The 144,179-nt window shown below is 38.6% G+C and overlaps 1 protein-coding gene and 1 pseudogene across 2 annotated transcripts; one reads left to right on the top strand and one right to left on the bottom strand.

Annotated features, from left to right (window-relative positions):
* Window positions 1-29,713: 29,713 nt before the first annotated feature.
* On the top strand, window positions 29,714-105,250 carry FAR1 (fatty acyl-CoA reductase 1). 2 transcript variants are annotated; one of them, XM_024757001.1, is made up of 13 exons: window positions 29,714-29,847; window positions 31,569-31,666; window positions 63,814-64,009; window positions 74,076-74,251; window positions 81,078-81,257; window positions 84,193-84,370; window positions 85,408-85,452; window positions 85,576-85,694; window positions 86,613-86,680; window positions 88,186-88,357; window positions 95,489-95,618; window positions 99,860-99,987; window positions 102,340-105,250. In XM_024757001.1, the coding sequence occupies exons 3-13, from the start codon at window positions 63,821-63,823 to the stop codon at window positions 102,500-102,502; spliced, it is 1,548 nt and encodes a 515-aa protein (XP_024612769.1). In that variant the 5' UTR covers window positions 29,714-29,847; window positions 31,569-31,666; window positions 63,814-63,820; the 3' UTR covers window positions 102,503-105,250. The 2 variants fall into 2 exon arrangements, with proteins under 2 accessions (XP_024612769.1, XP_024612768.1); XM_024757000.1 differs by lacking the exon at window positions 31,569-31,666 and having other exon boundaries at window positions 29,719-29,847.
* On the bottom strand, window positions 41,949-42,319 carry LOC112407610 (40S ribosomal protein S24 pseudogene; annotated as a pseudogene).
* Window positions 105,251-144,179: the final 38,929 nt, after the last annotated feature.

Here is a 144,179-nt window from a genome sequence, read left to right as displayed (position 1 = left end):
TGGTTTCTGATGAGAAATCAGCTGTTAATCTTATTGATGATCACTTGTACTTGACAAGTCATTGCTCTCTTGCTGATTTCATGATTCTCTTTGTCTTTGATTTTTGACAGTTTGATTATAATGTATCTTGGTGTGTATCTCCTTGATTTTGTCCTACTTGAAGTTCACTGAGCTTGTTGAATATGACCATTCACATCTTTTATCAAATCTAGGAGGTTTTCAGCCATTATTTCTTCAAACATTCTTTCTGTCCCTTTCTCTTCTCTCCTGGGACTCCACTTACGTGTATGTTGGTATGCTTGGTGGTGTCTCACAAATTTCTGAGATTCTTCATTTTTTTTCATTCATTTTTCTTTGTTCTCCTCAGATCGGATAATCTCAATTGACTTATCTTTAATTTCACTGACTCTTTCTTTTGCATATTTAAATCTGCTGTTGAACCTTCAAGTGAATTTTTAATTTCAGTTATACATTTTTCAGCTCCAGAATTTCTGTTTGGTTCATTTTTAAATAATCTCTATTTATTTATTGATATTCTCTATTTGATGAGACTTTGCTCTCTTGGTTTCCTTTACTTCTTTGTACAAGTATCTTTTGAATATTATAATGCAGCATCTACAGAAATTATATTCTTTCTTCCCCAAGGTTTGCTGTTCCTGCTTGTTGTTCGTTTCTTTATTGAGTTTTCTGAATTAGTTTTGTAAACACTTTTTTTTTGGTCATGTGGGCCACTGAAGTCTCTGTTCAATTATCTCAGTGATCAGCTAATGATTTGACAGATTTCCTTTAATGTCTGGAAAACAACAACAGAAAACCTCCCAGTTTTTTACGGGTCTCCATGTGCATGTTGTGACACACATTCAACACTTATCCAAATGTTAGCAACTCTGCCTTAGACTTCACTTCCTGCTTGAGCAGAGACTTAAGGCCAGCTAGAGGTGAGAGCCCAGGGTCTTCTCCGGTCTTTTCTGAACACACACCAGCCCTGGGCATGCAATGCCCTTCCAGAGTCTTGGGAACTTTTCAAAAGCCTTATTCCCCAAAGCATCTCATTTCCCAGGATTTCCCCTCCCAAGCTTTTCTATTGCTTGTTCCAACTGTTATTTTTTGCCCCATGTAGCAGCAGATAATACATTTGCCTTTAAATGTTTTTGACAAATACCTCCAGGTAACTGCCTTAGCATCGGGAGAGATCCAAGTTAGGTGAAATAAAGTCAAGCCCTTTGATCTGGTCTTTCAGGGAACCACCAGACAAGTTAAAAAAAAAAAAAACTACCACAATTCTTTGAGAATAAGGTCTGCTCTTCTCTCTCTGGCACTTGGAACTTAACCTATAATGCAAGATGTCTTGAAAGCTGCTGATGAATGAACCAGGGAGTGAGGGATGGAGGATAAGGAGTGAAAATCAAAATTCCACAAAGCTGTCTTACCAAGATTCACCTGTTGTTTTTTTTTTTTCTTGATTAAGCATTTGCCTGGTTGCAAACTTTTTATTACTTTCTAGAGGTTCTGATAAAGTTGTTTTTGACAGTTTTATTTTTCCAGTTTATTTACTGCTTTTATGGAGGGGAAGAACTTTGGATTTCCCTCTCTACTTTAAAATTTTCACTGATGTGGGAGTTCCCTGGTGGTCTAGTGGTTAGGATTTGGTGCTTTCACTGTTGTGGCCCAGGTTCAATCCCTGGTCAGAGGAGTGAGATCCCACAAGCTGTGCAGGTGGCCAAAATTTTTTAAATTAAAAATAATTAAAACATTAAAAATTTCACTGATGTCACTCTGATTTAGGTTTCTGAAACTCATTTAAGGACTTTCTACATCTAGGATAATAAATCTATTCCCTTAAATTTTCTTTTATTCTTTGAAAGATATGTTTTTAAAAAAACACATGGATCTGAGAGACTTCCCTGGTGGTCCAGTGGCTAAGACTCTGCACTCCCAATGTAGGGGGCCCGGGTTCGAGCCCTGGTCAGGGAACTAGATCCCACATACCACAACTAAGAGTTTTCATACTGCAACTAAAGATCCCGCATGCCTCAACTAAAGCCCGCATGCTGCAACGAAGATCCCACACGTGGCAATGAAGATCCTTAGCACCAAACTAAGACCTGGCACAACCAAATAAATAAATAAATTATTTTTGAAAATAAAAAACATATGGGCCTGAAATTCATCAGAATTTATTTTTGTGAACAATGTGAGAAAGAGATTGTGGTAGGCTGAATAGTGGTCCCCCAAGAACCACTGAGTATTATCATATATAGCAAAAGGAACTTTGCAGATGTGATTAAGGATTTTTAAATGGGGAAATTATCCTGTATTATCAGAGTGGGTCTGAAGTAATCACAAGGGTCCTTAAAAGGAGAAGGCAGGCAATCGGAGTAAGTAGTACTAGGAGATCTGAAGTGGAAGCAAGAAGTTGGAGTGCTGCAAGGAATGAGCCATGAGGCAAGAAATGGGACATGAGGAAAGGAATGCAGGCAGCCTCTAGAGGCTAAAAAAGGCAAAGATACATTCTTTCCTGAAGCTTCCAGAATGAATACAGCACTGCTGATATCTTGAGTTTAGTCTTCTGACCTCCAGAACTGTAAGAGAATAAATTTGTGCTGTTTTAAGCCACTAAGTTTGTGGTAATTTTTAACGCAGAAATAGGAGACTAATACAGATTTCTTACTTTAAATTTTAGCCAAAGGAATGAGATATGACCTCACACCTGTCAGAATGGCTATCATCAAAAAGTCTACAAATAACAAATGTGGCGAAACGTGTACCCTAGTACACTGTTGGTGGGAAGGTAAATTGGTGTGCACTATGGAAAACAGTGTGGAAGTTCCTCAAAACACAAAAATAGAGTTATCATATGATCCAGCTACTCCACTCCTGGGTATATATCCATAAAATAACGAAAACACTAATTTGAAAAGATCCACGCACCTTGATGTTCATAGCAGCATTATTTACAATAGCCAAGATATGGAAGCAACTTAAGTGTCCATCAACAGATGAATGGATAAAGAAGATGTGGTATATATACAATACAATATTAATTAGCCATATAAAAAGAATGAAATTTTGCCATTTGCAACAAATGAATGGACCTGGAGGGTATTATTGCTTAGTGAAATAAGTCAGATGGAGAAAGACAAATACTGTATGTTACCACATATGTGGTATCTAAAAAATAAAAGAAACAAATGAACATAACAAAACAGAAACAGACTCACAGATATAGAAGACAAACTGTGGTTACCAGTGGGGAGGAGCAAGATAGGGGTAGGGGATTAAGAGGCACAAATGCATAATGCATAAAATAAGTACACTGCAAAGATACATTGTACAGCACAATATAAGCAATATTTTATAACTTTAAATTTATAAAATCGATTTAATCTATAAAAATATTGAGTCACTATGTGATACACCTGAAACTAATATGATATTTTAAATCAATTATGCTTCAATAAAAATATTTAGCCAAAGGACTATCGAAATATACCCAATGCCAAGTACTAAAAATGTATCCTCTCACTGATTGGAAATGCAGGGGTTGGGGTGGGATGGAAGGGTTGTGCAAGAGTAACATGATCTGAATTATGTATTAAAAGGATCATTATGGCTGCTGTCTTAAAAATAGACTATGTGGGAAGGTGGGGATAGAAACACAGGAAGGTAAGTGAGGAGGCTATTAATCCACATGAGAGCTATGGTGACTTGAAACAGGGTAGCATAAGTGGTGGTGATAAATGGCTAGATTCAAGTTATATTTTAAAGGTAGAAGAAGTAGGATTTCCAGAGTGACTGGATGTGAGGTGTTAGAGGAATCCAGGATCATTTTTTGTCTGAGCAATGGATAGAATGGAGTTGCCACTTATTAAAATAAGAAAAACTATATGAAGAGCGGGTTTGGGGGAAGAAAGACAGTGTTGGACATGTAAACTTTTACACTCTCCAAGTGGAGACACCAAGAAGTGGTTGTAAAAGTTATTGACTTGGGAGTGGGGTAAAGGTCAGGACTAGAGATAAGAATTTGGGGGAGTCATCAGCATATAGATGCCACTTAAAGTAATGATACTGGATGAGATAATCTAGGGAGGGAAGGTGGATAAAGAAGAGAGCTGGGCATTAAGCCTTGGTAGACTCCAATAAATGCTGAGGAGGAGAAATCAACAATGGAGGCTCTGAACAAATGGTCTATGAGGTAGAAGGAAAATCAAAGAGATATGATGCCCTTAAAGCCAAGTGAAGAAATATTTCAAGAAAGAGGAAATGATCAACTTTGTCAACCACTGCTGGCGGTTAACAAGATGAAACTGAAAAATAATCATTGGACATGGAAACATGAAGATTGATTACTTTGCCAAAATTATAAAGCCTGAATGGAGTGAATATAAGAGAGAATATGAGGATAGGAAGTAAATAGACAACTCTTTTGAGGAGCTTTGCAGTAAGGTGGAATTGAGAAATAAAGAAGCTTTTGCAAGGGGAAGTGTGGTCAAGAAGCATTTTTTGAAAGATGGGACGTACTAAATTATATGGCTCTGAGCATCCTCTGGCTAGTGATCTGACGCAGTATCATATTCCTCTGCAACTTCCCCAATACACTCTGCCCTTTGGAAGTCTTTGTCATAAACAAAATGTTCCATTCTCTCAACCTGTTCTCTGAAACTTTGCCTATTTATATGGATCAGCCCCATGTACACCAAGTTGGGCTGGGAGTAGAGGAGATCAAATCCCAATCACAGATGTTCCCTGCTCCTTCTCTTTTATGGGGTATTTATCACTAGATACATACCTTTTGTTTTCAAAGATGCATTTCCTAGGGATTCTCAAATTAGAATCACTTTTGGCCTGTGTTAATGATGTAAATACCTTGCTTCTACCCCAGACCATTTATGGCCCATGCTGACCAAGTAACCTTGTTTTTTATTATGTGACTACCTCACCCCATACCACATGGCCACAGCTGATTGAGGCCAGGTAGGCACCTGACTGAAGAACCACCAATACATAGGCTGGCCCACATCCTGTACAGTGGAATGACATGAAATTCTTTGCCTTAACTGAGGAAGGAGTTTGCTTACTAAAGACTGGACCTTACAAAAAGTGTAGATGCAAGAACATTTTCATTTTATATGCTGCAAGCACCTTCTGCCACGCAGGATGGAAAAACAGATTACTTTTAGGAGCAGACCCTCCCCGCACTCTGGAAAGTATTATTTTTGCATGACTTTTTAGTTACATGAATATGAGTCAAGTATCTATCAACTTTCCTCGGGGAATTCTGTAAAAATATACAAATATAGATGGTTTATGTTGAAAAATTGAGGGCCCTATTTAAAGGGGTAAATTGTTTTTGTTTTTTTTAGCAGAACCACATCCCTGAAAATGATATTAAAAACATTTTTTCTTAATTTGGAAATAGAATAGCCTACACCTAAAAATCACTGTTTTGAAGGAAGGGATGTGATTTTGTCCAAGTAACTAGAAGTAGGAAATTAGAACTGAAGACAAGCCGCAAATATCCAAAACGAGCTTGACTGTTTGGTTGTAAGCCTACATGTGATATTATAAAAGATTGAGTTGTTCACATTTTGGAAAATGGACGGCTCATTATTTTCAGAGGAATCTTATGATGAGAACCTAAGGTAAGGGAGGATAGCTCTGAGAATGGGGGGGTGAAGAGAATGTGTGCTTCCACCTTCAATCACCCTGGGACAAGGTGAATCCTGGAGCATAATCTGAGGACTCTGTGGGGAAGATAAAAGCAATGGCCCCCTCCCAGAACCTTGGGGATTTGAGGAATGTACTTTAGGGAGGGGAAATTGACTCAAGGGCACTCTAGCAAGCTTTAGGCTGGCCCTCCAAACACTGTGCTGAGGCAGTCCAGGGGCAGCACTAGGGTGAGGCCAGCAAGACCGCCAGGGGGCAACATGTCAGGAGGCATTCCCTCTTACGGTTGTACAAGTGCGTGGTTGGCATCACAGAGTGTATGCCTTCTGAAATTCTGTTCTCTGGGGGCCTTGCTTGCTTCACCCTAGTCCTGGCCCTGTGTGGCACTCTGATTATTGGGGAATGAGCTGTGGCAGAGTCTCACTCACAGAAGTTTAACTGCTGAATCCTGAAAGTTTCAGTAAATTAAGGATGAAAGCAGAGGCTCAGAAGCCTGATCCCTGAGGGGAGCAGAACATGCCAAATGCGAATCGAAATACGCAACTTTGACACATTAATTATTTTGAGTGGAAGGCATTTGAGAAACAGCAGATGCAGGAAGGGCTCTCTGAACTTCTCCTTTCTACCTAAAAGCAGATCATAAAATTTCCCATAAGAAAAGTGTCCTCCACGTATCAGGAAGAGAAGAACATTCTTATCACCAGAGATCTGGAGTCAATGCCAAAACTGATCTGTACAAACCAACCTACTAAAACAACCCTTATCTTTCATTACTTTCCCCTAATATTTCCTAGTCACTTCCTCACAATTTACCACTCCTAGAAGGTTAAACTCTTTTCCTTTGTCTTGTCATTTCTCCACAGATTTATTGTCTTTTTGATTAAAAAAAGAAAAACAGCTATATAAGCTCTTTGTCCTAATTGCTTCTTCGGGTCTTCAGTTTTCCTATAAAGGCTCCAAGTGCACATAACAATATTCAATAAAATTTGTATATATTTCTCCTGTTAATCTCTCTTATGTCAGTTTAATTCTCAGGCCTGGCCACAGAACCTAAGAGGGTAGAGGAATGGTTTTCCCTCCCCTGCAGGGGTCATGAATGTGTTGAAGAGACTAATTGAAAGTTTGAGTATACAGGAACTGTGAGCTGGAGAGAAGATAAAGGGTGAGGACGAATTCGTAGTAGGGAAAGAAACAGATGCAGAGAATAGCAGACAAAGAATAGCTGATCATGGTGCACTAGAGAGATAGTACTTCAGTTTTTACTGCTGAGGACCCAAGAGTTGTTTTGGATTCTGCATGACCACCCAGTCCCATGGGACCCAGCTCTACCATGGTTCCAGCCATTCATGAGTGAAGCTCTCTGTGGCAAGCTGCAGAAAATGGCTCTGACTAACTTAAGCAGAAGGGAATTTATTCAAAAGGCATTGGGGGGGGGACTTCCCTGGTGGTCCAGTGGTTAAGACTCTGCTCTCCTAATGCAGGGGCCTGAGTTCGATCCCTGGTCGTGGAACTAGATCCCGTATGCATGCCGCAACTAAAAGATCCTGCGTGCTGCAACTAAGACCCAGCGCAGCCAAATAAATAGATACATAAAAATTTTTTTTTTTAAAAAAGAGGCATTAGGGGTATAATCAAATTGACAGGAGGTGGGAGAGTCAGACTTGCGGACTGGTGGGAAGCAAGACAGCCCTAGAGACAATAGCTGTCTCGGTGGTAGGAATGGTCTGGTCAAGATGTTGCTATACAGACAGAGTGAAATTTGATAATTGATAGCTTCAGTCTCTTTGTCCCTGTGCTAGAGATTCAAATTCCAGGGAGGGAATATACAATGCCCTAGCTTGAGTCATGGGCCTGCCCTCCTAGCTTGGGTTACGAGCCAAATCTCAAACAATAGCTCCAAATTAATCAAAGTGGAAGAGGCAATAGGGGAAAAGGAAACTGGGGGGCTAAGAACAGGAAAAGATGAATATAGGGAAGCCAAACCAAGAACTGTCCACTGCCCAGCAACATGGCTTTCTGTCCTTTTCCGTGTTGCCATAGGCCTTCCCACATGATTCTGATTCCTGTCTTTTGATTCCTGTGAGTACCATTACCCCGGCTATCCCATAACTGTTACTTGAATGATGATTCTCAGTCCCTTGCAACAGAGACAGCTGAGGCAGATTGTGAGGGAAAGGGTGCCCTTCTGCTTTTTTTTGGTCTGTCTCCTACAGAAATTATCAAAAACCTCTCAAAAAAAGATCCCAACTTGCTTCTTCAGAGACTGTTTGGCTCTGCTGGATCCTCTTGACTTGTCAGCTTTTTCTTGGGACATTTCCCATGTGGGAAGGGAAAGGGGTCATAACATAATAGTATTTCCTTTCTCAGTTACTGTTTAGCATGGTTCGGCTCAGAGATCAGCCCAAATGGGCAATACATGGGCCCTTACACTCCCTCATTCTTTTTTTTTAATTGAGCTATAATTCACATGCCATAAAATTCACCCTTTTAAGTAATGTGACTCAGTGGTTGCTGTATATTCACAAACTTGTGCAACTATCACTACTATATAATACCAGAACATTTTCATCAGTTACTCCCCATTTTCACCTTCCCTCAACCGCTGACAACTACTAGTCTATTTTCTTTTCTTTTAATAAATGTATTTATTTATGGCAGCGTTGGGTCTTCGTTGGTGTGCGTGGTCTTTCTCTAGTTGCCGAGAGCGGAGGCTATTCTTTGTTGCAGTGCACAGGATTCTCATTGCAGTGGCTTCTCTTTGCTGCAGAGCACAGGCTCTAGGTGCGTGGGCTTCAGTAGTTGTGGCACGCAGGCTCAGTAGTTGTGTCTCATGGGCTCTAGAGCGCAGGCTCAGTAGCTGTGGTGCACGGGCTTAGTTACTCCACGGCATGTGGGATCTTCCCAGACAAGGGATCGAACCCGTGTCCCCTGCATTGGCAGGCGAATGCACTTAACCACTGTGCCACGAGGGAAGTCCCTACTAGTCTATTTTCTGTCTCTATGAATTTGCCTATTCTGGACATTTCATATAAATAGAATCATATAATATGTGGCATTGTGTGTCTGGTTTCCTTCATTTAGCATAATGTTTCAAGGCTCATCCATGTTGTAACATGTATTAGTACTTTATGTCTTTTTATGGCTAAACAACATGCCATTGCATGGATACATCACAATTTATTAATCCACTCATAATGACAGATATTTGGGTTGTTTCTACTTTATAGCTATTGTAAATAATGCAGTTATGAACATCATGTACAATTTTTTGTGTCCATGTGTGTTTTCAATTCTATTGGGTATACACCTAGGAGTGTAATTACTGGGTCATGTGTTAATTCTATGTATAACATTTTGAGTAACTGACAAACACCATTTGCAAGCTATAAGGTTCTATTCCAGATCCTCAGCAACACTTGGCCCTCATTTTTATTTTAACCATTCTGGGGGGTGAGAAATGGTATCTCATCGTGGTTTCCATTTGCATTTCCCTAATGGCTGATGATGCTGAACATCTTTTCATGTGCTTATTGGCTATTTATGTAACTTCCCTGGAGAAATGTCTATTCAAATCCTTTGCCCATATTTTAGTTGGATTGTCTTTTTACCGTTTAGTTGAAAGTGCCCTTTATGTATTCTGGATACTAGTTTCTTATCTGATATATAATTTGCAAATATTTTCTCCCATTCTGTGGTTAGTTATTTCACTTTCTTGACACTGAAGTTATTGTAAATAGAGCTGCAATGAACATTGTGGTACATGACTCTTTTTCAATTATGGTTTTCTCAGGGTGTATGCCCAGTTGTGGGATTGCTGGGTCATATGGTAGATCTATTTTTAGTTTTTTAAAGAACCTCCATACTGTTCTCCATAGTGGCTGTATCAATTTGCATTCCCATATTTGGTGGCATATTTAAGAAATCATTGGTTAATCCAAGGTTACAAAACCTTATACTCATGCTTTCTTCTAACAGTTTTATAGTTTAAATTTTTACATTTAGTTATTTGATTCATTTTGAGTTAATTTTTTTATATGGTGTGAGGTAGGGGGTACAAATTCATGTGGATTTGTTGCTGTCTCCGTGTCATTTTGCACGTGGATATCTTGCTGTCCCCATGGATATCTTGCTGTCCCCGTGTCATTTGTGGAAAAGATTATTCTTTTCCCCATTGAGTTGTTTTGGTATCCTTGTTGAAATCAAATGACTGTAAATATAAGGGTTTATTTCTGGACTGTCAACTTGATTCCATTAATCTATATTGCTACCTTTATGCCAGTACCACAATGCCTTGATGATTGTAGTTTTGTAATAAGTTTTGAAATCAAGAATTGTGTGTCCTCCAACTTTGATCTTTTTCAAGATTACTTTCACTATTTCAAATCCCTTGCTATTCCATGTGAATTTTAGGATCAAAAGAAAAGCTGTTGGTATTTTGATAGTGATTGCACTGGATCTGTAGATCAACTTGGGGTATATTGCCATCTTAACAATATTAATTTTTCCAATCTGACCATGTCTTCACATTTATTTAGGTCTTCTTTAATTTTTTTCAAAATTTTTAACAATTAAAAAAATTATTTCTAAATATTTTATTTGTCTGATGCTATTGAAAATGGAATTGTTTTCTCAATCTTATTTTCTTACTGTTGTTTACTGTTGTACCTAGGTACAATTGATATTTGTATATTGAGCTTCTATTTTGCAACTTCAGTGAGTAAATTTATTTCTTAGTTTTAATGGTCTTAATGGAGTCTTGGGATTTCCTATGTACAAGATTATGTCATCTACAAGTAGAAGTAGTTTTACTTCTTCCTTTCCAGCCTGAATGGGGCTTTTCTTTTTTTTTTCTTTTTGCCTAATTGCACTGACCAGACTCTCCAGCACAATGTTGAATAGAAGCGGCAAGAGCAAACATCCTTGTCTTGTTCCTGATCTTAGGGGGAAGCTTTAAAACTTTCACCATTAAGTATGATGTTAGCTGTGGTTTTTTCACAGATGCCCTTTATCAGATTGAGGAAGTTGCCTTCTATTCTTAGTTTGTTGAATGTTTTTATCAGAAATATTGAGATTATATGATTTTTAAACTTTATTCTATTAATGTGGTATATTACATTGCTTGATTTTTGTATGTTAAACCAACATTGTATTCTTGGGATAAGTCCCAATTGATCATGGTATATAATCCTTTTTTATACGTTGCTAGACGTGGTCTGCAAATGAATAAATATGCAGCTATTATTTTGCTGAGGATTTTTGTGACTATATTCACAGGGATGTTGGTCTGTAGTTTGGTTTTGTCATTTTCCTTGTGACGCCTTTGTCTGGTTTTGGCATTAGGGTAACACTGGCCTCATAGAATTAGTCAGGAAGTTTTCCCTCCTCCTCCATTTTTTTGAAGTTTGGAAAGGACTTTAGTAATGCAACTAAAGCCAAGAAAATGAAAGACTGTTTTGTGCTGCATAATTCTACCCTTAGAATACAAAATATTACATACCAAGATAGACTATTACGAACAAGATACTAAATATTTAAAAGACAAAAATCAAGCCAACAAGTTTTGTCCCAGATTAAGTTTACCCCCTCCTAAAATTCCTAGAGATAATTTACTTAATCTATATCACAAATTTATTTTTAAACCAATGACTTCTGTGTTGGTGAAAAGGCAAATAAAGTACACTCTTTGAAAAGCATTCAAGAAGCACAGCAACATATTAGTAAGAAAGTAAAAAGAAATAAAAATACTATCCTCCAGAAATAATCATCAGAAGTATTCAGTGAACACCATTTCAGACCATGCTCTATATCACAGTTATTTAACTCCATATTTAAATGTATTCATTGTTTACCACCAATCCTCTTACTTTACCTTCTGTATACTTAAATCTCATGGATATATGGATTTTTTTTTTTTAAGTAGTTTTGTGCTAGGACTCCTGGGCAATGTGATTCCTGAGTTCCTTTCTGCTTAGGGATGTTAATATGCTTCCTTACATGTGTAGTATTCTTGTCTCACATTTTAACTTATTAGAGATTGTTCTATTATTTTCTGGCATGAATACTGTTGTGGAAGAGTCAAAGGATAATCCCATTGCCCCCTCTTATAGATGACCTTCTTTTTCTGGGTTGATGCTTAAAGAACATTCTTTAATCCTTGAAATTCAACTCAATTTGACATGTTTCATCTCAGGTAGATCATTCTGGAATGATCAAAATCAGCCCTTTAATTTACAGTTTCAGTTTCTTTTAATACTTTTTTTTGCTGCATTTTTTTGGTCACCTCTATTTAGACCTCTTTTTAAAAATTTTTTATTGGAGTATCATGTATTTACAATGTTGTGTTACTTTCTGCTATACAGCAAAGTGAATCAGTTATACGTATACATATATCCACTCTGCATTTTTTAAGCTCACTCTTCTAGGGATAATCATTAGTCTTATGTTGGATAATGTTTGTCCTCTGCAATGTCTTACTTCTAATTGCTTTCACCTTTGTTTTCTTCTCTTATAAGTGATCAACCAGGCTTTCTTTTGTGTTAGAAATCTCTTTTCAGTTGTGCTCATTCTATTTCTTCCTATTTCATATTACTTTGTTAGAGAAAGTTAGTTTTATTTTGGTCCTTGAATTGGTTTTGCAACTCTGCAATTTCCCTTTCCATCTCCTGGTCTCATTTTATCTGGTATTTGAGCTCTTGCTTTATTGAACGGAAATTCTTATTAAATTTTCCTTAGGTGTACTTATGAACATTTTTATTCCGCAAAGTATTTAAATAGTTCCAGATGTTTCTTCCTTAACATCCCACACTCATCTAAACTTTCACCATTTGGGTATTTTGCAGGGGCAGAGAATGTTTAATGCATATCCTTATTTCTGTCATGTCTTAATCCTATCAGTTAGGATGCTTTTGCCTGCAAATAACAGAAGCTCTAACTAACAATGTTTTAAACAATAAATACTTTCTGTTATCTGACATGTCTAGTATCTAGAGGTAGTCAGCTCCAAGGTTATTTCTGCAGTTTAACTACGTCCTTGAGGATATAATCTCTTCCCATTTTTCTGTTCTGCCATACCTCAAAATCATAGGATGGCTGCCACAGCTCCAAGATTCAAGTTTATACACACCAGCATCCCAGGCAACAAGGAAGGGGATGGGCTAAAAGGGCCTTATCATTTTTTATCTCTCTTTTTTTCAGAAAAGAAACTTTTCCTAAGAACCTCTCTCCCTTCCACCCCAACCCCTAAACGGACTTCTCCTTCCTATTTTCCAGAACTTGATCATATGCTCTTCCATAAATAAGTCACTGAAAAAGGAGAACTGGATTGTCATGATTGGTCTAAGACAGTGATTCTCAACTGAGGGTGATTTTGGCCTCCAGGGGACATTTGGCAATATCTGTGAACAGTTTTGGTTGTTACAACTTCAAACCAAAATCAAACCAAAACCAATATTGGCAAGGATATAGGGGGAGAATAGTAGTGGAGTATGTGCACTACCTAACTATACACCATTGTCTAGTGGAAGGAAACCCATTTTCAGTTAGAATACTAATGAATAATTTATTTTTCTCACCAAAAGGGTTGTTAAATTGTCCTTCCTTTGCCATACAAAGGACAAAATAGAACTCAGAGAGAATGTAGAGGTCCTAGATATATCGAGAGAAATGCTTCAAAATCATGCAGTCAGAAAAAGAGAAAAGTAATTGGGGTTTAACAAGTGAAAAATACTTCCGCAGAGTATAAGAAGAATAAACCTATGAAAATAAACTAATCAAAACAGTCCTTAATGTGAACTTTGTAAATAACTTTATGAACAAAAGTAAAAGTTAAGTAAAACAGAATAAATTAGAAAAAAGGACATCCATGGTAGACAGAATAATAAGTCCTCAAAGATACCCATGTCCTAACCCCTGGAATCTGTAAATGTTACATGCAAAAGGGGTTAAGATATGAATAAATTGTCATGAAATAATAAAAAAATTGTCATGAAATAATAAAAAAATCAAATATTTCTTGATTATCCTCTGAGGCCTAGTGTAATCACAAAAGTTCTTACAAAAGGGAGGCAGGAGGGTCGGAGTCAGAATAAGAAATGTGACAACAGAAGCAGAGTTGAAGTGATGCCATAGCCAAGGAATGCAGATGGCCTCCCCAAACTAGAAAAGGAAAGGAAATGGATTCTCCGTTGGAGCCTCCAGAAGGAATGTAGCCCTGCTGACACCCATTTTAGACTTGATCTCCAGAACTATAAGATAATAAATTTAAGTTGTTTTAGGCCACTAAGTTTGGGATAATTTGTTACAGCAGCATTAGAGCATCCAAGTACAGGCTGACATACAATAAGAACAGCATGAGACAAAGCAAAGATCATCTACAAGACTTGGACAATGCAAAGACAAGAGGAATCAAAACTGGATCAAAATAGAGGCAATACCTAGCTAAAAACTAATTAAGAGTTTTCATCATTTTTCATAGTAAGAAAACTAGACATTTCTATGGGAATTCACTGTGTATTTGTTACAGTTTGATGTATGTATTATTTAAGGTTCTCCAGAGAAACAGATCCAATAGGAGATTTTATATATGTGAGGTGGTGTGTGTGTGTGTATGTGTGTTTTAAGGAATTGTCTCATACAGTTGGGAGGGCTGGCAAGTTTGAAATCTGTAGGGCTGGCTAGCAGCCTGGCAATTCAGGTTGATGCTGCAGTATTGAGAACTCTGCAGGGCTGCAGGCTACGAACTCAGGTAAGGCTTCTATGTTGCAGTTGTGAGAATTCCTTTTTCAGGAAGCCTCAGTCTTTGCTCTTAAGGCCTTGAACTGATTGAAAGAGGCCCCATCATATTATTCAAATTGCACTGATTTAAATGTTAATCACATGTTAAAAAGAAAAAACAATTACAGAACATCTAGTCTGTTGTTTGACCAAACAACTGCGCATATAATCTAATCAAGTTGACAGATAAAATTAACCATCACAATATACACATGTACATTTAACTCTATAGTAGAATACACTCATTAATTAACAACAAATCCCTTGTATTCATCAATTTGCCTTACTAGTATTTAGATAAAGATTCTTAATCTGGAATCCATGGACCTCTAGAGGGTCTCCCATCTTCAGGTGGGGGGAGGAGGTCCATGAAACACTCTAATTACATACAGCATTTTGAGTTGATGTGTGTTCATTTTTCTGGGTGATGAGTCCATAGTTTTCACCATATTCTCAGAAAACTCTAGAAGGGTATGAGACTGGCCAAGAAAGGTCAAGAAGCCACTATAGACAGACATCTAAACTGAGTGGACCATTTTTGACATTTGAAGGCTGGGTTCTCATGTCTGAAAAAGCAGCACCCTTACCAACTACCCTGGGAGTTACTCATTACACAAATACTAAGTCCTCACCAACTGCAAATAATAGATTAAATATAAATCTTTGCTTTCCAACAACGTTTTCTATATCTTACTCTGATATGATATTGCAAAGTGGGGGCATGGAACGGTCTCATAGTTCAGTCCCAAATGAGTCTTTCAGAAGCAATTTTTCGGTCATTATAATTTTATGGGTGAGCTATTTAGTTAATTCCTGGCAGTGGAGTGAGCAGCAGTGAGGAGCCTTCTAAAATTTTAGAAATGAGAAAGAATGCTGCTCTTTGAATCCTAAACCTATCAACTCAACACATATAAGAAGCCAGCAAAATGTTTCCTAGGCCCTGAGAACAGCTACATAGTTAAAGTGAATAAATCAATTAATAGGAAAAACTAGTATTTTAAAGCAGTTCAGACTACAAATAGGCTGCACAGGGGAATTTATAGGGTGATGGAGATACTCTATGTGATACTGTAGTTTTAGACAGATGACTTATATCTTTGTCACAACCCATAGAATTATGCATCATAAATAGTGAATTTCTGCATGCAAATTTCAAAAATACCAACCAGGATGCCCAGGGATCCCAGGATGGAATGCAGACAATGACTAATGAACATAATTGTATTACAAATGTATAATATAACTTGACTGAAGGAAGTGAGGAAAACAGGAGCTAACAAGTAACTTTGGAAAACCATGTTTTGACTGGATACTTTAAGGCTAAAGACAAAACTAGTGACATGAGTTGGCATTTCTGAAACTGCTTTATATATATACTAGGGTAGAAGAATTAAATAAGTTGTAGACAATAGGAGGCAGATTTCCAACTGTCAGATAATAGTTAAAAAATTAATTACAGAGAAAGAGGCTAGAGTTAATCCTATAGTGCTGTATTAGAGTTGGGGATGTATGAACTCATGTTTATTTTAAGATATATGTAGACAGATACAGAAACATATATATGTGTGTTTACATGGGTTGGTGTCTACATGTACACACATACATACACACACACACATTTACTAGCTTTGTTCACTGAGTGGGCTGAGAAACAGTGGCAACTCAGTAGCAGTGAGCACACCCAGGACCCAAACCTTGGTTTCTAAGTATAATTCTCCAATAAAAGGATACTGGAGGCAACCTGAAATAGCTCTCAAAGCTAGAAAAATTTGGCCAAAGCCAGAACTATTTGAGCAACAAAATAATGACAGTACTCTATTATGACCCAAAGAATAAAATATCCATGAACCTATACTGATATAAACAATTGAATAAATAAGTAGATAGGTAAGTGCTGAAGAAAGAACAAATTTTTCTTACAGAAGAATTCAAAACAATATTTGTAGATACTTCCTCCTCCAGGAAGTAGAGATAATTCCCCTCTCCTTGAGTGTGGGCTGGATTTAGTGACTTGCTTCCAAAGAAAGTATGGGAAAGAAAAATAGTAACTTTCAATGGAGAAAACTGGCAGGTACTACCTTAACCAACTGAATAAGGTTAACATCATCAGTAATAAATCATTTTGATATCATATACCTCCTGATACATGATGTACAGAGAAGGTACTTCACCTTTGTGGTAATTTCCCCCAAAACTCATAACTCTCATATAATCAGGAGAAAAACCCAAATTGAAGGACATTCTCAAAGTATCTGACCAGCTCTCATCAAAACTGTCAAAGTCATAAAGAACAAAGAGACTGAGAAACTGTCAAAGATTGGAGGGGATTAAGGAACCGTGATGACTAAATGCAGTATGGGATACCAGGTAGGCTCCTCAAATAGGAAAAGGGCATTAGCGGAAAAACTGGTAAAATAAAAATAAAGTGCAAGGTTAATGGTATTATAACTATGTTAATTTCTTAGTTTTGACAACTGTACTGTGTTTGTGTTAAGATGTTAACAGTAGGGGAAGCTGGGTGAAGGGTACAAGGGAACTCTTGATACTACCTTTGCAACTTTATAGTAAATCTAAAATTATTCCAAAAGTATAAGGTGGTTCTGAAAAGCAAATTCTGACAGAGTGCCTAGCACAAGAAAAACGTTCTTCTGTGGGTCAAGAATACTTCCCCAGGCCTGAGCTGGCTGAAATATGCCTCAGGTCTAACTATATGCTTTGACTGGAATTCCTTGCTTATTCAACAACTTTCGGAATGTTGATTCAGCCTACAAGGGACTGTGGTCCTGGGAAAGGAATGCAGTGAAGAGGGCACAGGAGCATAATGTCACTAGAAAGACATATCCCCTTACTATAAATCAATCATCCAGCATTCAAGCTAATTGCACCAACTCAGAAGATTCTGTTATGAATCTCTCACTGAGAACCTGTTCATTCTAGGGTCCAAAGTCTATTTTCTGGACTAGCAAGCCTCAAATTCAGACCTTACAGTCTGGTGGGTTCCCTCCCCAATTCCTCCCCACCCCCACTCCCAGCACCCCTTTATCCACGTATCCACGTATCCACGTATCCAGCCCATTAGGCCTCCCAATAGTCAGCTCTCCCAGTGATACCTCCAGGAACACCATACCAGCTATATACAAGGTATTTCTGATATCTTGGCATCCCTTTTACTTTCTTGAATAACATGAGTACCAGTTTAAAAAGTGAGATTCCCTCACTTGATATTTTTACTAAGTAAATATTGTGGCTGTATCCTAGAAAAATTAGGGCACAACACCAATAAACAATGACTCTAGAATACAGCCTCTACCAGGTTTTTACTGTGCTGAAAGAAAAGAACTTGATTCTCTCCCTCCTGTATAACTAATTTTTCTTTAATCTCTGTGTACATTACTTGTGCTTTTCCTTACCATTCTATGTTTGAAGGCCTATGTAACCTGAATTGCCACTTTCCTTTACAGAGATGAAGAGAGAAGTACTCATGTCATTTGTATTTCAAGTATTAAGTCATTCCTCTTTCTCGCTTTTTTATCCATTCTAAAACTTTGCCTTGAACATCAAGTTCTTCTGGCCCACATGACTCTAACCTGGTTGTCAATAATTTTTAGTAACTATTGTAACTGAGAGCTTTTCTTTCCACTCAAAGTTCACCAAACCCTATACTAAAAACAGAAATGTGTTAGTGAATCAAGCAGAGGCATGCAGAGCATCTTCTTGTGTAACCCGCAATGAAAAGTAAAGTTGCTGAATATTTGTTTCCTTTTCATTATTCAAACTTGATTACATATAATTTTGTGTGTGTGTGTTTCCTACAGTAAATACACACTTAACTTTGAGAAATGGATGGGGTGATTTTTGACTGAGAGAATTTTTGTCTTATTACTACAGACAAGCCTGGACCTTGAAATGCCTGATTTCTGTATATTTCTCTCACAGGATTGGGTAAAGAGTGGGAAATTTCCTTCCCTTTACATTGTGGATGAGCAGTTGACCCCCCTCATTCTTCTCTCTGGGAGCTGATCCTTGCCAGGGTCCCAGGGCCTTGACTCAGTTTCCTCTTCATTCTGGTCCCCCGTTCCATACTGTGCTCACAGTAGGTGAGGTGAAGGCGAAAGCAAGCAAGGAAGGGGGAAAAAAAGCCCAACCCGCTGTTGCCACGATATTAGTCAACACCATGTCCTTCTGCATCACCTCCTTCCTAACTTTTATACTACCCTCATGGTCAAGAAAGGCTGACTGGACTGGGAACTTCCCAAGTTGGGATTTTATGAGAAGGAGAAGGAATGAGAAAGGGTAAACTCCATCCCAATACAGCTTCAGACCCTAATTCTCCCACTCCCTGAAATAATGCCTCACCCTTTTCCATAGAACTTTCTTTAGGTTCTTTGTACACTAATTTCTTGCCTCCTGTTTCAGCCTTTGGTCAGTCCCTATTCTCCCTGCTCCTCAACCATCCCACACCCTACTCCATTGTTATGCTGTTCTTGCACCAGTGCCAGTAATGCGGAAGGCCCACTCTCATTGTCAGAGGGAAGAGAACAGCACCTCCAGGGAATGGTACTGAAGAAAGATTTGCTTCTAGCACCTCAAGATGGAATTCTGTCACTTACCTTGATAAACCTAAAGAATAAGCATATACCACTATCTCTTGATTCATTTATTTTATCAATGAATGATCAATTAACTGCCTAGTCCCTCCACCTTTTCAACGTACTCACATATTTCCAAGTGAAGATACTTAGTAGGCAACGTTCAGGGGACAGGATAAGCCTGGATGTTTAAATTTGGGAGTTGTCAGCATCCATATGATATCTGACATACAGATTGAATAAAGGCGCAAGCTTCAATCCTTATAATAAATTTTAGTAAAGCTCAATTTCTTTTTCATTTCTGTATATATACATATTTTAAAAACACATCTATAGAAGTTCTCACATTTTCTTCCCACACATGCCTGGGGTGGTAGAGCCTTGCTTTGCGGAACAGTGCTCAGGGATACAGAAATCCAATGGCCAAGTTCTACAAAATGTACATTTTCAGTTTTACTGCAAACCGCCAAATTGCTTTTCTAAATGCAACGTACTAATCTGCAAGCAGTTTATGAAGGAGCTCCTGTTTCTTCACATCCTTTCTTAAACTTTATATTATCAGACTTCATACCTGCCAGTCTGTGGATTGATCTCTCCCCTCAGGGATCAGATTCCTGCTCTATCTCATTAGAGGAGGAACTGCCACTCTCACCTTAGCACAAGACCTTTGCCCATTTAATGTCCCTGAAAATAAGATTATTCCACAGAAATAAAAGTTTCGTTAGTGGGCCAGTAATTAAATGTGGATTTAATACTTTCTTTTCTGATCCCTATAATCACATAACGTTAAGACATTGTACCAAGAGCCCATTAAGCACTACTACCTACTACTTGGCACATAAGTAAGCTTTCAATAAATATTTTGTGAATGAACAGAAGGAGATGTCACTACATAGCCATGTACAAATACAACTGGGCATCTCTCTTGATCCCTCTCTTTTTGTTGCTTCCCTGACATGAATTACCAGGTCCTGTCAGTTCTACTTCTGAGATATCTTTTGTGGCCCTGTCTTATGAATTCCCACTACCATTGCCCAAGTTATGGACATCTAAATCTCCTCTCTTCCTTTCTCATTCTTCCATCCCCAAATTGAAAATGTGTGGGTTATTCTCTCATGTTTATGTGACATTCTACATGCTCATCTTCTGCCTAGAAAATACTCACCTGACAATATTCTTACTTATCCTTCAGAATTCAAGTCAAATATTACCTCCTCTGTGAAAACTTTCCTGACTCCTGGGCAGTTTCTCCTCTGTGCTCCCACAGATGTTCTAGTGACTCTTCTCATTGGACTTACATTCTGTTGTGTTCATCTTTTTTGCTATCTTGACCAATGCTGTCCAATAGAAATATAATGCAAGCCACATGTAACTTTTCTAGTAGCCACATTAAAAAATGTAAACAGAAACAGATTAAAAGAATTTAAATATTTTAATTTAACCTGATACATCCCAAATATCATTTCAACATGTAACATTTATTAATGAGGTATTTTATTTTTTGGTACTAAGTCTTCAAAATTGTGCGTGTTTTTTATACTTATAACATATTCCACTCCAGACCGGCCACATTTCAGGTGCTCAGTAGCCACATGTGGTTAATGGCTCCTGTACTGAAAGACTAGTATGACGTTCAAAAGGAATCATATCTTGTTAATTTTTGTATTCCCAGGTGTTCGACTTGTCAGAAATGCCTAACAAATGCTTGCTAAATGAATTAATGAATAAATGAACAATGATAAAAATTAGCTAGTGCTGATTGCATGTGAAAGGCACTGTGGTAAGCAATATACATAACTTCATTCCTTTCCCTACCGGCAAATGTTTAGTTGGTATTCAATAGCTACTTAAGAGTCATTAAGTAATTAGTCTTGGGAAAGCCACTTGTTTGTTAAGAACTCAAGTTTTCCTACTTGTGAAAGACAGAGGGGATGGGCAAAGTGAGACTTAGACCAGTTCTGAAATAGTGTGGATATAAATGAATGCAGAGCATTTAGAGTTGAGTCATGAAAACAATGAATGATCAGATAAATTTTAGGAGACAATGTTGCACAGTGGAAGGGCACAGGCTTTGGAATTAGGCACACCTGGTTAGAATTCCCAGCTCCACTACTCAGTTATGTGCTCTTAGGCAATGAAATTAAATTTCCCAGTCTTCCACTTCTTCACTGTAAAATGGAGACAATAGCTACCTGTTGCAGGGTTCGGAAATAATACCTATAAAGTCTTTGGCATGTTAGTATACCTTTAAAAAACAGAAGACATTATTATTGGTTCTGAGAAGTCTTTCATTCTATTTTTTCCCCCTTAGGATTTAACAGTCGTAAAGGTAAGAGTTTAGATAAGGCTTACCATGTGCCGGAAACTGTGATAAAAAGCTTAAAAATATTAACTCATTCAGCTTGATAGCACCCCTATGAGGTAAGTGCTATTACTGTCATTTCCATTTACCCCCAGGGATCTGAGGCACAGAGGGTAAGTAACTTGCCCAGGGTCACACACATAGTAAGTCGTAGTGCTTCGATTCTACACCCAGGTGTTCAGAGTCAGGACTGTTAATCACTGCTCTATTCTTCTCAAGCCAACCACTGACTAATTTATTAGAAAAAACCTACAATTGGCTGCTCTAATAAATATCATAACAGAGTGGTTAAATGGCTTTTTTATGGAGAACCTAATCTGCGCACTGTTCTCTGATCTGGAGAATAAGTGATTAGGAACTGAGTTAAATATAAGTTTTATTTCCTTAAGAGTCATACACGTGTGTATACCCTGACAGATTTTTTTTACACATAGGTGTGGTGTGCTGTCTGAGGTTCTCCCAGTTCAGGTCCTTTGTTTCAGCTGTTTCTGGGAAGAGGGCTTTCCCTAGAAGCTCAAGGGTGAGCTGATACTGATCTCAGAGACTTTAGGCACAGTTCTCAAAAAGCACCACCCAGAGAGCAGGACATAGGGGAGTCAGAGTCTGTGGCTTACCCCTTGGACATGCTGTGATGTTCTAATACAGATAATGAACTAGTGATTCCCACTTCTGGGCATCTGAAGCAGCTCAGTTCTGACTAATGTGCAAAGAGAGTAAATCCCTAAAAAAGAAAGAAAAAGAAAAAAAGAATAATTTCCAGGTCTCAGGGTCCTACTGAGTTACTACTGCCCCCAAAGTGAGCTCCAAACAATGACAATGCCACCCACAAAAGAAGGGCAAATGACCACCAAATCAGTTGTGGGAAGAAACAGGCCAGCAAGATGGTTACTTCTTTCCACAGTGACACTTGGAAAAAAGACAGCAGATGGTATTTAAAGAAATGTTACAAATACTGTTCCTCTTCCTCCCAATACCTGTGAGTCGGGTAACACCAGAACACTGTTAGCAATAAACAGGGTCTGGAGGAGACACTTGAGAATGTAGGAAAGGCAAAATTTTACCTCTACCTCCTTAGGGGTTTTCAGCTGGGCCTGAGAATTAAACTGACATAAGACAGGAGAAATGTATACAAATTTATATGTTTTACGTGACATGGGGGCTCTGATAAGAAAATGAAGACGCAAAGAAATGGCAAAACCTACAGGCTTTTACATTAGGTTGAACAAAGAGAGGAAATTGTGGGAAAGTAACTAAATTATATGGGGAGGTTAAAGGAAGATAAGAATTAACAGTTCTGTTTATACAGGATTCTCAGCTTTGATTCCCCATTGAAGAATGTTTCTTTCTTCTGGTATAGGAAGGGTATCTTTCACCTGGGAGATTTTATCTCCTGTTTTCAGGAAGAAATGGGGAGATTAGAAGGCCACTTTGGCATCTGCTATTCTTTCAAGTGCCTTTAGTTCAAAATAATCCTTATGTCACAGTAGCATATTTTGGGGTGGTATATTCTGCCACTTTTTATTCCTCCCCTGTGAAACTTCACCCCAAAGATTCATAGTGCAGAATCTGAGCTTGCAGATTATTCTGTTTCTCCTCGAATTAGTCTTGAGAATAGGTCAGTTTATTTGAACAGTTGTGTCTTAGTTAAGGAGGCAGTGGTGCAGGTGAGAGCAGTAGCTCATCTAAGTTAGATCTCTATATGATGTGAACAATCAGGCATTTAGTGAGGGATTTTTGTTTTGTTTTGTTTTGTTTTTTTATGGTACGTGGGCCTCTCACTGTTGTGGCCTCTCCCGTTGCAGAGCACAGGCTACGGACGCGCAGTCTCAGCGGCCATGGCTCACGGGCCTAGCCACTCCGCGGCATGTGGGATCTTCCCGGACCGGGGCACAAACCCGTGTCCCCTGCATCGGCAGGCGGACTCTCAACCACTGCGCCACCAGGGAAGCCCTCTCCAACTTTTTTAATGTACTGCTGTGTTTGACATGCATCAAGCAATTTATTTTTACTATACGTCCTGATTTTAAATTGAGTTTAAAATTTTACAATCTTAAACATCTAGTAGAGATAACATAAATTCATTTGACTAGTAAACCCAAATAGAATAAGTGCTATGTCTTCATTATATTTACTGTTGACAACTCTGAAGACATGACTTAAACAAGCTTTTATCCCAGATCCTGTGAACCTGAGAAACATTTGGGTTAGTTTCTATATTTCTGAGAGTTTTAGGAATACTTTATATAAGCGTTTATTTTTTTAAACCAATTAAATAGAACTCTTTTACAGAGTAGTTTTGGCAGTATCATCCAGAGGTAGAAAAATATTACATATATACATAGACATATAGAGACATATACAAAAAGAGATCTTACAGTTTTCATTTTAAACCTTAGCCATGAATTAGGTATAAATATAGAAACACAAAATTTACTAACTTATACAAGAGTTATCTTCATCTTATTAATTTTTTCCTTTCAATTTGACCTTCCCATAGGTAACAGTAGGATAATTGTATAGGGCGGGAGCTCTCTAAAAAATCCTTTTAGATATAGAAGTCCAAATATTCAAGAGTATACCTATTTTAATTATGACTCAAAACCAATAAGCCTTTTATGGCTTAGCCACGGACATGAGAGGCATCCCCAAAGAGAGTACAGAAGATGCAGCCCTCCCAAAATCCAGAAAGTTCACTCCCAGAGTTAGCCTAAGAATGCAAAGAGCTTTACTGTCACAGGCAGTAAGAATAGTGTTTGTGAAACTGGTGTCTCTTGTTTCCTACAGGAACTTGAAATGTCTCCAGCTATAGACCAGCTCATTTGTGGCATCGGGTGGGTGACATTAGGATAAGGGCTTCCTAGCACTATGAAGACAACAAAGGTCAGACAACCAAGGCTCCTTATGGACTGGAATCTCTCAAGACAAACTGGAATCTCTCTTAAGACACACTTCTCTGAGAGGTGGCAAGGATGGACAAAGAGAATGCTGCTTGTCATTTTATGTCTTGATTTCCACCCTGTCTTGCTCGTTACCTGACTCAAGCCAATACTTGTACTGTCCAGTCCAGCTGGTGGAGACCAGAGAGAATATTTTCCCTGCTCACAAAGCCAAGCTCTGAAGATGTGAAACAAGATGAATGGTGCAGCTCATTTTATGATTTTCCTCCTTATGACAAGCACCACTAAAGACAGAGACAAAGAAACAAAGACTAGGAGGCTGTGGATTATAACCGATGGGTACTCAGAACCAAATACAATGGTCACAACTCAAAGAACTAAGTTTTACATACTTTTTCTCCTGCCAAGCTACATTTAGAAAGGGAAAAAGATAAGGAGAGACTTTCATTATTCTTGCTTTGGTTGGGCCATGCAGGCAGAGATCTAAGGGATTGATGTGTAAGAATTCTTACCTTCTGCTGGCTTTTTGTCAGCTGTCCCAGGATCTCTCAGTGTCCCAACCATTGAAATCCCAACCTCATAACCAGAAACTGTAGGGGAGGCAAAATTTTACCTCTATCTTCTTAAGGATTTTTGGCTGGGCCTGGGAATTAAATTGGCATAAAACAGATTAACAGTAGAATTGTATATACATTTATGTCAAATGAAGACTCAAAGAAATGGCAAAATCTACAGGCTTTTATACTAGGTTGAACAAATAAAGGCAATTGTGAAAAAGTAAATTATATGGGGAGGCTAAAGGAAGATACGAATTATTTTAACAAAGTCTATGTATACAGGATACTCGGCTTTGATTTGCCACTGAAGAATGTTTCTTTTCTTCTGGTATAAGAGCATCCTTCACATGGGAGCTTTTATCTCCTGTTTTCAGGAAGAAAAGGGGAACTTAGAAGGCTCTTCTTGCATCTGCTGTTTCTTAGGTGACTTTAGCTCAAAATAATCCTTATGCTAAAGTGGCATATTTTGGGGTGGCATATTCTGCCACTCTTCAAGAACCAGAAAGTCAGTGGTCAGGACACAAGGAATATTTTAGAAGAGCCAAGAACACAGCAGCTCCATTTTTGTTCCACGTAGATTAAAGCTGTTGAATAACTGAGGGTCAGATGATTCGCCTCCAGGTGAAAACCAAACTTATTTCACAGATCTCTAAAACACTCAGAACAGATACTGGGCATTAAGTTTCACCCTTCTTTTAGAGATGAGGAAATGAAGCCACAGAAACCTGTGTGTACTCGTTCAGACTGACAATTGATGTATTAGCAGAAATGTTAGAAACTTGGCAGAATTTTTTTGTTTGCTTTTTAATAACAAGCTTTAAAAATATGTTTAAAGCAGACCAATTCTGGATGTCATAATTGAATACAGAACAAGGCAGAGATCACCAAATGAATTGCAGAGAGTAACTGTACTCACTAGAAATTTGGCTCTCTTGAGAAAAGCTGCCTGAAACTCTTTCTATGCTGTGCTCAGTCTATGCTATGAAAGTGAGCATCTCTGTTGCATTCTAGATAGCAGTAATGGGCTCTTCACTGCAACTACAAAGTTGTGTTCCCTTTAGTTTTGTCAAAAGAAGTAGTTACTTTTAAATAGTTCACACTCTCCTTTGTCATGAAACCTGTAAAGATAAAGCATGGTGAAAAGAATTATTAACACCATGAGTTCCACGAGAAACATACGTAAGATTCTGTGCTACTCATTGTGAGGAACACAAAGATGTATGGAGGAGAAGGCAAAATGACCAGATCTTGTTTTGGAGGAGGCAAATGTGGCATAGTAAAAAGATTATGGAATTTGCCATCAAATAGACCTAGATTTCAATCCCACTTCTGCCACCTAACAGCTGTGTGACTTTGGGCAAATTACTTGTCTCATTGAGCCTCAATTTTCTCTTCTACAAAATTCAGATGAATAGATGAACATTTGCATAGGGTTGTTATAAAGATGGAGTGAAGAACCTCAACAAAACTATGTTTAATGAGACATTGACAGAACAATGTATCATATGAGTTAGAAAATGATACATGCCATGAGAAAAGTATTTCCTCAGAGCAGGAAGAGGTACTGTTTGCATAAAAAAGTTAATGCTTGACCTTACTTGACTTCTGTTTTTAAAGAAGTTATAGAAGACTGAGGGAATGCACAAATAGCTATAACTAGTTTATGAGTAACATATGTGTTTTTGGTGTCTATTCCTATTTATTTTCTCAGTAATATATGGTATCCTTAGGCTGTAAACTATAGTAATACATTTTTGGCATGGTATAATTTACCTTCATTTACAGAACTGTGTTTCTGTAGCAAGAATCAAAAGTATATACAGGTGTTCCATACATGAATAAAATTACAATGTAGTAGATTCCAATATATGGCAGCCCAATTTTCGGGGCTCTTGTTGAAAAGAGATGGGAAAAGCATTTGAATGAATTATTACTTTTTTTTTGGTATTACTATATTTTAAGTGTTAGACTCTGGGCAAAATCCTTCATTACCTTTTGTGAAGACTATTAGTCACTTTTTATAGATATATGACTTGGAATTCACATAAAAATGGTGGTGCACTGCAAGGGACATGAGCCACACAACATGCCCATGAGACTGTACCATCTTGGATAGTAAACTGTTGTTTTAATTTTAAGTCCTCTTCCAGAATGCATGCTGCCCATCTGTGGGGGGTCTCTGCTGGAGGGACATGTTACATACACATCGACTCGAATCAAATGAATGCCTTTAAGCTTGCAACCCTAAAGTTATTTCTGAAAGTCATAATGTATTCATTAAGCAATTACTTAATTTCTTCACGTTTTTCTCAGAACTAAGTATTAATTTATATATTTATATATAGCTATTATATTGTTATATTTACATATAACTATTTTTTAAAAATGAAGGTATTTGCACAAAAATTTAAAAATTTGTAATGAAAGTACTCTCCAGAAATAGTGCCTAATTGCTTGTGGTATGGTGATAAACCTTAGCAGTGGTTAACTTAGCTCTGTATCTTCTAAGAAGATGCCCCTAAATTCCCTAGGCTGGGTTAGATCCTTTTTATATATATTCTCTCATCCTTCATTATAATGGAACTATCTGTTTATGTCTGCCTCCCTATTACACCCTATACTCTGTGGGAAATACTGTCTTACCTAACTTTATGTGCCTAGTTCAGGGACAAGTACTTTAAACAAAGGAATTTATCAGAAATGAACAACTTAATGACTGAGTTAATAAACACGAATCCTGTAATCTTTAACTTGTTTTGCTGCTGATGCCCTTCCACAGGCTAACATTTGGCCCATAGTTCTTGTGGCTATTTTGGGAAGAATATTATTGACTTATAGCTAAGAAGTGTTTCATCTGACTCTGGATATTTCAGAATTTTGCTAATGGACTGGGTTTTAGACACACATACATCTTGCCTAGTCTAGGAAAATGACTCATCCCTGAGGGTAGGCAGCTGTATTAGTTTTGTGTTCAGTGCCCTCTGCCAGGAATGACTGTATCGACAGCCTCAGTATCTGTGGGTTCCACATCTGTGAATTCAAATAACTGTGGATTGAAAATATTCAGAAAAAAAATTCTAGAAAAGTTCCAAAAAGCAAAAGTTTGAATTTGCTATTTGTCAGCAACTGTTTACCCAGCATTTACATTGTATTTACAACTACTTACATAGCATTTACATTGTATTAGGTATTATAAGTTAACTAGAGATGATTTAAAGAATGTGGGAGGATGTGCACAGTGGTTATGTTAGCAGTGGTTAACTTAATTCTGCATCTTCTAAGAAGATGCCCCTAAATTCCCTAGGCTGGGTAAGATCCTGTTTATATGTATTCCCTCATCCTGCATTATAGTGGAATTATCTGTTTATGTCTGTGTCCTTATTATATTCTATGCTCTGTGGAAAATACTATCTTACCTAACTTTATATGTCAAGTTCAGAAACAAAGATTCTTCACCATCTCACATGAGGAACATGAACATCTGTGGATTTTGGTATTTGCCGGGGGGCGGGGGGAGAGTGTGTCCTGGAACCAATTCCCCAGGATACAGAGGGTGACTGTACTTGGTGCTGGACTGTGAGCTCCTCCAAGGCAGAAGCCATGGTGTTCAAATGAAAGTAAAGTACGCAGCTCCGTAAACTTCTGTAGTTTCCAACTGGGTGCAGCACCATGGGTGCTTTAGTTCTGGTTAACAGTGTCAGGCACTGAAACAAGCTCTAAATTCTCAGAGAAAAATCATTCTGCACCATCTTAGCTCATCCTTAAAGCACCAACCTGTGAGTGTTATTCACCGTGCCAGGAGCTTTTACTCACTTTAAATTCTCACAGTCCTTTTTTTCTTCCTCTGGTTTCTAGTTTTTGAACGATAGCTAAATCCTAGTGGGATTGTTTATACCACGGGTGTCCCATGGAGCCTAAGGTTATGGTAATATTAGAGTTTTTCTCACAATCCTTTTATCATTTAAAAAATTGAGATATTATACATAAAGTGCGTTGAGTGAACTAATCTTAAGTGTACGACTCGGTGAAGTTTTATCTAGGCAGACACCACCTCGGTAACTACCACCCAGATCAAGAGGCAGAACGCTCCGAGCTTCCGTGAGGTTCCCTTGTGCCCTTTCCATTTCCCCTCCTCCCCCCCGCGAGATAACCATTATTCTAATTTCTCTCATCATGGATAAATTTTGTATGAAATTACTCTGGAAGCAGTGTTAAGTGGAAATATTTGACCCACAGTCCCGCGGGGCTGGACGAGACGCACGCTCAGCTCCCTCTCTATAGGGCACCCCGCGGAGGCTCCAGGGGACCACAGAGCCACGGTTCCGCTCTCACCAACCCAAACCAGCCCCGCCAAGAGGCGCGTCGGGACTCACGAAGACAGCGCGGGAGCACGCCACAATGGCTGCCAGCGGTCACCTGCGGCTGCCTCGCCGCATCCTCCCCACCTTTCCAGTGGGCGCCGCTCCCAAGCGACGGGCAGCCCGGGTGTGGCCCTGGACGCGACCCGCCAGAACGCGAGCTGCCGGCGGGGGCGCTCGTGAGCTCGGGGTGTGGGGCGCGCGACCATTGGATGAACTTTCCCCGCGAGCTGGCCGGGAGCAGAGCCCACCTCCCGGCCCTCTCTCTGCCCTCCCATTGGCCGTTCGTGTCTCACCCGCGCCCGCTCCCGTCCTCCTCCCGCCCGGATGGAAACGGGGTTGAGGGGGTGGGAGGCCGAAGCCTGGCGGAGGGTGAGCGGTCCTCCTAGTAAGGGGGCACGAGGGAGCCAATCAGGACAAGACGTGGAAAAGAGGCGCCGCGTCAGCCAGTCACATTCCGAGGTCCGTGTCGGGGCCGGCTGACGCGAGCGCGGGCCGCAGCCAATGGGCGTGCCACCGCCCGTTCGCTCTTCAGCGGCCGGTCGGGGGCGGTGGAAGAGCGAGTGAAGGGAGCGCGACGCCGACGGCGACAGAGCCCTCTCTGGACTGCCAGGAGGAAAGCGAGGCCCGAGCCTCTGCGTCTAGGTGAGAGGCGGGGACGCCGGGCCGGAGAGGCGGGCTGCGGGTTCCTCCTCGCCTGGCCGGGGCCACGGCTCTGGGAGCCGGGGAGGCAGGCCTGGCCGAGGCGGGGGCTACACCAGCTGCCCCGCCCCCGCCTACGGCTGCGTAGAGCGGGGGGCGCCCGCTTCTGCCCGGATGGTCTCTGCGAGGCTTGGCGGGGCCACCGCCCTCTGGAGAGCCGGGACAGAGAGCGGTGCCATAGGGAGGGGTTTGGTTTGCAGACGCGGAGCCTGGGGGCGCCGCCTGGGGCGGAGAGACCGCGTAGAGGTGGCGAAGGTGGGGCTGAGTAGTTAACGGAGGAGCAGGTTTGTGCGCCTGAGGGTGGCAGTGAAAGGAGGCCTGTGATGGCAGGATTTTGGGTCTGGGGACGAAGAAAGTGATGGGAATAGGGTGATGCTCAGAAAAGGGTGCCCGGGGAGAAGGTGCGGAGCCGGGGCGTGTGGTTGGCCTCTTGGAAGTAGGCATTGATTGAGACTGGGGGGAAATCAGCTGGGAGTGAAGGGAGGACAGGCTTGGGACACGTGAATCTGGAGTAAGAGGCACTTACTAAAGCCGGAAGGTGACTGAGAGGCAGAGGTTTTAGGTGAGGTGTGGTTGGAGGCTGTTTGACTAGAAGGCGTTAGGTGGCCAGTTAGGAGAAAGTATACGAGGAGCAAACGAGGTAGGTTTATGTATGGTAACTGAAGGGTGTGGATCTTTTATGAGTAAGTCAGCAAGAATAACTGTCGGTTTTGTCAGGTAGGAGTCAGTCAGCCAGGTCCATAGGTTCATTCACTACTCATCGATGGCCAAACTCTCAGACTTGTTAACTCTCACTGCTGAGGATGATTGTCCTCCCTCCCCAACCCTCCTCCTTCCTCCCCAACCCATCTCCCACCCGTGTGACAGTTCATCTCATTGTTTTGCCTCAGCAGCACACGAACTCATCTTCTCACAAGCCATGGCACAAATATTGTTAGCTTTTGATTGGATGGCAGTGAGGAATCGCTTAATTCTTATATAAAAAAAGTAGAATGTGTTAGTTTAAAGACAACATCACAGGATACTTTGCGAAAACTGCAATACAGGGGAGTTTCTCAACAGTTACGTGTCATAAAAATGATGCAAGATGTCTTACAGTAACACAAGTAAGAGTGAACATAAGTACAATTCTCTTACTCTATAAGAATCAAGCATTTTGATGTAGAATTTGATTATGCATCATGCTTGTTGGGAAATTTTTCAGCCTTGGGAAGAGTTTTGTAGCTAAATAGGTTCAAAGTTCTTTTCACTTACAGGAAAGAAAAACATGGTATCACTGCTACTACTTTTCTGTTTAAAGCTTTGGAAGTTTTATTTGCGGGGTATGGGCAGAGGTTGGGGGCAGGGAAAAGATAGTAGAAAAGAAAATGGTCCATTACTACATTTCCATTGGATTTAAACAGGAGGAGGTGATACAACTGAGGTATTATTTCTGCCTGAGGATAGGACAAAAGGATTGTGAAGAGTTAAGTGCTTCTTTACCAACACGAAGTAGCATAGTGTTAAGGACAAAACCCAAAGAGGGCATTTGTCATATAGGATGTTTCCTAATTAACCAAATCAACAAAGCATTATAGGTAATGGACCATTCTTTAGGATGTAGAAATAGTTTTGTGGAAGTAATTTCTTGGTAACGCTATTCACTGATCACATTTTACTCTTAGTATAACAGAGTACCTAAGTGCTGAGGGGCTGAGGCGACTCGGAGCAGAGAAGTAATCTGAGTGGTGTGGAGTTAATCAGGGAAAGTTTCCTGGAAGAGGTGAGTGTTGAGCCATCTTTTGAACTAGGAGTTGGGACATGGGTTATTGCAAGATAGGAGGATGGCATTCCAGTAGTATGGACATGTTATAAGCAACTGTGGACAAGAGTGACAAACTAAAAATGGTTTTTAAGGAGGATTGAAGATTTGAATGAAGATTTTTTAAAAAATAAATTTTATTTATTTATTTTTGGCTGAGTTGGGTCTTCGTTGCCGCGCGCAGGCTTTCTCTAGTTGTGGTGCGCTGGGGCTACTCTTCTTTGTGATGCATGGGCTTCTCATTGCGGTGGCTTCTCTTGTTGTGGAGCACCGGCTATAGGTGTGCAGGCTTCAGTAGTTGTGGCACGCGGCCTCTAGAGCGCAGGCTCAGTAGTTGCTTGAGGCACACGGGCTTAGTTGCTCCGCAGCATGTGGGATCTTCCCGGACCAGGTTTCGAACATGTGTCCCCTGCATTGGCAGGTGGATTCTTAACCACTGCGCCACCAGGGAAGCCCATGAATGAAGATATAAAGGTGTAGAAATCAACTAAGTCTGTTGTTATAGCTTAGTTGATAAATGATGGTTTTGTATGGTGGCTAGGAGAGAAAAATTAGAATAGTTGATGATGGATTGGAGATAAGTAGTGAAGAGTACAAAAATGTTTTTTGATAGTTATGATAAGAGGAATATGGTGAAAGTAAATTAGGTTATTGAGAGGTAGATTTGGTGTTCAACCGTATATAATAATAAATATTTTTGATTCCTGTACTAGATTATGTTGATAATAATAGCAAAATTTATTGGGTGCAACTTTGTGCCAGAAACTGTTTTGAGCTTTCCAAGCATCATCTTCCTTTGATTATCCCTACTTTATAAATGAGAGAACTGAGGTTCAGAAAGATTTAATTTAACCAAGGTAACACAACTAGTAGGTGGCAGGTCAGGGTTGGCAAAGTCAGTAAGTAAACGTGAATTGAGCATCTGCTTCATGCCAGGCATTGTGTTATTAAGTGCTAGGGATTCAAGGTTGACAAGCAACTTCAAAGTCAGGACTGAGCCATGTTTTAGAGATTGTCAGGAGTTAACAGAAGAGAGCCAGTGAAGAAACAGAAAAAGATTAGTTGGAGAGACTTTTGTAGACACTGAGGAATATACTGTTTAGGGAAACTTAGGATAGAGTTTTAAGAAAGAGGAAGTGATCATCAGCAAAATATGTAGAGACTCAGAAGAGGAAAGATTGAGAAGAAACCATTGAGTTAAGTGAGGAAAAACAGTGTGAATTTGGTCTCAAGAAAGCCATGATGAAGATACTAACATACGGACTGGTAGTTAATTGTGTTTAGTGGCAAGTGCTCTGTACAAATTTAAAGTTTGGTATGATCATAATTATGGTCAAATTCATAGGAAAGATGTTGGTATGTCCTTTTGTAATATTTTAGTTATTGGCTGGTAAGATCATGGGTAGTTTAAAAATGCTGGTACTTTTTGTATTTTTCCAAGTTTAAAAAAAAGCATTGTTATTTTTATCATTAGTGGGGAAAAATCATTCAACTAAAATGAACTAATAGTGAGAGAATATGTGGGTGGTCTAGTCTGTACTATGTTTGGGGTGGGAGAGAAGATGGTCTTATTTCAGTGTCTACTGCATATGAGCCACTTTGCTAGGCACAGTCCCATCTTGGCAATGACTTGTTATTGTTGGAAACAACCTGAAACTACATTTGCTTAATCTGAGGGATCAGGTTACTAAAGCATCCTGAATCATGGAGATATGGTCTTGGCTTTTCTGAACATTGTTTAATAAATGAATTTAAGGTTAAAAAAAACCAAACCAGTCGTACTTTGAGTCATTTTAAATGTGTCTTTTTGGCCTTATACCCTTCTCTCCTCCCACACGTAGGCTTATAGTTCCTCTCTTCAGTGGGTTTGTATTGGGCTTAGAGTCTCAGTTCAGTAAGGCAACATGAAAGTGCTGAGTTTACATATAACAAGTTTAACTTAAACACTTAAAATTTGTCATTGTTTTCTGTTCCCAGTTTGAAGAAGAAAAGAGAGAAATTTCAAGAAAATAAGCTTTTCTTATCAAGTAATTATTCCAAAGCAAATTAGTAGTATTTGCCCTAGGGTTAATACAGATTTATTCCCATCTTATAAGTCAAGAATGGGACGTAGTTTTTAGTTTTAATTTCATTTGGTCCATAGGAACTGTGGAAGGAAACTTAACATTTCATCTAGGCACTGTACTATGTTCCTTAAATAAATTATTACATTTAATTCTCAGGTAGTTCTCTAAGGTGGTTATCTTATTTTATGAAGAGAATGAGATTTGGAGAAATTAGTAACTTTCCAAAGGCCAGAGAGCTAAGTGGCAGAGCTGGAGATTCCAGTTTGCTTTCTCTGACTCCAGAGCTCATGCGTATGAGATGTATGGCAAAAAGGACTTGTTTATTAATACAGACAACTGAAAAAAATGCCACATAGCCTTAGGTATTTAGTAACTATTTGTTACTTTAGAAGATGGGACTCTTGCTCTGTGTGTTTATGCCTGTGACATGGGGTCTTAAATGATAGTGATTTTTGTGTCTTATAGGGTGCGTTATATTTCATTGCTTTAGAGGTGTGTGTTTTCACATTTTAATATTTTTTGAAATGAAGATTTTACAGTGTCTATATTTTTAAAAAAATGTTTACAAAATGGATACTATGTCTTAAAGTCAAATGTGTCTCAGAATTAAGGAAGTGTGGTATGTGCATATAGTATTCATGTATAACTGTCTTAGCAGTTTGTTTGCATTTTCTACCCAGCCTCCTCCCTTTACTTAGTGTATTGCTTTTTTTTTTTTAGTATGGTAGAATACAGAATTGAAGTGTATATTAATAATAAAATAGTCATTCTCTTTTGGTAGTGAATATTATGGGGTAGGAGAAAGTTTTTTATGTAGAAAATTCACATTGCACTGTGAATGAGCAGATCTGAATTTTACTTTTGGTTTTGTTAGCAACTTGATGTGTAACTTGAGGCAAGTCACTTCCCCTCTCTGAGCTTTAGTTTCCTCATCTGTAGAATAGAGTGGGGAAGGGAACTTTTAGACCTATCTAGCTTAAAGAAACTGTATGCCTTCTTTCTAATTAAAAATGCGAATGCCTTAGAGCCCTTTCTTAAAATACTGTATTTGTTGCTTTTTACTATTTTTTCTTTCCCTTCATCTCCCTGTCTTCCCTCCCTGCCCTTTTTCCCATGGATCCTTGAGGGTATTGTCAGATTCTTAATTTATTAGAGAGTATGAATTACTTTTTATATCCTCCATTTATCAAGACAGGATATCTGAGAAAAGCAGGTATCCAGTAAGTAGTGAATGAATGAATATGTTTTATCTGGGTTAATAAAAGAATTGTTTAAATAAAATACCATCAAAGAGTTGTTGAAGTTTCATTGAAGGATAGTACTGCTGCCTTTCACATAAAGAATGAAATGTGTTTAGCAAAGTAACTGCTCTCTACTGGGCAGATGTACAAAGAGGAAAGCTCCTGCACCTGTCTTTAAGAAGCTCTCTGTTCTAATAGGCGAGGCCAATGTCTTTAAACTTTGTATTATGGAAAATTGAAAACATAAAAATATAATAATATGCATATCACCAGCTTTAACATTTTTCAACTTGTGGTCAATCTTGTTTTATCTGTATCTCCACCCACTCCCCTCCCCCTTCTTAATTTTGAAACAAGTCCCTAGACATTTTTTCCTGTTATTACCATACAATGCAACAATAGGCATGCTAATCTAAGTGAAGTGGAAATTTCTTCATATAAATATATTTGAGACTTGTATATTATACTGTTCTGAGCAAGAGAAATTAGAGATAATAATCTACTGTAGGACAGGGATAAGTAGTTGGAGAGACTGAATATACATGTATAAAACAGAATGTAGCAACGTAAGATCATATGCCAGTATTAGAGATTCTAAGTGGGAAATGACATTGGTGGAGTGTGTGTATGTATGTGTGCGTGTGTTTAAGTTTTAACTGTTTGACAGTTTTAAGATTACTTTGAGATATCTAGTCTAGATCATTCTTGTTCTTTATGGAATTTTGCTGCCATGTGGCATGGCAGCCACATGAGAAATCCTTCTTGAATGTAAGGAATTCTTACCACTATATCTTATTATTTTGGAGTATTGACTTAAAAACTTTGAACTATTAACTGAGAATTAAAATCTTAAAATATATCCCATAATGCAGAGTCTTAGTCAAAGGTCATAAACTTCTTTGAGCATCTCAAAGCTTTGTGCTATCTCTTCTCCTCAGAAAAAATATACATATACACTTAGTTTTTCTAATAATTTCAGGAGGCTGATAATAAGACTTTCGAAACCCATTCAGATATCTTTGAAGGTTTACAGATTCTGGTTTAATAATCCATTCTTTAATGTATAGGCAGATAGCATACTGCTAAAATTCAACTTTATTTATTTCTTTGTGCTTTTCACCTTTTACATACAAGTGTTTTTGTTTTTTTTAACTTTAAACAATTTTTATTACACAGACGTTTTCACATAATTGGATATTGCTCTACTCTGTACACAATTATTCTTACTCTTCACAGAAAGGCTGCTTCTTAACTTCTCATCTGTTGATGGCAATCACTAAAATCCTGATTTTAATAGAATAGTAGTAAAAATGCCTCAGTGATTTAAGTTGAAAGCAGTACATTGGTACATGGCTCTTATACTCATTTACCAGGAATGTGCAAATGTCTTTATTCAGAAATACAAAATAAATTATCTGTAGGTATGGACAATGACAGCAGTAAACCATTCTATGTTGTCAACTGAAACCAGTAACTGATGGTTATAGTGATTTTCTTAAACATCAGCCAGCCTTTTCTTCAGTCATCTCCTTCAACTGACCTCTCTTAAAGTTATTGGTGAGGAACGCTGCCTTGAGCTTCCTTTCACATCTCATTAATGATGGTAAATGACAGGGATAAGTAGTTGGAGAGACTGAATATACATGTATAAAACAGAATGTAGCAACGTAAGATCATATGCCAGTATTAGAGATTCTAAGTGGGAAATGACATTGGTGGAGTGTGTGTATGTATGTGTGCGTGTGTTTAAGTTTTAACTGTTTGACAGTTTTAAGATTACTTTGAGATATCTAGTCTAGATCATTCTTGTTCTTTATGGAATTTTGCTGCCATGTGGCATGGCAGCCACATGAGAAATCCTTCTTGAATGTAAGGAATTCTTACCACTATATCTTATTATTTTGGAGTATTGACTTAAAAACTTTGAACTATTAACTGAGAATTAAAATCTTAAAATATATCCCATAATGCAGAGTCTTAGTCAAAGGTCATAAACTTCTTTGAGCATCTCAAAGCTTTGTGCTATCTCTTCTCCTCAGAAAAAATATACATATACACTTAGTTTTTCTAATAATTTCAGGAGGCTGATAATAAGACTTTCGAAACCCATTCAGATATCTTTGAAGGTTTACAGATTCTGGTTTAATAATCCATTCTTTAATGTATAGGCAGATAGCATACTGCTAAAATTCAACTTTATTTATTTCTTTGTGCTTTTCACCTTTTACATACAAGTGTTTTTGTTTTTTTTAACTTTAAACAATTTTTATTACACAAACGTTTTCACATAATTGGATATTGCTCTACTCTGTACACAATTATTCTTACTCTTCACAGAAAGGCTGCTTCTTAACTTCTCATCTGTTGATGGCAATCACTAAAATCCTGATTTTAATAGAATAGTAGTAAAAATGCCTCAGTGATTTAAGTTGAAAGCAGTACATTGGTACATGGCTCTTATACTCATTTACCAGGAATGTGCAAATGTCTTTATTCAGAAATACAAAATAAATTATCTGTAGGTATGGACAATGACAGCAGTAAACCATTCTATGTTGTCAACTGAAACCAGTAACTGATGGTTATAGTGATTTTCTTAAACATCAGCCAGCCTTTTCTTCAGTCATCTCCTTCAACTGACCTCTCTTAAAGTTATTGGTGAGGAACGCTGCCTTGAGCTTCCTTTCACATCTCATTAATGATGGTAAAACACTATTCTAGGAATTAGGACATGCCACCTCCCATCCCACCTCCCATCCCACCCATTCCGCCCATTCCAGGATCCTTCTCTTCTTTTCTCTTCTTTAGGAATTTCTGTGACTACGACTTCTACTGTAGTTAACAGAGAGGCCACTCTAGCAGCATCCAGTAATGCACTTCTTACAACCTTAGTTGGATCGGTGATTCCTTTTTCCACCATATTCACAAAATCTCCAAGCATAGCGTCATAACCAGCTTCTGAAGAACTTTGCAAAATTTTCTCAACTATCAGTGATCCTTCGACACCTGCATTCTTAGCAGTGGTCATTGCAGGAATTTTGAGTCAAACAAGTGTTTTTCATTATTGAGTGAAATTATAAAATTCATTATGCAAATGCCTAATTTTTTAAAAGACCAATTCTTAATTGCATTCTTGGGGGAAAACAAGCTGTAGCCAGTTTGAATATGTAGGAATGATTTTACCAAAGATTTTGGAATAAGTGTATGGAACTTTATATAATGGCTGCTATCCATCCTGAATTAAGGTGAAGTAGAATATGATTTAAGAATGAATAAATACATAAATACCACTTTTTCAGAGGTAAAGGAAAATCTTCTTTGACCTCTCTTGCCCTTAAATAGTTAAGATCTGTGGAGGAAAGGATCTGTTAAAATATTTTGAGGTTCACATTTGTGTTAAAACAACTCCTAGATATGATACACAGAGGCTTAGAAACATGTATTGGTCTGACAGAGGATTGATTCTCTGTAGAGCCCTGAGATCATAAGTGTTTATTGTCCATCTAGTTTGAAGGATGGGCCTAAATATATTTCTTAGAAGTATGTTTTTTTTTTTAACATCTTTATTGGAGTATAATTGCTTTACAATGGTTTGTTAGTTTCTGCTGTATAACAAAATGAATCAGCTGTATGTATGCATATATCCCCATATCCCCTCCCTCTTGCGTCTGCCTCCCACCCTCCCTATCCCACCCCTGTAGGTGGTCACAAAGCACTGAGCTGATCTCCCCTTTTGATGCGCCTGCTTCCCACGAGCTATCGATTTTACATTTTGTAGTGTATATATGTCAGTGCTACTCTTTCACTTTGTCCCAGCTTACCCTTCCCCCTCCTCGTGTCCTCAAGTCCATTCTCTACATCTGCGTCTTTATTCCTGGCCTGCCCCTGGGTTCATCAGAACCATTTTTTTTTTTTAGATTCCATATATATGTGTTAGCATACGGTATTTGTTTTTCTTTTTTTGACTTACTTCATTCTGTATGACAGACTGTAGGTCCATCTACCTCACTACAAATAACTCAATTTCGTTTCTTTTTATGGCTGAGTAATATTCCATTGTATATATGTGCCACATCTTCTTTATCCATTCATTTGTCAGTGGACACTTAGGTTGCTTCCATGTCCTGGCTATTGTAAATAGTGCTGCAGTGAACATTGTGGTACATGACTCTTTGAATTATGGTTTTCTCAGGGTATATGCCCAGTAGTAGGATTGCTGGGTCGTATGGTAGTTCGACTTTTAGTTTTTTAAGGAACCTCCATACTGTTCTTCATAGTGGGTGTATCAGTTTACATTCCCACCAACAGTGCAAGAGGGTTCCCTTTTCTCCACACTCTCTTCAGCATTTATTGTTTGAGGATTTTTTTTTTTTTGATGATGGCCATTCTGACCTGTGTGAGGTGAGAAGTATGGGGTTTTAAAAATTTGTGGATTGTACCTAAAATATAATCATAATAATGGTTATTAGCATAAGCAGAATCCTTAGGAGATAGGAACAGATCAGTTAGCTGCTAAATGAGACATTTGACTGCAGAGCAGAGCATAGGTTATTTGAAGGTCAGTGAATATTAGGTGTATGGCTTTAAAGTGATAACCTTGTGACCCATTGGAGTTAATAATTTTCTGAGTATCTAATGTATTACTAGGAAATAACTTATTCTAATATACAGTAATACATAGACTTTGAGAGCTAGAAGAGGATTTATCCATCAGTGATTTAGCCTCCGCTTCAGTGAATTTTATGACTGATCAGAGCAATTAATTGACTTGCCCAAGGTCACGTGGTTAGTGGCAGTCACAACAGTGTAGTCTGTTGCTCTTATTTATCTTGGCTGCCTTTTCATTCTGGATCTCAGTTTCTGGAGAAGGAAATATCTTGACAGAGTTTTTAGCATTGTGACTTTGATTCTCAATTGATAAATTGACTAAGAATTCGCTGGGCTTCTTAGATGCGTTAAGTCAGTTTCAGAGCTGGAAAGAGATTCTAAGAATCCACAAAGTCATCAAACACTTCCCTCCTGTTTTCTGTACCTTTCTATGCTTGACAGCATTTTGTTTGTTGCAAGCTTTACATAAGAACCTGGCAAGGTTTTAAAGCTAGACCAGGAAGATTTTTGAGAAGAGGCTTTGTTATGGGATTCAGTTGTTTAAAGAGATTCCTGGAAGCTTCCTACTCAAAACTAGAGACTGGAGGGATCATTGACATTCAAGTTCAGAGAAGTTTCTATTACTTCCACGAAGAGCTCTGATTCCAAGTCCTCATGCCACATTTGGTTGGTGTGGACCTGGTGACCAGGGAGAAGACCTGCGCCTATAGCTGGGGTAAAGACCTTTAGAACGGTGACCCTCCAGCTCTTTTAATCCTGGCCCTTTAGCTGGGTCATTCTTTAGCTCAGTAATTCCCATTTTCTAGTGGAATAATAACAACTAAATTGTCAAGGTATAAGCATTTTGGGGGAGAGAGGGACTTTCTTCAGCAGTTAGGGAAATGGGTGGTTCCTGTTTGAATCACAAAAATATACTTATCTTAAAGTCTAGACTAGTTAGAAAACTGTAGGTCTCAAATTCTAGTGATGGAATTATATAACACATTCTCCTGGTTTAATAAAACAACTAAAATGATAATAATTAAGCTCAACTTAATTAGAAGTAAGAATAATGATAATTGAAAACCATGACCAGTTTCACTGACAATGATTGATTGCTCCTCTTGAAAATTACAGAATTCCAGGTTTTGAGTGTGCATATTTGGAGCATTGTGAGTTGCAGCAAGCAGAGTTATTACTTGTATACAAACTGAAGTTTTCGGTACATTCTAATAACATACTCATATTTGCAACTTTTAATAACTGGCTTTATAGTTTATTCATAAGTAGCCTTGTGGATCAATGGAAGGTCATGCTTTCTAAATAATTTGTAGACCATGGGAGGTTTGCTCCATGTTTGTATAGTCATTACCTTAGAAGGCTGATGTGGCAATAATGAGCTTTTCAGGAGCATTGTTTCCCTAGCGGTGTTGGGAAATTGGTGAAAGGCCAGCCTTAAAAAGAGGTCAGATGAACCGGTTTGCAGGGCAGAAATTGAGACATAGATGTAGAGAACAAACGTATGGACACCAAGGGGGGAAAGCGGCGGGGGGGGGGGGGGGGGTGTGTGATGAATTGGGCGATTGGGATTGACATGTATACACTAATATGTATAACATGGATAACTAATAAGAACCTGCTGTATAAAAAAAATTAAATTAAAAAAAAGAGGTCTAGGAGTTTCTTTACCTCAGTACATTTTGTAGGTCTTTGATATGCTAATGCACTTTGTAGCTCTCCTGGTTGGGGATAAAATGTACAGCATCCCAGCCCCATTTACCACAATTTGGAAAATGCTGCCTTGGTGGACTAGAGCCTGTTTTTAGGTTCAGCCTTGGGAACAGATTCAGAAGGCTTCATAAGAAAGTGATACAAGAGAAATGGAGAGGAAATAACAGCATACAGCAGGAGCTTCAAAGCACTTTTCCATAGTTAAGAGTTGCAGGTTATTTGCTATAATAATCAGACTGAGTATAAACAGCTTTCAAACAAAGTCTACTTCTGTAACCAGTGAAATACCTGATTCTAACAACTTGTTCTTAAAGTTACTAATCTTCATGAATAGGCTTTGGTAGTTTTAAATCAGACCACACAAGATACATGATTAGTAATCTGCCTGAGTCAGTTTTTTGGGTAAACTTGTATGTGTACGTCTACATGTAATGTTCGCGGTATACATGGAACATTTTCATGTTAAAATCAATTTTGCCGAGTAATTTGAAATGTGTATATATTTTCACGTAAAAGTTCTTAGTTTATTAATCGTCTCATGAAAAATCTGCACTGTCACCACAGATACAGTCACTGCAGAGTGTTTACTCCTTCTGTTGTCCAATCTCCAGCTCACTTTTACCCAGCACCAACATTGGCCTTTGCAGTCCTCTTGACTTTCTTCATTCTGTTCTTCGTTCCTTTTGCTGTTTCCTTGAGGTGTTTTTCTTATGCAGGCCATGTCTTGCACATCTATGTTAGGGTTCATTTTTCTTTCTGTAGTCCAAGGAATCGTAAATCCTGCCAAAGCCAGTTGTCTTGCCACCGCCAAAATGGATTCTGAATCCACATCCAAAGATGACATCTGGTGTGGTCTTGTACATCTTGGCTAGTTTTTCCTGAATCTCTCTCTTAGCTACTTTTGCCTTCCCAGGGTGAAGGATGTCGATGATCTGCTGAAGTAGTTGGTTGGTCATGAACTTCCTGGTCTGGAGAGCTACTGTGTCATTTTATGATGGCTGCTGATCTTCAAGCAGCCAGAGAGAAAAAGAGTGAAATATTTTTATATTAATTCTTAGGTATATTATGGAGTCAGATGCACAACTTTAATGAGTTTTTAAGCAAAATGGGATATTTCGATTTCTGTGTTGTATTGGAGAAGTTTAAGAAGCCTTATCTTTGCTAATACACTTAAAATACTAGTATGCCTTTGTATATTGTATATCACTTTTTTGAGTCTGAAAGTGTTAGGATAAAAATTACAATATTTAACATGAAAACATTTTTATTAAGGTAAGGAGTCTGTAGCACAATAGTTGATCTAAAGAATATCATGTATGACTTTTGGAGGTTACTTTTTTAAGATTGTTTTCTCCCAGAATGGAATTGGATACACGTTTTGCAAGCTGTGGAACTGTTTATTGCCAAACTGTGTTAACAAGAGCACAGCCCTTCTTCTGTAGGCTTTACAGTAGAGAAGTTACCCTACTGGTATACAGGCCTGGAGGACAGAAACAAAGGAAAATGGGTATTGCTAAAAAATTTAAGTTTTCTTGTCAGCAAATAATTTTAATGCTGTAGAATGGACATTTCCTCTCTGATGAAGTAGAACTTGACTTTTAAGGATGTTTTTGTGTTTGATTTTTACATCACTCAAAGGAATTCTGAGTCTGATTTTTCTTAACGTTTAATATTTTCCAGGATAATGAGGTTTTAGAGGCATTTTAACTTGCCAAAGTGCCATGCTTACAGAGTAACATCAGTATACAAAATAGTTGTGTAGTGCCCTAAGAACTAACGAGCCTACTGAGATTCCTTACCAAGATGTGTCGTAGAAATTGGGGAAGATTGGATATAGAGAGTTAAATATTGGCATATCAGTGTCTGTGTAGGCAAACAGAGTGGCCATTATATTCACTTCAATGGGTGCTTACAACAGGGTTGGACACTAGCATCTTTTATTGAAAACCAAGATGCTAGAGTTATTCTTTTGTTTGTTGAAAAATGCTTTGTAAGCCTTAATTTTTGAAAAGAAAAAGGAACCCACTATTCTTATCAACTTGTACATTTTGAGTTTGCATTTTTTAGTCCTTCTTTTGTTGTTTACAGTTCACTTGCAGAGGTTTTCTTTTATGTTGAGTCTTGATCAAAACACTAAATATTCTAGAGTTATTAAAATATAGTAAAAAGACGCTATACCAGTGGTTCCCGATATGCCTCCAGATGAGGCTCTGTGAAAAAATTTAAAAGAAAATATATGCTTACCTATAATATGAGGCCTCTTAATAGTCTAACTAAAATGAGTTGGCTTGTTTTTGGCTACAAGTATGTCAACTCCAAGTAGAAATCTACTGGTTATAAGTTCACAATTAAGTGAATATGGGAAAGTGAAATTTTTATTCAGTGAATGAGATTATTTGGTGGGCAAAATCAGTTGACCCTGGAGCAGCAGTGGAGGTTATGGGTGCCAGTCTTCCTAGAAGTCAAAAAAATCTGTGTGTAATTTTACAGTTGGCTCTCTGTATCTGTGGTTCTGCCTCCTCAGGTTCAACCAACTGCAGGTTGTATAATGCTGTAATATGCATTTGTTGGAAAAAATCTGTGCATAAGTGCACCCATGTAGTTTAAACCTGTGTTGTTCAAGGATCATCTGTACTTAGAAGTATGAGGCCCATGGGGCCATATTTTTTTTAAGGCATTTTGGGTAACTTGAACATGGATTAAATGTGTTACCGAACCAGGTTTGTTTGCCTGATGTGCAGCAAGCCAAACGCTGAGACACCGAGGTTTGCAGCAGAGAAAGGGTTTATTCAGGAGACAGCCAAGTGAGGAGACAGGAGACAGGAGAGCAGATCTCAGATCTGCCTCCCTGAAGGCAAGGGGTTTGAAATATTTATGGGATAAAGAAGCAGGGTGGTATTAGGCATGGGGAAAGGTGATTGGAGGTGGGGAAAAGGTGAGGTAATTGGTGTTCTTTGCAGGCATATCTGAGTTACATGCTTCTTCTTGAGATGCATGTTCAAAAATGGAGGCACTTAGCATGATCTGAGGGTGGAGTTTTGAGTCCTCTGACATCAAAAGGTTATTTATTGGACACCTTTGCAGGCCCAGTTTTAGGGTCAGTGGTCCCAACCAAAAATCTTAGCCGGCTTGAACTGGATAAGAGCTGACTCCAAGTTTCTGGAAAACAGCATAAGCCCCCAATACTGTAGGGACCCATACGACAGAGGTGTTACCTATAGGTGGTGGGTAAGGAGCCAAAAGAAATAATTAAGATGAGCTCGATCAGTGAAAGCATATTACAATCAGGGGGGTTTTTAATAAGCTGTTCCCTTAGCTGCTGTTCTGTAAGACAAGCTCAAGAATTTCTTTTAGTCATCAGTTTCTGTTAACCTATGGGACAGTTTCAAATGGTTGACCATCTCAGGAGTAATGAGCAGTTACTTTACCATATTCTTTGTGGCAGATTGTATTTTCTAAAAGTAGTTGTAACAATGTGTCCCTTCTCACATGTTCTTGTGACCTTGACCATTCTCTCATCCTGAGGTGGAGTTATGTTCCCTTCCCTTGTATTTGGGTGTTCTTGTGAATCACTTGTGAGCAATAAGGTGAGGTCAGAAAAGGTGAGCTTCTATCCAGCTCACTAAAATACTGGTCTTGAAGTCTTCAACAGCTTTTCATCAGTATAGCCTGAGATTGCCATGCTATAAGGAAACCCAGACTGCCTCATGTGGACAGACCACGTGAAGAGGCTCTAAGATAGGAGCTAGAACTGTTCAGCTAAAACTGCTTATTTGAGCCATTCCCAAATTCCTAACTCTCAGAAACTATGAGAGAGAATAAAAATGATTATTGTTGCTTTAAGATGTTGTTTTAGAGTGATTTTGTTACATAGCAATAGATAATCAGAACACTACTTTCCCTGAATCTGCTACTATATACTGAGATTTGTCAGTGTACAGATGTACAGTCAGTGATATACCGCAATGGTTTGTTCTGGGATCTGAACATTAACTTTATTTTGGTCTTTACCTTTGATATATAAAACTTTTTTCTATCATTCTTTCCTGTACCCATTTGGAAAAGCCATTCCATCCTTAACTATTTAGTAGAATGTATTTTGGTAATTGAAACTGTCATGTTTGTTGGAAAGTGTCCATGATATGTTTATTATGTCGTGAGAGCATATGATCATCTTTAGAAGGCCTTTTGCTCTGTACCTTAATTTTAGTTACTGTGGTATTTGGCCTTCTCTTAGTTTCCTAGGGCTGCTGTAACAAAGTACTACAAACTGGGTGGCTTAAAACAACAGATATTTATTGTCTCACAGTTCTGGAGGTTAGAAGTCCAAAATCCATGCTCTGTCTGAAACCTGTGAGGGAATTCTTCCTTGCCTCTTCCTAGTTTTTTCTTAGCAATTTTGATATTCCTTGGCTTGTAGCTGTGTAATTCCAGTCTCTGCTTTTGTTGTCAGGTGGAGTTCTCCCTGTGTATATCTATGTCTTTACATAGATGGTGTCCTCTTATAAGGACACCAGTGATGTTGGATTAGAGACCCATTCTGCTCCAGTGTTATATCATTTACCTTAACTAATTACACCTTCAACAACCCCATTTCCAAATAAGGTCACATTCTGAAGTCCTAGGGATTAGGATTTCAACGTATCTTTTTAGGGGGAACACAGTTCAATCCATAACAGGCTTCAAGGGAGATTGATATAATTATGTTTTAACCATTTAAACATTTTTACTCCAGATTAGATGTGAATGGGGTTTTTAATCAGTGACCATGAAGCTCTATTCTCTGCAGTTTAGGTACCCTTTCTCTCTAGCATACATACATACTACACATAAAATTTGATAGTAGTTTTTTTTACTGTTTACGCTCATTGACCCTTTTGAGAATCTGATAAGAACAGTGGATTTTTCCCCTAGAAAAAATGTACAGATATATGCATGGGAGTGCACACTTGTACACACACACATAAACACACTCAAAACAATATTTTGCATGAAACTTTAACACGTTCTTGGATTTCCCTGCCACCACCCAAGCCTGTTCATGAACTTCTGGATTAGAGAGTTATTAATTCCCATCAGTTACAGATACCTAATTTCTATTTCCCTTTTAGTGGAAAAGCAAACGAAAAGGAAAAATAATGAGGAAGCAGAAGTATGTATATGGAATCCCCTCATGGTCATTGTAGCTCAGTGCAGCTTTTTGGGGAATTTTCATAATTCTGTGATATTTTCCATGTGCGTAGTCTCTTTTCTGCTTCCATTCCTGTTCCCTTAGCCATGTATATAACGTTTGGCTACATAAAATTATAAGTAATGTTATACTTTTATGTAGAAAAGAATAATCTATGTAGTTTTAGACCTGTACACAGTATATAAACAAAGCTTTGTATCCTGCAACAGTGTTGGGTTAACTCTTGACCTCTTTAAATTCTGTGTTATTTTTTGATTATTATATCAAGATTTTTTTGAACATGGTAGCGGTCTAGGGTTTCTGAGTCTGCGACAGGATTATATTCTGTGCTCTTCTTCACTTGTAGCCTTTTCTCCAAAATAATATCGCCCAAGCTTCACCCCTGAACATCTTATCTTAATGGGCTCTCTTTTTTAAAATACACATTTTTAAGTACACCTTGAAAAAGGCTATAGGTCATGTCTTTGTGTTGTGTTTAGTCTCTGACATATCTGTGTTTCTGAAGCCTGTCATTCATTTATTGTTTTTGTTTTGGAAATATTATATCAATTATTTACTGTCCATTTTAGAGTGATATGCATAGTAACTCTAGTAATAGTGAAATCATAGGCAATGGATATTTAGACTGTGCTGGTTTCCCATTGATGCCTTTCTTAGTAGTTCATTTTTCTGAATGTGGAATATTCAGAATCTTTATTTAGAACAGGGGTTGGCAAACTGTGACCTGCAAACTGTTTTCCTGTCTTTGTGAATAAAGTTTTATTGAAACAGAGCCGTGCCCATTTGTTTACTTACTGTTCATGGCTGATTTTGTGCCCCAAATGGCAGAATGGAGTAGTTGCTACTAAGATTGTATGGCCCACAAGCTGAAAATATTTACTACTTGACCCTTTACAGAAACCTTTGCCAACTCTTGGTTTAGAATATTTTGGAATTAATTCCCCCTCTTTTAAGGATATTTGAAATTCTTTTATTTATTTTACTTATTCAGCCATGGAATCTAAGGGATATTAAAAGACCATTTAGCTCAGCATTCTGTCTACTGCTGCTTGAATTTCCTCCAGTACTCCTGCCAAGTGGTCCTCCAGCTTAGAGGTGTAGTAGGATTATAAGACAAAACAGCATTGGATGTGTCTGTGTTAAACACAGAATTGCCCCTGATTGGGAGTCAATCAGTGACTCTCAATAAAAAGATAGATGAAATAGCTTATTCTTTGTCTCTTTGCTCTCCCCACTGTCTCCATTGGTAGGTTATTTACTTTGGGTTTGTTTACATGCTAGAGGCACAGAGGAGTCACTTTTTAAGAGGAAGACAACTAAGTAGATCCTACTTTAAGGTGTAGCTGTAGGTGGAAATTTATAGGAAGCTGGAATGAATGTTTAGACATTATCTAGAGATTTTCATATTCAGTGCTTAGTTTCCCTAAATAAATTTATAGCAGCTAAAACAAGGAACTAAGAGTTCTTACAATTACCTTTTGTCAGTTTTTACTGTATGTTCAATAAATAATGGTGCAGAAAGAAACATATAGGTAGAGCCAGTCTCACTGCAGAACTTCACTGCAGAACTGTGTTTGGTAATTCTGTGTACTTGACTCCTTGGTGAACATTGTGAGCGTAGGGGTCCTCTCAGGAGATGGGAGAGAGTGGTATCTGATCCAAAGATCAACATTATCCAGACGGGGGAAGAATTTCTCACATTCCATTTAGGAAATCCAGCCTGCTAAAGTCTTGTTAAACAACAGTTTCATAGTTAAAACATCATCTGGTTTTTAATCTAGTAGGTTTGCCATATAATAAAGAAATGAAATAAAAACTCAAGTAATAAAGATTAGCAGAAGAACGATATTACACTTTTTTTCTTAACACAATGCTCGTCTTTTATTTTTCACTTTAGAAAAGATTTTTCGTACTTTTTTCCTCATAGATGAAAGTGAGTTTGTAAATTGTTAGACGACAAAAGATAGTATAGGCTGGCTAATTGATGGGAAAATATACGCTTTCAAATATTTTTTTTGGTACCTTCTGATTTTTCTGTTTACTGGCTCTACCTGTATGTTTCTTTCTGCACCAGTAGTTTAAAATATATAACACATGCACTTTGTATATAATTTTAAATTGTGCAAAAGGATATATAGTGTGTATAGTGAAAAGCAAGTGCCCGTCATTTTTCTTCCCTAGTTATCCAGTTCTCCCTCCCAGAGGCAACCATTATTACCAGTTTTCTGGCTTTTTTGCCAGAAAAATCTGTGTATTTATAAACATATGCATTCATTTTTTCATTCCTTTTCCATGAAAGGTGGTATATCATACAGAATATTACATCTTGGCTTTTAAAGTTAATCATGAATGCTGTGTTTCATATCAGTATAAGTTGAACCACCTCTTTCCTTCTTTAGTCCTCAGAGGTTTGGTTTAAACCTACTTCTCCTAAAATCATTAATTTCCTTCCCAGAATTAAAAAATGGGTATATGTGCCTGTGACTGTAACAGTATACAGTCCAGAGATAAAGTAGCTATTATTTTTACTTCGGTAATAAAAATTTTTTCCTAGTCTAAAAATTACACTCATAACTAAATGATTATTTCCATAAAAAAAGATAATTAAAGTTTTTTAGACTGAAATATTACAGATCAGACTGACTGCTGAGGGACCACAGAGAAATCACTGCCAAAGAAGTATGGGGAAGATGAATAAGGAAATGTAATTATGTGCCCAGCCTTAATCCTTACACAGATGCTATGAAGTGAAGGGGTGGGGATGTATATGCTGTCTATATGTTTTAGAGATGAGGAAACTACAGAAACAAACAGATAAGTAAGCTCACCCCCAAGATAAATGGATGAGCCTGGATTCCAGCCCAGCCCTGCTAGACTCAGAGCCCAAAGGTCCCCACTACATCATGGCATTGGGTTATCTGAAAGGCTTGTTTCCACAAAGGGGGCCTACCTTGTTTATCAGGAAGCAGTTTATAACAGGGCCAGATTCAATAGAGTACTGAAAATGGCTTCACTAGAGACTTAATTTCTTAATAGCTTATGTAAGGGAGGAAGACTTTTCTTCTATCCTTTTATGTTCTAGGACTGATGCCTGCAAATTAAACTGACAAAAGACATTAATAGAAAAGGCATATGTATATTTTTAAAATGTGCATAAAGGCTTCACAGAAAAGTGAAAACCCAAAAAAAGATGGTTAGACTTGAGAGCTTATATACCATATTAACAAAGGGTTATAAATTATGGAGAAGTGACTAGACAAAGGAAAAGGAGTTTGGGCTTCTAGGGGCAATAAATTGTGGGAAGGTAAATATGTGGGAAAACTAATAGAAGGTATCGGTTGCTAACATTCCATCTTCTTCATGGCCATAAAACTCACCCATAGAGTCCTCATTATGGCAGCCCTCATTTCTTGGAAGTTTCTGCTTTTAATCAGATGAGGGAAGCTCTGAGAAGAATTCTTTCTGCATCTGTTGAATCTCAGTTCCTTCAGCTCAAAGTAACCCATGTGCTATTAGTGATAAGCTTTGGGGTGTAAATTCTGGTCCCATACTCCCTTATACAGAACTCACTGTTTTTCAAAGGTAGGTAAGTGTGATACATAGTATATATATTGGTATAGATATTTGCATATATTGGTATAGATATTTATAGAAACATGTTTGAATTTTGTTATTAATCTTAAACAGGACCTTAAGAAGCTCTCAGAGCTTCTTGTCTTTATCTTATCTTATTACCTTTACTGCCTTGAGTTTTTTGTTTCTAGTCTTCCAATAAATAGTTCTGTTTAGGAAAGGTCTTTCAGTGGGGTCGGGTAGAGTAGAGTTGGAAATAAATCCACTAACCTTCGATAAGTGTCTATTTCTTAACCTGAGAATGATGTCTGATAGTGGCAATAATTAAGTCCACTTCGGTGTTCTTGTGAGTCAAGTTCTAAGTTTGACAACAGACCTTTTCCTTTCTCATTCTCTTTGTTGGGTGCCTCTGGAAATGGCCTTCAGGGAAATACTGGTAAAGTCTAATTGCTCTTGAGCTTTAATTGTTTAAGAGTCTACCTGAACCAGTTAATAGTCTCATTTCTAAACTGTGTTGCTTAATTGGCCCATCAGCTTTTACTGTGAAATGATGTGGAGTTTTAAGGATTTTTCAGCCAGAATTTGCCTTATTTCATATGTTAAAATTTTCTGTGGAGCAGGTTCTTGACTGTTATATGCCAAGAAGATCCTGTAGTAAAGATACTGTCCATTTCCTCTTATAGTGAATCATACAACTTTAGAAATGGAAAGGAAGACCATCTGTTCCAGCCTCTTCACTTTCCTGCAACTTCTCTTCCAGTGTTATGCACTCACTCCTTACCCATGAGTTGATGCCTTTACCTCACTGTAGGACAAGTGGAAACTTCTTATACTCTCTATAAATGTGGAATTTAGTTAGAAGATACTGGTTTAAATTTGCCTCTGTCTATATATAGGTGCTGAGTGACCTTAGGCAAGAAAAATTATTAAGAAGACTTGTAGGAAATTGTATCGGGAAGCATGAGAGATACAGTTTTTTGTGCTTAATCTCTCCTTTTCCTGTCTTCCTTTTGTTATTTATTTTTCTCATCACTGATGACTTCTGTAAAGCTTTGCTTCAAGCCCATGGACCCACCTTGTTCCTCTCACCATATCCTAATCTCCATGTACTTTGTTCACATTTGTCTTTCTGCTTAGCAAGTTTCTGAAACAACTACTTGACAGTATATTAAAAGTTTTAATTAATTTGAGTTGTTTTTAGCAGTAAGATAGGCAAAGGAATTCCCATTTCTTGGCACTAAAGAGCTGCTTTTTTGGGCAGATTTTTGTGGTTTTCATGTTACTGTAATACCCCAGTCTCTCACTTTGATTGCTTTGTCTATTTAAAGAACTCTTTTTTAAAAATTTAAGTTTATATTTTTAGTTTTTTACACATATCCCCTCTTTTTTGGATTTTCCTCCCATCTAGGTCACCACAGAACACCAAGTAGAGCTCCCTGTACCACCCAGCAGACTCTCACCAGTCATCCACTTTATACACAGTATAAAGAACTCTTTTTTAAAAAGTTGAAAATGAGAGAAGGAACTTGTCTCTAATTATTTATCTTAACTAGGTTTCTGAAAGTAATGAGACAACATGATTGGCTTTCCATTAATTTTAGGACATCTATTAAGAGACTACAATTATGTTACAAGGGTGCAGTTTATATTGATTGGGTGAGTGCTATCTTAGAATTATCTGTGGTTTCTCCATTTACATCCATTCCAGGCTCTTTTTGCCCATGAGCCTGCATGTTCTCCTTTTATAGATAAGGAAACAGGTTAAGAGTAGTAGGTTTATCTTAAGATCTCATGGCTTCAAAGTGGCAGAGCCTGGACCTCAGCCACTAGCAAGTGAAGGTATCTTAGTTTAAGTAGCTTTGTAATATGTTCTCTTAATGTAAGTTTATGTGCATAATATAAAACCCACTAGGAAAACCCACTTTAGCAAGAAAGCCTCTAAAGTAATTGTGATATTTGGTACCCACCATTTTGCTGGTCTTCTGAAAGATTTCTGCCTCTTTAACTATTGAACCATAGGATAAGGTACTTTTTGAAGAAAATACCCAGCTGCCACTGCTAGGTGGTGTATCCTAAGGCATCTCAAGAACAGTGAAAATAAACATGAATCATGTTTCACAGCTTCTCTGCCCTGGCACATGGAATAATATTGCTGCTTTTCTCATTACTGCAGTGCTGCAGCTACTTTTTAACAGCTGATAGGAGCTTTAGATATTTTCCTGTGTAAGCAGAATCACACAGTAGGAACCTAAACAGCATGCTCTGGAAGGATTGGCAGCATTTCTTTCCTGGCTTCTGCTTTTCCTGTAGCTTTTGGCCATACTAGCAGGACTATGTGGAAGATGTGATAAGTCTAGACTTTCCTTAAAAGGAGTGCTCATTTGTACTTACTTTGCCAGTAAGTTAATAGGGTAAAGTATATTGGTGGGTGGGGGAATCAAGAATACCTGGAGACAGAGTTTAAAAATACTTGGTGCTTGTAAAGTTTTTGGTTGCATTGTGATAAAGTTGGGGAGCTGTGGGAATCTGTTCTTTCTTCCATGAAGAGAACCTTAAGGATAAAATCACATGCAATTAGCTTTAAGCTAGTTACCTGAAACTGGTAAGAAGTAGTTTCATTCTACAACTCTCTTAGCAAATAATCTTTATACTGTTAAGGAGAGAGTATTAAATTCGGTAAAAATTTTCTGTTGTTTGGTTTTAACAGATTTTTATAGGGAGGGTGTCCTGGTAGGTGAGGAAGGGTTGAGCCAATCCTTTGGTTGAGCCAATCACATATTCAGGCTATAAATCCTCAATTATTAAAGGGCAGACTGCTTAGTATCTTTTTCTGTCTTAAATGCATGTGTACACCTATGGAAAACTTTCTGGTTCCTGGTATCTGGTAGGAGCTTAATAAATATTTCTTGAATAGATTTTTACATATGAAGCTCAGAGAATTAAATAACTTGTTCTAGGTCATGTGTCTAGGACACTATGTTTAATATATATTTAGTATGTAATTGTCATTAATACTTACCAGATTTGTTCGGTGTATTGATGCAGAATTATTCTTCATTTCTCCCCTATGACAACATTTTAATGCTCTATAGTTTTAATTAGGTTTGGGGGTCAACGAAGTCTTGAAATAGTCTTATTAGACCTGAAGCAGATTATAAGTAGAGTAACCATACTGTGAAAACTGGAACGCTTTTGAGAAGAGGGGGCTCTAATCAAAGTTAAGCTGGAATAATGTGTAAAACCAGGCTTATTCCGGGAAAACCAGGACATATATGGTCACCCTATATTTACTTTTATTTTTTACAGTAAACTTTTTTTTTTTTTTTTTGTGGTACGCAGGCCTCTCACTGTTGTGGCCTCTCCCGTTGCGGACCACAGGCTCCGGACGCGCAGGCTCAGCGGCCATGGCTCACGGGCCCAGCCGCTCCGCGGCATGTGGGATCTTCCCAGACCCGGGCACGATCCCGTGTCCCCTGCAGCGGCAGGTGGACCCTCAACCACTGCGCCACCAGGGAAGCCCTACAGTAAACTTTTTATTGACATGTAACATACCTTCAGAAAGTCCATAAATCCTGTGTACAACCTGACGAGTTTTAAAAAATGAGCCACCCAGATCAAGAAATAGAACATAACCAGTATCCCAGAAGCCTCCCTCACACCCTTTTTGGTCGCTACCTCTTCCTCCCCTGGAATATAACCATTGTTCTGACTTTTAACCGTAGATGATTTTTGCCTGTTTTTGAACTTTATATGCATGATATCATACAGTATACACCTTTTGTGTCTGGCCTCTTTGGCTCAGTGTTCTCTTTGTGAGCCCCATCCATGTGGTGTGTAGGATAATTCCTTCATTCTTATTGTTTTTTAATATTCCATTGTATGAATATACTATAATTTATGTAATATACTATTGACCAGACATTGGGTTTTTAAAATTTTGGGTCAGTAGGAATAGTGCTGCTACAAACATGTAAACATTGTTTATGAGTCTTTTGGTGAACAAATGTACTCATTTCTGTTGGTATATAATCAGGAATGGAGCTGCTACATCATATGATATGTGATTGTTTAGCTTTATTAGGTTGTACCACTTTTACTAAGTGTTATAACTATCTGTACTTCCTCCAGCAGTAGATGAGAGTTCCATTTTTCTCTCTCTGAAACTTTACCAGTACTATGTATTGTCTGTCTTTTTCATTTTAGCCATTCTGGGGACAGTGTACCAGGATCACATTGAGGTTTGATAACTAATGAAGTTCAGCCCTTTTTAAATTTTTTAAACTGTATTTTATTTTTATTTATTTATTTTTGGTTGTATTGGGTCTTTGTTGCTGTGCGCAGGCTTTCTCCAGTTGTGGGGAGCGGGGGCTACTCTTCATTGCATGCGCGGGCTTCTCATTGCAGTGGCTTCTCTTGTTGTGGAGCATAGGCTCTCGGTGTGTGGGCTCAGTAGTTGTGGCACACAGGCATAGTTGCTCCGTGGCATGTGGGATCTTCCTGGACCAGGGATCGAACCCATGTCCCCTGCATTGGCAGGTGGATTCTTAACCACTATGCCACCAGGGAAGTCCTCAGCCCTTTTTTATGTGCTAATTGGCCATTTGGATACTCTCCCTTATGCTTCCTTTTCTGTTCGAGCCTTTCCCATTTTCTATTTTTTTCACTTCTCCTTATTGATTTGTAGTTCTTCATATATTCTGGGTAGTAATCAGTTGTCATTTATACATACTACTGCAAATATCTTTTACCTGTTTTGCCTTTTCTCTCTGTTAATAGTGTTGTGGGATGAACTCAGTTTTAGTGTCTTCCAGTTTATCAATATTTTTCCTTTTTGGTTAGCACTTCTTGTGTCCTATTTAATAAATATTTGCCTACCCCATGATCATGGAGATGTTCTGTGTCATCTTCTAGAATCATAACTATTTTACCTTTCACATTTGGGTGTATAGTCTGTCTGGAATTCATTTTTGTGCGTGGTGTGGTATAGAAGTCAAGATTCATTTTTTGCTATATGGACATCCATTGATTGTACTCTTCTCTTCTTGTCCCAATACCACATTTCTGTAGCTTTATAATACATCTTGTTACATGGTAATATAAGTTCTCCAGCTTTGTTGTTCTTAATGCTTGTCTTGGCTACTCTTGGCCCTTTGCATTTCTGTAACATTTTAGAGTCTTAGTTTCCATACATAAATAAAAACAGCTTAAATTTTGATTGGGATTGTATTGAATCTAAGGAATGTAGTACATCTCTCCATTTATTTAAGTATTGTTTGATTTCTCTCAATGTTTTGTAGTTTTCCATTAGTATCTTTTACATTTATTTCTAATTTTTGGTGGTCTCAAAAATAAAATAATTCAGGGGCTTCCCTGGTGGTGCAGTGGTTAAGAATCCGCCTGCCAATGCAGCAGGGGACACGGGTTCGAACCCTGGCCTGGGAAGATGCCCCATGCCATGGAGCAGTTAAGCCTGTGCGCCACAACTACTGAGCCTGTGCTCTAGAACCGTGAGCCACAGCTACTGAAACCCATGTGCCTAGAGCCTGTGCTCTGCAACAAGAGAAGCCACCGTAATGAGAAGCCTGTGCACCACAACAAAGACCCAACTCAGCCCCCCCCAAAAAATTCGTTGAGGTGAAATTCACATAATATAAAATTAATCATTTTAAAGGGAAAAATTCAATGACATTTGCTACATTCACAATGTTATGCAGCTGCCACCTCTGTCTAGTTCCAGAATTCCTTCACTCCAAAGTAAAGCTCCTGAAGCAGTTTTCCTCCACTGCCCATTCTCTCCACTCTTCAGCTCCTGCCAACCACCAGTCTGCATTGTCTCTATGGATTTATCTATTCTGGATATTTCATAAAAGTGAAATCCTGTAGTATGTGATCTTCTATATCTGATTTTTTAAACTTTGTATGTTTTTGAGGTTCATCCCCCATTGTAGTAAGTGTCAGTACTTCATTCCTTATTATGACTGAATAATATTCCACTATATATACATGTTTGTTGATCCATTCATTTGTTGATGGACTTTTGGGCTGTTTGTACTATTTGGCTGTTGTAAACACTGCTGCTATAAACAAGTGTGTATATGTACTTTTTGAGTACCTATCTGCAGATCTTTTGGGGTGTATACCTAGGAGCAGAATTGCAGGGTCATATGATAATTTTTTGTTTAACTTTTTGAGGAACTGCCAAACTTTCCCACAGCAGCTGAGTCATTTTTCATTCCCATCAGCAATGTGCATGAGTTCCAGTTTCTCTGCATCCTCATCAGTCGATACTTGATATTTTCCATAATTTTTTGGTGTTTTGGATGGTATTATAAGTGGTATAGTTTTTTTTAACTTTATTTCTTGTGCGTTGGTGGTGGTTTTTTTTTCTGTATAAACCTTGTATCTAGTTCTCATATTCACTTGGTAATTCTAATAATTTACTTATATATTGACTGAATTTTCTGCGTACATTTGCATTTCTGATTTCCAATGCTTTTTTAAAATTTTAAAATTTTATTTTTTTATACAGCAGGTTCTTATTAGTTATCCATTTATTACATATTAGTGTATATATGTCAATCCCAATCTCCCAATTCATCACCCCACCCCCACCCCCCGCCACTTTCCACCCTTGGTGTCCATATGTTTGTTCTCTACAGCTGTGTCTCAATTTCTGCCCTGCAAACTGGTTCATCTGTACCATTTTTATAGGTTCCACATATATGTGTTAATATACGATATTTGTTTTTCTTTTCCTGACTTACTTCACTCTGCATGACAGTCTCTAGATTCATCCATGTCTCTAAGATGACCCAATTTCTTTCCTTTTAATGGCTGAGTAATATTCCACTGTATGTATGTACCACATCTTCTTTACCCATTTGTCTCTCGATGGGCATTTAGGTTGCTTCCATGACCTGGCTATAGTAAACAGTGTTGCAGTGAACATTGATGTGCATGTGTCTTTTTGAATTATGGTTTTCTCTGAGTATATGCCCAGTAGTGGTATTGCTGGGTCATATGGTAATTCTATTTTTAGTTTTTTAAGGAACCTCCATACAGTTCTCCATAGTGGCGGTATCAATTTACATTCCTACCAACAGTGCAAGAGGGTTCCCTTTTCTCCACACCCTCTCCAGCATTTCTTGTTTGTAGATTTTCTGATGATGCCCCTTCTAACTGGTGTGAGGTGATACCTCATTGTACTTTTGATTTGCATTTCTCTAATAATTAGTGATGTAGAGCCACTTTTCATGTTCTTCTTGGCCATCTGTATGTCTTCTTTGCAGAAATGTCTATTTAGGTCTTCTGCCCATTTTTGGATTGGGTTGTTTGTTTTTTTAATATTGAGCTGCACGAGCTGTTTATATATTTTGGAGATTAACCCTTTGTCCGTTGATTCATTTGCAAATATTTTCTCCCATTCTGAGGGTTGTCTTTTCATCTTGTTTGTAGTTTCCCTTGCTTTGCAAAAGCTTTTAGGTTTCATTAGGTCCCATTTGTTTATTTTTGCTTTTATTTCCATTACTCTAAGAGGTGGATCAAAAAACGTCTTGCGGTGATTTATGTCAAAGAGTGTTCTTCCTATGTTTTCCTCTAAGCGTTTTATAGTGTCTGGCCTTACATTTAGGTCTCTAATCCATTTTGAGTTTATTTTTGTGTATGGTGTTAGGGAGTGTTCTAATTTCATTCTTTTACATGTAGCTGTCCAGTTTTCCCAGCACCACTTGTTGAAGAGACTGTCTTTTCTCCATTGTATATCCTTGCCTCCTTTGTCATAGATTAGTTGACCATAGGTGTGTGGGTTTATCTCTGGGCTTTCTGTCCTGTTCTATTGATCTATATTTCTCTTTTTGTGCCAGTACCATCATATTGTCTTGATTACTGTAGCTTTGTAGTATAGTCTGAAGTCAGGGAGTCTGATTCCTCCAGCTCCGTTTTTCTCCCTCAAGATTGCTTTGGCTATTTGGGGTCTTTTGTGTCTCCATACAAATTTTAAGATTTGTTGTTCCAGTTATGTAAAAAATGCCATTGGTAATTTGATAGGGATTGCATTGAATCTGTAGATTGCTTTGGGTAATATAGTCATTTTCACAATATTGATTCTTCCAATCCAAGAACATGTTAAACATCTCTCCATCTGTTTGTATCATTAATTTCATTCATCAGTGTCATATTGTTTTCTGCATACAGGTCTTCTGTCTCCCTAGGTAGGTTTATTCCTAGGTATTTTATTATTTTTGTTGCAGTGGTAAATGGGAGTGTTTCCTTAATTTCTCTTTCAGATTTTTCATCATTAGCATATAGGAATGCAAGAGATTTCTGTGCATTAATTTTGTATCCTGCAACTTGACCAGATTCACTGATTAGCTCTAGTAGTTTTTTGGTGGCATCTTTAGGATTCTGTATGTATTGTATTTCTGGTGGCATCTTTAGGATTCTGTATGTATAGTATCACGTCATCTGCAAACAGTGACAGTTTTACTTCTTCTTTTCCAATTTGTATTCCTTTTATTTCTTTTTCTTCTCTGATTGCCGTGGCTAGGACTTCCAAGACTATGTTGAATAATAGTGGTGAGAGTGGACATCCTTGTCTTGTTCCTGATCTTAGAGGAAATGCTTTCAGTTTTCCACCATTGAGAATGATGTTTGCTGTGGGTTTGTTGTATATGGCCTGTTTATGTTGAGGTAGGTTCCCTCTGTGCCTACTTCTGGAGAGTTTTTATCATAAATATGTGTTGAATTTTGTCAAAAGCTTTTTCTACATCTATTGAGATGATCATATGGTTTTTATTCTTCAATTTGTTAATATGGTGTATCACATTGATTGATTTGCATATATTGAAGAATCCTTGCAACCCTGGGATAAATCCCACTTGATCATGGTGTATGATCCTTTTAATGTGTTGTTGCATTCTGTTTGCTAGCATTTTGTTGAGGATTTTTGCATCTTTATTCATCAGTGATATTGGTGTGTAATTTTCTTTTTTTGTAGTATCTTTGTCTGGTTTTGGTATCAGGGTGATGGTGGCCTCTTAGAATGAGTTTGGGCATGTTTCTTCCTCTGCAGTTTTTTGGAAGAGTTTGAGAAGGATGGGTGGTAGCTCTTCTCTAAATGTTTGGTAGAATTCACCTGTGAAGCCATCTGGTCCTGGAGTTTTGTTTGTTGGAAGATTTTTAATCACAGTTTCAATTTCAGTGCTTGTGATCGGTCTGTTCATATTTTCTATTTCTTCCTGGTTCAGTCTTGAAAGGTTATAGCTTTCTAAGGGTTTGTCCATTTCTTCCAGGTTGTCCATTTTATTGGCATAGAGTTGTTGGTAGTAGTGTCTTAGGATGCTTTGTACTTCTGCGGTATCTGTTGTAACTTCTCCTTTTTCATTTCTAATTTTAATGCTTTGAGTGCTCTCCTTCTTTTTCTTGATGAGTCTGGCTAATGGTTTATCAATTTTATCTTCTCAAAGAACCAGCTTTTAGTTTTGTTGATCTTTGCTATTGTCTTCTTTGTTTCTATTTCTTCTCTGATCTTTATAATTTCTTTCCTTCTGCTAACTTTGGGTTTTGTTTTTTCTTCTTTCTCTAGTTCCTTTAGGCATAAGGTTAGATTGTTTATTTGATATTTTTTTCTTGTTTCTTGAGGTAGGCTTTTATTACTATAAACGTCCCTCTTAGAACTGCTTCTGCTGCATCCCATAGGTTTTGGATCGTTGTGTTTTCATTGTCTTTTGTCTCTAGGTACTTTTTGATTTCCTCTTTGATTTCTTTAGTGATCTCTTGGTTTTTTTGTAACATATTATTTTGTCAAAATATGAACAATCCATGTGTTTGTGTGTTTTACGTTTTTTTCCCTGTAATTGCTTTCTAATCCCATAGCGTTGTGGTCAGAAAAGATGCTTGATATGATTTGGATTTTCTTAAATTTACTGAGTCTTGATTTGTGGCCCAAGACATGATCTATCCTGGAGAACGTTCCATGCACACTTGAGAAGAAAGTGTAATCTGCTGTTTTTGGGTGGAATGTCCTATAGATATCAATTAATTCTATCTGGTCTATTGTGTCATTTAAAGCTTATGTTCCCTTATTAATTTTCTGTTTGGGTGATCTGTCCATTGATGTAAGTGAGGTGTTAAAGTCCCCCAGTATTACTGTGTTATTGTTGATTTATTGTTTTGTTTTGTTTTGGCGGTATGTGGGCCTCTCACTGTTGTGGCCTCTCCCGTTGCGGAGCACAGGCTCCAGACGCGCAGGCTCAGCGACCATGGCTCACGGGCCCAGCCGCTCTGCGGCATGTGGGATCTTCCCGGACTGGGGCACAAACCCGTGTCCCCTGCGTCGCCAGGCAGACTCTCAACCACTGCACCACCAGGAAAGCCCCGATTTATTCTTTTATAGCTGTTAGCAGTTGCCTTATGTATTAAGGTGCTCCTATGTTGGGTGCATATATATTTATAATTGTTATGTTTTCTTCTTGGATTGATCCCTTGATCCTTATGTAGTGTCCTTCCTTGTGTCCTGTAACATTCTTTATTTTAAAGTCTATTTTGTCTGATATAGTTTTGCCACTCCAGCTTTCTTTTGATTTCTATTTGCATGGAATATCTTTTTCCATCCCCTCACTTTCAGTCCATATGTGTTCCTAGGTCTGAAGTTGGTCTCTTGTAGACAGCATATATATGGGTCTTGTTTTTGTATCCATTCAGCAAGCCTGTGTCTTTTGGTTGGAGTATTTAATCCATTCACATTTAAGGTAATTATCAATATGTACGTTCCTATTACCATTTTCTTAATTGTTTTGGGTTTGTTTTTGTTGGTACTTTTCTTCTCTTGTGTTTCCCACTTAGAGAAGTTCCTTTAGCATTTGTTGTAGAGCTGGTTTGGTGGTGCTGAATTCTCTAAGCTTTTGCTTGTCTGTAAAGCTTTTGATTTCTCCTTCGAATCTGAATGAAATCCTTGCCATGTAGAGTAATCTTGGTTGTAGGTTCTTCCCTTTCGTCACTTTAAATATGCCATGCCATTCCCTTCTGGCTTGTAGAGTTTCTGCTGAGAGATCAGCTGTTAACCTTATGGGAGTTCCCTTGTATGTTATGTCGTTTTTCCCTTGCTGCTTTCAATAATTTGTTTTTGTCTTTAATTTTTGCCAGTTTGATTACTGTGTGTCTCAGTGTGTTTCTCTTGGGTTTATCCTGTATGGGACTATCTGTGCTTCCTGGACTTGGGTGGCTATTTCCCTTCCCATGTTAGGGAAGTTTTCGTGTATAATCTTTTCAAATATTTTCTCAGGTCATTTCTCTCTCTCTTCTCCTTCTGGGACTCCTATAATGCCAATGTTGTTGTGTTTAATGTCCCAGAGGTCTCTTAGGCTGTCTTCATTTCTTTTCATTCTTTTTTCTTTATTCTGTTCCACAGCAGTGAATTCCACCATTCTGCCTTCCAGGTCGCTCATCCGTTCTTCTGCCTCAGTTATTCTGCTATTGATTCTTTCTAGTGTATTTTCCATTTCAGTTATTGTGTTGTTCATCTCTGTTTGTTCTTTAATTCTTCTAGGTCTTTGTTAAACATTTCTTGCATCTTCTTGATCTTTGCCTCCATTCTTTTTGTGAGGTCCTGGATCATCTTCACTATCATTATTCTGATTTCTTTTTCTGGAAGGTTGCCTATCTCCACTTCATTTAGTTGCTTTTCTGGGGTTTTATCTTGTTCCTTCATCTGGTGCATAGCACTCTGCCTTTTCATCTTGTCTTTCTGTGAATGTGGTTTTTGTTCCACAGGCTGCAGGATTGTAGTTCTTCTTGCTTCTGCTGTCTGCCTTCTGGTGGATGAGGCTATCTAAGAGGCTTGGGCAAGTTTCCTGATAGGAGGGACTGGTGGTGGGTAGAGCTGGCTGTTGCTGTGGTGGGCAGAGCTCCGTCTCCAATGGTTTCTTCTTCTCTGTTCCTTTTTCATAGTAGTTTACTCGATGGATGCAATATTCTTGTGAATGACTTGGAGGGTATTTATTAGAATTTAAATTTCCTGTAAATTTTTCATTACCTTAGTTTTCTTCGTGGTTGGTTCTGTTGCTTTTCATTTTGGTCCTTCTTAATTTTGTAGATATTTCTTAAATATCTGATGATCCTTAGTTATCCATATTTATGAAGGACTAGTATGATTGGTTTTGGTAGCTGATACTGCCTTCCTCTCAGTTTTCTGAAGCCTGATTTTCCAAGAGATCTTTTCTCCAAGTGGAATTACTGTGAGCTCTGTATGAGTTTGTTTTAAGGGTCAGCAGCAGCCAGATAATCTGAGGCCCTAAAATTTATTTCTGGGGCACAAGTGCTCTGAAGACTTTTCTTCTTTTGGTTGTTTTTCTATCCTTTCTCCCAGTGCCCCACCTCCATTTGTGGATGTACAGAACAACCTCAAACTTAGCCCTACTTCTCTTTTGTCCTTAGCAGCCATGCTGGATGTTCTCAGCAGATCTGGATACTAAGCCTGGGAGCCAAAGTTTATACAGGAAGTAAGACTGTCAGGAGTGGCTTTGCTGTTCTGTGAGCAACCTTTAGGTACCTTAATTTCCCTAAGCTTTTATTCAGCTTCTTGATCCTGAACTTGGTGTTTTCTATTTAGGGGGTTGGGACAGCTCTTGCCTCCTTATGGTGCTTTCCTATGTTTTTTTTGCTTAGGTTGTTATTTCTTATGCTGTGGCTTCTCTATCAGTTTAGTCTCATCTGTTTCTTGTGGAAATTCTTTTTTCTTGCCTTCCTTCCTACCTTTCTTCCTTCTTTTCTTTTTGCTTGTTAATGGGTTTTCAGATTGTTATGAATTTAATTTTTTATAATTGTGAAAAATGTAGATATAAAATACAGGTATCTACTCCTTAGCTTAAACAAAACATAAATACAATTGAAGCTTCTTATTCTCTTTTCTGATTGTATTATACTCTCTCTAATGAATTTATTAATATTATCATGTATATGCATTTCTAAACAGTAAGTAGCATCATTTTGAATGTGTTTGAGCCTTGAATAGTGACATACTGCATGAGTCCTTCTGCATCTCATTTTTTCCACTCATCATGGTTCTTTTGTGTGTTCATTCTATTAGTATACTCTCTTTTCTGCTGTTTCAGTAGAATTTGGGTAGGGAGGATAAGTCAGTCTATATATTCCTTACTATATTTCTTACTAAAAGGGAGGTTTAAGTACCTTTTGAATATATTGTCACTACAGACATGTAAAAGAAAGGACTTGGTGTTACCTCTTGTTTCAACTGGTGATGATAGGTGAATATGACACCTCACCATGTTATACAAGCTAGGCAATTGAGTCTTGCTGCTGACCTCTATTTGGTGTTATAAATACTTTTGGAGACAGAGAAACACCACTTATTCATGTTTGGGGTTTAACTGAGGTTTAAGTGAAGATTTGGATTCTTATTGCTGAAGGAATTTTTAGAGGTCACTTGGTACAAACTGTACTAAAGAAACCCAGGCCCAGAGAAGGTGAGTGACTTGTCTGAGGTGGTCCAGGTAAAAACAGGGATTAGAAGCCAGTGTTGCAGTTCACTGTACTTTCCACCTTACTACAATGAGCCAAACGTTAATGTCCCCTTTTGTGTTAACGTTGAACTTTGATTTTTGCCTGTCCTTGAAAATACTTATTTGAATACCAAGAGATTTTCAGTATGTAACAATGAACATAAATCTTTGAAGTGATGCCTATTTGTCATATTTTCCTTAGGATCAGAATGGTTTCAATCCCAGAATACTATGAAGGCAAGAATGTCCTCCTCACTGGAGCTACTGGTTTCCTAGGGAAGGTACTTCTGGAAAAGTTGCTGAGGTCTTGTCCTAAGGTGAATTCAGTGTATGTTTTGGTGAGGCAGAAAGCTGGACAGACACCCCAGGAACGAGTAGAAGAAGTCATTAGTGGCAAGGTAAGTATGGAAAATGATCATTTGGAAGAGAGAAAAAAGTGTGTGTTTGTGCATGTAATTATTGTAATCATCAACAGCTTAGTATATTTCCTAAGTATCCTGAAAAAAATTGGTAAAAAAAGCCCTATAAGAATGGCAGTAAACTGAATATGACTTGTGATCGGTAGGAGAAAAAAGCTTTCTTCTATGATGAACAAAATTATATAACAAGTTCGAAATTACCTTTATGGTAAAGGTTTAATGTGTTTTTAGAATATTTGAGGCAGATTATTTGTAATTACTAGATGTTTAAATAGTTTCAGAATGATAATAATGAGTTAGTTTCTAACTGCTACTATGCTGTGAGACAGTGCTTTGATAACAGTTAAAAATTTGTAAGCACTAATTGCTCCTCACAAAAGTATTAGGAAGTAGCAAAGTCACATATTCCCATTTGACAAATAAGAACATGGTGACAGGGGTTATATAGAATACAAGAGTATGTCATATATTTGAACCTTTAGTAAAATATGGCTAAGAAAAAAATGGAAATGAACTGGAGTAAAATTATTTCACAGTTATAGGCTTTAGAATTTATCTGACATTCATTGTTAGTAAGTTTGGTATAGTAGCTATGTAATTTTTTAGTTATTAGGTGGGTATCTGATACCTTTTAACCTTCTAGGGCAGCTGTGACTTATGTATAAAAAAAACAAAAAAGACCAAAACTAGAAACCTCTGAGTTACTCTGAGCAGTGAAAGAATTGCTGCAAAGTATCAAAAGATACGTTGATTACTTATAGATTAACAATTCTCTAGAGTTAATAAGTAATTTATTAGACATGATTTGTATTCCAGCCTGTTTTGATCTTTCAGTAGAAATCCATAGTTAATAGTGGCTGACATTTATTGAGTGCTTAAGTTGTGCCAGGCACTGTGTGCAAAGCACCTTATATGTATTTAATTATCACAGGAACTCTTCAAGGTAGGTACTGGTCTTATTCCCATTCTACAAGGTCATATAGTTAGTGTTAGAGCCAATGTCTGTGAACGATTGAAACCAGAGCTCACGCTCTGGTTGGGACAGATGTTGATATATCCCATTTTACAAATATGGACAATGAGTCTCAGAGGTGGTTATTTTATCTGAAGTTGTGTAGCTAATAGATGTCGGATATAACGCAGATGACCTGATAACAAATCCCTTTCTACTTTATAACATTACTTCCCCAATAGATAAGAAAGTAAGGCAAAGATGATGGAACGCTTTGTGATAAAATGGAAAAAGTAATCTTGAGAGTTGGATACCTTACTAGTTGTATGTTGTAGCTGGTACACACTGAGTAAAAATAGCTTAATTTCCCTAAGCCAATGGCAAAAGGCTTGGTGCCCAAGTTTACAAAAATTAAAAGAGAAGATGACAAAAGCAAAAGAGAAGTGCATGAAGGGCAGCGAATAACAGAGGTTAACATCAGAAGGAATAAGAGTCAGTTTATGGGTTAGGGCAGTAGTGGGAAGCTTATCTCCTAGGAGTGGTAAAGTATGATAACAGAAAAAGAATTAAGAGAAAAAGAGAAGGTACACAATAAGACCTGTACAGAAGTGTGGGAGGGTTTAAATATAACTTTTAATTTTCTTAACATTACAGAGTTATAATAAAATACAATCACTAATATTCACTACAGTGACTTAGGATAAATTAAGAAAAGGTTAAACTATATTTAGAATGTTTTCTTTACTAAGATGTTATGTTGTTTGAGAATGATTTCCATTCAAATATAATTTTGGTTCAGAAAGATAAACTTCTCTTTTGTGAAGCATCCACGTTTTTCTTGTTTGTATTCCCCCTCCTCCCCATTAAGAGGTAATCCTAGACCTACAGGGTTTTAACAGTGATGTAAATTAATATTTGTTTTTACTTTTAAAAATAAATTGTTTGAAACTATTAATAGGGCATTAAAGAATAAAAATAATATTTACTTTTGTCCCACTGTTTATTGAGTTTGTCCCCACATGAAAACTTTAAATAATCTTTATTTCAACTAGAAAAACTTCTTTTCTCTGAATTACTTTTTAAAACAAATCTACTTCTTTGAGGGCTACTCAGTGACAGTATAGCTCACAAGGGTAGTTATACTCTAGTAACGTTCTTCCCATTGCCCCAAACTCTCGTGCACTTATGTTCTTCCCATTTGCCCTCCCTTCCGCAAAGATGTGAGTCCTGCTACATACTAGAAGCTGTTCAGGTTACTAGAGATACGGCAATGAAGAAAACAAAATCCCAGCATTTGGAATTTACATTCTAGTTAGGGAGACAAGTTAACAACTGTATAACATGTTGAATAGTGGCACGTGCTGTTCAAAAGTAAAGCAGAAAAGGGGGATTGAAAGTGATGGAGGTGCTGCTTTAGATACGATGGTCAGAAAAAGTTCTCTGAGGTGACGTTTGGTCAGAGACCTGAATGATGAAGTGAGGAAGAATCCATGTGGTACGTGGAGGAAGAGTGTTAAAGGTAGAGAGAACAGCACGGGCAAAGGCTCTGAGAACTGCTTGGTAGGTTGGAAGAGTGTCAGAGCAAGCTGTGGTGTTTGCTTTACTGGACTCTGTATAAGACATGTAAAGTAAATACTAAGTGCTGGAGTATTCCTACTAACACTCTCCTCTACCCAAGTGAGGTTTTTGCCTTTTAAAATATCGAAAATCAAAATTGTTAATTATTCTTTTATTGTTAATTAATTGTTAATTATTAAAATATCAAAAATCGAAATTGTTAATTATTCTTTTAAATTTTTGCTTGTTTAACTTGAGGAAGAGGGTTTCAAACAAATATTTATACTTACACATGAGAAAAATGTAGCAAGTGTTAACTTTAAACTCTTAGATTAAGGAATTATCACATGAACTTTCTATGTACTTATTTTTAGAAGTAAGATGTGGGTTAAATGTGAAAACAGAGAACAGAGTAGTGATTACCAGAGAGGAAGGGGTTGGGGGTAGGGTGAAATGGGTAAAGGGGGTCAACTGTATGGTGACAGATGGAAACTAAACTTTTCTTGGTGAGCACGCAGTAGTGTATATAGGAGTCAAAATATAATGTCCTAATCGTGGAACTTATATGATGTTATAAACCAGTGTTAGTTATCTCAATTAAAAAAAAAGACAAGGGACTTCCCTGGCGATCCATTGGTTAAGACTCTTTGCTTCCACTGGAGGGGGCATGGGTTTGATCCCTAGTCGGGGAACTAAGATCCTGGGTGCCAGGGGGAATGGCCACACACACACACACACACACAAAAAGACAAGTTTTAGTCATTTTCATTATTGTTTCTAAATTCTTTAGAGACAATAAAAAAAAGATGTGAGTTAATATTTCAGTATTTACTACCATAAAATCTAGCTACATAATAACTATGCTTGAAGAATTTGCCATCTTAAAGTGTGGTAGGTACAAAGGTCATTTTCAGTTTTTCCTGAGAACTGGGAAGATCAACTAAACTGTATTCAATATCATTTTAAAATTAAAAGTATTTGGTAGCCTAGTGTAAGGACTTTTTTAAAAACGTGATATAATTTATAGCTTTTTCCAAGTGACTTTTAATTAAAACTCTTGAGCAAATTATTTGATAATGTATATTGACTGCAGTGTATTGCAGACTGATATTATTACCTTATGGCTGTATTTTTTCATATCATCCAAATAGGTTGAAAGATTCTATTTATTTAAGGCAGTGATTCTCAAAAACTTTTGACCTCTGGACCCCTTTACACTCTTAAAAATTATTGAGGACTTCAAAGAGATTTTGCTTTTGTGAGGTTTTATTTCAAATATCTTACTGATGTATTATCGTAGTAGAGATTAAAATTGAGAATTTTTTTTTTCAGTCTGTAACACCTCTTTGTAAAGTTTTGAGACTTTAACAATACCTTACACAGACCACGTGTTAAATACATGTTGAATGATTGATTCAAATAAGATACTGCTATTTAAAACATTTTGCACAAAGCCTGGGCCATAGTAAAAACTCAAAACATGATAGAAGCAGTAATAGCAATGATAGTGATTTAGTACTTATGATAATTGTAGTGCAATATTAATATTAATATTGATTTATTTTATACTGGATTGCTAGATCATTCATCGAGTGCTGAGAGTTATTTAAAAAGAACAATTTTCCAAACAGTCAGGTATTCACACTGTAGGTATGATCTATGCTTCCCGAGTTCAGCTCTTCATCCATCTTTTTCTATGTATAGATTTATCAAAGTAAGCTTTATGCTGTATTCCTCTTCTAGTTTCCTCTCTTCTTTTTTTTTTAACATCTTTATTGGAGTATAATTGCTTTACAATGGTGTGTTAAGTTAATGCTTTATAACAAAGTGAATCAGCTATACATATACATATATCCCTGTATCTCCTCCCTCTTGCGTCTCCCTACCACCCTCCCTATCCCACCCCTCTAGGTGGTCACAAAGCACCAAGCTGATCTCCCTGTGCTATGGGCTGCTTCCCACTAGTTATCTGTTTTACCTTTGTTAGTATATGTAAGTCCATGCCACTCTCTCACTTTGTCCCAGCTTACCCTTCCCCCTCCCTGTGTCCTCAAGTCCATTCTCTACGTCTGCATCTTTATTCCTGTCCTGCCCCTAGGTTCTTCAGATCCTTTTTTTAGATTCCATATATATGTGTTAGCATATGGTATTTATTTTTCTCTTTCTGACTTACTTCACTCTATATGACAGTCTCTGTGTCCTTCCACCTCACTACAAATAACTCAATTTTGTTTCTTTTTATGGCTGAGTAATATTCCATTGTATATATGTGCCAATTCTTTATCCATTCATCTGTTGATGGACACTTAGGTTGCTTCCATGTCCTGGCTATTGTAAATAGAGCTGCAGTGAGCATTGTGGTACATGACCCTTTTTGAACTATGGTTTTCTCAGGGTATATGCCCAGTAGTGGGATTGCTAGGTCATATGGTAGTTCTATTTTTAGTTTTTTAAGGAACCTCCGTACTGTTCTTCATAGTGGCTGTATCAATTTACATTCCCACCAACAGTGCAAGAGGGTTCCCTTTTCTCCATACCCTCCAGCATTTATTGTTTGTAGATTTTTTGATGATGGCCATTCTGACTGGTGTGAGGTGATACCTCATTGTAGTTTTGATTTGCATTTCTCTAATGATTAGTGCTGTTCATCCTTTCATGTGTTTGTTGGCAATCTGTGTATCTTCTTTGGAGAAATGTCTGTTTAGGTCTTCTGCCCATTTTTGGATTGGGTTGGTTTTTTTTTTTAAACATCTTTATTGAGGTATAATTGCTTTACAATGGGGTTGTTTGTTTTTTTGATATTGAGTTGCATGAGCTGCTTGTAAATTTTGGATATTAATCCTTTGTCAGTTGCTTCATCTGCAAATATTTTCTCCCATTCTGAGGGTTGTCTTTTTGTCTTGTTTATGGTTTCCTTTGCTGTGCAAAAGCTTTTAAGTTTCATTAGGTCCCATTTAAAATTGGGAAATTTTTAAAGTAAAAGAATATACATACAAGCACACATTCCATGAGCCATCGAGAGTGATGATGTCATTACACCTGTAGCTTTGGAAAATTCCTCTCTATACTTGTGAGAGAATGAAAGTGAAAAATGCAAATAATGTTTTACTTTTATTATGAAAATAGTTTTGACTTCGTGAACTCCCTAAGTGGGGGTCTCAGGGACTCCTAGGATCTTCTACACTTTGCGAACTGGTGCTGATTAAGAGTGTACAGTGTTGCTTAGACCATGTGGGGACAGCCTACTGGCACATTCTAATGGATATACTGAATAGGGGCAAATGTTCATGCTTTAAGGAGAGAGTTGACTTTTGCAGACATCCAAAATTAATTTGAACCCAAGCTTGGCAGTAAAGATTCAGAGAATAAAATTAGAGTCAGAAACAAAAGTGATTAGAAAGCTGTGAGCTCAGTTTTGCAAGGACTCTGACTCTATAGGCATATCCCTCCAAAGAAATGTCAATGATAGCATTATTTTTTTTTTTGGAAGAGAATGATGCTCATTTGTCTATCTAAATTCTTATAGTCCTGTTGGAAAAAACAAAAAAATTAGCAAATCCTTACATAGCAACTAAGCAGACTTTTTACTTTGAATGAACTTTGTATACCTTTGTGATAGTTCTTTGGATTAGAACTAATTGTCATGTCACAGTAGCTTTTCTTTGACATCATGCAGCAGATACTTAACATGTTGCTTTTATTTTTATTTAACTGTAGGATGTAAAATCCTTTCTCCAAAATTTAGAAGTTATCCCTGAACTTCTTAACTACTCAGATAGTGTATGTTAGTCTCTCTTCTTTTTTCTCTTTCTGATTTTTTGCCACATCCTTTTGGAATTCTTTGCTTCCCTGAAAACCTGTGAGAAGGGAGTCATCAAGGGGGCTATCAGACCACAAGGCTATTTTAAGTAATAATGCCTGCATGTGTGTTTTGCTGCCATCTCTGCCCTTTGTTTACTCATCTTTGCATTTTATCATGAACCACTTGTAATTGGTATATTGTAATTCCCTTCCCAACACCCTCCTTCCCCCTAGTGAGAGGTTATTTTTTCTTATTCATTTTTTATTTTTCAGAAAACATTTATTGTGTGTACTCAGTGCTGGGCACTTGACTTGATGTAAGGGGTTGAATTCAGGAATAAATAAGAGTCCCTGCCTTAATGGAGCCTACAGTCTAGAGAGCTTTTAAGAGGGAAGAGGGAAGGAAGAGAGAGTGTAGAGGTGTTAAGAGAGATTGGATAGGAGCAGTTATTGAAGCTGATGTCTTGGTTGGAATTGAGGACCTAAGTAAAATGTGAAAGAGTTGGGCATCTTCTCTGGGGTCTCCAGGGTAATGCTTCTAAAATTTTTCCTCACCAGTAAGTCTGATTTGTAAAGAAAATGATTATCTTCTACTGAAAGCCTGAAATTTCATTGAACTTTTATAGTTTAGTCTAAACATATGGCCATTATTTTCAATATAAAAGTGCCTTGTCCCCAAGTATTTGTCTAAATAAATATTTGACTAAAATACTCTATAAAATTTTGTCATTTTATCTTACGCTTTTAATTCCCCCCGGCACATCCCACCACTTACTCCTAGGGCCATTCATTCCCACTTATGTATAGCATTTCTGGTGAACCAATAAAATGAGTTCTTTTTATATCAAGTAGCAGTGAATATGTACACTTAAAGTTGTTAAGAAACCTTTAGGTAGAGCCTTCTATGATTTTGCAACAGGAATAAAAGAGCATAGGCATAGAGCATATACTATAGTGGGACATTGTCTTATAGCAGAATTTCTCAACTTCAGCACTATTCACATTTTGGGCCAGATAATTCTTTGTTATGGGGAGCTGTCCTATGCATTGTAGGGTGGTCAGTATTCCTGGCCTCTACCCACTGAATGCCAGCAGCTCCCTCTCCTCACCATCCCAGTTTTGACAAAGAAAAATGTCTTCAGACATCACCAAATGTTCCCTGGGGGCTAAAATTGCCCCAACTTGAGAACCACTGATTTACAGGAATGTCTCTGGGAAGGTAAACCTCATTGCTGGCAAGGAGTGCAAATAGTTGACCACGAAATAAATTCTGGAAAGGGAATAAAATACATTAAAGAGGGCATTAGTGGACTTAATAAAGTAGGAACTAATTGGGGTACCAGTGGGTTAAAGACTTTGGAAAAGATGGTATTGAATAAAGAGATGGTAGCTAAAGAAGGGAAGAGCATCACATTTGAGATGTAACTTGTGAAGCAGCGTGATCATGTATTGGTGGTAGTGGTGGAGATATCTGATATGAAGGGGAATTAAAGGTCATTGGCAGTCTGGGAGAATGAAAAAGTCTGAATTCAGTGTGTTAAAAGTACTTTTCTGGTCATTCCTCAGGCTCCTTTTTCTCTGCTAGCCCCTTAAATATTCTTCAGAATTCTGTCCTAGGCCTTGATCTCTTCTTACTAGGTCCATTTAGGTAATTACTCAGCACCTTCTGTTTTGTGTGAGGTGAAAGGTTGTATTTTAAATTAGATTTGGAAAAAGCTTCATATAGTCTGGACCTTGGGTGCTCATCACTGCTGCTACCTGGGTGGTTAATAAAATCTGTATCAGTAGTCTGACTCTTTCTTCCCTGAACTCAGGACCCACAGAGCCAGTTATCTCTACTAGACCAGTCTTCTGGGGTGTTCTCATTGGCACTTTATACTCAGCATTCACAAAACTGAACTCATATCTCCATAGCTGTACTTTTTCTCTTCCAGTGTTTTCCACCTAATGAATTTATTCATTTAACAAATGTTTATCATGTCACTATCTTGCCAGGCACTCTGTTATCTAGGGCCTTTGTTCTGAGCAAAATAGACCTAGTCCCTGTCCACGTGGAGTTTATATTCCTTATCCCTCTTCCAGTCATTGGCCAAGTCTTACTGAGTTTTTAAAATTTCCCAAACATTAATGCTCTGTTACTTCTAGGTGGTTATACATGCTACTTTCTCTACCTGAAACACTATTCTTCTACTTTATAATCTCAGGTCCTTCCCAACTAGCAGGGCTAGATGTTGCTCCTGTACAGTCTCATAACACTTATATTATCCCTATTTTATTACTTATAACATTATATTTTAACTGTTTACTTGTCTAATTTTTCCTATTAGACTCTAAATAGACTGAGGCAAAGGTCATAATTCTTGTTTTCTCAGTGTCTAGAAGGTACTTAGTTCATCTGAAATGCTTAGTAAATGTTTTATTAATTAATATAAAAAAACAATAATATTGAAGTCACTAGCTAGCAGTGGTGGAGGGGAAGACTGTTACTTACTAGAAGTCACCTGGGAAGATGAAAGCGAGTACCATATATGTTTTATAGACTTTTTGCCCAGATTTCAGAATCTCTGCTTAAACTACAAATATGGACTTTAAATGGAGTGGAGAGTCAGGGTGTAATAGAACAGTGATCTGGAGGTGACATCAGTGTTCCTCTATAAAATCTGCGATAAAAAATTAAATTTGACTCAAAATTGAATGTACCTTTATACTGTAACCATTTTGGGATCTGATTCTCCAGTTAAAAATTTATTCCTTTGAGTATACTTAAGGAATACTGAATTTTCTATTTTCAAGTTAGAATCCTGTATGTATTTCTCAAGTTTATCCAGCTTCATATTCACATTTGCTTACCAAATTTTTTTTCCTTTAACATACTTACTTTGTTTTCCCCTTTAAAATTTTCCTAAGATATTAGGTAGAGTATGATTAATGGTATTTTAATCTACTAAAAGAGACTAAAAGCAAAATAAAATGAAGTGATAAATTAAGGTTTGGATTTTAGAAATCTGAATGATCTTTTTATTTATTTTTAAAAAAATGTTATTTATTTATTTTTATCTGAGTTGGGTCTTCGTTGCTGCATGCAGGCTTTCTCTAGTTGTGGAGAGCAGGGGCTCCTTTTCATTGTGGTGGCTTCTCTTGTTGCAGAGCACGGGCTCTAGGTGCGCAGGCTTCAGTAGTTGTGGCACACAGGCTCAGTAGTTGTGGCACACAGGCTCAGTAGTTGGCTCGTGGGCTCTAGAGTGCAGGCTCAGTGGTTGTGATGCACAGGCTTAGTTGCTCCGTGGTATGTGGGATCTTCCCGGACCAGGGATCGAACCCGTGTGCCCTGCATTGGCAGGCGGATTCTTAACTGCTGCACCACCAGGAAGTCCCTGGATGATCATTTTAAACGTTGTTCTGATGTCTATGCTGCTTATGTCTATTCTGAGAGATAATACAATCTAATCAACAAAGGCATGGACAGTTAAAATTTAACTCTGCAAGCTACCAGCCCTGTGTCCTTTGGCAAGTTACTTAACCTCTCTGTGTCTCAGATTCCTCATCTATAAAATGGGGATAACAATGTGGACCCCATAGAGTGTTTTTCATGCAGAATGATAGCAATTTAAGCAACCTTAGGATTCACGTAGTGGAAATTTAAAAAATAGTGATCCTTGGGGGAGGAAAAGGTGGTGATGATGGGTTTTAGAAAGTTGAAAAATACTGCCCTAAAATGTTTTTCCCCTTTGATAGCTTTTTGACAGATTGAGAGATGAAAATCCAGATTTTAGGGAGAAAATTATAGCAGTCAACAGTGAACTCACCCAACCTAAACTGGCTCTTAGTGAAGAAGATAAAGAGATCATCATAGAGTCTACCAATATTATATTCCACTGTGCAGCTACAGTAAGGTTTAATGAAAACTTGAGGTAAGTAAAGGTATTTATATGATATTTGAACTGCAGCACAGTTAAAAGATCTAATTTGAATTCTACTTTTTAGTCAAGTCATTTGAAAGTGTTTTGAAAATGTTTGCTCTCTGTTAATTGTAGCATTCTGTGTCCTACAGAGTATTAAAAGAATTTTCTTTCTCTTCTTAACAGTTTAACAACATCGGATAGCTAGTATATGTTTATTAGAAGTTGCCATAAATTTATATATGGGGCAGGGAGGAGGCAAGAAATGGGAAGTGTGGAGTAGAAGAAAGAGAAGTTTCCCTTGGGTAGGAGTATTAGTCTTAACAACTAATAATGTGTATTTCCTCTGCCCTCCATTCTTTCAGAAGTGTATACCCCAGCAGCTTTGTCTACTTCACACATATTCATCTGAAAATTTTAAAAAGTTAGGCTCAGGTTTTGCAGAGTAAGATGAAATGGCTTATACATTGAAGTCATACCCTGTTTTTGTTTTAAAACTTTGGTATCTGTGTTAAGGGCAGGGTACATTGGATATAGGTTTACTTTAAAAACGGTTTGGACTTCCTTCAAGATGCCCTATTTCAAGAAAAAAATAACATTTTAAATGGTCACTATGTTTTTAAAAATCTAACAAATACACATTTCAAATAATGGTGCTTAATTCAGAGCATTTTTGGATGTTATATACAGTTTTATAATGTTAATCTAATTGTATGGTCTTATATCAATTAAAATGGTGCACACTTCTTTAGGTTTCATAATTGCTTGAAGGCCTTCTTAAAATGTTTTTAAGTTCAATTCTGATTGTAAAGAGTTTTGAGATTATCCCCCATATTGTCTATGTGTAGAAGTATAAACCTTAATCGACAGTGTATATAACATGACAGTTCAGTGCCAAAGCATTACAGTGAGTTTTGCCTATATTGCAGGTAAGGACACTATAATAGTCCCTTAGATTCCTCTAACAATGCTTTATAGTTTCAGGGTGTTTTCTCGCTCATTATTTCATTCCATGCTTAATGTTACCTAATGTAATATAATGGTCAAATCCATTTTATACTTGAGGAAGCTGAGGCAGCACTGTATCATGGAGAGGGCGGGAGCTTTGGAATTACACACCTTAGTTCTAATCTTGACTTTATCCTTTATTATCTGGTGGTAATAATTTATTTACATTTTAGTTCTTTTTATGCAGCAATTATGTGTTCAGGATTCAAAAGTGACAAAAGAATCTTATTAGAACTATAGTATAATCTCATTTTCATAAAATATGTGTGTACATAAATGTGTATTTATATACATATCTTTTAATATTGGCCAGTTATTATATTTGGATAGTGCAGTTACAGGTAGGTTTTTAATATGAAGTAGTCCATCTAACTGGTATTTTTCCCTGTAGTTCTAGCTTTCATTTTTTTCATAACCAAAAGAAAGAGTTCACATAGCCTTATGAAACTGTTTTCAAGGAAAAAGGTATATAGATACTTGATAATTATGGTATAGTCCTCAAAGGGAAAATCAGATGCTTTTGGAGGGGAAATTGTTTTACAAACAGGCAACATTCATTCGGGTGAAACTCATCCAAGTAACGAGGAGAACGAAAGTGTAATACTTTTGGGGAATGTTCTCTCTTCTTTCTCCCCTCAGGGTAAGCAAAGTTACCATTAACAAAAGGGAAATCTTTTTATTATTATTATTATTCTTTCTTCTTTCACTAGTGATGCCATAGTGGAAGGAGGTAGACAGGTGAACAAGAAAATTTATTGTTCTTCTCTTCCTTGTCAGGGCATGACCTAATCCTAGTCATTAATTGATATTGATGTCTAAGTGGTGATACTACAACATTCTAAAATACTGTAGGTTGACATATAATAACTACTTACTAAACAATTATTCTTTATAGCCACTTTTTAAGTTAGCCCACAAATAAAAAATGGTTCAGAGCCTTTACTGCCAGGACAAGAAAATCCAGATTTTACTCCCAACATTATACTCTGTATTTTGGGAGAAATCAAAATAAATTGTACACAGATCCTATTTGCAAAGTCCATATTGTCTATTAGAGGAAATGGAATATACTTAAATAACCATAAAATAGGATAGAAAATGTGGAGTTACTGAAGAGCATACATTAAAGTGCTGTGAGAGTTGAGAGGTGGCAGAGCTTATTTATTTTCAGATACGGTGGTCTATAAATCTTGAAGTGGGAAAAAATGGATATCAAGATTAGGAATTATAAAGAAATACAAAAGTTGAGGAGAGAGTGATATTGAGGATAATAAAGGGAGTTACTTAAATAGTTGACCATAGGTATGGTATCTCTTAGAAGGTAGAATAGGGCCATTGGACTTGAGAGTAAAGAAGTATCAGGAGACTAAAGACCATGATGAGGACAGAAAACTGGCTTAAGGGCGGAAATGGGAGGACAGGTAGTGTGGTCTCGGGAAAATTCATAGTATGAGATTTTAGAGCTAGAGCAATTTGGGGTATGAATATGAGAGTAGGTGTTCAGAAAGCAGTGGAAGTAAAGATAGATGATTTAGAAAAGATCAAGAAACTGTTGAGCCTAAGGGCATGGATTCTCAAACTTTAGAATGTATTATGAATCTTAAGGATTACTGGAAAATGTGTTAAAAATGCATAGTCTTGGACTGTATTTGCCAAATTCAGACCCTCTAGTTTTGAGATAATACCCAGGAATCCTCATTTTTAATAAGAGCCTAGGGTGTGATTTAAATTACAAGCGACCGGATCCCCTACCCTGATTGATTAGTTGTCCCCTTAATAGACATCTGTTTCTATATCTTCATTAAGTTAAAAAAAAATCAGCAGCAGTATAGTGATGAGATCTCATGTAGGTAGTATTTTTTCAGAGGTGGGGAAGGGAGTGATGAGGAAGAGATCAGAATGGCCTGGGGAGCTTATATAAGATGTGATTTAAGGGCTTCCCTGGTGGCGTAGTGGTTGAGAGTCCACCTGCCGATGCAGGGGACACGGGTTCGTGCTCCGGTCCGGGAAGATCCCACATGCCGCGGAGCGGCTGGGCCCGTGAGCCATGGCCGTTGATCCTGCGCGTCCGGAGCCTGTGCTCCTCAACGGGAGAGGCCACAACAGGGAGAGGCCGTGTACCGCAAAAAAAAAAAAAAAAAATGTGATTTAAGACACATTAAAAAGTGTCTGAAGATGAGGGCCAGCAATCTGCATTTTTAATAAGCTCACAGGTGTCTGTCAAGCAAAGCATGATCTCTGGTTTAAGGTCTTAAAAGTGTTATCAGCATAGATTTTGAACAACCCAATATGTCAATAGAAGACAGGTGAATAAGAAAATTTATTGGCAGTTCAAGTTGAGCTTTTTCCTTTATTAAAGTGGTTTCTATGTCTACATTAGTGATAGACCATAATTACAAAGATTTGTTCATTTTTGCTCTCCCCCCAAAAAGCCAGTGTTATATAAGATGCGTTTATGAATACCCATAACCAAAACATAGTGAGAACTTTATGTTTGTTTGGTACTGCTAAATGCTTTCAGATCTAACATTTCAGGGTCTCAGCCTAAAGTTCAAGGTGTACAAATTGGATGGTAGTAAAACAATGAGGATACTAGCCTGGCAGAGATACTAAGTTATTTACATGGGCACAAAATGCCTTCAGGTTTGCGCTGTCAGGTGCGGATGGATGGGAAGAGGTGAGTAGGCAAAGCTCAGGAGTGCTTCCTCTCTCAAGTTATTCCTTATTTTCAGTGACCCAGAAATTCTGTCACCATCCTCAGGAACCTGTAACAAAATATCCTTTGTGTTCTGTTCCCAAAACATCACTCTCCCTACCACTATTGTTTTGCAAATGCAAAAGAAAATAGCACATTGCCTTATAGTCTAGTGGACAGTATCCTCTCTGTGAAACGTCTTTTTTGCTGGATATCTATTTAAACAGATTTTCCTCCCTCAGTTGAGATAAGGAAGGAAAAAGATACACTCATGTTTTTAAGATCCCAGCCCAATTAGTCCATTAAAAAATTTTTTTTTCCTTTTAGTGTGTTTTCATAGGTTCTCAGATAATATTAAATTAAAAGAAAAAATAAGTCCCAAGAGTTTTTCCTCTCATGAATTACTTCTTATTCCTAGTGACCCAGAACTTGTTGTTCTGTCCTCAGAAACCTGTAACAGGATATTCTCTGTATACCTTTTCGAAAACAGTACCCTCCCCATTCCCACTGTTTTGCAAATGTGATACGCATCAAAGAACTACTTTACAGTCAAGTAGACCAGATTCTATCTGTGACATATCCTGGCCTTTTAAAAGAACAGTTGGATTTTTTTCTTCTTAAATACTGAAAATGTAAGAATTTCAGAAAGTACTCAAAACTATTTTTATTTTAAAAAAAAATTTTCTTGTGGTCTCTCTTTGAAAATACGTTGTTTTCCATAAAACGTAAACATAGAATTTGTAATTTTACTTATTGAAACAATTTCCATATTTCTAACTTTTTCATAGTTATAATTTTCATGATATGATATTTCATCATGTTACTATACTGTAATTTATGTCATGTTCACTTAGTATAGCAAATATAGGGAATTTTTCTGAGGGTGTGGAGAAAAGGGAACCCTCCTACGCTGTTGGTGGGAATGTAAATTGGTGCAGCCAATTTCTATGGAGAACAGTATGCAGGTTCCTCAAAAACTAAAAATAGAGTTGCCATATGGTCCAGCAATCCCACTCCCGGGCACATATATCTGGACAAAACTATAATTCAAAAAGATATATGCAACCCTGTGTTCATAGCAGCACTATTTACAATAGCCAAGACATGGAAACAACCTAAATGTCCATCAGCAGATGAATGGATAGAGAAGATGTGGTGGGGTGTGTGTGTGTGTGTATACACACACACACACACACACACACAGAGAGAGAGAAATATTACTCAACCATGAAAAAGAATGAAATAACGCCATTTGCAACTACATGGATGGACCTAGAGATTATCATATTACATGAAGTAAGTCAGAAAGAGAAAGACAAATACCATATGATATCACTTATATGCAGAATCTAAAATATGACACAAATGAACTTATCTACAAAACAAACTGACTCACAGACATAGAGAACAGACTTATGGTTGCCAAGGGGTAGGGGCAGGGGAGGGTTGGATTGGGAGTTAGGGACTAGAGGATGCAAATTATTATAGATAGAATGGATAAACAACAAGGTCCTAATGTATACACTGGGAACTATATTTAATATCCTGTAATAAACCATAATGGAAAAGAATATGAAGAAGAATATATATGTATAACTGAATCACTTTGCTGTACACCAGAAGCTAACACAACATTGTAAATCAAGTATATTTCAATTAAAACACAAAAGCAAAAACACAACCAAAAAACCCAAGAAACAAATTTAAGGAATCTTAATTTCTTTCTGTTTGAAAAATTACGGTTAGAACAAGTTTTTCCTCTCAGTTAATTTCAGTGGGTTAACTAGATTAATAACTCTGTCATTTCTGTAATTCCTGGTACTTTGTCCTAGTCTCTTTCGGATCAGTTGTATCAGTTTATAGTGTCACCAACAGTGTATTACTTTGCCAGTTTTTTCACAGTATTACTGGTTTGGGGTATTTCAACTTTTTTCCCCTCAAGTAAGTTATAAACAAAAGTATAATAGAAAGCAAAAACTATCCACCCCTTAAGTAATATTTATTGAATGCCTATTTTGGGACTATGTTAAGAATAATGCTGAATACTTGCAAGCTGTTTTGTTTAATTTAACTTTATACAAATCTTAGTAGTTAGTCTCCATTACGTATTCTCCTTTACAGATGAAGAAATTGAGGCCTGAGTGCTTGAATGACTTTACAAGGTCACCTAATCCTAGCTGATAGGCAGGCTAAACCAGGGTTTGAACCCAGGTCTTATTCCAGAGTCTTGTTTTTAATCCTGTTTCACTTCATAATCTATATATTTAAAAAATATTATTCACACAGATTTTCCATGTTTTTATAGTTGTCAGTTATTTAATGGCTGTATTCTTTCGTTGTGATAAGATACCTACTTTATTATACCATTTCATAGTGAATATTTGAGCTCTCTAGGCTTTTGCTATTACTAGATGATGCTTCATCGATTATTTTTCTGCATATATACTTTTGCATTTGTGAACTTATTTACCTCAAGTAAACTTCAGGAAGGGAATATATAGATCATCTTGGGGTCTTGCATTTGCCTCTTGTAACAAATGTATTATAACACCCCTTTGAATTTTGTAAGGTAGTCTTAAAAAGGTGTTTGGGTTAATTGCTACAAACAGAGAAGTAAACATACTTTTACTTGATTATATATTAATATAATTTAATGTTTTTGAGTTTTCTTTGACTGTTTTACCCTTATTGATGACTCTACCATAGCATTTTAAAATTACTCAATGATTCCTACTTCTCCTGGTGGTATAGCCATTCATAAAACAGTATGCTTTCAAAAATCAAGAGGCAAAAGAAGTCTAAAATGACTTCAAAAATGTATGCATAAAAGCCAAAGACTGAAATTATCTGTGTCTATTTCTGGGTAATTTAAAATTTTTAATTTGTGCTTTTATTTTTACAATCCTAATATGAAGTTTATTTTATAATCAGAAAAATTTTAAACACAACTGGTAGAATGGTTGTACTTCATGTTGAAATAACACACAAAATCTGAGCTAAGGGATCAGTTGTAAAGAAACAAAAACCTCTTTGTCCCTTTCTGTCTCTGATGCTCTAAAATGGAAATAAGATTTTTTTAACAGGTGAAAAAATGACACAGCTTCCCAATTTTTATTGTCACTTTTTCTTTTACAGAGATGCTGTTCAGTTAAATGTGATTGCTACACGACAGCTTATACTGCTTGCACAACAGATGAAGAATCTGGAAGTGTTCATGCATGTATCAACGGCATATGCCTACTGCAATCGAAAGCATATTGATGAAGTAGTCTATCCACCCCCTGTGGATCCCAAGAAGCTGATTGATTCTTTAGAGTACGTTTGTTTGAAATTTATATACATTTGCTTTGACCCCAAACTTTGGATCCAAGTTTATCTATTTACATGTATCTCTTGGTCTGTTTCAGTTTCTATCTCTTTCTCTCTAAATCTCCACCCACGCTTATGTATACATTTACCTCTTCCTTATTCAGCAAATTATTATGTATCTACTGTGTTCTTTTTATTTTATAGATTTGTCCCTAAATGACTCTCCATAAAGTCAATGTGTAAAGTCAGTGTAGAGCTTTCACTTTTGACCAGGTGTGATGGTTGGAGGAAAGCCTCTGAACAACTCATCCATGGTATTAGAGTCTCTGTTTTTCCAAGGAATCAATCTTAGCTGCTAAGAAGTGCCTGATATCCATGGAGACTAATGACTGCCTATTTAATAGCAAGGTCTAATTTATTAAAAGATTATCCTTTTTTTTTGCCCAATGGAGTTGACCCTTGAACAACATGGGCTTGAACTATGTGGGTTCACTTATACACAGGTTTTTTTTCAGTAAATAAGTACTCTAGTACTACACAGTCTGCAGTTGGTTGAATCTTTTGATGCAGAACCATGATACAGAGGGCTGACGGTAGAGTTATATGTGGATTTTTGACTGCGCAGTCAACGCAGTCAACGCCCCGACCCCATGTTTTTCAAGTGTCAACTGTATATCTGCAGAGAGGCCTTGAATTATTAGGGAATCAGAGGAGTCATGGTCCTTTAATTGATACTCCTAGTGTTGTTGTTTGTCATCTTTCTGAGGACTAGGATCCTGTCATCAATTATTACTTGAGAAATGTTTGCATTTGATGGATACAAATAGGCATAGCCAAGATTTCATTTGCTTCAGCCTTTACTTTCTCATCGAGTGAAACAAACAAACAGGATCAGAGCAAGAATAAATAAAGGGTCTTTTATAGACGATAATTATAGAAAATTCCAGTATCCGTATCTTCACATATTTGTTAATCCTCATATAATATTCCTGTGAGCTTTTTCCTCCTTTATTCTGTTTTCTTTTCGGTCTCTTTTATTCCAAGGAATCCTATTCACGTTCAGCTCTTCAGTTACCATCCCCTGTTTTCTCAGTCGAATTCTTTTCTTCCCAAGGGTGCTACAGAATGTTGGTAGCTCCTTCTCCAAGTTTTCTTCTAAAATAAACACATAAGTCCATTTCTTTAAAGCTTTCCTGGAAATATGAGGAAGTGGACAGATTTGTAAGGAAACTAATAAGTATGGGAGCTTACTGAGACATTCTTATGGCAGTTCCCTGGTTTCTGTTTTCTAATTCGTTTCTTAGATTGTCCCAAATGTCTACCTCATTTTCCTCAGGTCAGTAGGCAGAAGTGTTTAATATCTCTGGGAACAGCTGGGTGTGGAAGTTAATAAATCTTTTTACTTTTTCTCTTATTAGCAGTTTGTATAGCCAGACATCGAAGTTGCTGAGAAAGAGCCTATAACCTTCTAATTCTATTATTTCCTTTCTTTGCTTACAAAGAAATCTGACCAACTGGCCAACAGATAATTTTAGGATAACTCATAGATTGGCTCTGTAAACTCACTCCAGTGATGAGGCTTACTGACTCTAAAAGTCTTTCCTCGGTTTAGCTAGTTTGGTTTTTTTTTGCGGTACGCGGGCCTCTCACCGTTGTGGCCTCTCCTGTTGTGGAGCACAGGCTCCGGATGCGCAGGCTCAGCAGCCATGGCTTACAGGCCCAGCCGCTTCGCGGCATGTGGGATCTTCCCGGACTGGGGCACGAACCCGTGTCCCCTGCATCGGCAGGCGGACTCTCAACTGCTGTGCCACCAGGGAAGCCCTTGTTTTTTTTTTTTAACATAGCAGCTCTCTCTTCCATTTTTCAAAGTTCATCTCCACTATGGAATTTTTCCTAAGTTGAGTAGCAACCTCCCTTCAATTTTGTTAGTGTTCTTTTCCTTCTGCATGCAAAAAGTACTTCTACACACAGAAGAAAGTTTATCTTGATAGTCTCCATTTTATGCATCCTTATCAGTTAGTATGGGTATCATTTGTGCACTGATAGAGTACTTAGTATGCATACAAGTATGCATTGTATTATAGACAGGAAGAAAAACTATCTGAAAACAAGTACATAATGTTTTGGAATTAGAAATTTAGACTGGAAAAGACTATAGAGATCACCTAGCGTATCACTTTCCTCTTACAGATTATCATAGTAGAACTTTTCTTCAGAGACACTGTGAGAGAATTGGAGGAATTTTGTGACTTCACAGTAGGTTGCTAATTGAATTTTTACAGCACGGTTCAATTTATTTTTATCATTTACCCCAGTGTTTGTTAGTGTTGGTAGTGAGAGCATAACAAGTTTTAGTGCTTCACCTTAAATATTTAGATTACTAGACCTTTTATGTTGATTGTAAATGTATGTTCATTTAAAATATATAATTTACATGTTATGCTGTTATGGTGATTATACACAAATCTGTAATTCCTAATCTGAAACCCTTGGGGCCAGATGTATTTTGGAATTTATTTAGACTTTAGAAAGGAAATATAAGCTATGTATTGTGTAATATGAAATAACTTCAACTGGATTCGGGGTAGCACCCCTCATCAAACACATATGAAGTATACGAATACGTACAACTAAATGATGTTTTTTTTTTTTAAAAAAAAGACCATAAATCAGTTCTGATTCACTTTTGCTACCTACCATATGAGTTATTAAAGAACTCTTGGTTTTCAGACCTTTGTGGCTATAGAAACTGGATATAAGAGATAATGGAGTTCTGGTTGATATTTAATGAAAGTAAAGCTAATTTCCATTTTTTTAGTAAAAGTTGTTGTCAGATCACTTGAGTCAGAGCAACAGATATGTTTGAAATATGCAAAGTGTTTTTTCATTTTATAGTAAAACATCCGAAAATATTTTTGCATGCAATTTCTTTGTTTACCAGGTGGATGGATGATGGCCTAGTAAATGACATCACACCAAAATTGATAGGAGACAGACCTAATACATACATATACACAAAAGCATTGGCAGAATATGTTGTACAACAAGAAGGAGCAAAGCTAAATGTGGCGATTGTAAGGCCATCAATTGTTGGTGCCAGTTGGAAAGAACCTTTTCCAGTAAGTTGTTAGAAATCTTTGTAAATAATTGGAATTGGGGATTTTAAGGCATAATTCTGTATAAAAAGAGTTGGCAATTTTTTATGAGCAGGTTTTGTTTACTGAACATGGCTTACTATGGCAAAGTTGTTTCTGTTTGTAGAAAGAGACACTCTTATTGGTACTTTTATTTCTAATGTAATACTGTATGTATACATATGCAGATCAATTTTTAAAATGTTAATTGAAAATTAAATCGAAGGCTATGGTGTTGTCTGGAGTCAAAGGAGACCATGAGTTTCCTTCATGATTGATGAGGGATTGGACTCTGACACGTCAACGTTTGTTGGAGTTTAAAATTATTTGCAGATTAGTTTCCCTTGCAGAGGTGAAGGAAATAGAGATGAGAATATTCAGATCTTATTTTATTTCATTTGCTTTTTAGTACCAAAAAGAGGCAGGCCTTCCAAGAGGTTGACTCCTCCCTGTATAGATTACAAGCTAAGGAAGATAAGAGATTTCTGTGATCTGCTGTAGAAAAGCAAGGCATTATGGTATTTGTGAATCCCTGAAATAAGAGAAAACATAAGAGATAAATTGATTTAGGAAAAACTTAGGTCTCTGTAATGGTAGTAAATGATAGTATCTCTTCTGTTGCTTTGGCATTATTCTGTTTTCTTCTGTTTTATTCAGTAATTTTGAGGAGGATTTACCATTTCCCTCAGTCTCAGGTTACTGCCTTAGTAAATAGCACAAAATCAAACTTAAACAGTCATCATTTAGCTAAAATATTTGACAGATATAAAATTCTCTTTGCAGAGAGTTAATGGAAGAGTAGGTACCCCTTTGGAAACTATTTTACTTAGTCATTTGCAATCTCAGAGGAAGACTGCTTCTATTTAAGATGGGGAGAAATATTCTGGCCTGAATCTAGTCTGTTTTTTAGGTTTTAGAAGAAAACTACCAAGTATGTATGTGGAGTTATAGATTTCAAATGATAAATCTCTAGTTTCATAATATTTCTAAGCTCCCTCCCTTTTTTTAATTTTTGGTATTAGGGATGGATTGATAACTTTAATGGACCAAGTGGTCTCTTTATTGCGGTAAGTAAGCCTTTTGTTTTATTGAATATTCTGTACTTTTTTTCTGTTTTCTGTGTTTCTGTATATTGTGTATATGTGCTTTGGCTTATATATCTTAAGGTGTTGTTTTTAATTTCAACAAAGGCAGGGAAAGGAATTCTTCGAACAATGCGTGCCTCCAACAATGCCCTTGCAGATCTTGTTCCTGTAGATGTAGTTGTCAACATGAGTCTTGCGGCAGCCTGGTATTCCGGAGTTAATAGGTATATGAGATGACAGTGTCACTTGTTAAATATATAGTAACTGAGATGGGAATACTAATGTTAAATAATCCCTCATAACTGATATTTATCAGTTTTATTAACCCATACCAATATTATATAGGCATTATCACTTTAAACTGCAAGTGGTGGTTTAAATAGGCGATGAAGTGGTTCCATCAGCAATTATTAAGAATTAACATAAATTCTTGTGTACTGCCCACAGGATGGACAAGGTCATTAGAAATTTTAAAAAAAAACATGTTTTTTTTAAAATCCAAACTAGAACTTGGTATAAACTTGGCATATATAAAGAGCTAAAATTTGCAGAGAATGGCTTACATATATCAAACATGCACACTAGAGCCCTTCAATCAACTCATGGGCCTCCTTTTAAAAGAGAGTAGTAGCATTTACAGGTAACACCTAAGCCTAAACACCTAAGCTTCTTAATAACTTTTTTTCTAAATAATAAACTGCCCTTATTTTTGAAGTCAGTATTTTATATCTTAAAAAGGAGGGATATGATTATATGAATATATTGTTTCTGGTGAAAGAGAACTCAATTCATAATTGTTTCAGCTAGAGCCTCTGAAAATGGGAAGGAGATAGGAAGAGCTGAGGTTGTTTGTTGTTCTTTTTCCTCGCATGAAAAGCAGACACTCCTGCTAATACAAAGAAGAAAATAGGAAGTCTATATTATTTTTTATAAATAATTTTTTTGGTAGAATAGGGAAAAAGGGTAGTGTAAATAGTCGTTCAGACACAAAAATTAATCCTTTAAAGATAATATTTTAAATATTCACTGTAGAAGAGGTACCCATCATCCTCATTTCTTCCTACTTAAGTATCATGTAAGATTTAGATTGGTTAAGTTTAGCCTCTTCTTATGTTTCATTGCTTTGATCTTTGTCTTTGCAGACCAAGAAACATCATGGTGTATAATTGTACAACAGGCAGCACTAATCCTTTCCACTGGGGTGAAGTTGGTATGATTTTACCTGTGTTTTTGAATTTTAGAATAAATTTTAACGAACTTAAAATGTTCACTGAGTTTTTACGTTAGAATAACCCATGAGGCATTAAAGCCACCAGTTACCAATTTATTCTTACTTTAATTGCCATGTTAGAATATCTACTAGTACTGCCTTTTGGTCCTTAATAATGTTTCATAAATTTTAAAATATCCTGCTGTATATTCCTTCCTCATCCCACCCTTGTCTGACCCTTACTATTTCTCTGCTGCCATCTGCAGCAACGCCTATAGATACTCGTGGTATGGAAATAATGCTTTTTTCCTCCCTCGTGGGTACTCTCAATCCTGATGTTCCCTGTTCACAGGCAGTATCACTTCCAACTACAAGAGTTGGTATATTGTAGGAGATAGCTAGTTGTCCTAAGAGTAATAACTGAAGGAATTAGCAAGTAGAAAACATGTTGCCAGAATATTTTCTATTACATTTATTAATCTGTTTAAATTCACAGATTCACAGCAGGTAGTGTATATGCTATGTTACTTGTTTTAGAATAGGAATAGTATAACTTAAAGGCCTACTTAAATTGAATCATTTTTAAGTTGCTGGTTTATGTTTTCAAATTTAAAGTAAAATGTATTCACAGTGTTGATTTAGTACTAGGTCTTATTTTACCTCTAATTGAACAATTTTTGTTACCCTTGAGGAGCGATTTGATTTTAAAGTAAATCTTTGTCTTTCATCCTCGGGTTTTTTATGGCATTTTTATTTCAATTGAAAGATTGACTGTTAGAGCATATAAGAAAAAGAAAATCTAGGGTGCTTTTTATTTTATGATAATTTGTATTCTTTTACGAATTTTAAAACACTTTAATGAGGTAGGTTTTTTGTAGTCTTTCATTGTGTTATGAAGTTTAGCAAAAATCAAGTTGAGCTTTATTTTAGTGAATATTCCAGTATACATTTCCATTGAAGTATTAACATACATGATAATAGATTTGATTATTTTGATATTGCATAACCTAAATAAATTACAACAGAAGTTAATTTGGGGTTGTTTTAAGCTTGTTGATATATGTTAATTTGAGCAACTTAATTATTCACAAGCAAAGGATGATGGTTTCCCTTTTCTTTTTTAAGTAAGTACAGTAATAAGAATCTGGAAAGAGGAACAGAAAGAAAGAAGCTATCATGAGAGGTGAAATATAGAAACTGACATTGTAAACTGATGTAGGTAAAACATTAAAAGGATTTTTAAGAGTGAATTTTAGCAAAAATTCATTCATCTAATTAAAATTCATAAATAGTGGCAGTTCTAAAATCATTTATGAGTTCAGCAGTCTAATACCCATATTCTCTTAGCTACTATAGAAAATAGAAAAGTTTGTTTTTTAAATGAGCAAACTCTTACATCTTTGGTAAAATATTTTGCTTTGTAAAAACATGTGTTTTTGTTTTTTTTTCTCAAAACTTCATTACATGGTTATTATCAAAGCTGTTACACAACTTTTCTTCCTCAGAATACCATGTAATTTCCACTTTCAAGAGGAATCCTCTCGAACAGGCCTTCAGACGGCCCAATGTAAATCTAACCTCCAATCACCTTTTATATCATTACTGGATTGCTGTAAGCCATAAGGCCCCAGCATTCCTGTATGATATCTACCTCAGGATGACTGGAAGAAGCCCAAGGTAATGGTGACTAGCTCTGTCTTATCTGTTCCTCTGACTGTTAAACAACCCATGCTTACGCTAAAATGCATATTAACTCTGTATTTGTTTATGCTTATGATAAGGCTTAATGGCCTTTTGTGAATGAGAAGACTCTTGAATTTAAGAATTTGTCAGAAAAGCGAAGGTAGTATTATAATTCACTCTGTTCTAAAGTTTGGATGATAAATTATTGTCATGTGTTGAATTCTAGGTCTAACTTCAGGTTATTTTTTCTGAATAACAAATAACATTCAAAATGCTTTGACGCTTATTTTTCCTACAGGATATTATCTAAATCATTCCTTCAAGATGAATCCTTTAAACCAAGTATTCAGGCGCCCCAATATTAAGTTGTATTCCAACAACTTATTGCTTCATTATTGGAAGGGTGTCAGACATACAGTACCTGCATTATTGCTCGATCTTGCACTCAGGTTGACAGGTCAGAAACCGTGGTAAGAAGAATAGCAGTAAATACACTATGTATTGGTAAGGTGGTGGAAGCTTGCTGGAGAGACAAAAAGTCGCTAGCATGAGCTTACCTTTAGAATTACTAACCTGATTAATCACAATCACAGTCAGGATGCTAGGACATTTCTTAGAAATTAAGCATATTTGGGGAGACTAACTGTGGATCTCATCTGATTGGGCCATTGATCCTCCAGAATCCCATACTATAGGAAATGTCCAGCGTCAAGGTTGTCATTGTTATTATAAGCTGAAATTGAGCCCTTTTCTCCCCGTTAAAAACTTGGAGGTGAGTTTTATAGGGGATTAAGGGTTAAATGTTTTGCTTTAAGTGGATTGTGCAGTTTTATATGAAAAAACCTAGGATGCGTCTAGAAAATTAACTGCTTGAGCTATCTCAGCTTCCTATTCAGCTTATAATATGGTAATTACCGTTTTTGACTAATTTTTAAGGTTGAGAATTTAAAACAAAAGTTAACAAATGGAAAACTTTCTATTATAGTTGTTACGGCCTTTCTTTCTTTTCTTTTTTATTGAAACCCCACAAACTTAAATAAAGTAATCCTACTGTCTTTACCACAATTATAGTGAAATATACTATAAAATATTTATTTTTTTAACTACATTGGCATTATAGTGGAGCCTTTGATTAGAGAGTTCAGGATTTGAGTATTTATGTATAAAGAAGATGCTGATTCCAGAACTTTCATCAACTGCTGAAAAAAATAAAAGTGAGGTATCTTCCAGTTATAGTGTATCAGGATCTGAGTTACATGTAGGGAATTTTCTGTGGATTCAGTTGTCCATTATGTTTCTAACCCTGTATGTTAAATATTGAAATACAAGAGAGGTGTTGAATTGAACAACTTTAGAATAGGTAAAGAAATACTCAGTGGAAAGAAGATCCAAAATACATTAAAACTATCTTCAAGTTTTCCTAGAATGATCTGCAAAGTACAGTATTTGTCATTGGCAACATTCTTTCGTGGCTAAAAAGCAGATGTAAATTTATGAGTGATGGCAGTGATGCTGTCTTGATATTAATAAAGTTGTTGCAAATTAGAGCAGAACAATCAAAACTAGGTCAAAAAAGTAAAATAAGTTAAATATATCACAGTGCTTTACACAGAAAATGGGACTTAGTAAACTTAAAAAATGAAGAGCCAAAGTTTATTAAATAATTTATAGTAGATGTTGCTACATAACAAATCATCTCAAACTTAGTGGCTTAAAACAGCAGTAGTCATTTTATTTCTTTCAGGATCTGGAATTCAGGAAGGAATCCACTGGGCAACTTTGTCTTAGAGGTCTTTCATGTGATTGTGGTCAGATGGAGCTGAAAGGGGGGCGTGCAGTGGAACAGCTGGTATCACTGTCTCTTCATATTGTGTCAGGATCTCTTCATAGAGTCTCTTTGCAAGGACCAGTGGTAGCCTTAGGGGAATTGGACTACTTACATGGCAACTGAAGGCTTCAAGGAAAAGTGCTTCAGCAGGCAAGGTGGAAGTTACGTGCATTTTCTGACCTACCTAAGGAAATCATGCAGCACTACTTCCACCTCACTCTTTTAGTCACAGGCGAGTCACAGATCCTCCAAGATTGAAGAAGAAGGGATATAGAGAATAGTCAAGATCATCTTGTAAATGAACGGGTGAGATGAAAGGTATTGTTGCAGCCATTTTTGGAAAGTGCAGTCTGCTATAGTCAGGCCTCTGGTGCAAACAATTCATATTCCTCCTACATGGAAAATACTCTTGCCTTTTCCCCCCAAAACCTCTCTGACATCAGCTTGAAGCCAGTGTGGTCAGCGAAATCTGGTAAATTGTGGATGAAGCTCTTTAGGAGTGTTTTTTCAGGTATAGTTCCTCAAGTGTTAATCTGAAAACCTGTGAACTAAAGTGACAGGTTACCTGCTGCCCGTCCACCCAACATATAATAGTGAGACAAGCATAGGAAATACTTGAGACAGTCTTGTTCGAAAGAGAGAAAAAGAGAGGCACGCAGCAATCGCTGGTCCATAACAGTTCTGCATTCCAGCAGGGTCCCGTTTGATGGTTTCTTAGTTAGGGCTCATTCCCACTGCCTGGTTGTTTTCTGAGGCTTTTGGCTCTCCCCTCTGAGTCATCCTTCTTTTCCCATAAAAAAATGGCCTGTGTTTGCAACTGAGTAGCCTTTGTACCCTACTTCCTGCCTGTAAAAAGTTGGGAATCTTCAGGGCAGGGATTGGCAAACTTTCTGTAAAGGGCCATATAGTAAATATTTTAGCCTTTGTGAGCCATGGATTCTGTTGTAACTACTTAACTCTGCTGTTAAATGTAGCTTCCATCTTGTAACTACTCAATTCTGCAGCCTTAGGCAATGTGTAAATGAATAAGCATGACTGTGATCCAATCAGACTTTATTTACAAAAACAGGTGGATTTGGCCCCTAAGCTCTGGTTTGCTGGCCCTTGATCCAGAGGCCTCTTTTCATTTGGTACTGTCTCTGTCCTTTTAAGTGTAAACTCATAGGATTCCTTTTAAAACTGTGTGGGTTTCCCATGTATCTATTTTAAAACAATCCACTCCATTATACCAAAGCCCACATATCTTTTTGAGACATAACCTTCTCTATCTTGGGTTCCTTATGAGGTTGCTGTGGGATAACACCCTTGAATCTTAGATTCTTAGACTCTTACATCCTGCCTCTTAAACAATAGAGCTTATGTAAAGACATAAAGATGTCTTTAACATCTAGAGTGAAACTTTTGTTTGTCTGAAAGGTTCTATGAAGTATACTACCTTAAATCTTTCTGCGGTCCTAACGAAGAATCTTATATTTACATTCTGGATTTGATCTATCCCCAGAAGATGTTTCTTAAAGAATTCCTGGCTGGAAATTTACATTCCTTCCACATTGCACCCAAACAGATAGTTCATTTTTTAAGATCATCTTTGAGGAAATCTTAGCTAGATCATCGAGTTTATTAGATACATTTTCCATGTGACCACAGGTGACAATTTTGTTCTTTTAACTTCCAACATTATTTTCCTCACTTACCTTGAAACTCTCACCAACAGTTTCCTTAGAGCCCTTTTATTTTTTCCACTAACACTCTTGGTCCTTCCAGGATTTAGCAGTGGTTTCCAGGGCCTTCCAGTTTCTGTCTGCCCCCTAATCCTAAAGTCAGTACTGCATGTTTAGATTTTTATTATAGCAGTCCCTCACTCCCAGTACTGATATCTGTTCCCATTATTTGTGCTGCATAGCAAATCTTTCAAATTTATTATCTTTCTTTTTTTAAAAAATTGAGATCTAATTGGCATCAAACTTAGTATCTTAAAACAGTAATCATTTCATTTATTGCTCATGATTTCTGTGGGTCAGAAATTCTAGAAGCCTTTGATGGGGTGTTTTTTTCTCAGGATCTTTCAAGTGGTTGCAGTCATAGGGGCTGGAGCAGGTACACTGTAGGAATGGTAAAGGAGAGGAAGGGTACAGAGCAGCTGGGTGGCCAGGCATCTTTCTCTCTTCATATAGTCTCAGAGCCTCTCAATGTGGTCTCTACACGTGGACTAATTTGGGCCTCCTCACAGCCTGGCAGCCTCAGGGGGAGTTGGACAGCATACATGACCTCTGAAGGCTTCAAGGGTGAGTATTCCAGTGAGCAAGGCAGAAAGCTACATCACTTTTTCTTACCTCCCCACGGAAGTCACACAGTGTCACTTCCACCTCATTCTTTTTGTATAAGTTACCTTCACCTCTTAATAGGGTGATAATTAAGGTGATATTATAGGTGAACATGTAAGATGGGAGATAATATTTGCAGCCACCTTTGGAAATTAAAATTTGCTACAAATAGGAAACATCAAATAAAGAATCTTCTTACATGAGGTTTGTCCTGTACAAGGCTTCCTAAGTATCAAAGCAGGAATGCTTTGGGAGCCTATACTGTGAAAGCAACAAGAGACATAAAGGTTTTTTATTTAGGCAATATTATAAATGTTAAATATAAATATAGCAAATTTATATTAATTTATATGTAATATAAATTACATATTTACAAATATAAATTATATTTAAATTAAATTTAATTTAAATTTATATAAATTTAAATTAAATTTATATTTGTAAATATGTAATTTATATTATTTAATTTGTTCAGATATTTACTGAGCAAGGTACTTGCCTCTATACCTTATATTGGGGCCTTAATATAATGCCTACTTCTGCATTAAACTAATGTCAGTCATGTCATTCGTGATGTCCAGTTTACTCATTTACATTATTCTGAGTACCAGCTAGATAAAAATCTGACTTACTGTATATCTTGACATAATTTAAAAAGTATACACATCATATGGATTCCTGGTTAATAGTCACTGGGGACTAAGATGCATGATATTATCACATGTAGAAGCAGTATAAATTATTTACTCTAGCTCTTGAAATGTAGTAGATATTTCATCACTCTTAAAATGGTATTTTAAAAAAATGTTTCCATTGTCTTGTTCTTTTTTTGATTATTTAGCTTAACTTTCTCCAGCTTAACTTCTCTGAATATGATATTTTTTTATCTTTGTGATTCTCAGTGGAGGACAATTTTGCCTCCCTCAAGGGACATTGGACAATTTTTGGAGATGTTTTTAGTTATCACAACTGGGGGATGGGTGCTACTAGCATCTAGTGGGTAGAGACCAGGGATGCTGCCGAGCATCTTACAGTGCACAGGACAGCCCCCTACCACAAATAATTATCTGCCCTAAAATGTCTATAGTGCTGAGGTTGAGAAACCCTGGACTAGATGACCGTTAAGATCTTGCCTGCCTCTAAAAGATTGTGATTATTTTTTACAGGTTGCTGTAATAAAGAATAAATACTCAGAACATACATGGCAGTGTAGTCCCAGGCATCTGCTCTTACAGCATGTTTAACCAGAGATTGATGGTGCAAAGTTTTAAGTTTCTTTTTATCCCCCATAGTATTCAATCCAGAGTTTTATTGCTTGATAAGTATTCTGTGAACTTCACACATATATGACCTTTCAGATTCCTTCTCCCCCTCCAATTTTTTATTGTCATTATGGCTGAATCAGTGATTGGTTTTAGGGTAGTTCTGTCACTTGAATGAATCTGAAAATAAGACTAGGTGAGAATTGTCAGTGAAAAAGGAGTTAGGAAGAAAAACTTTTTAGTAAGATGTATGTTGGAAAATCACATTAACTAAATATGTGTATATGTGTGATTCAAGTGTACTATACTGGCTGTGATAGTGGGTGTTAATTACAAATCTGTTAAATCTTTTTGTTGTTTTTTAGAAAAAAATTGCCTAATCTCTTTTCTAAAAGCAGCATGAATTGTTTTTTTTTCCCTTCAAGTACTTTCTATTTGAACTATTCCTGTCCACATTTAGCCTTTGATGCTCAATAATTCTTTTTGTGTTTAATGGAGGTTTTATTTTGGAATTGCTTCCTTGCATGAAGTACAGTTTTTCTTTACATAGTCCATGTTGCCTCATTTTCTTTCAGTATTCTGGATTTAGGGTTTCTTTCTAAATGTATGTGTCATCAGAATTTCTTAGCTAATGTTACTGTTTTGATTTCCCCCCCCATTTCTAATGTTCTAATTTTCTCCTATTTCCCCCGTTTCTGAAGCCCAAAATTTGGGGACTTCTAAACTGCATATAATGCTATTCCTTATTGTGGGACTATAAATAGAATTCTTTTTAAGTATTACTTCACACGTAATTTTTCTGTTTACCAGAGGTTAGGAATTTTTGGTGTGTGTTTTGTTTCAAAAAGTTCTTTCTTCCGTTTCTCTACTTATCATAGGTAATTATTATTGTATAGATGTTGCTTTTCTGGTTAGTGTTATGATATCAATGACTTATGGTGAGCCATGATATATAAAATGACAAATTTAAAGATTAAAGCCCTTCACCCTTCTAAAAAGAAACAAAAAAAGTATCGAACTCCCTTGTTTCCATAAGGATGGATATTGGGGACATGGAAGGTGAGTGAATATCTTGAATATCTTGAATATTTTTTTCAGAAAGCTGTCAACATGAGTCATTGATTTCATGGCACGTCCAGACAATCACGGAACCCGTTAGTGTTCAAGAGAAAGTTATTTAAAATATATATAGAGAGTTGACTAAATGGCAAATGAATATTTCTGTATACTTTGCTTCCATGATGCTGAAGAGTTGAGATTATAATGGAACAGTATGTTATGAATTCACAGATAATCTTAGTAAAATGCAGCTGAACTAAAATGTGGCTTAAGGAACAAAAAGGAAAGGAATACTAATTGAATCCATTTATTTGCTTAGTATTGTATGTAGAAAATTTGAGCATGAAGTATTGCATTTCCTTTGAAAATTAATTTCATATATCAGCAGAACTCTCTTTAGGCATTTACTGCTGCTTAAATTCAATTACTGCTGCTTAAACTTACTGCTGCTGTATTAAATTCATTTTGGATTTATAGAATGTTCTTCTAAGATGCAGAAATATTCTTATTTCCTGGTGGTTTGGTACACTTATTGAATTACGTGTTACAATTTTATTGTTAATGTCTCAAAATAGAAACTGGTACCCTGGGTGGTGATGAGATTTTTCCCTATCTATGCAAATTATGAATCTCAATTTTTCTTATAATACAGGATGATGAAGACAATAACTCGTCTTCACAAAGCTATGGTGTTTCTTGAATATTTCACAAGTAATTCTTGGGTTTGGAATACTGACAATGTCAATATGTTAATGAATCAACTAAACCCGGAAGATAAAAAGGCAAGTATTTTCTGTTTTATATTAGAAAACAAGTAGCATACTAATTAGAGTATGCTAATTAGCAACTCGAGAAATAATTGAGTATTTTCCCCAACCATTATACAATAAGAAATTTGATCTATTTATAGTCTCCCATTAAAGCTTCAGTCATAATTGGTGGTGATAAAGTTGCTTTATCCTAGAATTTATAATGTAAGTATGAGAGTAGCAGAGGTATTTTCAAAGCATGATTGACATGTTGATTCTCTTTTTCTCTTTAATGTCAGATTCAAAGAGAATTTTGACTTCTTTATGCATTTTCCCCCCAAACACTCTGTTTTCTTTAAGTTTTAAGGAAAACCTTCTCTCAGAAACTGCTTTTCTATACTCTTTTACTTTTTGCCATTCCACATTTTGCTCTCTGTTAGTTTGAAACTAAACTCTGTATTTTCTTTTTAAGGTTACCTTAGATATTTGAACATGCATACTTAAGAAAGTCTAAATTGAACAATTTCTGTAGTCTCTTCCTTAATAATATTTAGGACCATAAAATGTTTTAGCTCTGATTACCATCCTCATTAACTTATATGGTTATATGTTACTTTAGTTCTCTACTTAAACCTCATAATTAGAAATGATTATTTTGTTCAGTTTTACTGAGATTTAACTATATATTTACTAGAGTCTTTGCTATAAGATCTTCTCTTTAGGGTCATTTTTTTTTCTGCTTGAAATATATCCAGAATACAAGAATATGTTTGAGTAGTAGGTATGTTGGTAGTGAATTCTCAGTTTGTGATTATGTTACATGATTTCAGCACATTAAAGACAACTTTCTTTTTATATTTGTCTTATTTTCTTGGTGTTGAAAAGCCAGTCTAATTTGTGGCTGCTTTACAGTATCCTTTCTTTTTTTTTTTTTTTTAAACATCTTTATTGGGGTATAATTGCTTTACAATGGTGTGTTAGTTTCTGCTTTATAACAAAGTGAATCAGCTATACATATACATATGTTCCCATATGTCTTCCCTCTTGCGTCTCCCTCCCTCCCACTCTCCCCATCCCACCCTTCCAGGCTGTCACAAAGCACCGAGCTAATATCCCTGTGCCTTGCGGCTGCTTCCCCCCAGCTATCTACCTTACTACGTTTGTTAGTGTGTATATGTCCATGACTCTCTCTCGCCCTGTCAAAACTCACCCTTCCCCCTCCCCATATCCTCAAGTCCGTTCTCCAGTAGGTCTGCGTCTTTATTCCTGTCTTACCCCTAGGTTCTTCATGACATTTTTTTCCCTTAAATTCCATATATATGTGTTAGCATACGGTATTTGTCTTTTTCTTTCTGACTTACTTCACTCTGTATGACAGACTCTAGGTCTATCCATCTCATTACAAATAGCTCAATTTCATTTCTTTTTAAGGCTGAGTAATATTCCATTGTGTATATGTGCCACATCTTCTTTATCCATTCATCCGATGATGGGCGCTTAGGTTGTTTCCATCTCCGGGCTATTGTAAATAGAGCTGCAATGAACATTTTGGTACATGACTCTTTTTGAATTTTGGTTTTCTCAGGGTATATGCCCAGTAGTGGGATTGCTGGGTCATATGGTAATTCTATTTGTAGTTTTTTAAGGAACCTCCATACTGTTCTCCATAGTGGCTGAACCAATTCACATTCCCACCAGCAGTGCAAGAGTGTCCCCTTTTCTCCACACCCTCTCCAGCATTTATTGTTTCTAGATTTTTTGATGATGGCCATTCTGACTGGTGTGAGATGATATCTCATTGTAGTTTTGATTTGCATTTCTCTAATGATTAATGATGTTGAGCATTCTTTCATGTGTTTGTTGGCATTCTGTATATCTTCTTTGGAGAAATGTCTATTTAGGTCTTCTGCCCATTTTTGGATGGGGTTGTTTGTTTTTTTGTTATTGAGCTGCATGAGCTGCTTGTAAATTTTGGAGATTAATCCTTTGTCAGTTGCTTCATTTGCAAATGTTTTCTCCCATTCTGAGGGTTGTCTTTTGGTCTTGGTTATGGTTTCCTTTGCTGTGCAAAAGCTTTGAAGTTTCATTAGGTCCCATTTGTTTAGTTTTGTTTTTATTTCCATTACTCTAGGAGATGGGTCAGAAAGGATCTTGCTGTGATTTATGTCATAGAGTGTTCTTCCTATGTTTTCCTCTAAGAGTTTGATAGTTTCTGGCCTTACATTTAGGTCTTTAATCCATTTTGAGCTTATTTTTGTGTATGGTGTTAGGGAGTGATCTAATCTCATACTTTTACATGTACCTGTCCAGTTTTCCCAGCACCATTTATTGAAGAGGCTGTCCTTTCTCCACTGTACATTCCTGCCTCCTTTATCAAAGATAAGGTGTCCATATGTGCGTGGGTTTATCTCTGGGCTTTCTATCCTGTTCCACTGATCTATCTTTCTGTTTTTGTGCCAGTACCATACTGTCTTGATTACTGTTGCTTTGTAGTATAGTCTGAAGTCAGGGAGCCTGATTCCTCCAGCTCCTTTTTTCGTTCTCAAGATTGCTTTGGCTATTCGGGGTCTTTTGTGTTTCCATACAAATTGTGAAATTTTTTGTTCTAGTTCTGTGAAAAATGCCAGTGGTAGTTTGATAGGGATTGCATTGAATCTGTAGATTGCTTTGGGTAGTAGAGTCATTTTCACAATGTTGATTCTTCCCATCCAAGAACATGGTATGTCTCTCCATCTATTTGTATCATCTTTAATTTCTTTCATCAGTGTCTACAGTATCCTTTCTTAATTTAGCAAGGTCTAATATAATATTGATACTTCTACCTTTTCTTGGATAATGCAAAGGGTAACACCTATCTGCTATGTTGTTATGTTTTTTAATTCTGTATTTATGTTATGTGCCTCACAATCATTCCTATTGTAGTCTAGTCAATTAGTATTCATATAGATTTACTGGCATAATTGTCCTTTTACTGCTCTTATTTCTTCCTCCATCGTCCAGCCTCCTCTAATTATTCCAGACTTCAATCTGGAATCATTTTCATTCTGCCTAAAGAGTACCCATTAGTATACTTCTTCTAGTGTGTGTCTTCTATTGATGTCAGTTTGTATCCGTTTTTATTCTTCTGGGACTATTTTTATTTTTCAAAGATATTTATACTGGTATAGAATTCTATGTTAGCAGCTTTCTTTGAGCACTTGGAAGACATCTTCTCATAGTCTTTCGGCTTCTACTGCTTCTTTTCAGAAGTCAGTTGGTCAGACTAATGTTTCTTTGGAGGTACTCCACAGTGCCTTCTCTGGTTTTTAAAAAAATTTTTTCTTTGACTTTCAGCAGTTTTACTCTAATATGTGTAGATATATGTGTGTATATGTGGTATATGTGTGTTTTGAATCTTTGGCTTGGTCTCTCACCATTTTTGGAAAATTTCCAGCCATTGTCTTTTCAGATACTGCTTCTGTTCTATTCTTTTTCACTCTTCCTATGGGAATACAGTTGCACATATGTGTGACCTTCTCATAATATCTCATATCTTGTCAAGTCTCCATTTCAGTGCACTGGTACTTTAGTGATTTATTTATGGTAGCTTTTTTATTTTTGGTCTAGAACTTGCTATTTTCAGAAATAATGGTAAATTAAATTGTGAATAATTTATTACACCAAAAAAATTACCTGATTGTGTGTGGAGGAGCACTGAGCAGTGTATAGCCCTCTTATTTTGTCATGAAATAGCATTTTTGTAAGGCTTTCTTTTTCAGATTTATCTACCCTTTTCATCAAATGGCCTACTTAAATTTATCTAAATTCCTAAGCCAGCTTTCATAGCATATTCTATCTCTTGATGTCAGTACTATTTCTCTAGGAAAATTAATCTGTGTGGTATGCAGGATGTTCAAAAAGAAGAGATAGTGTAGACAGAAGGAAACTGGAAACAGGTATATTGTTACATGTATAAAAGGAATACTTAGGTCTCTTTGGACAGTGGGATTTTGTCAGTTTATCTATTTATTTTTAATGGTGCAGGCTTCTTTCTTCTTTGTGTACTCCTCTTTAAAAGCTGACATGAGTTTTTAGATTATCTTCTCAAATGTTTCTTTGTTTAATGGACGATATGAAATAACTTTTGTGAATAGCAGTAACATTTAAAAAATTAATACAGTAAATGTTTTGTAATCATGTCATGTGGAATTAGCCTTTAGAAAAAGTGTGAATTTTTGACTGGTTGTGAAAAAAATTATCCAAGAAAGTAACCAATAATTTTTTTGTTTATGTAGACTTTTAATATTGATGTACGACAGTTACATTGGGCAGAATATATAGAGAACTACTGTATGGGAACTAAGAAATATGTATTGAATGAAGAAATGTCTGGCCTCCCTGCAGCTAGAAAACATCTGAACAAGTACGTTTTTATATGGGTTTGATTTCATCTTGTCTTCCTTATGAAATATTATAATTTTTTCTAAGCTGATAAATTGAGATACTGCTAATAACATATTGTATCAATATTTAAGAAAAGTGGTTGCCTTTGAGCTGTAACTATGGTAGTATTAATTTAGCCTATGATTGTTGAACCTTACTATTTTCATCAGCTTATACTGTCCATTAGTAATAAAGTCAGGTGGAATTTAGTTTTAAATATCACTCTTATCTTCCCTTATTGCTAGTGAAGGAAGAAGTAAAGATATTAGGAGAAAATAAAAATATATTTTAAACTGGAGGTAATGTAAAGTTTCTTTTACCCTATTTAAATACATCTTTAGAAGAGGAAAAGAGGTATAATAATACATTATTCACTATAGAACTTTTCTCCTTGTTTATAAAATGGTTGTAATTATTCTCTTAGTCTCTTATAAAAGTAATACATACTAATTGTTAAAAAAAAAAACCTCAGAAAATAGAAAAGGAAAAATTACTATTAATCCATTATTCAGAGATGCAGTTAGTTTTAATAGTAATCTCTTTTATTCATAGTAATTTTTTGTGTGTGTGTGTGGTACGCGGGCCTCTCACTGTTGTGGCCTCTCCCATTGCGGAGCACAGCCTCCGGACGCGCAGGCTCAGCAGCCATGGCTTACGGGCCCAGCCGCTCCGCGGCATGTGGGATCTTCCCAGACCGGGGCATGAACCCGTGTCCCCTGCATCGGCAGGCGGACTCTCAACCACTGCGCCACCAGGGAAGCCCCCATAGTAATTTTTTAATACAAGTTTTATAACAGTTTTCAAAAGTCTCACATTATTTTTCTTGTGCTTTCAACTCTTCGAGAATTTTTAGGGCAGCTAGTTGTATAGATGAGGAAATGGAGACTTAAGAAAATTGTGTTTGACAAGGTCGTATTGTATTAAGTGGCAGGGCAAACTAGAATACTGATCTTTGACTCCTAATTCAAAGCTCTTTTGTCTACACCCATTGTTTGTGTGTTGTTTGGTTAACCCTTGAACAACATGGGTTTGAACTGCATGGGTCCATTTATTGATACATGTAGATTTTTTTCTACAAATACATACTGTATTACTACACAATGTGAAGTTGGTTGAATTCACTGATGCAGAAACACGGGTAAGAAGGGCTGACTGTGAAGTTATACTTGGATTGTTGGAGGGTCGATGCCCTAACCCCCACGTTGTTCAAGGATCAACTGTAGTCCTATATCTTTCACTGCCTGTTGAAGTTAATGGAATTTATGTAACAGTATTGCATATCTAAAGGATATATATTCCTTTCTAACACCATTAAAAAACATCAAAAATGTTTTGAAACATGAGCAAGATAATGTGCATGTTGCTCTTTGAGAATAGGAGGGTCTTCCTATTTAGAGCAAGTGCCATGTTTCTTTCATGAATGAGGACTTGTCCAGTTGGCTTTTGATCCTGTGACTGAAGGAGTAAATTCACTTGTCTGACAACTTGTAAGCAGCTAAAGATGTCCAAAAAATGTTTATTTTGTCTGTAGGATGATGTATATGATGAATCTACCTTTTTAGATTAGATAGGAAGCTCTGAAGTACAAGAGATATGTCTATTGTACCTACTAATGTACTTGCTGACTAGCACAGTATAGGGCATACAGAAGGATGCTAAATAATACTTGTTAAATAAATAAATTTGCATCCCAAATGTAGTTATAAAAAAACTTAGCATTATTCGTTATTAATAGAGGTAATGCATTGTTTGATGGACTCTTGTCCAGAATGTGCACAGTCAGGTTTGTTTGATGTTTGCTAACTTTCTAATTTAAGGAATTCTAGTTAGTTGTTGTGTTTTTTTAATAGATTTATTTATTTACTTTTGGCTGCGTTGGTTCTTAGTTGCTGTGAGCAGGCTTTCTCTAGTTGTGGAGAGCGGGGGCTACTCTTCATTGTGGTGCGCAGGCTTCTCATTGCGGTGGCTTCTCTTGCTGCGGAGCACTGGCTGTAGGCGCATGGGCTTCAGTAGTTGTGGCACACAGGCTCAGTAGTTGTGGCTCACGGGCTCTAGAGCGCAGGCTCAGAAGTTGTGGCACATGGGCTTAGTTGCTCTGTGGCATGTGGGATCTTCCCGGACCAGGGCTCGAACCCATGTCCCATGCATCGGCAGGTGGATTCTTAACCACTGTACCACCAGGGAAGTTGCTTCTAGTTAGTTTTTAAATAAGTTGCAGCTTAATATGGATTTGAACTTTGATTAGATTAAAACTGAGCATGAATTATCTGCTGTCCAACAATATTCTATTCTAGAAAATAGTATCCAGTACATTTCTTGATTTGCTTTTCAGGTTGAGGAACATTCGTTACGGTTTCAATACTATCCTCGTGATCCTGATTTGGCGCATTTTTATCGCAAGATCACAAATGGCAAGAAACATCTGGTACTTTGTGGTTAGTCTGTGCTACAAGTTTCTGTCTTACTTCCGAGCATCCAGCACTATGAGATACTGAAGACAAGAATTTAGCATTAGAACATCTATGCATATGGTGGTCTAAATGCACAAAATGTAAAATGTACTTAAGTCATTTCACCTTTTGTCAAGACATTAAACCATCTTAACTCAGAGTGTGGAGTAAATTATGGAACATTTTATGTAACATATGCTCATAAAAACCTAGTGAATACACTGTGGTATGCCAACTCAAATCTATAATAGCCACCAAAACCATGACTTAACATTTTGATCCCTGGGGAAAAGGGGTTGGGTGAGGATAGGAGTGGGGAAATAGGAACACTGACCAGTATAACTGTGCAATTCTGGAACATATTAATTAAAATATGCCTTAACATACAGTGATTTTCTAATTATAATATTTAGTGCAGTGGAAAGCATTTATTTGGACAGGAATACTAGCTAAGTGGTAGATATTTGATTCTTCAGTGTTTGATTCTTTTCATCAGTTCAAGTGGGTTTTAGTTTTGTTAAAGTTACAACCAAACTATTTTCACCTCATCCTGTAAGGTATTGAGTGGTCTCAGACATGAGAGACACGTTCTCATTTTTCTTTCTCTGATTAGAGGTCTGATGCATATCATTTTTCTATAAGCAGTCAGTTGCTTTCATAATCAGAAGGCTATATATTATTATAGAGGCCCTACTGGATCTAAATGAGTTTGAGAATCATGTCAACATATGCTATGTGTTTTTAGAAGGAAAATGAAAATTCAGTAAGACAGTTAGTATCAAAAAGAATAGAATACATTTTTCTTGACCACATTATGACCAAATGAAAATCAGTTCTGTGACATTTTGTTCATATTTTGAAGCTGGATGATTACTTGAGACTTTGACAAGCAGGTGTGGGTGCAGGGAGGAATTCACCATACTTATGCTCTCTGCCCTTTATAAATTTTATTAATAGGACTTTAAAAGGCTTATACTGTCTTTCCAATGAAAACTAAAAGTACATTACTATGGAAGAATGTATTTGCAGGTAGTCATAGCATTAAGAAAATGTTCTCATGTGTGTAAACACATACTAATTTTTGACCTTGAGAGCTGAATTTCTTCCAGAAAAACAAAATAATACATAAAATAATGTGTATAAAATTAAAGAACTTTATTTACATACCACATAAAGTAGCAAACTGTTGAATGAGTTTAAAGATATCATTTATTTTTTTCTGCATGTGGTTTTAGCTTTTAGAAAGGAATTCATTATAGAAACAAGTAATAGCAAGAAAATCGATGTATATTTTAATGATACATTATAATTCCCTTTAAATCTTAATAGTAGGTAACTCTCCTTACTGTTATAACACATTTGCTTTAACATATCAGCATAACATGTTCTAATTTAGCTGATCAAGTTGTACTATATTTAAATCATTAACAATGTATCTTGAATATGTTTAATGAAGTCAGTTCACAATACAAAAAGTTACATAGAACTTTACATCTTAATTTTCTTCATCAATTTAAATGCAATGTATAAGAAATTTATTTTGTTATTGTGAAAAAACTAAATGTAAAGGAAACCACCTTCTTCCATGCAGGTGTATAATCTTGAAAAGGAAAATGCTTCCATGTTGAAGCCAGATTTTCTGTAGTAAACCTTTTAAAACATTATTTTAAAAGAAATATGTATATAAATATAAATACATATGTATTCTTTGCAATGATACTAAAGTCTCTGGTTTAGGACCATACCTTGTGTAAGGTGTGAGAGACCATGGCAGTGTCTAAAGATGGAATAAATGATGATGCCTTTGATTTGAAGTGGCCCACAAAGTTAACTATAGATGCTCTATAAATTGAGTACTCCATCTCTCCAAATACATTTCCATAATGTGTTGAAAACATGCTAACATTTGTATGATTTTTACACATCTGCTGAATATACTTAGAACCAGATGAATTGTCTTTGTGTCTTGCAAAAGAATCAGGTACAACTTTGGCAGGTGTGTGAAGCACATGGAAGGTGTATGTCTCTGAACTCTGTCAGTTCTAGTAATTGTTCTTGTAATCTAACTTAAAGAAATGATAACTGGGAGGGTGCTGAGGCCACTGCATTAATTTTGTGTGTTTAGAATTCTTCTGTCAAAAGAAAGCTAATGAATAAATTAATATGTCATTCTGGAACTTAAAGTTCTAAAATTAGTATAAAAAGTATATAGGTTGTTAATCCTCACCAGCTTGACTTTAAGCTTAACTCAAAGATTTTGGAAATCATTTGTATTTATGTCATTTGCTAGATATGGTTTTTAGTTCTTTCTGATTGTGTTTTACACACAAACTCAAATTTTAACAGGGTAGCCTGTTAAATAAATCTAATATTTCATTTAACTTATTTGATAAAGCTGATTTTTAAACATTGGGTTTTTTCTCCCTATTCACCCTTGATTCTTATAATTCTAACACATGCATTTGTCAGTCGTGAAGTCATTATAACTGTATTTAAACTTGACTTGGCAACATTAATATGTTCAAAAACTCAACACAGAGAAGCATGGCAATACATTCTTTGACTTAAGGATGGTATAAAATAAATATTTTCTGAATCTGTGTAATAAAGCTTGGAAGCAGGGAGGAAAAATCTTCTCTCCCTTTTTTGTGCTTGTCTGTAGGAACTGTTTCAGGGTTTTTTGCTTTTTGTTTTAAATGTAAATCGATAGTCTTTTATAAGAAATAAATAGAAGCATTATTGGGTGCCTTTGTTTGTAAACCAAAAAGTAATAAATGAATCCCTATATTTCCATTATAGTATTTATTGTATTTTTACAATAATTGTCCTGAAAATTACTCATGGGGTAATGTGGTTAGGATTACAGGAAACAGTTCTCATTTATACTTCTTACCTTTTTAAAGGTATACTCATTACTTTTTATATCCTAATTTTATTGAATTCTAAATCTCTTACACAGCATTTTAGGGGAAGCATATAGGCAGGATGAATACTTTTTGTTAAAGTATCATTTTTATTTATTAGCTGGAATGAAGTGGTTTTTCTAAAAACAGTGCCAGGGTGTCATTAGGCTCCAGCTCCTCTCCTCCACATTGAATGATATTATATTAATTTATAAATACATTTGTTGTAATTTGTCTATTGAGTAAGTATAAGGAATCATTCATTAGTAATAGAGGGTAACTAAAAAAGGAGAGAGCTGATATCAGGCTGGGGTACAGGTGAATATAAATGTCCTTCCTAGCCAAGCTCTTCTAGGCTGACTCCAAGCTGTGACTTGAAAATATTAGCACTGACTTGCTCTATTTTGAGAAAAACTCCCTAATCTTTTGCATGAGAAGCTAGAGAAAGGAAGGTATACTGCATAACTTGATATAGAAATGTGTTAATTAAATTTACAGTCTCTGTGATAAAAGAAATATGAAATATTTTCTTATTGAATTAGTATTTTTATCTTGAGACATTTTCAAGTCATAGAATGAATGAATGCCTTTTTTTTTATGATGGTACTCTCTTAGCATACATCTCTGCTACCCTTAAGATTCCTAAACAAATCATCTCTGTCATTTGAGCATATTTGTTGAATTATTCCTTTGATTTTTCTTTATTAAAGAAAATTTGAGTAACATTAAGTTTGACGTGCTCCTTTGCAAGTTGATGGCTGTAAGAATACATTTATATAGAAAAATGTAAAGTGATAAATATGAGTTAAATATCTTTATGGTGGGCAAATAAGGCTGTAATTGTCGTTTTCTTTCTTTTCTTTCTCCCTCTCTTTCCCTCCCTCCCTCCCTTCCTTTGTCACAGATCACATACAATACCTATACTTTTATACGAGATGAAGAGAGTCAGGGACTTCCCTGGCAGTCCAGTGGTTAAGACTCCGCACTTCCAATGCAGGGATGCAGGGGGTGTAGGTTCAGTCCCTGGTCAGGGAACTAAGATCCCACATGCTGCGTGGTGCAGCCAAGAAATTTTTAAAAAAGATGGAGAGAGGCAGTGGAGATTTTTCTGAATTCATTAAAATATATAAGCATACCTCATTATTCTCTTCAAAATATTTACTTTGAGATTCTCTCCTAGACATTTGACTTTTTTTTTTTTATGGGGTTGAATTAGGTGTCCTCCAAAGATGCTTTGGAGGCAGAATTCCTTTATTTTCTGCTGTTATACAGAAAACCTAATTCTCTTTCTTTCTCTCTCTCTCACATATATCTGTTGGAAAGCTTATCTTCAGTTTTTGAGAGCAAAGTGTAACTAGAAAGTGTTAGGTTGAAACATAAAAATGCTAATACTTGATGGTCTTTGAACTACAAAGATAATCTCATATGACTCTACCCTAGTATTAGAGCTGCTTTTTTTGTTTTATTTTTTAACAAACACACCTGAACCTAAACATACAGATGAATGGATTTTATTTAAAATAGTAATCCCAGGAGAATATATATTTATTTCATCAGTACTTAATTTTTTGACATATAATACCTACTTCTCTGCTTTATGTTACATCTTTCACAGGTTTGTCATTTTCCCGAACTGGGTTGTTGATTTCTGGTTGTTGAGAGGAAAACCAGCTCGCACCTTTTACACTGTAGAAATAACATTAGTGAACACTTGTTGAGCACTCACTATGTGCCAGACACTACCCTAAGCATTTTACATGTATTAACCCATTCGTGACTTACAGCAACCCTTTGAGAAGGGCACCTCTGTTACCCTAAGGTGTGTAACATTAGTAATTTATCCATGTTACACTGCTAGTGGCAGAGCCAAGGTTTGAACTCAAGTAAGTCTAGCTCAAAAGCCTGCTACACTTGTCCATCACACTATACTGTCTTTCACTATAGGAGCACGTGCTTCTGGACCATTTAGAGAGGTTCTCTTATATGCTGTTGGGTTAGGCACTGTGTTTTATATATTGCAATTATCTGTTTATCTGTCTGTATCACTCAACACACTCTAAACTTGTCAGTGGTTCAGATCGGAGTATGACACACTACCTACCCTTTAGGGTTGTATGACTTAACATAGGTAAGTAAACATAGTTTTAATATAACATATAAAGAACAAAATACTAAAAGCACAAAGGAGTGATTTACTGCTTAGTGTTTCAGGGAGGAGCTCATACAGACATACAACAGTTGAATTGTGGTTTTAAGTCTCATTGGAAGAATGGTGGGAAAGGGAAGCATTCCAGGTATAGAGAAGGGCATGTGTAAAGGGAAGTGTGGGGAGCCATGAGGAAATATCTTGGTGCCAAAGGGGAGGATGACTAAGGGAAGATGAGGCTGGGGAGGCAATTGGGGGCCAACCAAGGGCCTTTATGTACTCAGAATTCACTATGGAATGTGGAATGGCTGTGGTCAAAAACACTCAGAAGGTCCTCCTAGCCAAAGCACACCAATTCCTATTAAATATGAATAGATTTTGGACTTCAGTGAACTGACCTATAACACTTATTTCCTGAATGAAATCAACTTAAGAGAAAAAATTCTACTTAAATAGTGACACTAAGTATTTTTGAGAATACAAGCCACACCAGTGTTTAAACAGCTGGTCTCTCTGTTTTTCAGTTTTCTGTGATTCTCAGAGTATGATCCCAGACCAGCAGCAGCAGCATCTGCATCACCTGGGAGCTCTATAGAAAGGCAGCTTTCCGATCCCAGCCAGACGTACTGAATCAGAGACTGGGGGGGGCCCAGCAGCCTGTTCTGAGGTGGCACCCTAAAGTTGGAGAACTGCTGGTCTGAGTAGTCAGTCTTCGTGAGATACCAGCAAGGTCCAAGTAGAGTACATTCCTAGGACCTGGGACAAGGTCTGGAAAGTCCCACTTGAAAGTAAAAATCAATATATAAAACATGACACATAATACATAGGAAATGGTCTGGCCTCACAGGAATAATGCCAAAATGTTCAAGAAGTTAGCCTTATGTGATAATTATGGGTGGTCTAGCTTTTTGACCCTTATACTTTCATATTTTCTACGTTTTCTGCAATGAGTCTGAGTTTTTTGTAAACTAAAGCAAAAGTTTTTATTTTACGGTAACAAATGAGGGTGTGTGGAATCTGGAAAAATAGGAAAAGCCTTAAAAAAAAAAAAAAAAGTCCATTCATTCTGGGTTTTTAACTCCAGATCTTGAGATGGCATTTTTGTCTCATGGTTAGAGAACAACAACTTACTATGCTATGATAGCCTTTGAAATTGTCCAGGTCTTTGTTAGGTTTTTGGTAAACTTGGTAAGTATATTCATTTCTGTGCTTACTAGTTTCTTACTTGGTCTTTATCTGGTACTAAGCATGAGTGTATGTCCTTTCTGTGCAGCCAAGTTACCACAGTCCTCCAACTAGCTTACTTTCCCATTGTAATTCCCATTATAATGCTCATTTTATATATCAATTAATTGTGAGTTTATGGAGAGTCAGCTGTCACAGAGAATGCTCAGCTCTTCATAGGTTGAGAAGGTGTTTCTGTCCTTAAAACTGGGTTCTAGAGCCTGTGCCATGGGAGCCTCGCATAATTACCAAAGCATGCAGGCAGTTGAAAGTATTGCTAATTTTAGAATGTTTTACTTGAGAAAATCTGAAATGATTAGGGAGTTTGCCTTAAGCTATATGAAAACAGGATCTAACCCCATTAGACTGAAAATACCTGTTTACTTTGTTTACTTCATACACTTGTGAGCTCTCCCATAGGGCAGGGCCTATTTCTTTAAGGAACCTGGCACATAGAAGTTACTCAATAAATGTCTCAGCTTAATTGATAATATGAAGTTTGTCCTTCCTTCTATCAGCCCCAGAATTGTTAAGCTTCCTTTTCCTATATAATACAAAATTACAATCAAGAATTTGCCAAGGGCTTCCTGGGTGGCGCAGTGGTTGAGAATCTGCCTGCTAATGCAGGTGACACAGGTTCGAGCCCTGGTATGGGAGGATCCCACATGCCGCGGAGCAACTGGACCCGTGAGCCACAACTACTGAGCCTGCGCGTCTGGAGCCTGTGCTCCGCAACAAGAGAGGCCGCGATAGTGAAAGGCCCGCGCACCGCGATGAAGAGTGGCCCCCGCTTGCCACAACTAGAGAAAGCCCTCGCACTCGCACAGAAACGAAGACCCAACACAGCAAAAATAAATTAATTAATAAACTCCTACCCCCAACATCTTCAAAAAAAAAAAAGAATTTGCCAAAAGGAATATAAAAGTTGACACCAATAATTTCATTTTCTTTCCTCACCTAGAGATGCTAACAAAAGACAATGCAAATGCTCCAAGTTAGAAACTCCACAATTGACAAACTGTAGTAAGGCTTTTATTCCATAAGCATTGATTGGCTCTTTGCTATCCACTAATGTAAAGTCATGCTAAATACAATCTTCTGAATTCTTAGTAGACCATCAAGTACTAGTTCTGCTGTCTGTACTACTTCTAGAGTTTTTCTTTATGAAGACACTTATCCAAAGAAATCTAGTTGTCTAGATTGAAGGGCAACTTGATTCCTGGTGTGTGGTGATTCCTAGTGGTGTGTGCTTTAGATTAGAAAATCTCTGGATAAGCTTTATGAATCTGCTTAGCTCAGTGGTGCGAAAGCAACTGGGAGGGTCGACTGTGCATGTAACACCTGGCAGCACGGTAGAATGGCCTGATGGCACATTTTTGACCTGGCTATATCATCTGCCTTCTTCCCCAGTATACCAGAATGATCTTGCAGGCCTAGGCCAATTTTTGAATTTTTTCCCTTTGACACAAGAGGTAATGTTCAGTACGCTATATGAAATGCCCACCCTGCTCTGACATCACTTCAACCCTCAATTTCCTCATTGTATAATTCCAGTATTGTTCAAACTTATACCATGTTATGAGCACCCTCCTACTTCTCGAATTGTCAGATGCACTTTACCTGCAAGCATATTGTATCCATATACATCAATACTCTGCTTAACAGACCATAAAATTGTAGGTCATCACAGAGCATAAGGACAAATTCTTCAAGAAATGTCAGTACTGGGATCCTGGAGTATCCCGAGATCCTCCTTGGCACTAGGCACACGTATTAGCATAATCTCAAAAAGGCACACAGAACCATCCCCTAGGTTGGGCATCCTAGGAGGAATCCCTTTTGTCTGAAAAGAAACCTTTTTTTTCTTAACACAGAAAAAATGCAAGGGGAAAACGTTGACTTTGAGGCATTTTAAAACTCCAGCTCTGGGACTTCTTCACAAAGCCCAGGTAATGTACTAAAACCTAGCCTCATCTGTTTGAGAGTCACTACTGCTTGTTTGCCCACTCTGGTCCCATTGCTACTCTGCCTTTTGTCACATAGTTCTTGACAGTTCTCTCTCTGCTCTTGTCTTCTGCATTTCCCATTTGAAAACTCCCTTTCCAGCTGCAGTGAATCTTCCAGAATTACTGACATTCTTCTTGCAGGGAATTGGACTAATATTCCTTCTAGGAGGCTTAATTCCTATAAGGTCCGCACACATGAAGGATTTGCTGTTTTAAAAAATAACTAAGCGGAATTCCCTGGTGGCCCAGTGGTTAAGACTCAGTGCTTTCACTACTGTGGCCTGGATTCGATCCCTGGTCAGGGAAGTAGGATCCCACAAGCCGCATGACACAGCCATGTTAATAATAAAAATAACTAAGCAGTTAAAGATTAGTGTCGAAAGGGATTCTCACAGATATTCTAATTGTTCTTGAGAATGAATACTCCATGTCTACTTTTCTAACATACTGTTCCATGGTAACTGGAGCACAAGTACATAGTCACTTCTAAAATTAAAAAAAAATACAACAAAACTTCCCTAAGGACAGAGAAGCAGAATTGTATAGTAGAAAAAGCATTCATTTTGCTGTAAGACTAGGCATGAATCAACTGCCACTTATGAGCTGTGTGACTATGAATGAGTCATTTAACCTCTCAGACTCAGTTTCCACTTTTGTAAAATACCTGCCCAGGAACGTGGTTGTAAGGATTAAATGATATAATGAATATAAAGTGTGTGTTACAAAGTGTTCAGTAACTATTTCTTCAAAATCACCAAAAATGCCTAAGGAATAAAGCTATGGAATAATTATGGAATTAGTTATACTAATGCAACGCAATTTATATTCTCCAATTTTATACTATGATTTCCCCATTTCTGATATCACTTTTTTTAAAAGATTTTTTTAATGTGGGCCATTTTTTTAAAGTCTTCTTTTAAAATCTAAATTTATTTATTTTTGGCTGCGTTGGGTCTTTGTTGCTGTGCATGGGCTTTCTCTAGTTGCGGTGAGCGGGGGCTACTCTTGTGGTACACGGGCTTCTCATTGCAGTGGCTTCTCGTTGCGGAGCACAGGCTCTAGGCGTGCGGGTTCAGTAGTTGTGGCACGTGGGCTCAGAATTTGTGGCTCATGGGCTCTAGAGCGCAGGCTCAGTAGTTGTGGCACATGGGCTTAGTTGCCCCATGGCATGTGGGATCGTCCCTGACCAGGGATCGAATCTGTGTCCCCTGCATTGGCAGGCGGATTCTTAACCACAGTGCCACCAGGGAAGTCCTCATTTTTTATTTGACACAATATTGCACACACAATATGAATTTGACACAATATTGCCCTTGCTTTTACGTTTTTGGTTTCTTGGCCCCGAGGCATGTGGGATCCTAGTCCCCTGACCAGGGATCAAACCCACACCCCCTACATTGGATGGCAAAGTCTCAACCACTGGACCGCCAGGAAAGTCCCAGATACCACTTTTTTTAATCATTAAGGAATACAAATTTTGAACATTTTGAATAAAAGTATAAGAAATCAGTTCTCTTTACACCTTGCAGTGTTAGTATTATTATCACTTTAATTGAGCACCCTTCTCCACTGTGGCTTTTCTGCAATCAACAGGACTTGCCCACTGGATAAAATGAGGATCCTTCAAAATTTCCTCATACGGGAACAGAAGTCCCACTTAGTCATTTCACCCGCGGGCACGTTGAGACAACTGGCCCTCTTTATCTGCCCTAATGATCTGTAGTCAACCCAATAGTTTGTCTTCTTGCTGAGGTAGATTATAGCACATGACCTGGGCCTCATTTGTGTTCCAAGAATTCTTTGGGGAGTTTCCCTCCTCTTGCTTTTATTTAAAAGAGATAAAACAAACTTGAACTGCAAACTGTCAATTTTTTCTAATTGTTTATATAACTTGGCTGCTGGAGCATTTTGCATTCCATTAGCTCTGTAGTCCTCAATCCTGATCAGTGGCCTGTAATTAGGAAAAGCCTTGAACTATCCAGAAGCCAATTCTGGAAATCATCCCACCCTCACACGTACACATTTAAAATCTTCATTTTTGAACAAGGCTTCTTCCTCAGAATCAAAAATCTTCAGGAAATTTTCACTTACAACTAGAAATTGCAGGGTACGTGTATTTGTATACTGTTAAATCACAGATTCTTAGCTCTAGATTTGATTCTTTGCTTTGCCAGGCATTCTGTACAGCTTTCTCAGTCTTCCTCATTTTCAAAGGAGAATGTACAGTGTTTCCATATCAGTTGTCAGGTTCCCCTCTTCCCCCTCCCACCCCCACCCTGGGCTTCAATTATTTTTTTTCCAAGATAAGTCTAGTTACTTTTTACCTTTTTTCCTTGGTTAGAGCTTGCTGGTTATTTCATTTGAGTTTCTAATTCTGATTCACAGTCCTCACTTTAGAGGCACCCCGCCTCACCCTTTTCCCTCAAGAGGAAAGTTCCTCTGCTGAATGTTCTTTGCCCCTGCAGACCCACTCTATTCTCCACGCTGCTCTTTGCCACGTCAAGCTGACCTCTGTGGATGACACATTTGGGTTCCCTTGCCTTCTGGCTTCCAGTTGGATTCAGCCCGTGAGAGGCACTGGCAGGAGTAGAGGACAAGAGGAGAGAAAGGACAGGGCTGTTTGCTCCTCAGTCATTCCCTCTGAGCTCTGGTTTGGCAGTGGTTGCATTCCTCTACCAAATGCCATTGCTGCTGCATGCAGAGTGGCCTCCCTCCTACAGCTCCGCATTTCTCAGAGTTCCAATCATCGTCTCCTCCCCTTGCCTGCAGCTCCCCACTGTTGATAGTCCCTGTGCTTCACCGTTCCTCGTCGTTGCTTTAACCCTGCTCATACTTTTGTAGTCCCTTCCTTGACCTCTATTACTTTTCTCAGTGTGCCATCTGTTTCCTGTCCGGTTTGGATACAGCTCCTCATCTACATCTTAGCAATGCTGGTACCTTCCACTAACACAGTTCAGGACCCCAAATGTGGTAGAATAAAGCCTACTGGTTGGTCCTGAAAAAGTGTTCACTGCCTTTCTCACTTTTTCAAGTTGGCTACTACTTCCTTTGTCAGTACCTGATATGGGCACACCATCATTACATGGGAATCATCCTTGCTCTTCCATATGTATTATATCACTGTGGAACCGATTGCTAATTCGCAGATTTGGTCCGCCCACCAACATCTAGAAGGCAAATTCTTTGCCTGAAAACAAAAAACAAAAAAAACCCCACTCTTTCTACCTAGTCTGTCTTCCCCATCTATACATCCCATTCCCAAAAAGGCGTGTGCACACGCGTGCACACACACACACACGCACACACACACACACTGTTTTGTTGTTTGTCAGTGGAGTCACGGTTGTAGTACTTCAATAAAGAGCCCTTCATCTGTTCCTTAAGATGAACTCAGCTCTGGAAGAGACTGTTCAAGGTTGTCAAAAAATGGAAATTATCTCTTATATTTTTCTCCCTGTCCCCCAAACTCTCTTCCTCTGTCCCATCAGATGGACTCCATCATCCACCCAGGTAAACTAGAAATGGGAATCATTCCCTCTCTTTATACTAATTTTTGCATTAGTCACCAGATCTTTGCCATTCTATTCCCTTAACGTTGGGGATATGTTAACTTCCTTCCATCTTTATTGCTACCGCTGTGGTCCAGAGACCAACATTTCTCTTACCTGGATCGTGATGACATTTTCCTAACTGATTTCCATGCCTCTAGTCTGGTTCCTCTCCAAAGCATGCTCTCTTCAACAACTGAATGATCTTTCTAAATCACAATTCTGATATGTTGGTTTCCATACTTAAAACCCCTAAGTGACTTCCCATTTGTACACTGTACCCAGGATAAAGTTTGTACTTCATAACACAGATTTCTAAAGCTCATTACGATCTGAACATTCTCATCTCCTACATTTTTTCCTGTTCCTCATGCTTCAACCACTTGCTCTTCTACCAAAGTTCTAATCTCTGTCTCGTCTTGATCACGACGTGCTTCTACCTGCAATATTTTGTCAGCTCTCACCCATCTTTCACATTTCAATTTAGGCATCAAGTCTGTATCAAGAATGCTTTCAATGGCAAATATCCAAAAACAGATTGCTACTAATTTTTCTTATATAAGAAATCCGGAGATAGGCAGTTGATAGCATTGATTCATTATTACTGTCATCATAATCATTACTGTTATTATTTATAATAATAAGATTAGTCTTCTAACCATCATTCTTAAGTGATCCCAGACTTCTGATAAAACTCCATTCCACATCTCATTCTTCTGGTCCAAACCAGGTATTGTAAACGGACTTTATCTTAGGTATTATTGCCAGTCAGTTGATAACTAATACCTGTATTGAGAAAAAATTTGAGACCCAAGAGAGGCTCGGCAGAAGAGAATGCGAGGCGTGATCATTTATTGATGTCTGCCATGGGTGCAAAAAACAGAAACATGGGCTGTGTGCAATATATCTGCCATCTTTTGTCAAACTTAAGCATCTCTATGTGGCCTGGTTTGAAGTTGCACAGTTAGCTTGTCAGGATGGAAAAGGACAATTCTAGAATAGGAAAAACATGATTATTTTTTTCTCCTTTAATTTGCATAGAGTGAATTATTCCACTTTAAATTATAAAACAACCTCACTTTTCTAGAATTAAACCCAATTTAGTTTTGGTATAGTGTCTTTTGTATACACTACTGAGTTTGGCTTGCTAATATCTCTACTTATCACAGTCTACATGGAATTAATGTTACACCACTTAGCATATAAGAACCTTACAACAGTATATTTCCAATTACCCCCTTCCCATTCTTCATTATACTGTTACCAAACACTTTTCTTTTTTTTTTTTTTTTGCTTTTCCAAATGTTGTAAACTGTAATAAATTGTTAATACTTTTGCTTTAAACAGTCAGCTGTTTTTCTTGTAATGAAAACAAGACTTTGTATTTTCTAAAGTACTTTTAAGAAAAAGTATTTAACATTTCTGGAGTTCTTCATTTCTTCATGTAGATTCATATTTCCATCTGGTGCCATTTCCCTTTGGCCTGAAAGCATTAACATATCCTGTTGTGTAGGTCTGCTGGTGATGAATTGTTTTGCCTTTGTCTGGAAATGTCTATATTTCATCTTCATTTTATAGGATATTGTCTCTGGAATAAGAATTCTAGGTTGACAGTTTTTTTCTTTAGCACTTTACATATACCATTCTGTTGTCTTTTTTTTTAACATCTTTATTGGACTATAATTGCTTTACAGTGGTGTGTTAGTTTCTGCTTTATAACACCGTGAATCAGCTGTACATATATCCCCATATCTCCTCCCTCTTGTGTCTCCTTCCCACCCTGCCTCTCCCACCCCTCTAGGTGGTCACAAAGCACCGAGCTGATCTCCCTGTGCTATGCGGCTGCTTCCCACTAGCTATCTATTTTACATTTGGTAGTATATATAAGTCCATGCCACTCTCTCACTTCGTCCCAGCTTACCCTTCCCCCTCCCTGTGTCCTCAAGTCCATTCTCTAGTAGGTCTGCGTCTTGATTCCCATCCTCTCCCTAGATTCTTCATAACCATTTTTTTTTTAGATTCCATATATATGTGTTAGCTTACGGTATTTGTTTTTCTCTTTCTGACTTACTTCACTCTGTATGACACTCTAGGTCCATCGACCTCACTACAAATAACTCAATTTCGTTTCTTTTTATGGCTGAATAATATTCCATTGTATATATATGCCACTTCTTCTATATCCATTAATCTGTCGATGGACACTTAGGTTGCTTCCATGTCCTGGCTATTGTAAATAGAGCTGCAGTGAACATTGTGGCAAATGACTCTTTTTGAATTATGGTTTTCTCAGGGTATATGCCCAGTAGTGGGATTGCTGGGTCATAGGGTAGTTTTATTTTTAGTTTTTTAAGGAACCTCCATACTGTTCTCCATAGTGGCTGTACCAATTCACATTCCCACCAAGAGTGCAAGATGGTTCCCTCTTCTCCACACCTTCTCCAGCATTCATTGTTTGTAGATTGTTTGATGATGGCCATTCTGACTGCTGTGGGGTGATACCTCATTGCAGTTTGATTTGCATTTCTCTAATGATTAATGATGTTGAGCATTCTTTCATGTGTTGGCAATCTGTATATCTTCTTTGGAGAAATGTCTATTTAGGTCTTCTGCCCATTTTTGGATTGGGTTGTTTGTTTTTTTGATATTGAGCTGCTTGAGCTGCTTGTAAATTTTGGAAATTAATCCTTTGTCCATTGCTTCATTTGCAAATATTTTCTCCCATTCTAAGGGTTGTCTTTTCGTCTTCTGTATGGTTTCCTTTGCTGTGCAAAAGCTTTTAAGTTTCATTAGGTCCCATTTGTTTATTTTTGTTTTTATTTCCCTTTCTCTAGGAGATGGATCAAAAAGGATCTTGCTGTAATTTATGTCATAGAGGTGTTCTACGTATATTTTCCTCTAAGAGTTTTATAGTGTCTGGCCTTACATTTAGGTCTTTAATCCATTTTGAGTTTGTTTTCGTGTATGGTGTTAGGGAGTGTTCTAATTTCATTCTTTTACATGTAGCTGTCCAGTTTTCCCAGCACCACTTATTGATTTTTATTGATCTTTGCTATTGTTTCCTTCATTTCTTTTTCATTTATTTCTGATCTGATCTTTATGATTTCTTTCCTTCTGCTAACTTTGGGAGTATTTTTGTTCTTCTTTCTCTAATTGCTTTCAGTATAAGGTTAGGTTGTTTATTTGAGATGTTTCTTGTTTCTTGAGGTAGGATTGTATTGCTATAAACTTCCCTCGTAGAATTGCTTTTGCTGCATCCCATAGGTTTTGGCTCATCGTGTTTTCATTGTCATTTGTTTCTAGGTATTTTTTAATTTCCTCTTTGATTTCTTCAGTGATCTCTTGGTTATTAAGTAGTGTATTGTTTAGCCTCCATATGTTTGTATTTTTTACAGAATTTTTCCTGTAATTGATATCTAGCCTCATAGTGTTGTTGTCGGAAAAGATACTTGATATGATTTCAGTTTTCTTAAATTTACCAAGGCTTGATTTGTGACCCAAGATATGATCTATCCTGGAGAATGTTCCATGAGCACTTGAGAAGAAAGTATATTCTGTTCTTTTTGAATGGAATGTCCTATAAATATCAATTAAGTACATCTTGTTTAATGTATCATTTAAAGGTTGTGTTTCCTTATTTATTTTCATTCTGGATGATCTGTCCATTGGTGAAAGTGAGGTGTTAAAGTCCCCTACTATGATTGTGTTACTGTTGATTTCCCCTTTTATGGCTGTTAGTATTTGCCTTATGTATTGAGGTGCTCCTATGTTGGGTGCATAAATATATACAATTGTTATACCTTCTTCTTGGATCGATCCCTTGATCATTATGTAGTGTCCTTCTTTGTCTCTTGTAATAGTCTTTATTTTAAAGTCTATTTTGTCCGATATGAGGATTGCTACTGCAGCTCTCTATTGATTTCCATTTGCATGGAATGTCGTTTTCCATTCCCTCACTTTCAGTCTGTATGTGTCCCTAGGTCTGAAGTGGGTCTCTTGTAGACAGCATATATGTGGGTCTTGTTTTTGTATCCATTCAGCCAGTCTGTGTCTTTTGGTTGGAGCATTTAATCCATTTACATTTAAGGTAATTATCGATATGTATGTTCTTATTACCATTTTTTTAATTGTTTTGGGTTTGTTATTGTAGGTCTTTTCCTTCTCTTGTGTTTCCTGCCTAGAGAGCTTCCTTTAGCATTTGTTGTAAAGCTGGTTTGGTGGTGCTGAATTCTCTTAGCTTTTGCTTGCCTGTAAACGTTTTAATTTCTCCCTCAAATCTGAGTGAGATCCTTGCCAGGTAGAGTAATCTTGATTGTAGGTTCTTCTCTTTCATCACTCTAAATATGTCCTGCCAGTCCCTTCTGGCTTGCAGAGTTTCTGCTGAAAGATCAGCTGTTATGGGGATTCCCTTCTATGCTATTTGTTGTTTTTCCCTTGCTGCTTTTAATATTTTTTCTTTGTATTTAATTTTTGATAGTTTGATTAAGATGTGTCTTGGCGTGTTTTTCCTTGGATTTATCCTGTATGGGACTCTGTGTGCTTCCTGGACTTGATTATTTCCTTTTCCATATTAGGGAAATTTTCAACTATAATCTCTTCAAATATTTTCTCAGTCACTTTCTTTTTCTCCTCTTCTTCTGGGACCCCTATAAATCGAATGTTGGTGCCTTTAATGTTGTCGCAGTAGTCTCTGAGACTGTCCTCAATTCTTTTCATTCTCTTTTCTTTATTCTGCTCTGCAATAGTTATATCCACTGTTTTATCTTCCAGGTCACTTATCCATTCTTCTTCCTCAGTTATTCTGCTATTGAGTCCCTCTAGAGAATTTTTAATTTCATTTATTGTGTTGTTCATCATTGTTTGTTTGCTCTTTAGTTCTTGTAGGTCCTTGTTAAACGTTTCTTGTATTTTCTTCATTCTATTTCCAAGATTTTGCATCATCTTTACTATCATTACTCTGAATTCTTTTTCAGGTAGACTGCCTATTTCCTCTTCATTTGTTTGGTCTGGTAAGTTTTTACCTTGCTCCTTCATGTGCTGTGTGTTTCTCCGTCTTCTCATTTTATGTAACTTACTGTGTTTGGGGTATCGTTTTCACAGGCTGCAGGTTCATAGTTCCTATTGTTTTGGGTGTCTGCCCCCAATGGCTAAGGTTGGTTCAGTGGGTTGGGTAGGCTTCGTGGTAGAGGGGACTAGTTCCTGTGTTCTGGTGGATGAGGCTGCATCGTGTCTTTCTGGTGGGCAAGTCTGTGTCCAGTGGTGTGTTTTGGGGTGTCTGTGACCTTAGTATGATTTTAGGGTGGTTTTCTGCTAGTGGGTGGGGTAGTGTTCCTGTCTTGCTAGTTGTTTGGCATAGGATGTCCAGCACTGTAGCTTGCTTATCGTTGAGTGGAGCTGGGTCTTGGCATTGAGATGGAGATCTCTGGGAGATTTTCACCATTTGATATTATGTGGAGCTGGGAGGTCTCTGGTGGACCAATGTCCTGAACTCGGCTCTCTCACCTCAGAGGCACAGGCCTGACAGCTGGCCAGAGCACCAAGACCCTGTCATCCACATGGCTCAGAATAAAAGAGAGAAAAAAAGAACGAACGAAAGAAAAAAAATAATAAAGTTGTTAAAATAAAAAATAATTACTAAAAATTTAAAAGTAATAGAAAGAAAGAAAGAAGAGAGCAATCAAACGAAAAAACAAATCCACCAGTGATAACAAGCAGTAAAAACTATACTGAAAACAACAACAAAAAAAAACAAAAACAATAAATGGACAGACAGAACCCTAGGACAAATGGTAAAAGCAAAGCTATACAGACAAAATCACACACAGAAGCATACACATACACACTCACCAAAAGAGAAAAAGGAAAAAAAAAATACATATATATACATGGTTGCTCCCAAAGTCCACCGCCTAAGTTTGGGATGATTCGTTGTCTATTCAGGTATTCCACAGATGCAGAGTACATCAAGTTCATTGTGTAGGTTTAATCCGCTGCTCCTGAGGCTGCTGGGAGAGATTTCCCTTTCTCTTCTTTGTTCGCTCAGCTCCTGGGGTTCAGCTTTGGATTTGGCCCTGCCTCTGCATGTAGGTCACCTGAGGGCGTCTGTTCTTTGCTCAAACAGGACAGGGTTAAAATAGCAGCTGATTAGGGGGCTCTGTTTCACTCAGGCCAGGGGGAGGGAGGGGTACGGAATGAGGGGTGAGCCTTTGGTGGCAGAGGCCAGCATGACATTGCAACAGCCTGAGGCGCGCCGTGTGTTCTCCTGGGGAAGTTGTCCCTGGATCACAGGACCCTGGCAGTGGCGGGCTGCACAGGCTCCCGGGAGGGGCGGTGAGGATAGTGACCTGTGCTTGCACACAGGCTTCTTGGTGGCTGCAGCAGCAGCCTTAGCATTTCATGCCCGTCTCTGGGGTCCATGCTGATAGCCGAGACTCACACCCATCTCTGGAGCTCGTTTAGGCGGTGCTCTGAATCCCCTTTCGCACACCCCAAAACAATGGTCTCTTGCCTCTTAGGCAGGTCCAGACGTTTTCCCGGACTCCCTCCCGGCTAGCTGTGGTGCACTAGCCCCCTTCAGGCTGTGTTAACGCAGCCAACCCCAGTCCTCTCCCTGGGATCTGACCTCCGAAGCCAGAGCCTCAGCTCCGAGTCCCCGCCCATCCCCGTGGGTGAGCAGACAAGCCTCTCGGGCTGGTGAGTGCTGGTTGGCACTGATCCTCTGTGTGGCAGTTTCTCCACTTTGCCCTCCGCAGCCCTGTTGCTGCACTCTCTTCTGTGGCTCTGAAGCTTCCCCCTCACCCCACCGCCCCCGTCTCCACCAGTGAAGGGGCTTTCTAGTGTGTGGAAACTTTTCCTGCTTCACAGCTCCCTCCCACTGGTGCAGGTCCCGTCCCTATTCTTTTCTCTCTGTTGTTTTCTTTTTTCTTTTACCCTACCCAGGTACATGGGGAGTTTCTTGCCTTTTGGGAAGTCTGAGGTCTTCTGCCGGCATTCAGTAGGTGTTCTGTAGGAGTTGTTCCACATATAGATATATTTTTGATGTATTTGTGGGGAGGAAGGTGATCTGCGCGTGTTACTCTTGTGCCATCTTGAATGTCTCCATTCTGTTGTCTTTTGATCTCTGTTGCTTCTCATGAGCAGTCAGTGATTATTCTTATCATTGGCCCCCATATGTAATGTGCCTTTTTTCCTCTGGGTGCTTTATTTTTATTTTCTTTTAGCAATTTTTAGTTTAGTTTTTTTTTTAATGTTTATGCTGCTTGTGTTTTATTGAGCTTCTTCTGGGATCTGTGGGTTGACAGTTTTTATCAAATTTAGAAAATTTTGGCCATTATTTCTTCAAAATCTTTTCTGTGCTGATGTTTCTTTCCCTCTGAGGCTCTATATATATGTATATTAGACTGCTTGACATTACCCCATAAGTCACTGAGGCTGTGTTTTTTATCCTTTTTCTTTCTGTGTTTCAGTTTGGATAGTTTCTATTCACCTGTTTTCAAATATACTGATTTTTGTTTTGTAGTGTCCAACTTGCTGTTAAGCCCATCCAGTAAATTTTTGTTTTGTTTTCTTTGTTTTTTCTTCTTGGCCATGCTGCACAACATGTGGTATCTTAGTTCCCTGACCACGACCACGGGTCAAACCTGCACCCCCTGCAGTGGAAGCGCAGAGTCTTAACCACTGGACTGCCAGGGAAATCCCAAAATTGCATTTTAAATATTATAACTTTTAGTTTTAGAATTTCCATTCTGTTCTTCTTTTTTTTTAAATAGTTTCCATTTCTCTGCTGACATGCCTTACCTCCATCTTTTTATTTTTTTTAATCTTGAATATATTTATAATAGCTGTTTTAAAGTCCTTGGCTGTTAATTCCAGTGTCCTCTCAGAGTCTGTTTCTTTGGACCATTTTGTTTTTGTTGTTGCTACTCCTGGTTATGGGTCGCATTTTCTTGCTCCTTTCCAGGTCTAATGATTGTTATTGCTTGCTGAGCCATGTGGATATTACATTATTGAGAGTCTGGATTTGTTTTCTTCCCTCAAAGAGTGTTGTTTTTTTGTTCTTTTAGGTAGTTAATGTATCGGCACATCAGTGTGATCCAACTGGGACTTGGTTTTAGGCTTCATTAGGGTGGGACTAGCATAGCCCTTATTCTAAGGCTAGAGCAAACCTACTTCTAAGATATGGCCCTTCTGAGCTCTCCACTGAATGGCTGGGATGTCACTTTATTCTGGCTGGTTGGAACACCAATATCTCAGCACTGTGCAAGCTTCAGAATCCTCATTTCACTTATACAGACCCCAATGGATAATTCCTTTCTGACAGACCTGTGGTATCTTGCACTGTGCATCTACAGGTTGGTATTTGGTCAAAGACCCAAGGGGGTTCATACGCAGATTGCAGGAGCTCCTTCCCTGTGCAGCTCCCTCCTCTCTGATATTCTGACTCTCAATTTCCAGGCACCTCAGCAGCTCCATACTCTGCTCTCTGTTTCCTCCACCTAGGAAGACCACGCTCAGTCCTGGGCTCCCCAAGGCTCTGGAAGTCCCTCCTGAGTGAGAAGCGGGTGATCTTGCTACTGTTTCTGGCCATCTCATTAGGGAGGTGCCTGATATCCAGGAAGAAATCTGCAGCTCCCTTTCTCCCCCTAGATCCACCTGGGGCACCCAGCTTCCTGCCCCTGATGTACTCCTTGCTAAGTTTGTCTGTACACACAGGGCTTCCAAACCAGACAACTCTACCAGATGTCATTGTGGTGAAAAGGGAGGACTGGGGAGCCTTCAGCTTCTCCATCATCTCCACTGACACCCCAGAGCCGCCACTTGGTATTCTTCGGTAGGGATGATTTTTCTCAAATGTATGAAAAGCTTGAATACAAGAAGTTTAGAAAATATTGATATTTGTATTTATCTTTAAATTTTTAAAAATTGGGCAGTTTGGGTTTTGGGGAACAGACTCTGGGTTGGGGTTCTGGGATCAAGCTGTTTGTTAGGGATTAACTCCTGTGAAATTGGTAGAGGTGGAAATCCAACTGGATGCCGATAGAGCCTCAGCCCTCCAGCAGGGAGCCCAGGAGTCAGCGTTGCCTGTTAGATGTCTTGCATCAAGCCAAAATAGCTAAGCCTAGATACGCCACCTCCCTCGGTCACCAGATAGGGGCTGCCCCGGTGAGGGCATGATTTTGGACATGGCAACTCTTCAGCTGAGGCAGACCCTGTAGGAGCTGACATCAAAGGCTGTCTGCTGACCATGCTCCCTGCAGCTGAGCAGCAAGTCCTCCCTCAAAGGGGACTGTGGTGGTAAACCACACAAAAAAAGTGCTTGCTATGGAAATGCAACTTTAAGACAAATCCTCTTGCCAATCTTCCCAACCTGATTGCTACTCCTAAGCTCCTTCTAAATAGAAATTCTGGAGCCAACTGGACTCATCCTTTGAAATACCAGGAAGTAGTGAGAACTGGACTGTCATGGAGCCTCACTGGGGTTAAGTCATGGCAGGGACTCCAGCAGGCATTGATCCATTTATCCAACCATCTGTCCATCTTTCCACGGGTCCACCCACAAATGTTCCCTGTGCCAGATTCTTAGACATGTGTTGGGAAGGTAATTGTGGCTATGACACCTTCTCTGTCCTCAAGGAACCCAGAGTCAATGGGGCTGACATCACAGAGAGCACAGCAGCCCTCAGTGTGACCTGGGCAGATGATTCGACCCACAGCAGGAGGGCCTCAGCTAGTCAGTTGTCCCACTGCTTCTGGGCCCAGAAGCCAGTATCAAGGCAAATGGGAGGCACTGAGAAGTCAGCCCGCATGGGAGAGTAGCAGCCATGAGGCCATGACAGGGCTGGGCTGGCAACAGCTGCCGTAAAAGGGTCAGGCCTCGGGCTGGGGTGCCTGGGGTGGCACAGGAGAAATAGGCCCTGGGCTCTGTGGCAATCCTGCTGGGCTGGAGCCCTGAGGTGTCTGGGCACAGGCTGCAGCTGAGCTTGGAGGAACTGAAGAAAGTGTCGCGAATCCAGAAATGAGGGGGGAGGAAACGGGCTGGGTGGACGTAGGAGTGGAGTGGGGTGAGGGGCACCAGTAGTGACTGTGACAGGTGGGAGGGGCACAGATTCAGACAGTGGAGACAGAAGGTCAGCTTCCGTCTGGGGTTGAGGGTCCTGTTTCTAAATGTTCTTTCTCAGACGAGCTTACCTGGTGGTCCCTTACTCTCTCCTTCGTGCTCTGCTGCCTTCTCCCTGACCCAGAGCTGACCTAGGAGGAGGCTGATCTTCCAAGAGAGAAAGCCATGGTGAATGAGAAACAGGAAGACCAGCCCTGATATGGGCACCAGCCTCACCTGGCTGACGATGACCCTCTACTGAGGATTTCAGCCAACAGAGGGCAGCCGGAGGAAGATGCCCTGGGTGTACCTAGGGCTGCAGCCATCGTTTCTCAGGCCTCTGCTGTTTGGGGAGCTTGAAGCTCAAAACTGTCCTACAGTATGCTTCATCCTGGAAATATTTCCTCTGCCTGCTGCAGAGACACAGCTCCCATATCCAAAACATACCTGCTTACGTCACCTTCTCACCCAGGCAGATCCAGTCAGGCTGTGAGGAAAAACGGCCTTCGGAAGGTCTGGAGCCCTGCATCCAGTATTCCAATAGGCGTTGCCTGACCGGGGCCTAAGGAAGCGGACCTGAAGGCCAGAGGGAGGCCTTTGAGAAACTTCAGCAGTAATATTATTCCTGGGCAATTTAGGCCTTCCCTCAAAGCCCTGGCACACGCTGCATCTATGGCAAGAAAAGAGACAGCTGAAGGTTTTTGCAAGATACTTGCCTTTTGGAGAAAAGCCAAAGAAAAAAGAAAGGATTAGCACGAACGCTCAAGCTGTTGTTTTCTGCTGGGGCAAAATTCTCTTGCACCTAGGTTGCAGGGGAAAATCCAAAGCACAACTCTTCTGAGCATCCCTGGTGGGCTGCTTTGCCCACTTCCTGTGTTAGTGCTCTTCTTCACTCTCTGCAAGTCCCCACATCAGTCCAGACTCCGTTCCCCCAAATCACAGACCTTCAGGTGTGAACCCTTCTACTTACAGACTCACCGCTCAGCACTGCCGCCCTTCCCTGGGTCTCAGAAGCTGCATCCCTCCACCTGGTCAAGGCCAGGCCCACCCCTCTCCTCAGGTGCCCTTCCTGCCTTGACTGCTCCAGGACACTTTAGCTCTCTATGATTCTTTCTAACCTCTCGCTCCCCCTGCTTCCTTTCCTCTTTCCTAGCCACCTGCTCAGATGTACCCCATCAAGAGGCAGAGACTCTCCACCGGCTCCTTTGCACACTAATGCCTCTTGTTTCTCTCCTGTCACTCCCAATCTTGAAAGGGCAGTTCTTTCTTGCTTTTCTAGCTTGGCTCCCTCGCTGCCACCCACATTTCAGCACGTTGTGCTCAGGCTAGTCACATCCAACAGATCCTTGTCCGCAAGCCTTTATCTCCTTTGACCTTGCTGAACCAGTTGGCAGAGTTGGCCACTCCATTCTCCTTGATCTCTCCCCTCCCTTGGCTTTCCCTAACACAGCTGTATCCTGGGTGTCCCCAATCTCCTTTATTGACATTGCTTTCCTTTTTTTCCCCTTCTCTTGACACAAGCTCTGTCCTCAGTACTCTTCTCTCCTTCAAATGCTCCCTGGCAGTGACCCATCCACAAGCATGAGTTCCCCTCTAGTGATTCCAAGTCTGTATCCTCAGCTCAGATACCTCTCCTGAGCTTCAGATCCACACTTCCAGAGTCCACCTGTCACCCCTTGAGGATGTACATAGACATTTTCAAAAAGGTCATCTTCCCACCTTCCATTTCTCGCTTCTCCTGTGTTATCTTAGTCATGTCTCCTGTGTTATCTGTCCTAGTCACTCAGTACATGTGGTTGCCCAAGCCAAGCACCTGGGAGTCATCCTTGCTCCCCTACTTGTGCACTTGCCTCAGTCCCCCTCCCCCCTCCCCCTCTTCCTCTCTCTCCTCCGTTACCACTGCTCTACTCTGGTCCTTATCTCCTCTTACTCCAGTCACTCCAATTGCCCCCTAGTAGAGTCAGCACCTCCTGTCTGACACTCCTGAAACTCATTCTGTGTAATCAGAACAATCTCGCAAAGCACACAGCTGATCATCTCACTCCTCTGCTAGACACCTTCAATGGCTCTTACAGTACAATCTCCTCATTGTAGTCCATAAAACCATCTCTGACCTGGCTCCTGTCGACTCCTCCAGCTTCCCTTCTCCCTCCATGCCTTGGATTTTACACTCCAGCAACAAGCTGATGCCTCTGTAACTTTGTTCATGCTGTTCTTTCTGTCTGGAATCTGTTCTCCTTATATTTTCACTTTCCCTACTCCTTATTTAATGCTCAACTCTGATGTTCCTTCTCCAAGACACACATCTGATTTACATGCCCCTTCTCTGAGCTTGCACCTATGATAGCTTGTGTCACCATTGCACTGTAGTTACTTATGCAAAAGAGTGTTCTAAGTGAGCCTAGAATGGGAGTCAGAATTGGTGGACTGGACAGCCCTTGGATTCTATTGGCAAGAGCTGATATGCATGAGGGTAGTTTAGGGGGAAGTACTGAGTGTGAGATTGGACAACTGGATGACTGAGAGAAAGATGGGAGATAGGAGAGGCATTTATTCTCTGCCAAGCCCCTTGAAATGTGAGTCCTGGTGAGGGTGAGTCATAAACCTTGTGCAGCTCTGGGCCCTGGCAGCATTAGTTGGCCCCCAGGTGGCAAAGTACAGTGCAAATGTAAGGAGAGGCTGTTCTCTTCTCAGCATGGACCACTATCAGTCTGGCACCCTGAAGCCTAGAGGTCTGGGGATCATCCTTGGCACCCAGCCCTACCTTGTATGGTTACACAGGTTGTGACTTCCACGTGGGCTCCCGGACAAAGGGTTGGGAGTGGAGCTCAAGTCCACCCAAAGTAAGCAAGACCTTCCTCTGCTTTGCACAGAAGATTTTATGGTCTTGTGGCGGCTCTGTTGGAGTAGCCATGGCTTTCCTGGAAAGGGCACTGTCGTCTCTGGGTGTGGAAAGGCTCCCTTGTGCACCTGTGAGGACACAGGACATTGACAAGAGAGAACCAGGGCAAGCTGTAAGGTAGGGGTTAAGTGTTGGTTCAACTGATGAGTTGATTCATGATTATAGGTCAGACACTCCTTGGAAACTTCAAGAAATATTTGAGGGATTCTGTAGGGAATTAAAGTCCCTGAGTGAGTTATTTGAATGCATGAACCCCCATCTGTATTCATAAGCTGTTGAGGACTGGGGACATTGAGTTTATATTTTCAGTCTCCCCGTACTGGACCCCCAAAATCTAAAGATTGGACTATTCTTATTCCTTTTTCACTCCCTGAGGCTAAGCACAGCGCTTGGACATAACAGATGATAAATGGATGGATGGTTGGATGGATGGATGGATGAAAAGACTATTCTATTGATTCCTTGCCCCAAATCCAAGGGATTTAAGGAGGCCATAGCAGCCCTGCCCAGGCCAGTCCCAATAGCAATTTTCTCTTGTTTCTTCAGGCAGGATAATAGCCCTCTGACAGTGAGAGACTTGACCCTCACCCAGGAGGATGCAAAGAAAAACACCCAGTGGTGGATCTGGCTTGTGCACTGGCTCTGGGGACTGTGAGCTGCGGGCCTTTATGGGGCCCTGGGGAGAGAGGAGTGCTTCCATGAGGTGCTGCCTCCACAGGCTCTGGCTCCTCTTCCCCACGTAAAGGTGGCTAGATCAGTACATCCCTGTGCAGCCAAGGCGCCAGCCGAAAGCGAGGAATTGGCTGAGGCAACTTTGGGCAGCCCTGGAAGAGAACACCCTGCCCAAGCTCTACTCCCCTTCCTGCTTCCACTCCGCAGCTCTCCTGGCCCTATTCTGAGCTGAGCGAGGGCCCAGAGAGTAGTGGGCATGGAGCCCTCGCACCATCGTGCACGGAACCCACTGTAGTCCTCTGCAGACCTGTCCTGCCAGGCGGGAGTTACCTGGCTTTGGGCCCTTTCCTCCCTTTCAAGAAACCACCATTTTCTTGTGACTGAGAGGAACAGGCCGGTGTAGGGGAAAGGGCAAAGGCCTTTAGAGTCAGAAAGATCTGGGTTCAAGGCCTGGTTCTCCACTTGGGCACCTTAGGCAACTCATTTACTTCTCCTAGCCTCAGTTTTCTAACCTGAATGCAAAATGAGTCACTGCGACGATGAACCGTGATCATTTCATGTAACGTACTGGGACAACGCCTGACTCAGAGTAGCTTGCTTAATAAATGCTAGCTCTTATCATCATTACAGGCAAGCTGGCAGAACAAGTTCTTTGGCCTCCTCCTGGGATGAAAGCCCTTGTACAGGCTAAGAGCAAATATTCTGACAATCCAGTGGTGCCACTTTAGCCAACCAAAATATGCACGAACAACGTGGAACAAGGGTTCACTTTCACTGAGCTGGTGCACCAGGTCTTGGAAGTGAATTCAATTTGGCAAATGTTTGGGGTTTTTTTTGCGGTACGCGGGCCTCTCACTGTTGTGGCCTCTCCCGTTGCGGAGCACAGGCTCCGGACGCGCAGGCTCAGCGGCCATGGCTCACGGGCCCAGCCGCTCCGCGTCATGTGGGATCTTCCCGGACTGGGGCACGAACCTGTGTCCCCTGCATCGGCAGGCAGACTCTCAACCACTGCGCCACCAGGGAAGCCCTGGCAAATGTTTTTTAATTGCCTGTTTGTAGCCACGCTTAGTCTGGAGTTTCAAAGGGAGGATGGCATCATTCTGGGGCCAGGGACAGGACGACTGGGAATCTGAGCAGGACGTGGGGGGCGGGGGGAGCCTAGGGAGCATACCTGGGCACCATGTGAGCACATCCATCACAGCACCTCCCCACAGAGGCCTGCAGGGATGCCTGCTGGCTTTTAGAAATGGTGGGAGCCGTTCCCTGCAGATGAGAAGGAATTCGGTGGCTCTGTGTCACCTGCAGGAGGGCCCAAAGCCCATCATGTAGCCATGAGGCCGTTTACGATTTGGCCCTAATTTATCTTTTCACTTACATCTCACACTCAAGCTAGCTTTCCCCACCCAGACACTCAGTTTCTCAATGGGGCTGCTACTGCCATTTCAGGCGGGACATGTCTTCATAATACAGGACTGTCCTGCATGGTTCAGGACATTGGACTTCACTGGCCTCCACTCACTAAATGTCCGTTGCACCCACCCCTTTACCATTCATTTCCAAATGCCCTCCCCCTTTTCCAAATGCACCAGGTGCTCTTTGCACTTGCCTGAGCCTCTGCCTGGAATGTCCCTCCCACCCCCACTTCTCCACCTAGAGAAGCGTCACATCTCTGGAAGCTCCTCCTAATTCCCCACAGGCCAAGTCACAGCTACAGTCAGTCCTTCCCTCTGACCCTGCTGGGATCTCCACTATTGGATGGGTTGTTTGGAGGTCGATTTCCTTCGTTAACCTGCAGTCCCTGAAGGCTGGACCACATCTTAGAAGCTTTTTTTGTAGTCCTCACAGTGCCTACCATCAAGCTCGAGATGCAAAATATGCTTCACCCTGGGTGCCTCGGAGTAGCGCCGCGTATTCCCAGGCAGGGCGGGGCGCGCTCCAGGAGACCCGGAGGGACTGCAGCTGGGCTTCCACTGCCACCTGGCGGCGACCCAGCGCTCGCTTTGATGCAATGGAAAGAGCGGCTGGGCCCGCGGCCAGCCCGCCCCAGCCTGGGCTCCTGAGGCCCAGTTTCAGAGGCGCTCCGGGCATAAGCCAGGATATTACAGCAACCATCATGATTATTATCACAGTGGCAACCACTGTTTATGCAGCTGTTTACAGTTTAAAGAGCTTTTATTTCATACACACTATTTCACGCAAAGCGCATTGCAACCTTGGGAAGTCGCCAGAGCTTAAATTATTATTCTTATTTTTCAGATGAGCAAAGGGAGATGAATAATATCATTAACAACACCAGCTACTACTATAAAAATAACATCTCTTCTTCCACCTCCATTCTCTCCTCTGTCCTAATTACTGAGTGCTTAATATGTGCCAGGCAGTGGTCTAAGGGATTTGCAAACATCACATAACGGCCTCTTGAATGGGACTTTTCCTATCTCAGAGTTTGGACCAGGCCCTAAAGCCATGTGCCCATGCATTTTAAAGCCGTGCTATCCAATAGAAATATAACGTGAGCTGTATATGTAATTAAAAATTTCCAGTAGCCACATTTTAAAAAAAGACAAAGTGGTGAAATCAATTTTAATGAGATAGTAAATTCATGCAATACATCAAAAATATTATTTCGACGTCTACTTAATATAAAAATATTAATGAGATATTTTACAATCTTTTATTCATACTAAGTCTTGGAAAACTGGTGTCTTGGGGACATAGCTCATCCCACTTTGGACCAACCATACTTCAAGTGTCATACAAGGTTAGTAGCTGCCATGTTGGGTGGTGTGGTTCTGAAGAAAGGAATTTCACCATCCAGAAAGACCTTGCTCACTGGAAGTCTGCAAGCCAGCTCGTGAGTCTTAGCCCACCACTATCAATGTCTAGACCGTTTGTAAGAGGAGCTAGGGGATTGGAGGAAGAGAACTGGGGAGTGAGAATTTCTTTGAAAAGCGTTGTTGGAGTGCTGTGTGATTTCATTCCCCTACTAATGGAGGAGGGGAGGGCTGTTCCCTTTCTCCAATTTGAACTAAACAAGGGAAGCTTCTATGCAGTACAGAAGCTGACGCCTGACTAGTGCTGGGAGAAGCCAAGGAATGAGCCTGGCTGGGGTTGACCCTGATGTCAGAGGAGGGAGAGAGGGCTGCAGAGTGAATAAGGTGAGGCGTGCTTATGGCAGGGCAAGGGGCATGTTCTCCATGGGACACTGGTCACCTTGAAGGAGCCAGCCCAGAGGACCTCATGCCAGGACAGAAAGGCTGCATGGAATGCACCAAAGGAGCAGGGATGGAGGGGGCAGGTGCGAGCAGCCAGCCAGAGTTTGTGTCACTCACAGCTGAGGATGGTGCAGTGAGAGCGCCCCACTGAAGGGAGTTTTTGAGAAACCCACAAAAGGTTTCCATGGGAGAAGGGGCCAGGATGTTGATACCTCCCACCCAGAGTGTCCCGAACCTGTGTTAAAACATTATCTATGGACGACCTTGCCCTTTTCCTCAGATCTCCTGCTCTTCCCGTATGTGACCTGAAAGAAGGCCCAACATGGCAGCTTGAACAAGTGGAAGGCAGTGGAACAAGGAAGAGGGAAGAAACTGACCATTACCTTCTTTTCCTTCTGTGCCTTCTCCAGCAGTGGCAGACATTATATGGGGAGGTAGGGCAAGCAGGAACTGAAATTCCTGGAGAGGGACACAGGACTACGTAGCCTCAGCTGGGTCCTGCCCTGTCTTTTGACAAGGCTTTTGTACTTTGGTGATGATCATTCATCCCATGAACACCGAGGGAGCACTCCACAGTAGTAGTTGCTATTATCACATACTAGCCTTTATTATTTGGGTTAAAATGTATTTTAATAAATAACTGTTGATAACACTGAGGTTAAGTTGGAAGCTTTGTAATACAGGTAGATTAATCAGAGATCTCTGATGTAAGCAAAAGAAATCCAGCTCAAACTAGCAAAAGTGGAAATGGTAATGGAGTAGATCATATAAGTGGGAAATTTAGTGGTGACTTACCTCAGGAACAGTTTAATCCAGAAACTCAGACAATAGTATGTCTTCTTTTAATCTTAGATTTTTTTTTTTCTGCTTCTCTTTGTGTGATGACCACAAACTTTCTTACTGTAAATGACGTCTCCTGCCAAGCTACGCAAGATGGCTGTCCATTGCTCCAAATTTGCAGCTTTCTAGCACTGTAACCTGAAGGTAAGATAGCATCTTTCTTGCTGGTGTCAGCAGGCATGTTCTTAAGACTCTGGTTTGACTGACTCAGGTGTCCACCCTTTGGAGTTGGGGGTTAGGCATAGACAAGATGTGGTAATTGACCACATCCAAAACACAAGGACTGGGGGCAAGTTTCCTTGGGAATGAGGGTGCTATTGCCAGAAGTGAACTGGGGAAGCATGCTGAGAAGATACAGCTACAGTTACCCCTATCCACTCCGGGGTACAAGTGCACAGAGCTGTGGGCACACAGAAGAGGGTGTGACCAATATTGCTTCTTTAAGAAATTCCCAACAACCTTTGTCAAATACCTCATTCAAATCCAGATACCTTATGTGTATTTAATTTTCCTAATATTCCTCAGCTGGATATCTTCTATTTGCCCCTCCAGATCTGCCCTCCACCCTTCTCTAGCCTGTTCTGTGCCCAGGAGGCTGACTTCTCTGGACTGCATCAATGGCTCCTTTGCCCTCTGGTTGGATTTCCAGTTGGGGTTGGCCAATGGAGACAAGAAATTGAAGGGAAAGAGAAGGACGTGTTGGGATATTTATTCTCCAGGTCCCTTACTTCAAGATTACTTGAGCTGGCCAATTGGTGTGGCCCTGTAGACAGTCACTCTGCTTCCAGGTTTGCCCTCTCACTGTCACTCCTTCAGGCTTGGGTGGTAACATCCCCACTGTTCTAGCCCGGGGTACTGTACTATTCCCTGTGGTTTTCCTACATCCTGCTCATCTTTGTGTATAGTCCCTTTATAAGACTCTCTTTTAAACCATCCTAATATGTGTACACTGTTACCTGCCAAGACCCAGACTGGTATAAAATCTGTCTGCAAAGCAAGTGAAAATTAGTTGGTTGTGATTGTCTTTAAACCACATTGACTCCTTATGGTCTCTGCTTTTTTCCTAAGTGCTCACAGACCATTCTCTTCACAGTACTTATTCCTTCCAGACTCTTGTAGAGAGTCAACACCAAGCTTGGCAGCCTGTAGTTTCGGAACACTCTTTTAAAAAGAATCACTGCATTTGCCTAGTCTCAGTTCTTTAATGTCCTTCCTTATGCTCTAAAGTGCTCTAGAAGCTTGACCATTTCGTCCCTTTAGTGTTTCAGTCAGAATAACCCAGGTTATGCTGTGATAATAAACAACCTTCAACACATGATGGCTTCAAACAAAAACAGGTTTATTTCTCGTTCCCAGTACGTACTCATCACAGGTTGGCAGAGGGCTCTGCTCATGGCAGACACTCAGAGACCCACAGTGACGGAGCTGCCGTAACTCAAGCGGTGCTGGTCATTGTGCCAGAGGGAAAGAGAATCTGAGAGTCTTGCAAGGACAATTAAATGTTCGTCCTGAAAGTGACACCAAACTAGTCACAAGGCCTCATCCCTGCACAAGGGGGCCAGAAATGTAGTCCTACTGAGTGTCTCTTTTAGGGGAATGTTGTTATTTTAGGTATATATCTCGTTCTTCCAACTGGGGTATAAGCTCTCTTGGGACAGTTATTTTTCTACTGCTTTTTGTTAGTATATGTCTGGACCCAGATCATGCTCAGTAATTACTCGCTGGAGGGACAGCTTATCCAACCATGATTTTAAGAGTGAATGACATTTGAAAAAAAAAAAAGAGTGAATGACATTTGAAAGCAGGAAGGTGTGCTGGGTGTTAATGATGTTTAGGCAGAAGTTGCTAAGGTTTTGGGGTGTTTGTGTGTGTGTGTGTGTGTGTGTGTGTGTGTGTGTGTGTGTGTTTTAATGTTAATGGTAAATACTAGTTCTTCCAATAGTAAAATCTCATACAGAAGGTAAAAAGCATAATACAGAAGGAAAAATGCATCTGCTAGATGTGCCAGTTCTACTACTAGGTTTGTTTTAAGGTAAATATACAATTTGGTTTGGAACCAACACAATGCCTGGCACATATTAGGCTAAATATTTGTTGAATGAATGAATGAGTATCATCTCTGCTTATTCACTTAGCCTCATATATCAGCTTTTTCTCGTTGAAAAAGAGAGACCATATGTTCACTTTATACATAGTATAAAGAGACCATATGTTCATTTTATACATAGTATAACATAGAAGAGCTGGACTACAATGCCAATAAGGTGAAATGAATGATGAGGGCTCTTATTGAAACACAAAGACAGTAGAATCTGGGCTAGAGGGGCTTTTATTGTAAAGGGGGAAAGGGGTGGGTGGAGGACCATAGAGGCCATACCTACTATTTGCTGGCCACTGCTAAACTCACCTATGTAACTTTAAATCCCCCTGGCTTCACCTGCCTGAGAGTGTAAAATACACTGAATTAACATAGAATCCCACGTCTTGAGTGCTGTGAGTCCCATCTGATCACAAAGGAGGTCCAGGTAGTTCCAAAGCCCCCCACCCCAGGTATTTCTACATACCTGTGCTCAGGCTGAGTCCATTCATGCTTTTCTGCTCCTCGATGCAGGTTGGTGCCTGCAAACCATGCTGCCCCTGCTAGGGGTGCCGGTGGTTTAATACACAGTTCTGTCATGCACAGCTGTCTGTCCTCTGGCCAATTCTTTCTAACATAAATGAAGAAGCATTTTGAAGGGATGTAAGTATCTCCTTTGACTGTATAGTTTAGGATTAGCTTGTAGATAAGCCAGGACTGCATAGAGTACACAGCTTTAATGCCAACAGAACAAGACAGGTGTGGGCAGTGACATGTGGCACTGGGTGATGAAAGAGCCCTGGAAAGAGTTGACTTAGAGACGATGAAAGAAGAGGAGAGAGGAGTGGAATACAGTTGTAATTGCTCAGAGACCACAGGAAAAAGACAGTAGATTGGAGACAATGTTTATACGACAAAAACAATCCACTAGGGTTATTTAAGTGTTAGAAACATCACAGTCCAAATCAAATAGATTTGGCTTAGTCCTTTATCTGCCAGAATTAACGAGAAAAGCAAAGTCTGTCATTGCACGTGCCCCCGTGCGTGTGCACACGTGCATGCCTATGTGCACACCTTTCCTATCCAGCAATTATGCAAGAGCCCTGGGGGCTTATGGGGTATTCCCAAAAGAAGGCTTTTGCAGGTGGGTGCAGCTCTTGCTACTTCTTGGTCGTGTCTCGTTGGATCCATTCAGAAGCCGCGGATTCCGTGTATGTTATAACAAGCCCAAACACAGAGATCTTTGCCAAGATTCCTACCTAAGCCCTGGTTCCTTGTGCCCAGTGTTCTTAACCATCTCTGTTTGGAGCCTCTAGTAGTTTTTCTGCTATGCAGCATCCATTCTTGACTTCTTCCAGTTATAGTACCCAATTCTCACAGTTTCAGGGAAGAAATATGTGACTGGCCAATTAGAGTACTATGTCTCATGGCTTTAGTAATTGGCTCAGTAATTGACATATATTCTGTTGAGAAGCCAGTGAGAGTTTGTCTGTTTGTCTGAGACAGCTGCTGGGGGAACATTACATGGATCTTGACAATGAAGTCAACAGAGAGAGGGAAATGCAATGTTGAGAGATGAATAGAAACAGTCCTCGTGATATATTTTAGATCCCTGGAATAACCCACACCTGAAGTTAGTTACCCATGCACTTTTTAGTAACAAACAAATAAATTACCCAACTTCATCTTTTTTCTCCTCTTTAAGCCTGTTTGGCTGTGTCTTCTGTCATTTGCAATAGAAGGAATCCTAATATTACTGAGTCCTGCTCATCCTGGGGATATTAAGTGAGATGAAGGTCATGGTCATTTATGAACCCAGCTTCTCCCCTCTAGCCTGAGTCTTAAAGAGTGTAATTCTCTTCTTGTTTGCAAGTTTTCTCTCTCTTCAACCCTTGGGATACTTTCTTCTCTGGAACAATCCAGCTCTAGGTTCTAGGTGACTAGGTCCTTGAAAATAAAAGCCTGTTAATTCTCCCACAAGGCAAAGGTCACTTAGATCTTTTGGACACAAATGCTTGTCTGTTCTTCCAGGAATAGGGGAGGGAAAATTTACCTTTTCATTTGCCTTCAGCTGGGGGAATAAGCTAGAATAAACATCTCAGTAAATTGCCTGCTAATTAACTTTAGAAGGTGTAATGGTAAGGCAGCAAGTAATAGAGCACCTGACCAATGACTCAGTTTCAGGCATGTTTGAAACACTATGAGGACAGGATAGCAGAGGAAGACAGAGGGCACCTGACCCAGCCCTTCCTGACTAGAGAACTCTTGCCAACTGCCACTGGAGAGGCTGGGTGGCCAGAGCTAAACTCACTTGGCAGATTGAAAATTCAAATGCCACCAGGGGCCAGGTGGATAACAAAATAAGTGAACTGGGGGAGGACGGAGGAGGAGTGGGGTCTTCTGTGAACAGGAGAGGTTGCCTCGATAAACAGGCAGCCCCTATTCAATGGAGCCTGTGTCTCCATGTGGGAAAACGGGCACAATGTGGCTCCAGTTTAAGAGAAGCCCTAAGTTTTGCAAGTTCTGAATGTTGGCAGCCAATTACAAAAAAAAAAAAAAAACAAATAGCACTATTGAGCCAAACAAAATATTCAAGCAGGCCGGATCCATCTTCTTCTGTTCCTTTGTTTAAATCCAAGATAAATAGTTGGTCTAAGATATCATGTTCATCAGAAACCAGATTCCCCAAACCTCACAAGCTACTAGACGGGTGTCTGGCTTGGACCACTGTGGGTGATGGGTATCTGCGTTGATCTGTCCCTCCTTTCCATGCACTGGACCTGTCTCTCATTTGAGGACTGCTCCCTCTTCGAGTACAGGTGGTTTGGCTGGGGCCAACTCAATCCCTGAATCCAAGGGTCAGCCCATACCCTGATCCTCTGATCATCCCTCGTGGACTAGGGCACGGTTGGGGAGTAGGGCATCAAGCCACACCGATGAGACCGTTTCGTTGTTGGTTGTTGTTGTTACTATTATTATTTTTGCAAAACTTATTGGGAAAGAGAAGCTCTCTTTCCTCTGGCATTGCTAGCTATCAATATTATAAATCTGGAAGATCCAGGTGCCATCAGCGGGAGAGGGCCTGGAAAAGAAGGACACTGTCACCAAGGAAAGTGGAAAATGGGGAGAGTGTGCAGGTGAGAGAGACAGGGACCAAATTTGAGCCCCTGACTACAGCTGAGCCTGAAGCCATATCTACAGCTGAACGTTTGATTAGGTTAGCAAAATGTAATCCTTTTCTTAAGATAGTTTGAGTTTAGGTTCCCTCACTGGTAACCAAAATAAGCTTGTCAAATATATACTGTATTGTTAACTACCTGTTAGCACCTCAGACATAATTGAAGCCTGGGAGCCCAGAGCTTTGATGGAGCCTCCCTAGCAGGAGGTGAGACATTTGTGAATCCAACATTGAGTTTGTAGGGAGAGAAGCCAGAGGAAGAAGGAGGGCTGACAGATCCATCCTTTCAGCAGGGGTTATTGTCAGATGTGTTCCAGGGAAGCATCCCATGTTCAGTCTGTTTGCTATAACACCTGTGTGTTTGTGAATGATTGCAACAAATTAGCTCAAATGTAGTTGATAAATGGTGGAATGGTGTCAGTGAAATGTGGGAGTTGTGCTGGTTCATAGGAGATGCTCCTAGCCTGTCAGAAGATGAAGGCAAAGTTTAGGACCAAGGCTGACGGCAGCAAGCTGAGGAGGGAGGCGGTCTGGTGCATGGTCCTCCCTGCCTCATGTCTCCCTGTCGCCTTAGCTGAGCCATCACCTCGGTCTAGGAGTGCTTCTTGCTCAGTGCGCCCCCATCCCGCGTGTCGTTCCCTTATTTCCAAGACTCAGAAGTCTACACTTCTCCCACACTGCCTGCTATCAAATTACCTTCTCTTTCTTTTTTTTCTTTTTCAGGCAAAGTCCTTTGTTTTCTGCAAAATGTTTTATTTATTAAGTGCTGACCATTCTTTTTAAACTCTGCTGATATTTTAAAATTAAGATTTTTATTGCTTTTGTTAGTGTTCTAGTTGCAAAGTTGGGTAAGTTTTAAACTATCTGCCTCAATCCTCTTTCCCCCATAAGTCTTATTATTTTTAGTTTGCAATTTGCAGAAAGTGTCTTTTTGTCCTCTCCCACAGGAACACATATATCTCGTTGTTGAAGAAACACTTGCACTTTTTAAAAGGGCAAAATGGTAGATAGCTCTAGATATGCTGAGCCTGGACCACATTGCTTCAGTTCTCATTGATTTTCCTTGCTTTTATACAGTATCATCAAAGTTCAACCTGTCTTATCACTTTTTTTTTTTTTTTGGTCTAGTATTGAAATATAAAGAGACTTGAATCTGATTCCTGGTTCCTGATAGGCTGAACTCAGGAATTTTTCTGGATCCCTGAATCCAATTTTCAAACCTGGGTGACCTAACTTGTGCTCTGCCTCTCAGCATCCAGGAGGAGCCTTTAAACAAAACTATATACACCAACAACACAGCATAAGCAGATGCCACACACTGTAAAGGACACAGGATGCAGGCAGCTGGAAAATTGTGCTACAAAAATAAACACCCGGTTTCTGCAAATTGGGCGACTCTCATTAGCCCGGGGAAGCTCATTCTCGTGGTTAAGTAGTTAAGCTGCTGATTAAAGGCACAATACTATTTAGACACCTGCTTATTCTTTCATTTTCTTTTCATTACTTTGGCCAGGAGATGGTGCTCTGGAATGTAATCTGCCAGAGGACCCCTCAGATTTGGAGCTACAGAACAAATTCAGCACCTGCAAATACTCTCTCTTAAACTGAGAAAATGACTTGGATTTTCCAAGGGGGAGAGGAATGCAGTTTTAAAACCAGTTAGAGACCGAGTGGCTAAGAACATAACACTACCTGTCATTTTTCTTTTGGATTTCCAAATCCAATTAACGATGATTCGTGGTAGGGGCAGGTACAGCGCAAGACTATGATGTTAAACTGGCAAGTAAAACTATTTGGAAGTAAAAAATATAAAGCACTTCAGGAGAAACTAGTTTTAGCGCCTACCACATTAGAATAATGACAGTGTACCATTATTAATAATAATGGTACACTGGCCTGAGGTGACCTGGATTTAAATCTTGTACACAAATTATGCATATAATGGCTTACACCTTCCAGGTATGCCTTTGCATGTTACCAGAGGCCTTCAAAGCCATTATGCCCAGGACTGAGTAAACCAGGATGGATCGTCAGATATTGCTTTTTAGGCAGCTTCCACCTCTATTCGAAGAGCTAGTTCTAGAACATAGCAACTTGAGGTCTGAATCTTACATTGAGATGTAAGAGAGTGATATCCTAAAATAGCATCATACCACTATTGATGGCTGCCATGTGCCAGTTGCCCTGCAAGAGGTGCTCTGAATGTTCTTTTTCTCTCATTCCTTACTACAACATCAAGAGGCGGTTGCTCTTGGGCTTCCCTGGTGGTGCAGTGGTTAAGAATCCACCTGCCAATGCAGGGGACATGGGTTCAGATCCCTGGTCCGGGAAAATCCCACATGCTGCAGAGCAACTAAGCCCGTTTGCCACAACTACTGAGCCTGTGCTCTAGAGCCCACAAGCCACAACTACTGAGCCCGTGCGCCACAACTACTGAAGCCCGAGCGCTTAGAGCCCGTGCTCTGCAAAGAGAAGCCACTGCAATTAGAAGCCTGCGCACTGCAACGGAGAGAAGCCCATGCACAGCAATGAAGACCCAACACAGCCAAAAATAAATAAATTTATAATGAGGTGCTTACTCTTATTATCCTCGTTTTACAGATGAGGAAACAGAGACTTGAAGAGGCTAAATAACTTGCCCAAGGTTAAACTGGTAGGAAATATTACAGCTAGTAAATAATTCACCTGGTTCCAGAATCCACACTAATTATTATGCCGTTAACCTCCCCACATAATTGCTACTGTGTATTTCCCACTTAAAACCTTCCGAGGTCTTTCACAGCCCACAGGATAGAAACCAGATCCCTTAGCCTGACACTTAAGGTCTTTTATGAATTATGAGTCAGAAAAATGGCAGTGATATTATCTAAGGCCATGTGTAAGGCAGTGACCACCAAGTCCTATCACTGCAACTGTTTTGAAGCACACACCCACAACACATGTATATTTATTCATGAGTTATTTATGGGTTTTCTTGTCAAATCAGGCATTAAATACTATTAAAATTTATTTCTAATTTAAAAGAAATTCTAAAGAATGTCTAATATATCCTTCCTTCACCCCCAGTGGAAGATCTTGTTCATCCCTTGCCTCGCACACTCTGTGCACACTTGGGAAACCACCAGCCTAAGGTGAGGCCAGCTGGGTCTGGATCTCTGCTCTGAGACAGAGATTCTCCCTTGTCAATGTTCAGGAGAGCTCAGGCCCTGAGAGGCAATGGGCTGGCATACTTGTGCTGAAAAATCCTTTCCCTGGGATGGGGAGGGGGTGAGTATCATAATTATCTATAACTTGGTAAGCCTGGAAACAGAACTAAGAGACATATAGGGACTGAATGATGCTTGCACTTCGTGGTCCAGGATGTGCAAAGTCCATTGGCCAAGGCATCATCTCCCATAAACTGTGCTTGGATGATGTATCAGTTTTCTAGGGCTGCCATAACAAAGTACCACACACTGGGTGCCTAAGACAACAGAAATTTATTCTCTCACAGTTCTGGAGGCTAGAAGTCTGAGATCACAGTGTTGGCAGGGTTGGTTCCTTCTGAGGGTATGAGAAAGAATCCTGTTCCATGCCTCTTCTTTGATGTTCCTTGGCTTGTAGACACAGTACCCCAATATCTGCCTTCATCTTCACAGGGCATTCTTTTTATGAGGATGCCAGTCATGTTGGATTAGGGAGTCTGCCCTTCTCCAGTATGACCTCACCTTAACTAATTACATCTACAATGACCCTATTTCCAAGGATGATTGCATTCTTGGGGGTGAGGATTTCAACATATCTTTTTTTTTTTTTTTTTTTGCGGTACGCAGGCCTCTTACTGTTGTGGCCTCTCCTGTTGCCGAGCACAGGCTCCGGATGCGCAAGGCTCAGCGGCCATGGCTCACAGGCCCAGCCGCCCTGCGGCATGTGGGATCCTCCCGGACCGGGGCCCGAACCCGTGTCCCCTGCATCGGCAGGCGGACTCTCAACCACTGCGCCACCAGGGAAGCCCCTCTTTTTTTTTTTAACATCTTTATTGGCGTATAATTGCTTTACAATGGTGCTAGTTTCTGCTGTATAACAAAGTGAATCAGCTATATGTATACATATATCCCCATATCACCTCCCTCTTGCATCTTCCTCCCACCTTCCCTATCCCACCCCTGTAGGTGGTCACAAAGCACTGAGCTGATCTCCCCTTGCGATGCAGCTACTTCCCACTAGCTAGCTATTTTACATTTGGTAGTTTATATATGTCAGGGCTGCTCTCTCACTTTGTCCCAGCTTACCCTTCCCCCTCCCCGTGTCCTCAAGTCCATTCTCTATATCTGCATATTTATTCCTGTCCTGCCCCTAGGATGTTCAGAACCTGTTTGTTTTGGGGTTTTTTTAGATTCCATGTATATGTGTTAGCATACGGTATTTGTTTTTCTCTTTCTGACTTACTTCACTCTGTATGACAGACTCTAGGTCCATCCACCTCACTACAAATAACTCAGTTTTGTTTCTTTCATACTGTTCTCCATAGTGGTGGTATCAATTTACATTCCCACCAACAGTGCAAGAGGGTTCCCTTTTCTCCACACCCTGTCCAGCATTTATTGTTAGTAGATTTTTTGATGATGGCCATTCTGACTGGCATGAGGTGATACCTCACTGTTTTGATTTGCATTTTTTTAATGATTAGTGGTGTTTAGTGTCCTTTCATGTGTTTGTTGGCAATCTGTATATCTTCTTTGGAGAAATGTCTATTTAGGTCTTCTGTTGGCCAAAACTTCCAAAACTCTGTTGAATAATAGTGGTGAGAGTGGGCATCCTTCTCTTGTTCCTGATTTTAGAGGAAATGGTTTCAGTTTTTTAACATTGAGAATGATGTTTGCTGTGGGTTTGTCATATATGGCCTTTATTATGTTTAAGTAAGTTCCCTCTATGCCTACTTTCTGGAGAGGTTATATCATAAATGGGTGTTGAATTTTGTCAAAAGCTTTTTCTGCATCTATTGAGATGATCATATGGTTTTTATCTTTCAGTTTGTTAATATGGTGTATTGCATTGATTGATTTGCATATATTGAAGAACCCTTGCATTCCTGGGATAAACCCCCCTTATCATGGTGTATGATCCTTTTAATGTGCTATTGGATTCTGTTTGCTAGTATTTTGTTGAGGATTTTTGCATCTATGTTCATCAGTGAAATTGGTCTGTAGTTTTCTTTTTTTGGGACATCTTTGTCTGGTTTTGGTATGGTGGCCTTGTAGAATGAGTTTGTCTGCGCCACCAGGGAAGCCCCTGTTGGAAGATTTTTAATCACAGTTTCAATTTCAGTGGTTGTGATTGGTCTGTTTATATTTTCTATTTCTTCCTGGTTCAGTCTTGGAAGGCTGAGCTTTTCTAAGAATTTGTCCATTTCATTGAGGAATCTTAGTAATTCCTCAAGATTCTTTGTATTTCTGCAGTGTCAGTTGTTACTTCTCCCTTTTCATTTCTAATTCTGTTGATTTGAGTCTTCTCCCCTTTTTTTCTTGATGAGTCTGGCTAATGGTTTATCAATTTTGTTTATCTTCTCAAAGAACCAGCTTTTAGTTTTATTGATCTTTGCTATTGTTTCCTTCATTTCTTTTTCATTTATTTCTGATCAGGTCTTTATGATTTCTTTCCTTCTGCTGACTTTGGGGTTGTTTTGTTCTTCTTTCTCTAATTGCTTTAGGTGAAAGTTTAGGTTGTTTATTTGAGATTTTTATTGTTTCTTGAGGTAGGATTATATAGCTATAAACTTCCCTCTTAGAACTGCTTTTGCTGCATCCCATAAGTTTTGGGTCATCGTGTTTTCATTGTCATTTGTTTCTAGATATTTTTTGATTTTCTCTTTGATTTCTTTAGTGACCTCTTGGTTATTTAGTGGTGTTTTGTTTAGCCTCCATGTGTTTGTATTTTTTACAGTTTTTTCTCCTGTAACTGATATCTAGCCTCATACCATTGTGGTCGAAAAGATACTTGATATGACTTCAATTTTCTCAAATTTACCAAGGCTTGATTTGTTTCCCAAGATATGATCTACCCTGGAGAATGTTCCATGAGCACTTGAGAAGAAAGTGTATTCTGTTGTTTTTGAATGGAATGTCCTATAAATATCAATTAAATCCATCTTGTTTAATGTGTCATTTAAAGCTTGTGTTTCCTTATTTATTTTCATTTTGGACGATATGTCCATTGGTGAAAGTGGGGAGTTAAAGTCCCTGACTATGAATGTGTTACTGTCGATTTCCCCTTTTATGGCTGTTAGTATTTGCCTTATGTATTGAGGTGCTCCTATGTTGGGTGCATAAATATTTACCATCCTTATATCTTCTTCTTGGATTGATCCCTTGATCATTATGTAGTATCCTTCTTTGTCTCTTCTAATAGACTGTATTTTAAAGTCTATTTTGTCTGATATGAGAATTGCTACTCCAGCTTTCTTTTGATTTCCATTTGCATGGAATATCTTTTTTCATCTCCTCACTTTCAGTCTGTATGTGTCCCTAGGTCTGAAGTGGGTCTTGTATAGACTGCATATATACAGGTCTTGTTTTTGTGTCCATTCAGCCAGCCTGTGTCTTTTGGTTGGAGCATTTAATCCATTCACATTTAAGGTAATTATCAATATGTATGTTCCTATTACCATTTTCTTAATTGTTTTGGGCTTGTTTTTTAGGTCCTTTTCTTCTCTTGTGTCTTCCACTTAGAGAAGTTCCTTTAGCATTTGTTGTAGAGCTAGTTTGGTGGTGCTGAATTCTCTTAGCCTTTGCTTGTCTGTAAAGCTTTTGATTTCTCTGTCAAATCTGAATGAGATCCTTGCTGGGTAGAGTAATGTTGGTTGTAGGTTTTTCCCTTTCATCACTTTAGATATGTCCTGCCACTCTCTCTGGCTTGCAGTTTCTGCTGAGAAATCAG

This window comes from Neophocaena asiaeorientalis, unplaced genomic scaffold, assembly GCF_003031525.2.
Source record: "Neophocaena asiaeorientalis asiaeorientalis breed wild unplaced genomic scaffold, Neophocaena_asiaeorientalis_V1.1 scaffold504, whole genome shotgun sequence".
In the NCBI taxonomy this organism is placed as follows: Eukaryota; Metazoa; Chordata; class Mammalia; order Artiodactyla; family Phocoenidae; genus Neophocaena; species Neophocaena asiaeorientalis.
Note: the sequence above shows the minus strand (reverse complement) of the source record. Positions and strands in the feature narration are given on the sequence as shown.

What these genes read in the sequence shown, in the direction of transcription:
- FAR1 (XM_024757001.1), top strand. Translation starts at nt 63,821, where the DNA reads ATGGTTTCAATCCCAGAATACTATGAAGGCAAGAATGTCCTCCTCACT. An exon ending in AAGAAGTCATTAGTGGCAAG is followed by an intron (nt 64,010 to 74,075) that starts GTAAGTATGGAA and finishes CCCCTTTGATAG; the next exon opens with CTTTTTGACAGATTGAGAGA. An exon ending in CAAGTGGTCTCTTTATTGCG is followed by an intron (nt 85,453 to 85,575) that starts GTAAGTAAGCCT and finishes ATTTCAACAAAG; the next exon opens with GCAGGGAAAGGAATTCTTCG.